This window comes from Enoplosus armatus, chromosome 1, assembly GCF_043641665.1.
Source record: "Enoplosus armatus isolate fEnoArm2 chromosome 1, fEnoArm2.hap1, whole genome shotgun sequence".
Classification (NCBI taxonomy): domain Eukaryota; kingdom Metazoa; phylum Chordata; class Actinopteri; order Centrarchiformes; family Enoplosidae; genus Enoplosus; species Enoplosus armatus.
Genome location: NC_092180.1, coordinates 434,806 through 578,984, shown reverse-complemented (window position 1 = coordinate 578,984; position 144,179 = coordinate 434,806). Strand labels below are relative to the sequence as shown.

Genomic DNA, 144,179 nt, shown 5'->3' with positions numbered 1-144,179 from the left:
TAGAAAGTAGTTTAATGATAACTGTGTGTGTGTGTGTGTGTTTTCAGGCCTTTGACCACATCCTGACAGCAGTGGAGGACATTGCAGGACTGCAGGGGTACCACCACTGGAGAGACAAGTGCGTCCACCATACTGACATCACACTAATGTCACAGCAACGCCATGTTTACACCAAAATAATATCACAACACCATTTTAATATCATGATGACATCAGTCACATGGCGGAGTAACAACACATATAACTGATACTGTTATTATTGTAATACCAGACAGTGAACAGTAGGGGGAGACTTCAGACCAGTAATATTTATGTTTACAATTTAATAACAAGGGCACCGAATATGTTCTGATTGTTCGCCTTCATTTATTATTCTGATTTTTATCTCTGAAATTCCTTTTGAGTGGAAATCGTCAGAAAAATACAACAGAAGACGTGACAGACATTCAGTTTGGACAAAACGTCAGCCAGAACACGGAACATGTGACAAGAGACAAAATCTGCCTGTCTGTCTGTCTCTCTCTCTCTGTCTGTCTCTCTCTGCCTGTCTCTTTCTCTCTCTGCCTGTCTGTTGTCTGTCTCTCTCTGCCTGTCTGTCTCTCTGCCTGTCTGTCAGGTGGGAGCAGTTTGATAAGAACTACCTGAGTAAGCTGCTGCTGAGGAAGTCTGTGTACAGGAAGAGTGAACTGTGGGAGGCTTATCAGAAGATCAACATCAGGGACGCCATCAGTGTCATCGACCAGGTGGGGGGGGGGAGGGGGCGTGCGGGTGCGGGGGGGTTGAGCAGGTTTACAGGACGTCTGATGAAACTGTGAAAAACGCTTGGTCATGTTTTCATCAGGTCGTCTGATCAGCTGTTCTCAAACCAAGAATCTGGATGGAGTGAAACTTCATCAAGTTTAGGTTCACTGAAGACTCAGCGTCACTGAAATGAGATGTACACTAAAGGTCCTGGAATGTCCTGGAAAATGTGGGAACTCGAGTTGGGAGGGAATCAGTGGAACAGCTGTTTATTGATAAACTCATTTATTAACAGGCCACAGGGCTTCTGGGAAATGTGGTTGACCTGTGTATATGTGTGTGTGTGTGTGTGTGTGTGTGTCCAGGGTGGGAACGTCCTGACCTCAGCCAGACTGTCTCTGCCCTCGATGGCCAGCAGAGCCTCCTTCCCTGAAGTCACCAACGTCACCAACTACCTGTGAGTCACATGACTGCACGTGTGTGTACACAGTACATCACTTTTACAACACGAGTTGGCCTAAAGGAGTTTACAGGTCAGATCCTGCCCTCCAGAGGATGAACCCTTCAGCTTTGAATGACACCACCTTCAGGACAAATGTTATATGATCAGCTGCACCTACAGAAGCTATGTAGGTGTATGTAGGACCATTATCATTATTAGCATCATGCTAAATGTGTGTTGTTGGCGTGTTCCAGGCGTGAGAACGGCAGCGGTGTGTGTCTGGACCTCCAGGTGATCGATAACGTCCCTGGAGCTAAAGTGGAGGAGGACACTGAGTCACACCACGTCCTCGCAGAGAACCTGTACAAACCCAGGAGACGGGTAACACGCACGCACACACGCACACTCACTCACTCACAAACACACACACACACACACGCACACACACACACACACACGCACACTCACTCACTCACAAACACACACACACACACACACACACACACACACACACACACGCACACTCACTCACTCACTCACTCACTCACTCACTGTGTGTGTGTGCGCTTTGTGTGTCCAGTATCAGTCCCACTACAGCCGTCACTTCATGCCTCTCGGGGAGAAGGAGCGTCAGGACCGGGAGGTGTTCCAGAGGAACATGAAGAGCCGCATGGAGACGTTCAAATCCACCCGACACAAACGGCACAAGAAGGAGAGAAGCCTCAAGAAGGCAGGACACATTTACAACATATTAGTTACTCACTATTTGTTTGATGATTCCTCCATTTCTTCTTATATTTCTATATATCTATTATATATGGAAATATTTTCCTTTCAAATCACTGTTGGAGATGCTTCATTATCATTATCGCTCAGTTTCAGAACATAGGCAGTGACTTGGGAGGATGTCTGGGGGTTTAGAAACTATATGAATGATTTTACATTCATCTGCCGGTGACTGTCTTTGTAAGTGAAGCTATATGACAGCTGATGATACGCGGTCTCATTAAAGCCCTGCTGTGTTAACCACAGTGATCCCTTCACAGCCAGGGAGGACAGCAACATGTGACATGTGAGCATTATCTCCATATAAAGTGTGACTCCACCTTTTAAGTTCAAATAGATACTAAATATTCTGAACAGCTGAAAGAGACATTAATACCCAATGAATATTACAAAGTACTTTAGTGTTACTCTTCTATGAAGAACAGAGGTGTTTATGTCCTTATTCTGTATCTTTAGTTACACAGCCCAGTTCAGCCAGTTGGCTCCTGGTTTTACTGGGAGGCTGAGCGAACATGAATCAGGGTGGAGATGGAGGAGAGCCTGCAGGTCAGAGAGTCCTCCCTGATGAAACAAAGGTCAAAGGTTAAAGCAGAGTGGTCTCTGTGTCCTGATGTGTCCTCACACACACACACACACACACACACACACTCCTGTGTCCATCTGTGAAACACGTCTAACTCTAATTAACTGTAGTTCTGCAGTTAAGGGTGTAGTTCGACGTGCTGCCTGCCGGCCAGCTGCTTCCTGTTGCGACTGACGTGTTTATTCTGTCCTTCTTTCAACAGCGGCGAGGATCCGACTCCAAGGAGGACGGCGGCGACAAGCCCAGACGCAACGTCAGCTGGCAGGACAAAAGTAACGTAGACGAGATGAAGCAGCTCAGTGTTTGTTATAAGGTCACATTTATGACTGAAGGGAAAGATAAAAGTAAAAAACCTCAACAGCTTTTTACATTTCTATTTGTTTCTGTTCAGATATTTCTCTTCAAATCGAATGCAAACAAGAAGTTCCAGTATCACACGTGACAATTTGCCTTGAAAAACGATTTGATTATTATTTATTATTTGAGAATTTACAGAAGTTTAGTGGTTTGGTAAATGCATATGGTACATATGGTAAAATTTCAGAGGTTGCTGCAAGAAAGACTGAAGCTGCTGCTGCCAGCCTGTAGACGGGGGGTGGGGTTGTTATTTCCCTCCACATGAAAGATATAAAATCATGAACAAGTGTTAAAAATACATGAATGCTAAAGACAACTCAAAAACTGTGTGTGTGTGTGTGTGTGTGTGTGTGTGTGTGTGTGTGTGTGTGTGTGTGTGTGTGTGTGTGTTCAGATCCGGTGGTTGTTCCTGTGGAATCGGAGGAGGAGAAAGGTGAACATTCAGACCCTGAGAAGGAGGAAGACGTCGGGATCACCTTTGTAGCTCGCAAGGCAGAGACGCCAAAACAACGACCCAAATCAGGTAAGAAAACACACACACACACACACACACACACACACACACACACACACACACCCTCGTGGATGGCTGCACACGTGCATTTGTTGACCAGCTGAGGGATCTGGATCTGGTGGGCTGACTTGGTTTATAATGAAAAATTGTCGACAACTTTGCCGGCTGACATCACTGACTAGTCCAGCAGAAGGCCAGCTCGCCGTCAGTCTGCAGCTTTTTATTTCACAAAGCTCTCGCCAACGAGTGTAACTCTGCTGTCCCCAAGAGGCTGAAAACATCAGTTAGTGCAGGCTGAAGAGACACTCTTGTGTCCTGTGTTAGTGTGACTGGTTTTTCTGTTGTGTCTCCTCCATCAGTTCCTGCAGCTCTGGACGGGTGTCAGAGTCCATCAGCTGGCCCTCCCTCACCCCCCAGTGGAGACAGCCATTTGCCTTGGAAGGGCAGTGTGGGCTCGCCTCCCCCCTGTGTGTCTGTGGAGGCCACAAAGATCATCCCTGTGGACCTCCAGCAGGCCTGGAACCAGAGCATCTCCTCCCTGGAGAGCATCTCTTCCCCGCCCGTCCCCGCAGAGCCCGTCCACCCCCGGGTGAGCGCCCTCTCCAGACTGGGAGGACCCCGCCCAGCCTCCTACACCCCGCCTGGCAGCACGGTGGGCAGCACCTCCTCCATCGGAGCTCAGGTGTCGCAGGGCTCCTTCCGCTTCCCAGAGAAGAAGAAGGAGGAGGAAGAGGAGGAGGAGGAGGAGGAGGGGGGATCCTTGCAGGAGATGCAGCCGCTTATGTCATCTCTGAGGCCCCCCGGCTCCCTGCCGCCACCGCCCCCGCCGCCGCCCGGCTCCGCCCCCGGCTCAGGGAGGAGGAGGAACCCCTGCGTCTATCTGAGGAGCCTGGTGACGGCGCCCCCTCCTGGCAGTGGCGAGCCGCACAGCCGAGGCCCCACACAGCTGTAACAACAGATCCCAGATCTGTAAAAGATCCACGGCCTGCAGAGAGGAGCAAGAACTTCACTACAACACACACACACACACACACACAGACACACATCAGGCGGCATGCTGCCTGTCACACACCGTCCAGTAGGAAAGCAGCTCTCCACGTCTGATCCGATCATCGGAGCCTCCCTGAGATATCTCAACAGCATCAGTCCACTCTGGAGGGCTCCTCATTACATAAAATGTGCGTCCATGTGACCAGACCGCAGAGGTCAGAGGTCACCCTCTAGTCTAATAACTGCCGCTCTTAGCTGCACATCACCAGCCACTACATGTCTACATATCAGCAGCTGCTTTTGGTTCTCAAAGTCTGATGCAGATTTTAGATTAAAGGTACAGACAGCTGATGGGAAAATATCTTTTTAACCTTATTTTATCATTTTTATGTCGAAAAGATTCAGAATTTCTTCTGTATCATCGCAGTCGGATTTCAGCTGTTTTTATATAAAAAGAACAGCGAGAACACAGAGAAACTGTGTTATCCTCATTTTAGTCTTTTTAAACATCAGTGCTGCTTCCTGGTGATCACCTGACACACAAAAAAACACTGAACTGTCACATGACTGCTTCTGTTAGCCTGGCCAACAGCTCATGTAGACAAACTTAAAGTTTCAGTCTGCTGTTCTACATTTTCCTTCTTGTCATCAAACTTCATGTTCAGACTCAAACCATCAAACCATCAGTCCGTCTCTCAGTCCTGTCTCACTTCCTGTCTGTGGCTCTCAGCTCTCAGCCCATTGGTTCCTACTGAAGATGTGAATCTTTAAAAACATCCCACAAATATATAGTTTCATGTTTCAAAAGGCTCAGTCATTTCCTCCAACAGCTGCTCGCTGTATCAAACTAATAGCAGGAAATAGTGCATTTGTTGGGGACTATTTTCAGCGGCGGATGAATCCACATGTGGAGCTCTAGTGAGTGTTTGGGGCAGCAGGACGGTGTGTGTGGGACTCCAGATAAACTACAGTGTGTGTGTTCATGGTGATGAAGGAAGATGTCACCCAGTGACACCGTGAGGCTCACTGATGAGTTTTAATGCTAATAATAATAATAATAATAAGATATATCAGGCTGTGATAGACACACAACACTCATCAGTAGAAACATCCACTGCTGCTTTGAGTCTGAACGTGAGGTTTAATGATGAGAAGAAGAACATAGAGGATCAGCAGAGTTTGTTGTTATGTTCAACAGATCCAGAGATCCCAGAACGTCCTCTTAGCTCACTGGTGATTTTTATATATCAATATAACGTATATATTATATATCAAGTCACAGTTTGGGGCGCTATTAGGCTCTACGACAAAATTATTCAACCATTCATGGACAGAATGAACTTAACACTGCGTCTCTTCTGTAGATCTTGATAGGAAAAAACATTCTGACTCACTGTCGCCATGTAAACTGAGCTGATCGAAGCTTTTTAAGGCTTTATTTCATCCACACGTCTGACATGTATATTTATTCTGTCAAAGCTGCTCATTTACAATCTAAAAATGTATTTTGTAAAGCTGCAAATATATAAAATCTACAGAGTAGTTTATTTTGAACAACCAAAGTGTGTAAAAAAAGAGCATAATGAACGTTGAACAGTGTGTATCTGTCTATAACTGCCTTACTCTGTTGTGTAGCTGTGTGTTGACGCGGTCCAGTGATTGTGTGTGTGTAGGTGAAGTCCAATCATCAGACCATCCACAGGTTTATTATTCCACCAGCAGGTTGTGTTCACACTGAAAGTGAAGATGCTTCTTTAGTTTTCAGTCTGTTGTCTGTTGTTTTGCCAAAGAATATGTTCGCCTTAATGTCACACGTTGAGCTTCAGTTACTTCAGTCTGATTAAAGTTTACCTCCAGCATCTATCTCTACGCAATGTTCATATCATGACACCAACATCTGCTGCAACATCACACATTTCAGGTGCCATTAAATGCACCTCTAATGCTGCGTTCAAGCCACATGGGATGGAAGTTATCAACAGGAAAGATTTCCATGTTTACAACTTGAGATTGTTTCCATCATCAGAGATCAACATGGCAGCTGTCAGTTTCAGCCTGCTTCTGCTGTTTGCTCATTGCTGGAGGTTTTAGCTGTCTTACTGGCTAATTCTCCGATTTGCTGTTGCTGTGATACCAAAACTGACTCATATTGGCGTCAATAAACAGAAAGAGACACACAAACATCGGCTGCAAGTATTTCAAAAGTAATCCTACCTTGCTAACAATTAAATAGATTACTAAACACTCTAATTGATGCTAATGAGGAGAGTAACTTGAACACTGAATGTTAACTTTGGGTTCAATTTGCACAAGTACTCTATGTTGCATCCATATTTGTTTGATTCTTCAGGCACTTCCTTATTATTCAACGCCATGTCAGATCTATCAGAGCTTCCCAGTCTTAACTGCAACTTGGATGGAAAATGATATGAAGAAGCCTGAACAAATGAAGTGGCATTAGCAAATCATCTGTTTAATAAATGAGTTAAACAGGAGAATATTGGTGTTGCTCTGTAAACACACTGGCTGGAGCTGTTTCACTCAAGGTGTTTCTGTTTGCTCGGCTGCTGCTGGCTCTAAGCTCCTGTTGAGTAGTACTTGAGTATTGACTTTATGATGCAGGAACTGATCAGCTGGTGGGTTAGCAGCAGGCTGTTCATGGTGTGTGTTGTCTTTCTTGTGACTGTAGTAACAGAAACAGCAATATGTTGCTGCATGTAGAGAGGCCTTTACACTGAGCTGACCCCAGACCAGTTGTGAAGTGGGGTTAACAGTCCTGTTGATCATCACTGCAGCATTTCATCCAGCTGTCAGCGTCACTCTTGATTACTTTAACACAGACAGGAATGTGCAGGAGAGCAGAGGCTTTTCTTTCATCTGTGATTCAGATTCAGGAAAATCAAATGAAACATATTTGTCTTTGTGCCAAATATTTGTTAGTTTTGGCTTCTGTGCAGAGAACTAAAAGCCAATAAATGTGAGGTGTGTTTTTCTGAATGAACACGGTGGACTCTGTGCCTCTTACTTATACCTGCTTCAGTCTAAAGGAGTTTAAGAAGACGATGTGTGATTTGTGATATACATATTTTACTTCAGTATTTCCATTTAGTTAGACCTTTTTCTTTTTCTCCACCACGTCAGAGGAAAGCCTTGTATGTCTTACTCCATCTGATGGCTGTTTAATTACATACTTTTCACATAATATAACCTGTTTGTTGTATCACTATAATTAATAACCCCCATCAGAATGTAGTTAGACAACATTACAATGCTGACTACAGAAAGAAAGATTCACTCCCTGATTGTGTTGTTCAATAATAATAATAATAATCCTTTACTTTTGACACTTGAGTATATTTGCTGCTACACCTGAACTCAATGCAGGACTTGTATTGGATAATTATTAAACTGTGTTATTGCTTATACTTAAATAAAGGATTCATGTGGATTCGCTTCTGTGGAAAAAATACATTAAGTCACATAAATACACTCAGAGAGGACTGGCTAGGAAGAAAATATCTGCACTGTAATATTTACAAAATGAATATTAAAACAATCCTAAAAAAACATATTGACAGTGTTATGGGAGACTGCCAAAGCTCTGACCCACTAAGCAGGATCTAAGTCAGGCCTAACTTTGGGTTTAACCCTGGCATGATGGCTGGAGCTCAAACCAAGCCTTGTACCATGGCAACTACTGTGGCCGATCATACCTGTAAGAAGCACACTGTCGGACAGGTGAGGTCTCATTTGTTACACAAAACATCACAAACAGCAAGAAAACATAGAACCACATGTACCAACAACATACCAAAAACAACAAAGCAATAAACACATATTTGTCTCATGGCCCACCATTTATTACTGCACTTTAGTTCAGGTCAACATCGACAACAGGTAGCCACGTCGCTTCACACCGTGTCATCATCAGCTGATACAAATCGAGGGCGAGGTGAATCATTTACTCAAGAACAGATTATTTCCACTCCAAGTCTTTCCTTTTCTTTTTCTACATTTCCATACATTTTCTGCCAAGAGAATGATTGTACTTTTGACTGATTGTACTTTATCTGACAGCTGGAGTTACTAGTCACTTTGCAGATTAGTGATGTTATGTTCGTGAACGATTCGGTTCTTTCTAATGGCTCTTTGGTACGAAGGACGGGAACTCAATCGTACTTGGTAAGAGGCGTTCTTGTTATCATTGTGCCCAGATTTCACTGCCTGTCCTGATTCCACTCCCCTGAACAGCCATGAGGTTAGGCTGCCTTCAGGGAGCCGTGCATCTCATCACTATTGCAGACTAACAGATAAATTCATAATATATTGCTGTTTTGGTCGACACCCAAATTCAGTTAACCGTCCCACACTGACCCTTTTAATCACCAGGTGACCCAACATTACAGGTGTGACCCACCTGTAGTCCCACTTTCTGTCTCTCATGTAATAATCATTTAATATTTATCATAATATTCAGTCAACATCACAACAAAGAAGCGTTTTAATTTATTTCCCATGATTCTTAAACTAAACAAAGATGGCGGCCGGAAGTGACATAGCTGCGCTCGTCATGTAAGAAGTATGAACATGATACATGAAAAACGGAAACCAGAAGATTTCAATGTTTCTGATGCGTTGCACAAAACTAAGTAGCAAACGGCGCGTCCCCTCTGGTTACCTTAGCATCAGTAATAAATGAGGGAGATGCGTCGGTAACGTTACCGGCGAAACTGGCTGAAAAGATTAACTGTTTGTCTCATTGAGGATTCAGTGTTGCAGCGTTTTTAAAACAGCGGTAAATGAAGACAGTTTAGTTTGGCTCATAACTTCCTGATGCTATGACGTTACACCTGTTAGCTTAGCTAACGTTAGCATAACATCACGGTCATTTGGCCGTTGACAGTTGGGAACGTCGATGAAACCTTTTGCATGCTCAGGTAACGTTTAGATAGTTAACTGTTCATTTGGTTTGAGTTAACCTGTCTTGCTGTACGCTAGTTAGCGTGTTAGCGTTAGCTAATGGCAGTGTGGAAATGTTATTACGGACTCGTAGCTAACTGGTGGCTAACTGTTCGGTAGCTTTTGGGCGGGAGTGATGGCGCTGTTTGACGTGTTGTCTGCCAGGTTAGTCATGTTGAAGCAGCTGTTGATCATTTAGTCAGCCGTCAACCGCCAAAACCGTTTAGCTGATTTTCTGTGTGTACTGAGTCATTAGCTAGCTGAGTGCTAGCTCAGTGACTCAGCTAGCTTTGAGTTAGCATTAAATAGCAGAATATAACCGCGGTGTAACAATTAATAAAAAGTAATGTCAACACATTTTTTGATTTAGTCACTTCAACTGGAACAATAGGGTGTGGTTGTGTCATTAACGTCGCTGCAGACACAGTCATGGTGCCCTCACCTGCAGAGAAGCTGAGAAGATGGATGTAAGGTTGGTGTGCACATCCGACAACAGCATCATGTAGCTGAAGGACAAGAAGAGTTAATCCACACAACTGAGTTTTGCAAGCTCCCAAAACTGTAATGCTGCAACCTGTCGACCGACTGAGACCTTGTAGAATAAATAACTGGTTTTATGTGTTAGACAGAACTAACAGACTTCAGCCGGCTGGGGTGAGGAGGATGAGGGGACGCTCTTTAAATGATTGAATGTTGCTGCGGACTTGATGTAAAGACAGAACCTCTGGCTGTGGGGTTATTTGATTATTGGGTGTGGTTGACTGTAAACACAGTTTCTGTCTTTGCCATCTTTATTTTTATCTTTATTCAGAGTCAGTTGGAGGAAATGCCACAAAATCTTTATGCGACTTAAACAGTTTCTCCTCTGGATTACTCCACATTATTAATTCTACAGTATATTGCAAAGTATTATGTCCTGGAGGTGTGACTTTCAGCTCCTCCAGTAAAAACTGTCTCTGTAGTTTATATCGTTCCACAGTTTCCCCTGCAGCATGTCCTGAGCTGTACACATACTGCTGAAATCACACCCTGAGGCTGTTTCACTGTGACTGTGGGATGTTTGGTGTTTAACAAACAGTTACTGTGGTTGTTAATGGTGCTGTCAGCGTTTTACATTGTGCCCCTGAATGAATGTAAGGTATGCATTAATGGGAATCACCTGTGAGTGTTTGTTTTTTCCAAATAATAACTCGAGAGAGCCATCTATAGATTCATTGATAATTGATTGATAGTTTTAGCCTCAATGTACAATACGACAACTATAGGAATGTTTAAATCATGTTTAATTCATGGCGGTTTGTTATAATGTTATACGTGAAGAAACATCTATGCATTTGTAAAGTTTGTTAAAAGAATATATGTCAGAGCGTCGTGGGGCAGAGATGGATGTCTTCTTATATTGCAACAGGGGGCAGTCTCCTGCCTGTGGCGTGCTGGGTCTCAGTAACATGTGGCATTTTACCTTTATCAAAGGATTGCAGCTCCTGCGGTTTGGATATTGCACTTGGCCATATTGCAGTTTCGATAATATTTCAATGAATTGTTCAGCCCGACTGTACTGAAGATGAAAGCAGGCTGATCTGAATTTACTGTGAAATATCAAGACTGCAAATCATTCAAGTTATCATCTACTCAGCATCAATGCTGCTTTCTTTAATGTAGAATAATACAAAACATATCAAAGAGGTTTAACAAACATTTCAGTTTATATTGGAAAGCCCTGTAGACCTGTTTAACTGATGCCACATGGTGGCACCATAACAAACCTGAAACCTGTTTTTTTTATTTGAAGACCAGAGCCAGAAGAGTTACTTAATTCCTCTGTGCTGTCAGTCTTATGAGGTGTGTCGCAGTCTGGCCTGTTGGGCTGTATTAACCTCTCTGGGTCTGCAGAAGGTGGATAAACACATGCCACTATAGAATCAGGAAATCCTACCAGCCCTCAGTACTTTGCCTCTTTAGGTGGAGGTTTGGAAACTTGTTGTCCCCCAGAAGCTGGATGATTTGATCCAGAGACAGGCCTTCAGTCTGTGTCCATCACTGTTGACACCTGATGCTTCTGTTTCTGACTTCATCTATATTATGTGTCCTCAGTTGTTTTATCGGACCGACAGTCCAAAGACACCACGGTTCAGTTTGGGATGAGATGAAACAGAGAAATGACTGAAAAGCATTATTCAGTTCTGATGCTTGTTTAAAATTAATTTTGTGATGCTTAGTTAAAGATCTTGATTGGCTCTGTCAGTTTTTAGCTCTGGGGATGTAAGTGTTGCTCCACCACTTTGGTCCACTTTGATTTAGGGATGCTAATTTAGATTTTCTTTCTGACGATAGCCGACCCTCGTTAACCGATCATTAACCGACAAGATTAAACTGTACTATTTATTGGATTGGACGAATGTCTGTGACCCATTAAAAAATGACCAATAGGCCAGTTACAATTGTTTTTTTTCATAAGAAAGCGTTTATTTTTACATGTACAATATCAGCACCAACAACAGAACATGAGGATTCACACACTGAATTCTCCAGTGCTGACACCACTATAGAACATTTAGGCATAACAGCCTGGATCTCTGGTGTAGAAAAACATTTTATAACTTATTAAAATAGATATCTGAGCAAACAGGAGCCAGGTTAACAAAAGGGAACCTTATAGTTGCATTTTTCAGACCTCCAGATAATCCTAAAATAAAATACCTCAGCCCTCACTCGCCAACAGCTTGTCTACCGGTTTTTATTTAGAAATAGCAACGTGTTGACATGCTGGGGGGTCAGTCTGGTGTGCAGTCTGAGACCCGCGGCAGAGAATACCCGGTCCGATGGTACTGATGTCCGGGTAACGCAGAGATAGAGCAGTCAGCCTCTGGAAGAACGTCTGAATACTTTTCCACTGGTCAGGAGGATCTAGTGAGGGGGGGTTGTCTCTCATACAGGTGTCCCCCTCTGCCTCTGGGTCATTAGCTTGATGAAGGGGGCTGTAGTTGTCTCCCAGGAGCAACATCGTTACTGTTGATTATTTACTTTTTTTGTTTCAGGTCGAAATTCTTATTGTCGGTTGACGGTTAAACGGTTACTTATTAACATCCCTGATTATTATTATCCCAGAGGATTAATCCTAATTACCTTTCCTGTAGCGCCATCAGCAGGTGTACGTTGTTTATTTATCCTGTGAAATATCTCAACATCGACCAAATGGATCGGCATACTACGACTTACTGTTTTCTCTTCATCAGTCTTAAATCCCACTAACAGAGATGATAGTTGTGCTTTTCTTGGGGACTTAGTCATCTCCAGCTGCTGGACGTCCTGCTTGTCCTTCCATGATTGTCATTACTACACACAGTGAGTGACAGGTGGTGGGGCTGTAGTCAGAGTTAGCTTTCTGTGAGACTGCCTTTTAAACACATTGAGTCCTGTTTAGGAGAGGGGGAAGACATGTTCATGATGTGTTATGTAAAGCATGGTTGGGCTGTTTAGAAGAGTCGCAGTTTTAAACAGAGACTAAAACTGATGCAAGTGATAATTCATTCCATGTGACTGAAGAGAGCAGCGTGCTGTCATTTCCTCCCCCTGAAGGCTCTGCCTTTCTTTCCACCAGGACTGTGAGTTTGACTCGTTTCACCGAGCTGCAGGCCTGGACTTGAATCGTCGTGTCAGACCAGAGGAGCAAAGACTCTCCCCTCAGCGAGCAGGTAAGAGAGGGATGTTTATGTGCTGCAGGTCAGCTGGGTCACTTTGGTTGTCTCTCTTTGTTTCTGCGCAGCAGCTAAATGGATGTAATTGTTTGTGTGGCCAGCAGCCTCACCTGGCCTGGGGGGTGTAAACCAGAGGCTAACTGTTAGTTTAGTCAGACAGCAGGCCAGCCATAAACAGCAGACTGAGGAAACAGGGTGTATAATGAGGGGGACACACCCGCTCAGACTCTGATTCAGCTGTTTCACAACACTGTCCTGTCGGGGACCCAACATGTACATCTGTTCATCAAACCCACTCTGATTCTGTCGCAGCACCCAACAGCACATCCCAACACGTGCTCTCGACTCACTGAGAGATGAAGTTAAACCAGTGTTGGAACAGGCGCCTACGTTAGTATGTTAGTACCCTAACTCCTGTTGTCAAGTCAAACATCTTCATCATGAGTGGAACGTTTTGTTGTTGAACTGCATTTATAACATTTTTGACTCAAGCGTAGTTTAACCATGTCATGTGACATTATCCAAACAATTATTACTGGGACCTCCACAGAAAACTGAACATCAACATTTAATATCCAGGAATTCACATTATAGACACGACCACTGACTTGACTTGTAATAACCGTTTAACTGCTTTTTAATACCTTTAATACCGTAGCTCCTTATTGACGAGCATGTACAGGCTACAAAAACCGTTAGAATAACTTCACACACTGTTGGACTAATCAGTGTTTGCCTAATCTTTTGAAATCCACAAGCAGCAGATGTTGTACAGCTCAGTGTGGTCATTGATCCTCTCCTCTGTTCCCTGCTGCGCGTAGAGAGGAGGAGCTGCTTGTTTAAGTTTAAGATTCGTGGCTTCAGGCTCAACTGTTGCATACGAGTAGCACTTGATCATAATGTGTGTGTGTGTGTGTGTGTAACAGAGGACAGCCAGTTACTGCAGGTTCAACAGGTGTTTGATACCTGCTTGTACTGTCTCTCTCTCTGTACTTGTTTCTGCGGTCTGGAAAACACCCCCGTTGAACCTGGTTTTAAGTGGCGTCCCGTCTGCAGCCATGATACATTGTGCATCTTTAGTTTGGTTTCACTAACAGCATGGGCCACATGGAGAGTGGCATGTACGTGAGCTCTGTTGATCATTCCCTTTTCAACAAGCACTTATCAATAATCAATCCTTCAGCCACAGGGGAATGTGGCTGCCCTGTTGGGAGGTCCTTGTCTTTCTTTGGAAACAGAGGCGCAGGCCCCCGACCAGCCGGCCAAGAATGAAGCTATTCTGTGAGGGTTTAGCTCCAGGCCTGGGCCTCCTCCTGATTGGCTGCCTGTAAATTGTTCTGTGAGGTGGAAAACCTGCTCACATTCTTCTCTGCTGAGTTGTGTTGTCGCTCAGAGAGCTCTGCCTGCCTGCTACTCTGAGCACACAGCAGTAATTTTCCATCAGAGCAGAGAGATGTGGTGTATATAGATGTGTTGTCATCCTGTGGATGCCTCAGCCCCCCCCTCAGCCCCCCTCAGCTCATGCAGCACCAGTAATTATACAGAGCAAGACACACACTGGCCCACCAAGGCAGCCTGTTCTGGATAATCACCACTTTCCCTCCAGCCAGTGGGAGGCTGAGGCTCACTGCATGTGACTGCATGCTGGACGTCCCGTCCTCACTGCACACCGTCATGCAACCACATAGAAAAGATTTCAGATGCAGCTGGAGAGGTTTGTTTGTTTGTTGACACGTGTACAATGCTGTTACGTAAGAGAACGGGAGACAAAACACTCTGGGAGCTTGATGGAGATTTTTTACAACATGCTGCACAAATAATAGATTAACATGTAATCTGGTGTGTTTCACTTTATGCAGTAACAGTACAACAAATGTAATGTACAGTGGCCAAGAGAGCTCAGTGTTCAGCAACTTAAAACACACGTCGCATTTAGACTGAACACTGCAACTAAATGAAACACTGAAATACAAATACTGAATTTCCAATCAAGAAATTCAGTAGCCAGTCAATAAAGGCTCATCTTCTCTAAGCATCAGAAATAAACTGACAACACATGAACAGATGCATTATTAAGCGGTAAATCTGCATTATCTATATTTCCTTTTTGTCAACAGGTCTCATGTGCAGAGCCAAAACAACAGTGTGTTAGTCCGTCTCTCAGTGCTCAACTGCAGGACCGATTGTATGAGTCTAATATGAGTCATTGATTGTGAAGTCAGCTGACCTCCGACTCCACTACATATTCAGCAGTCGTATGAACGGGGGCTGCTTTGAGGCCATTGAAGCTGCAGTCAGGTTGAAGGGTCGGGTTTAGGGAGCCCTCCAGGGAAGCCTGGCGGACACATCAAAGGCTTGGTTTCAAGGCAGACTCCACAGAGGCCCCTTCAAGGCCAAGGTTCAGAACTAGACTGATGCTGTTTTTAAATGACCAGCTCACCACAACAGAACAGCGGGACCAAATATGCACTCTCAGCAAGAAAAGAGAGAAGGCAGGAAGCCATTTTAATCCAGACAGGAAGACTTCATGGTCCCCTCAGGATGAACTGTAATGCCTCTGGTGATCCTCTGACTCTTCATCAGCGCCATCATCAGGTCAACATGTTCATGTGTCCAATACTTTGCTTTATGACCAAATACCTGCAGAACCGATGACGTTCATCAGCCTCAGCTGGACTCTGTTTACTGCTAGTTAGCTAATGTTAGCATGCCAACACGCTCAACTGAGGTGGTGAACATGGTGAACATTATACCTGCTAAAAATGAGCATGTTAGCATTGTCATTGTGAGCATGTTAGCATGCTGACTGCAGCCTCTCAGTCTGGTTCAAGGCTCAATACTCAGAAAACTGTAAAAGACTGAAAGTTGACTTCAAATGTCAGATTCATAATGTTGTTGATTTATTCTTTGATCAGATATTTCCTGATTTAAATCATTTAACATTTGACAAAAAAGAAAAACCTGTTTAGCTCTACCAGGTGAGCTACGGGGGCGCAGCTGTGATGGCTTTTCTAACCATCTTCACAGGTTAATTTGTTTCATATGTGGAACTTCATGTAAACATGTGGCTTCCTTAAAGTAGGAGAAACACTTTGGAAAATGGTCGGCAGTAATGTGAAGTACACAGGATCTGTATCTAAGTCATGCAAACTGCACATAAGAGCGTTTAAAAAAAAAAAGTGAAGCTTGTCCTGAATGTATTAACCTATAGCAACAAGTCATTATTGTTTACTTAGTTTATACTGTAAGCTCACTTATTACTGCCTTTGCCTGAAATGATCCCTGTGTCGAGCAACTCATATCAGTGATACATGATAAAAATACTGCAGCCTGTGTAACTATTGTTAACTAGTAATTCACTGAAGTCACAGTGGCTCATTAATCATGAGTTCTGCCAGCGTTGATGGAGGAGTTACACCTCTTCCTCTTCAGTCTTCAGCAGAGTGTGAATAAACAGCTCTCTACATTCACGCTTGTGTGGCTGAATCCACACATTCCTCCTACAGTACGACACAGAGTGACAGGAAGCAGAGTCAGAGACGAGCACTTCTCCTGCCAACATCATGGCTTTGTGTCCAGGCCTGGTCACTACACAGTGTGAATGAACGTAACCCTCAGCCATTCATTCATTCGGTCGTTCATTCACTCACAGGATGTTTTAGCTTGTACTCAGCTGTAGGACATTTCTAATGAATAAGTGTTAAAGCTGTTTCAAGCTGGTCATAAAAACACCAAAATGTGTCGGTTTGAAGTGTTGCTTTTTCTTCATGAAGTGTAATAAAATAAGAAAATGAAGCTGGTGTGTTTTATGTTAAATGTCTGTGATTAACATGTCGGTTCTCTGCTTGTTTGCAGCTCAGTTTAATGCCACGTAATCAGAAGCAGACTGCAAGCGTCCAACCTGGAGGACAATCTGCATGTAAAGGTAAGAGTCACAAGTACAGGTAGATTAAATCCGGGAGCTCAATACTGACGTATATGCAGTGTTACACTAAAAAACAACATATCTAATAAACCCATGGAGAAATACTTAAAGTTGCTGTTGAATTTAATGTATTTATGACGTGTTGTCTATGGTGTGGTCTGGACATAATGTTTTTATTTGATCATGTAAAGTTATTTTGTGATATTTAAGTTAATAAACAAACAAGGTCTGCCCGTTACTGCTTACTTAGTGTATGGGATCAGGTCTCTGGGTATTGGCTGTAGTGCCCAGCAGAACTGTGGCTGAACAGAGTGACACTGACAGAGCAGCAACCTGCTGGAGACACTGACACAGGACAGTCATGAGTTTATATATGAGCTGATGCATCTCTGTGAAGCTCTCAGCTCTAACTGAGTGTGATAGAGACAGCTGTGTCCTGCATCTCACACACACACACACACACACACACACACACACACACACACACACACACACACACACACACACACACACACTCAATGCGATGCTGCTTATTATTCATTTATTCTGCCCCACCTTCTTCCCCCCAGAGACCCCTCCGAGTCCCTCTGTGACCACTAAAGACCCTCTAAGGTCAAAGGTCACTGATGTGAGGGGGACCATCTGCCACTTAGTATTAGCAGATACAACAATAAGCCACAGTAGCAACTTACCTGTTTGTTTCTGTGGGTTAATGATACTGATATCATGGCGATACATTTATCAGTGTGTATGCAGCATGCATGCAGGGAGGAGGAGGTTTACAGGCCCAGGCTCTGAGAGTCACGTGGTTAGAGTCAGCTAGCTCAGAGGACAGCTAGCTTCACAGCAGTTAGCAGTAGTTACCGATTACTTTAGCAACAAGCAAAGTCATCTGTCCATCAAGAAACTAACTTTCTAACTGACTTTCCCTCACAACTGAAAACTTTCTGCGAGACAAACTGAACAACCTGCAAAAACCTGAATAACAGACAGACTGAGCGGGTGGACGAGGCGTCCGTCTGCTTCGCCACAGAAGTAAAAAAACAAACCGTTGGAAACATGTTCAGAGCAGTCTGAAGCCCGAGCTTTCTGCTCACAGGGATTACTGTACCTCATGATTTAAAACTTTTGACAACGTTTACTATGAATATCCAACACTGTAACATAATAAGGAATAAGTATAATGGGTCCCTTTTAAATATTAGTATCAGGTCAGACTCATTATCCGCAGATAATCGATATTAATGGACGGATTTGGATCGGGGCCAAAAAAAATGGATTGGTGCATTCCTTAAAATATGCATATTTTATTGACCGAATGTGGAATTGCTTAATGAAAAAAGAACAATAGATTAATTAATGATAAAAATCTTAAAGCAGTCTGTATTAATATCTATTTATTTATTTACCACTTGGTGGCAGCAGAACAAGTTGTAATCAACATCTGACATATTATCTCCTTATAAAGCAGCTGTTTCTAACTTGTGATCAAACATTATTATATATATACATTATATATCCACATCCAGCAGTTACAGAGCAACATGATGCTCCATGTGGAGTCGGGTTTGTGTCTCCTGATGGATGAAGTCCAGTATTCTCTTTCTGTCTCTTTAGCTGCTAAATGCTGCACTGTGTTCAGCAGCTGGTCTCTGAGTCTGTCTGCTGTCTGCTGCTGAGCAACTCGTGTTCAGTGGCTTCTTACAGCTTTTACTTTGAAAACTGAGACTGAACCTGACAGGAAATGTGCTGCAGTACCAAAACTAGAGCTGCAGAGATCCTTGTGGGTGAATCACCACCAGAGACACTTAAAGAGGACCTATTATTATGCTTATTTTCTGTCATATGCATAGAGTTACAATGTTGGATATTCCTATTAAACGTTACCAAAGTTGCCAAATAATGAGGAAAACATATGTAAAAGTAATCCCTGTGAGCCGAAAGCTCAGTCTTCAGACTGCACTGAACGCTCCCTTCGCTTGTCGTGTCTTCCATGAAGAAGAAGAAAAACATTTTTCATGGAGTTTCACCAAAATCATTGAATAAAGTTGTGTGTTTTTGTACAGTAATCAGTGAGGCCCAGTCCCCAGAAACACTCAGGAGCTCTGACAGCTTGTGTCAGACAGAGGGTGAACTGAGGGGCCGCATGAAGGGCCACAGTAAGATGAATCAGGACTTATCTGATCTGTGAATCATGCAAAGCTGCTCTAGTGGAGTCCCAGAATACATATATGGAGCTGGACATGAGCAGAATACCTCCTCTTTAAACATCACTCGTTTGACCCATTGTTGATTGATTAGTTATTAGTGCAGCTTTAAGTAGCAGCTCTAAATCAGGACTCTATTGTATAGCCCTCACAGCAGCTGGAGGACTCCTCTGAACTATTTCAAGATTTGATTGGCTGTCCAAAGACTGTCCTGGAAACTCCTGCCAGCTCTCTCTCTCTCTCTCTCTCTCTGTCTCTGTCTCTCTGTCTCTCTGTCTCTCTGTCTCTCTGTCTCTCTCTCTCTCTCTCTCTCTCTCTCTCTCTGTCTCTCTCTCTCTCTCTCTGTGTGTGTGACCAGCTGGTAGAGAGAGAGCTGGGGGTGGAGCTCTCTGAGCCTGCAGGCTGGTATTTTGTTTAGCAGCTTCTCTGTGAACACATGCTGGTTTTTCTGACTGCTGAAGAGCTCTACTGTCTCTGCAGTCTCTGTCCAGAGATTTGGAGTGTTTTCCGTCGTGCTCAGTCCGTCCCGGTCTTTGTTGTCATTGTTGGTGTTTCAGTTTGGATTGCTTGTGCTGAGTGGAGCAGAGTGGGAGTCGTACTCCAGCCACAGAGGGTAAGTGCCTTGCTTGTTCAGCCGGCAGCCTCAGCCTCAACCTCCTCCTTCTTCTTCTTCTTCTTCTTCTTTGAACATGCTTCACTGGTCCTGGAATTCCTGGAATGTCAGGGGATTTTTCAGGTGTATTCTGGACAGGTAAATGTGCTTAAGAGGACCTTGGTGAATGATCACCTCACAGGAAGCGTGGGAGCATGTGTTACAGCTGGGTTCACACTTGTGTTGCAGTCTGGTGGTTTTCTGAACTGTAGCAGAAACAAACCAGTTTACAGTTTTACTGGACAGAATGTGGACTCAGAGGGACAGTTAAATTCTGGTCCCAGACTGAGATGGTAGAAGGACCGATGAGAGCTTTTACATGCAGCAGTTACTCCGTGTGGAGAGGATGAAGGGCTCAAGTCTGTCTGGTCTGGGGAATAAATCTGATTCAGATTTAAGGTAAGATAATAATAAAAACAATAAAGACTGTTTGTTAGGTGTGATGTGAACCTGATCCAGTGGCTGTTCTGTGGTTGAAATGTTGATGTGTGTGTTTGTGCTGAAGGTGTTAACTGTTCAGAGTAGAGAGCCAGACAGTTGCTGTCTGCACAGTCTGAGGCCTGTAGGGGAGAAGCTGGCTCCACAGTCACAGTGTTGGAGCCAAGAAGGGGGCAGGTTACACCCCTGTCCTCCCTGTCCTCCATGGCAGGGCAGCTCTCATGGAGTTTTTAAGTTTTAGTTTTTATTATTTGGAAATGTTTGGGAACATTAAACTCACACTTTCTAACCCCCCTAATATAAACATGTTTTCTAGTAAGTGTTGAAAATGATGGAAGTCAGCTCTATTTAAATAGCCCAATATCTCAAATCACAGTTTGCCTCAAGGGGCTTCGTCACAAGTGAACCAGTGTCAAGTCCTCCGTGCATGTTTAGGCCTTTGCAGGTTTCACCAGTCTGTCGGTTCTTTCAGCAACATGTTTTCCGGACCTGAGTCCAGAACTGATCCATAGATCTACCGAGAGAAGGAACACAGATCTGACTTAGCTGCTCCGCTAACCAACAGGTAGCTAGCTGAAGATAACACACACACACACACACACACACACACACACACACACACACACACACACACACACACACACAGCATTCTTACTGAGACGTTTAAAATATGTGAGCAGACTAATCAGCCAGAGGCTGCATAGCTGCTGCAGGTGTGTGCCTGCCTGCCTGCCTGTGTGTGTGTCTTCAGATGTGCTGAGGTGATGGATCTGAGGGTGCAGCCTCTGGACCCTGTGTCCTGGTTTCATTGTGTGAGCCTCACAGCGCTGACCTGGGTCAACCAGGTGTAAGTCCTCATTGGTTATTGAAGTCACCTGTTCAGTTGACTGTTCGGTCCTCTGTAGTGAATCTCAGCTGACTGAGAGCCGTGTCTGATCGATCCATATTAAAATGTCTGTCAGGTATTCCAGTTTTGTGAGTGACGCTTCCAACAGGAACAATAAGAGACGAGACAGCAGAGCCGATGTGTTCCCTCCCTGTACACCTGCCATCTGTATGACACCGTGATGATGTTACAAAGATGTAATACTTTCTATCAAAGAATTAAAACATATTGATTCCTTCTCTAAATGTAGGATATCCAGTCACATTTGAATGGATTAGTAGTTTTCTTTCAATGACGTGATTATTAATATTTGCTGTGATGAGGCAATAGGAAAGAGAGAGTTTCTGAGCTGTCGTGAGGGTCACTGCTGGCTCAGATGAGGCCAGGATGATAAGTAAAGGATCTGGATCGAGGTACTGACTTTAGAAATAATGTCAACAATGTCAGGCCACAATGGATGAAAGAACTCTGGCTCTCTGTGTGTTTATTGTTCGCGCTCACCACTTCCAGTGAGACACTGGATTATAATCACATTACATACATTTACACCTGGACGGTCGGGTGACTTCTTCTTTCGTGAGGTCCTGTCCGCATGCTGAGGTCGCTGTGAGAGTGATGGAGTGTGTTTCTGCCAAACCAGAAATCTGGTCCAACAGTTCCTGTGTTGAGAATGTGATGGTCACTGATGTGTGTGTTACCTGCTCACACTAACAGGATATTAACTGCAGTCCCTTTCTCTCTTTCATTTCCTCCTCTGAAGCCTCAGAGCGTCTCTTGTCCTCCTCTGTGTACCCATAATGCACTGTGTCTGTGTCTTCAGACAATATGCGTGGTTGTTTACCAGAAGCTCCGTGTTTTATGGAACCAATCAGAGGGAAGCTAACGTGACTCGCAGCTTGTTCTCCTTTGGTTCTGAATGTGGTTCCTATTATCCCCTGAATGGAACCAGACTCGCGGTTCTCATCTCGACGGCTTCAAAGCAGAAGCTGTTCTTCAGACTTGGCAGCACACATACGAAGCTTCTGTTAAATGTTGTGGACAGTGATTGGGGCTCAGTACATACCCAGTCTTAATGAAGGCTGGAGCTGTTGGAAGGTGGTCTTCTGATGGAGCTCTCAGATCCAGTCTTTGTGCTAAGCTAGGCTAAACATGTCCTGGACCTATTTCCTTTTCACAATAATTAAGTGATGTTATCTGTCTCACCATATTTCTATGCTGTTATCAGGAGGCTTCCTAGTTCATTCATACTTTCCATGATGATGTGTATGTATTGAGTGTGGGTGTAACGATACAGCCAGTTTATGGTTCAGTACAGCACACAATGTAGTTCTGCGACATTCATCCAGTCACAGCGGCAACTGTTACACAGCCGAGGCTGCAAAACCACTGCAAGAGTCAAAAGGAGCCAGAAATTCACTTCATGTTCGGAAACAATGAACCACTGGTCAATTAAAAGAAAGAATCTGCGACTGTTTGCTTCCAGTGATCTCCGTCCTTTCAGTTGTGACAAGTTGCTCCTTTTCTTCGTCTTATTTGATGGCAAAAAATTTGAGTTTTTAGGGTGATTTAATTGAGCATTAGGAAATTATGATGGACATTCTTCACTGTTTTCTGACATATAGTAAATGATTAACAGATGAACTGCCAATAAAAACAACTGTCCTGATCTGGATCCTGCCTGTTCAGCCGGACTGAGGTTTATTTCTGATGGTGAAACACTTCAAATGAGATTCAGTTGATGCTGCTCCACGATGGCTTTTGTGTTTTTGTTGTATCTCTACATATTGTTGCAGTCAGTGAACCCTGAGCTTTCACTTTGATTAGATCTGTCTCTGATATTATTTACCTTTGACCTCCTCAGAGGAACAGACTGTTTCAGTCAGCAACAAAGGTCATAGGTCGTCTCGGCTTTAGGAGCGTCTGCGGCTGATGTGATTAATGTATCATCCCGGTGTGAAGGATCAAACTGACCTAAAGCCAGTGGAGGTGATCAGTGTTCAGTGTGCAGCGCCAACAGCAGATCAATGAGAGTCTGTTTCCTCCAGACAGGTTCAGTCCGAACCTCAGACCCAACATGAGCCTCTCTGTCATCTCCAATAAGGGTGCTGTGACCTCTGACCCCTGACTGCTGGCCTCTGCTGAACGTCCCGCTGGTCTCAGTTGAATCTTCGTGGATGAGTAGATAACTGGAACGTAACGTGATGTTTTCTGATCTCTGCTGTCCACTCTGAGGCTGATGGTCACTCTCTGTATAGACAAAGTTACAGGACACACAGAGACCAGTACTCGGGGACAGTAGACACTGGGTTTACAGGGTTACTGGTTCCTCTCAGGAAATGAGAGAATGAAATTACTGCACTGACTCTTCTCTCTTGATGTCTTTTTGGCCAAATTGGTAAAATAACTTTCAACATTAAAACATTGAGGGGTGGTAGGCTCCAAGGCTGGTCCTCTGTGGGGAGTTTACTCTGCTTTCTAAAGCCTAGCTGTATTGTTGCAGATATATTAATGTCTGTTTGTGTGTGTGTGTGTGTGTGTGTATATATATATATATACACAGTGCTTAACAAATTTATTAGACCACCACCCAGTGTAAGGTGTTTGCCACCGCTGCCCTAAATTAACAGTATTGCTGATTACCAAAATATTTTATGTTTCTGTAATGGTTAATCCACCAGTATGTGCAAGCCAAGCTCTTTAATCAAAATGATATCTTTAATGCTAAAATATAATTATTGTTGTTATCCATGAATTCTCAAATTTACTGTTTTACAAAAAAGCAGAAAAAATAGTAAAGCACATTATTATTTTTTGATTGAGATGCCAAATTACAGTTATTTACTTGAATTCCTGAAGAGAAAAATTTGTTTTAGTGGTTGCAAGAATGCAAGCTGTTATCAGGGCCAAAGGAGGTCATACAGAATATTAGCATTTTTGGTTAATATATGTGAATGAGGACTATTTAGTTGTTCCAGTTTGTTATTTGCCTAATAAATAACAATACATTTTTTAGTTTGAAAAGTTTTTGACAGATTTCTAAAATATTCGTGTTTTCTCATTTTTATGACAGGTGGTCTAATAAATTTGTTAAGCACTGTATATGTGTGTATATATATATATATGTGTGTGTGTGTATGTATGTATATATATATGATATATGTATGTGTGTATATATGTTTGGTTTCAGTGGTGCTGCTGGACGACCTCTCGGTTTGTGATTGGTCCAATTTAATTGGACATCTGGAACATGACAGTTATTAGTTTTACAAAGTTACTGAAAGTGTGCAGAAGACTTATTTTCTTATGTAAAGCACAGCTTTAGAAAGGATGCTCCTTGAGTTCAAAGCCACACTCCTCCTGTACACTGAAACAGAAGTAAAAGCTAGATTTTACACTGTTACAGCTTTAAACTGCTGCTCTGTTCCTGAATTCACTGACTTTGTCTTTTACAAGAAAGAATTCAAAACCAAAAGCACAACATATAAAACACAGAGAAAAGAATCTAACAGCACTGTTGACTGAGTGACCTCTAAAAACATGTTAAATAAAAGATTAGCTCCCAAAGACCTCTTCATGTTAAACAATACAGATGACACGGTGAGCCATGAGAGAAGGCGACAGCTACACATCAGGATATTCAAAGCTTTGTTAATCCCAAAATAACTCCTGACAGGACCAAAGATAAAACCAGCTGATCAAAACCTCCTGCAGTATGTTTTTTAAACAACATGACTGTCACTGAAGGTGTAATTAAAAATATAGATTAGTTGTCAGAATCAACTGATCAAAACTTCTTACTGTTGTGGACGTGAACCTGAAACACTCAGTAGCAGAACCACCTGCAGCTCAACGTGACAAAGACAAAGGAACTGACTGTTGATCTGAGGAGGACCAAGGCGCCGATGACCCCTGTTTCCATCCAGGGGGTCAGTGTGGACATTGTAGAAGATTACAAGTACCTGGGAGTCCACATAGACAATAAACTGGACTGGGTAAAGAACACTAATGCCAGAGGGCCAGAGCCGTCTCTATTTTCTGAGGTGGCTGAGGTCCTTCAACATCTGCCGGACAATGCTGAGGATGTTTTATGAGTCTGTGGTGGCCAGTGCTATCCTCTATGCTGTTGCATGCTGGGGCAGCTGGCTGAGGGTGGCGGACTCCAACAGACTAAACAAACTGATCCGCAAGGCCAGTGACGTTGTGGGGGTGGAGCTGGACTCTCTGACGGTGGTGTCAGAGAGGAGGATGCTGTCTAAGCTGCGGGGCATCTTGGACAATGTCTCACGTCCTCTCCATGACGTACTGGTCGGACACAAGAGCAGCTTCAGTGGGAGACTCATTCCTCCCAAATGTACAACAGAGCGACACAGGAAATCATTCCTGCCTGTGGCCATCAAACTGTTCAACTCCTCCCTCTGAGTGTCAGACAGTCAGGAAGAGACTGGAAATCTGGACCTACTTCACCTGTTCATATACTACCTCACTATTTATTCTTAAATGTTTCAGTGCAATACATATATAGTCATACATGACAGTGCAATACATACATATATATGTATACACATACATTGTTATTGTATATATTTTTTTACTCTATTTTTCACTTAAATACTGTAAATGTGTATATTTTCTATTTCTTATTTTTATATTTTGTACATACTTTTAGTTCTAAATTATGCTACTTTCTACTCTTGAATGGGAGCACCGGTATTGTACAATTTCCCCCCGGGGATCAGTAAAGTATTTCTGATTCTGATTCTGATTCTGATGTCTCATCAACTGGTTTCCAGTCTGAGCAGCCAGCACAGATAACAGGCGCTGAGTCAGCTGGACAATAAACCGGCCCAGTTCAGTGTCTCACTGGCTCGTTGCCATCACGTGATCCGTATCCCAGACCCGCAACTTGCTGTGATGAAGCAGCGGTGAAATAGCAGCTGTTTGTCTCCAGCTGTGGCTGTCGGCTGAACTGGACTCAGACTGGAGGCTGTGGGAGTGAATCCAGCTCAGTCCAGGTCTTTGTTCCCAGTCAATAAACTGTTACTGGTCCACAGTCCACATGTGTCTGTGGAGTCTGTTAGTGCCATAATGGATTCAACAGAGTCGCTCAGTTCATGTGAGTGACTGAAAATAAGCGCAGTCAGCTCTGTGATCCAGATCATTAAACCATCATGTGCGTTGGTCATGGGCTCTGATGATTTTTCTTCATCGTGGTTCCCCCCAGCGCCCCCATCAGGACAAACTCAGTCTGTTAGTTCCATCAGGTCGGTTCAAGTTTCCACTCATACATGTTAAATAACGCTGCAACAATGAAGGCTTCTCGGATAGGAGAAAGAAATATTCACCTTTGATTCTGCAGACTGGGATGGATGTTTACTACTGTCTGACATTTCAGTGACTAAACGATTCTACTAGAATACTCGGTGGGATACACACTGTAATAAAAGTAGTTAGTATAGATATACACATTGTAATAAAAGTAGTTAGTATAGATATACACTAATAAAAGTAGTATAGATATACACACTGTAATAAAAGTAGTTAGTATCTACACACTGTAATAAAAGCAGTTAGTATAGATATACACACTGTAATAAAAGTAGTATAGATATACACACTAATAAAAGTAGTTAGTATAGATATACACGCTGTAATAAAAGTAGTTAGTATAGATATACACACTAATAACAGTAGTTAGTATAGATATACACACTGTATATCAATAATACCTGTAGTTAAAATAAATATGGATCGGCCTTCTGTGAGACTAAACGCTGCCAGCAGAGGGAGACAGAGAGAGGTGAGGAGGAGGAGGAGGGGTGAGGATAAGGGGGAGGCTCCAGAGAGTGAGAATGACTGACATCTGGTGGGCGGGGCTTAACATGTGAGAGATTGGACTAGTTACAGCAGAATCAGAGCTGAAGGGACAAGAGACACTGAGACACCACAGAGAGAGAGAGAGGAAAATGGTCTTAAACTGGAATATACAACTACTAACTGAACACTGCAGACACCATGGTAAGACCACACACACGCACACACACACACACACTGCAGCTTCTCAGTCTCCAACTCGAGCTTGTAGCACATGTAGAGTGTGTGTGTGTGTGTGTGTTTGTGTGTTTGTTGAAGCCAGGTTTTTTGGTGGGGGTAGGCAGGGGTGTAGAGTTTCCACCTAGGTGTGTTCTTCAAACGTTTGTCCAGAGATGTGTATGTGTGTGTGTGTGTGTGTGTGTGTGTGTGTGTGTGTGTGTCCAGTGAATGTATTGTGGAGCTGCAGCAGAGGGAAACACTGCAGAGTCCAGACTGAATGGACCTCTTGACCGTTTGAATTTACCTTCTGGTGTTCAGTTCAGGACAGACACACCAAAGCTCATCTTTCAGTAAAACAGATGCAAATGAAAGAGTAGCTCACAATAACAATACAAACAATGAGAAACGGGTTAAAATAGCAAATATAAACATGTTAAGAATCAAGACAGCAACTGTGGATTGATTTTATTTAGTTTCTCTGTCTCCAAACGTTCAAAGAACTTCATTTTCAATTCTAGCGATCGGAGACAGCTTCAGTGAAGAGCTGCAGCAACATGACACTTTGAAATGTAAAGAAACGTCAGGACTTGTCTGTAGTTGCTCTGGACACAGAGACGCAGATGGAGACGTGGGGTTTCAGTCCTGCTATGGACGATCAGTAGTTTCTGGTCTGTGGCGTTTGTTGCTCTCATTAAGACTTTAAGATTGTCTCGTCTTTCTTTGGTTTTGTAGTTGTGGCTTTAGTTACCAGCTCTGTGTTATTATCACCTGGCGGAGAGCAGCAGTCTCCTGGTACTGAAATGTATAGATGTTGTGGAGCACATGGTGTTATTTACATTCAGAGGAAGCATGCTGCAGACTGAACACAGCTTTCTGTAGACTCCAGACACATCAACAGTGGAGTCAGTGGAGCTTCACAAACAGCAGCAGCTATTTAATGACTTCCCAAACTGTAAACTTCCAGATGAAATGATCCTCCTGGACACTGAAGCACTGATGGTGAATACTGAAGCACATTGAAACACCAAAATAATAATGGATTCCTCAGAAATACCATCCCTGCTCTCGATAACATGATCCACATTCAGGGCATCAGAGTTCAGATCCACCTGCTCTCATCCAGAACAACCCCTGCAGTTACACAGTGATCCATTACTGGAACTCTGCCATGACAGGAGGCTTTGCTTTTATTGGAGTATTAATCTCCCACTCAATTTGATGAGTTTATGTCCTTATAACAGGATCTGGACCCTGAAGCTGGCTGCCGATCCTCTGTGTACTTGCAGTTGTGTTTGGAACTTCAGAGGTTAAAACTAGATTTGGTGTTGAAGATGGAACAGAGGAGCCCGAGCAGGTTGGGTCACCGGCTCACACCTTAGCAGTGAGGAAGTGGTGTTGTTACCATGGAAACTGTGTGTGATGTACATACACAGTTACTGGGTGTGTTCCTTTCATATAAACGTGACATGTTACTGAAGAACCCGAGCTCAGACATGTTTGGGAACCATGTTTGATACTCACAGACTGAAACCAGAACCAGGACAGGAACCAGAACCAGGACAGGGACCTGGTTAATAGTGTTTATTGGCTGATGTGGTGCAGTTGATTATACTGTCAGTGGAGCTGCAGCCATTAGTCCATTAATTAATCGTGATAACTGATGAATCAGCAAACGTTTGCGGCTTCTAGCTTTGTCACATGTGATATTAAATTGAATATGTTTGTGTTTTGGACGTTTGGTTGAATAAAACAGGAGATTTTCACTGTTTGTCAAAACAATTTATAGACAAAACGATTCATGAAGAAAATAATCTGCAGATTGATCGATCATGGAAATAATGGTTAGTTACAGCTGTCAGTAATGTCATGTCACAGGTGTGTGTCAGGTGACCTCACCTTATATTTTCTGTTGGCAGGTAAAGAAACACGTTGTCTTTGTTTCCTGTGTTTATCTCTGTAGCTTAGCATGAGCCACATGAAGCTCCACCTTATTAGTGTTAACGTACTGCGAGGCCATGATGGGGATTCAACTAGGACTGACTGACTGACTAATTATCGAACTTATTAATTATCTAACTAGTTGCTGATGAATCTCCTGTCTCTTTACTGTGATCATAGCTTCAGATTTCACTCAGGTTTTGTCAACAGCTTTGTTTTGTGACAATAACTGAAATCCAAAATGGAGGCAGAGCTGAACGAGGGCCGGCGGACGAGGACCTCTGCTGCTCTGTCACCTGGTCATGAACAAAACGTAACCTGCTGCTGGAGGCTTTGTGATATAAAGACGATGGTTCTCGTCTTCATCTCTGTTGAGTCTTGAAGGTGTCCTGATATTGGTTGCAGGTGATTTTGACTCAGCCCATGTTCTGTTATGCCATCATGGTGATGATGTTGGACCCTGATGTCCCTGACATATGGCCCCTGTTTGACATATGACCGGGTTTATTGTAGTTAACCCCTTCAATGACCTTCAACCCTGTCACTCTGATTTGAGGATTGATCCCTGCGGACCCGGACTGAGAGTTCTCAAACAAAGTGGTTCCCCACCTTTTCTCACTTTGTGACCCCCCTTGAACCAGTTCAATGAAACTGTAATCTTCTTTTCCAGGACTGTTTAATTTGAATCATTTTCAGTTGTACAAAAACAACAACTCCCTCCTAAAAGCATCATGTTGTAGCTCAGCTCTAATGTTCATGAACAACAACACATTGACTGTAGATAGATAGATAGATAGATAGATAGATGTTTCAGAGCGTCAGCGACGCACCATCATCTGCTAAAAAGTTGAGCAACATAAGCTACATAATCAGGACTCAATGCACTGTGTTGTGTTGGCCAATCAAATGCGTGCAGGTGCACATTACACAGTTTGTAATGTTAATTGTGTATTCATACTGTTTACCATCATGGAGACAGGAGATAGAATGATAATAAACTGGTGTCTGATGCTCCAATTGGACTTCCTACATCATATTTCATCTTGTCACCTCACCTGCACCTGTAGCCACATGCCCACACCTACGCAGACCCTTACATTCCTTTAACAGGTTGCTATCTCAGTTTGAATGCCAGCCGGAGGTAGACTCAGCCAGTCTGCTATCCAGACTGTAAACAACAGCTCCAATGATGCCAAAGACGAAACGCCACCTATAATAACCTTCCATGGGTTTCCATGTTCTTTAAATGGAGAGACAGAGATAAGAGAAGTGTAGTGGAGAGAAAGGACACATTGATGGAGGCAGGACATGTTCAGGCTCCTCCTCAGAGCCTGTACATCAGGGGTGTTTGGACTTGTTGAGGGGCTGCTGGGTAAAAAGGCAGAGGGGGGCTGAGAGTCATGAAGAGCTGCAGGAATGTTCACTGATGGATGGAGGCTCTGGAGGAACACAGAAAACATTCTGTCTCAGAACCAACTGATTGGGAACATGTCAGTAATCAATAATCAATAACACAAAATGACTAGTTAAGACAGTGTTTCCCATACTTAGGTTGTACTTGGGCAACCCGCCCAGGTAGATAAAAATCTGAATACCATTTTTTTTCAATTCAAGTTGCGCAATTGTCATTTAATAATGCAGACAGACCGGCGGAACGTGGAACATTACAGCGCGAGTTTTACCCGGGATGTTTTTGCTGTGCACCAGTTGTTGTCTATCAGCTGTAGCAGCCAAAGTAGTGACCATTTCCCAGTTCGTTTCAGAGAAAAAGGGCAACGAATAGTGTCAAACTGTATGTCGACATCACTCAGCTGAAGTCCGGTCTGTCTGTGGAAACAAAACATGACATTTATGACGGCATCACCTGAATGTGTCGAATAGCGGAACGAGACAAAACCAGACTGGGAGGAGAGTCCTCCTTCTCAAAGCATCCAGGCAGCCTCTCACTGCAGATTGACCATGTTAAAGTAATAACTAATGATGCTTGATGATGATGTTTAGTGCTGCAGATATGTGATCGTACTCGTCGTTGCAGAGAATACTTTTAATGACGTCATCTCATTGTGTCTTCTATATATACATTGAGAATGTTTGGAATGTATTACTATTTGTTTTCATTACAAACGTTAATATCAGCTCAACAATTTGAGTGAAAAGTTGAATCTTTGAAACATGTTCAGGGATTTCAGAGAATCTTAGTCTTTGGTGTGTCCCCCTTTTGCTTTAATGACAGCATGCACTCCAGCTGGCATGGACTCCACAGGTTTGATCCCAGCATGACCTGACAATGTTCCAGAGGGCTTCTTGTGATGTCACAGAAGGCTTGGCTTTCTGAGTCTTCAAGTGTCCCCATAAATAGTTCTATGGGGTTGAGGTCTGGTGACTGTGGAGGAAAGTCCATGACAGTCAGGACTCCTTGGTCTTCTTTGGTCTTCAAGTAGTTCTTGCAAAGCTTTGAGGTGTGTTTGGGGTCCTTATCCTGCTGCAGTATGAATCCCTCTCCACAAAGATGCAGACCAGAGGGTACAGCATGTCTCTGAAGAATGGAGTGGTGCTTCTCCTTGGTCAGGGTGTAGTCGATTCACTGCAGGGGTCCAACTCCAGAGTAGGCAAACCCCCCCAGACTTGAATATTCTCTCCACCATGTTTCCCTGTTGGTTTGATCCACTGCGGTATCATTCTCTCTCCTGCTCATCTCCTTACATACACCCTTCTGTTACTGCCAGAAGTCTCTAACCTGGATTCATCAGTAAATAGGACTTTTCTTCATCCACAGTAAAATGCTGCTGTTTCTTAGCCCACCCCAAGAGTTTGGTCTTGATTCCCCTTCTGAGAAGTGGTTTAGAAACTGCTGCTGGTCCTCTGAGACCACTACAAGACCGCCTTCTTTTGACAGGCCTTTTGCTGATTGGAGTGTGGCGTTCTTTATTTAGCAGATTGTGTATCTGTGATGAAGGTGCTTTTCTATCTCTCAGGGAACTAAGCTTGATGTATTGATCTTCTGATGGTGTGGTCACTGTTGGTCTGCCTGATCGAGCTTTGGATACAACTGATCCCGTTTCTGCAAAGTGTTTTTGAGAAAGCCCCTCTTTGCTCAGAGTACCAGTTTGACCTCTGACACTTTGACTTAGTTCTGATGCCATGTTTCCCCCTATCACAATGCTGCTTAGTGAGCAATGACCTGCTGGAAACTTGAGGCGCAGCCATATTTAGAACAGGTGAACACCGGCTGCAAGCTGAGTTCATTGAACGAGGAGATCAGATCCACCTGAGAGTGACCGCATGCTTCGATGGAAGGACACAACTCAAAGACATCTGACCTTTTGGACGAAGGAGTTCAGTTGGTCAATGCCGCAAATTTACTTAAATTTGATTAACGACCTAAAAATAATGCAGGATCAAAATATTTCTTCTTCACTTTACATGTCATAACTTGTGTTTTTAAATGTTTCTGAATCCTCAAACTTTGTGATTATTTCCTGATTTATGTGAAAATGTTTTTCACATAAATGTGGTCTCAGAGTTTTGGACCCTACTGTATGTATATAAACACACATATATATTTTGCTTACTATAAAGTAACAATTAGCCTTCGGATTGTTTAGCTATAAATATGAGTGCGTTCATAACAAAAAGAACATAAGAGTAAAAAATACCGGATCGATGAGCAGTATCGGTCAAGTAGTAGTTAAAATCTAATGATACCCATCCCTATTAAAGAAGGAATGTTACACTCATGATTGCCCACTTGGGAACAGCAATGGGATACTTTTTATTTATTAATGTTGGCACAAGGTGGTGACTACTGTATGTATTTTAATCTGGACTCATTTCACATAATCAAAACCTGCAACTTTATGCCCCCAAAATGTTGTAAATACCCCAATTTTTAGACACTGGGTCCCGCCCACTTCAGACCAGTGAGAAGAGCACTAGTAGTAGTGACGGCTGGTCAGAAAGATGATCTAAATAAGTTATAAGTTAAACCTCATGCTGGTCGTGTTACAGACGTGCTAATTGTGTATTTTGCTCCAGTTATGTTTCTATTCTCGCCTGACATCCCAAATGTTGCACTCAGAGTATCTGGTTATATCGGCTGTCCAAATATATCTGACATAACATTTTATTAACACTATCATTTAAGAAAGTGCCAAAACATATAAAGAGATGGAAACAACTGAAGCTGTAGGTTCTCCCTCTGCGGCCTCTTCCCATCGCAAATCCAGATCAAAGAATATCTAATGAGGGATTCCTTAGGTTCCACAAGACACTTGATCATAAGTAGAATGAGCAGGTTATAGTTAGTCTGGTCTCCACAGCTGACCATCTGTATCACATCTGACACACTGACCCACTGGGCACCCCTTCACGTCCAGATGGAAGCTGTTTTCAGATCAGTCAGGGAGAGGAGCTCAGCCTTTGTACCTGTAGGCTACAACTCACCCGGAAAGGCCTTCATTTTTCTGAAAAAAGACATTTCTCAGGACGTGTCAGTGACAGGAAGTGTCCTCTGTCCTTGGTGTTGAGTGCTGTGTTCTTGGGACAGGACAGTCCTGGGGCGATGGACTACAAAGTCCTGATCTTAGACTCAAGAGGAGGCAGCACAATGAGACAGTGTTCCTGCACATCCAAAAGATTCATCTTTAACACATCTTCCCTCTCCGGCCTGCCTGAAACCTGAAGCCTCGACCCCCTAACAGCCTCCCTAACACCCCCAACCCCCAACCGTCTGGGAAAACACCCCCCACCTCAATCTAACAGCCGTTTAAAGAAGGTTCCCCCAGGACCATTAAATTCTGTGACCTACTTCAGTGTGAGGTGAAACCCGCCTCACATGCAGGGAGAGTCTACAGTAATTCAATTCAACTTTATTTATATCACACCAAATCACAACAAAAGTCATCTCATGACACTTTACAAATAGAGCAGGTCTAGACCGACTCTTTATAATGTTATTACAGAGACCCAACAGTTCCCGGTACGGTAGAGATAGATATTAATGACCAATATATATGATTGATTCTGTCATTTCTTTTAGAAATCTTTTTATAACATTGTAAAAAATATATATATATATATAAACAAAATAATAGTAAACATTTTATATCTCAACACTGATACAAATATCCCAGCTCCAGAATCAGCTCTGTGATCAGTTTTTTGCAGATGCTGTACGTGTCGGTCTGCATCAGTAGAAAGTGTTGATGAGGTGTCGCAGTAGACGTACAGATTCAGAGCATCAACAGAAAGTAGAGTCTCCTCCATTGGAATAATATCCTGTAAACAGCAGCAGACAGAGAGCTGCTCTCTGGCGGGCGTTAAACACACCACATGATTGTGTTGATTGTACGTTGGATTATTTACAGTTGCAGCAAATGTCCCAAAACAACTCGTATACATATTCTCTTAATGTCGCATTTTTTAAAAACCGGCCACAAGGGGACACATAGAAAAAAACTTCTCGTGAACATAAACTAAAAACGGAGTTGCATGTTTGTAGCCAGAAGCTGGCATGTGGTTCTGTTAACGTGCACCAGGTTCCAGGTTGTTTTTGAGCTTCAGCTCATTTCAGTAAAATTGCCATGTTACGTGGATTTACTCCTCCCTTTTCTGATCTTAGAGGGAACAAAGAGTTGGAGAGTCCAAAATGGAGGAAGCTATCACATGAGCCGTGTTGCACCATCCAAACAATAACGATACCAATCTAAGAGTGCTGCAGCCAACCGGAGCCAGCCAATATTGCACTACAGAGCACCATCAGTGATTACAAATGTTTTAGACATTTTTTCTGTATAACCTGCCACCGGACCTCTGGTTGTCACATCCTGTGAGTGAACCTCACCTTCCTTCATGAAGTCTGTCTGAATTCAAAGGTACAACTGTTTTGGTTCATCTCTGATCTTCACATCGTCAGCACTGTACTGGGAGCAAATGTTGGGAGAGTGCACCTTCAACCGGACACCGGAAACCAGGTGTTGTGATCGGTCAAGCCTTTCATGTGGAGGGAAGTGATGACTTTCCACTGTGTATCACGGAGAAGCTGCAGGAGAGTCTCACAGAGTTGGAGTCCAGATGTGACCAAGCTCCACCTCAGACCTCAGCTCCTTGTCTGTGTCGTCACCTTGGTTTGAACGATTAAATGAAAAGCTGAAAACATTTTCCTCTTAACGCCGGCAGGTAGTCGGGCTGACATCTCACTGATCCTGAGATTATGACTTCTACCTTTTCAGTAGAAGATTTCACATTTCCTCTTGACATGGAGGTTTCCCTCTCAGTGATCAGAGATCAGCTCGCTGCTTAAACCACAGCAGGTCCCAGAGGGGCCGAGGCATCGCCTCTTCGTTTCCTCAGTGGAGTGGCCTTGAAGTCAGGCTTTGTGTGTCTCTGCTCTGCACAGCTGGGCTCAGCTTGTTGAGCAGCGTCAGGAATCATTGAGAGTCTGAAAGAGCTGGGAGTCCGGCGGCCTGTTGGCTCGCTGCTCAAATCTAATCTCCTGCTGCTTGTGTGTCAAGGTCATCGCTCTGCGCTATCAGTCTCAGCTCTGTGGCGCCCGCCTCCAAACAGCCAGGAGGTTTGGACATCTTTGCCCCACCCCGCCCCTCAGCTGCTGCCTGCTCTTATGAAGGTGTGAACTCCTGTGAAAACACACCAGAGGAGGTAGAAACAAAGACAGCAGGCTGGTTGTAAAGAGAGCAGAGGACCACGCTGAGCTGGTGTCTGCCATCACACTCAACATGTTAACAGATAGCACACTCACACTGACCCGGGAACAGTTACACTAACACACTAAAACTGCGTTTTCTCACCAACGTGCAGCCTAAACTCTCTCCAGAGTGTGTTCATGTAAAACTTTAGTCTGCTGTTTCTGGGGAAATTGAGCTTATTTCTAAAAAAAAAATGAATAGCGGTAGAGCAGGTTGGGGGTTTGATCCCCGGCTCCCCCCATCCACATGTCGAAGTGTCCTTGAGCAAGACACTGAATCTTAAGTTGCTCCCAGCACAGACGAGTTATGAGTCCGTTCATGTTGTTCAGGTGTCTCACTGTGGACAGACGTCTCTACTGAAAAAACTGCATTTTAAAAGATTAGATGCTGTGTGGACATAGTACTCTAAATACTTGAACAGACTGTATGTGTGTGTGCTGGATGTGTTCTGACAGCGTTGGCATCTGTAACATTCCTGTTTCTCTAACTGTTATCTGTGGAGACATCGCCGCCTGGGATGCTGCTGTCTCACCTCATGTTTACCCCCGGAGCTCCCACCGTCTCCTCTGGAACTTTCAGAGTGAAGGCACACTCACTCTGTAGTTATTTAGCTTTCATTCCTACGCGTCATTCATCGAGTGAGATACGATCAGACAGATGTGATCCCTGTGGGGAGAACATCACTCTGTCGTTAAACAAGCTGCAGCAGGTGACCGCAAAGACAAATAGACCGGGAAACAAAGCAAATTCATCATGTGGGGAAACGTTTGGATTACAGTATCTGAGGCAGATGTAAAACAACACCAGTGGAACTTTCTGAGACAAAAATCCTTTTCACACGGGACTCATATTACCTGTGGACCTCATTGGATCTATAATAATTAAGAAAACAGAGGTCGCCTGTGTTCTTAATCCTGTGTGTAATCTGCAAAGTCAGAATTCCTCCGTTAATTACAGCTGAGGTCATCTGATAATATTAGTACCGTGTGAAACTGCATCTCTCTCATTGGAGGCTGGATTTGAGGTCAGCGTGGTACCTTCAGGGTTAACCCTGTGTTTTCAGGGTCAAGACCTGACAGGATCCTACACTTGCTACCGGGGTACATTGCCATGGTAACTTATGCTGCACACCTAACCTGCTCCGGAGCAGGTGATGTTCAAGATATCCGATCAACTGGTATAAAAGCTCCACTTACTGACCAATCAGCTCTCTTGGAAAACGGCATCACCAGAAGACAGAAGATCCCGTGGAGCTCGGGGCGGATCATGAGAGGGTCTCTTAGAGGGGCAGAGTGTTCAGAGACTGACTGAAGCATTGAAGCCTTGTACTTGTTGTTCTTAGAAGATATGAAAGTAAGCCCACTCACCGCTTTGAACCATGTTTTTATATTTGATTTCCTCCATCTGAAACTCCGGGGCTGCAGCTGACAGAATAAGACTAAAACTGTCCAACACGCCGTAAGAACACATGAATTTAATAGAACACACAAATGTAATCAGTCAGATCTGCTCGGGCCCTCATGATGGGGCAGTGATATTACAAGCCTTCAGTCACACAGTGGGGGTTGTTGGCAGCTGCAGCTCTGCTGCTTTCAGCCTGGATGATGTGTTGAACCTCTTCTTCTTTGTCTAATATTATAGTTTGCTCTTCGGTTGTAAAATATGCCGCTCTGCTGCCAGTAGGCGTGTCCATGTTTGTGATTGGTCAGATGCTGCAAACCCTGCCCCTTTCATGTGAACGTGCTCGTGGCTGGATTGTGAACCCCTCACCGAGTTGATAACGTGATGCGGCTGTTGGTGAAGCCGGATGAGGAGAATCTGTCCTGGGGTGTTGGACCTGCTTCAGAGTTCAGGCCTCTTACTAAACTGTCAGCCATGTCTGTGTTTGTTCATTTATCCTGTGAGAAAGAACCATTTATTAATGTTAGAAACACCTGAATGACCTGAGGTTGGGGGGTAACTGTAGTCCTGTATGAACACAGCTAGCCTGATGTACCTTCATGTAATAATCCAGAATATTGAAATATTATTGGTTATCTAAAGACACAACACGTCTGAGGCAGCAATTACACATGAGGTCCAACTGTCAGTCATATGAACAGCAGCAGGTCTGCACAGGCCAACACATCTGTATAGACCAACATCTGTGTGTGAAAGTGCAAAGTAAACATAAAGTTGTAATATTTGGTTTTGGTCCAGAGGATGTAAACATCTGTTTACATCAGCCTCCAGCTCGGCTTCTGGAGGACAGCTGGCATGTTCTGTCACTGTGGTCTCTTGGGGGGGTCAAAGGCCTTTAGAGCTCCTCCCTCCTCGTGCCATGTCACCATGATTAGTTACTGAAAGGTCATGACCTCTGCTTTATGGAAAGCATGACCCCTCTTATGGTGTGGTTGTTTAAACAGGGGAGCGGCAGAGACCAGGCTGTTTAATGTGTTTACATCAGGATTATGGACCACCATCTTGAATCATCACCATCAGCCTGTAGGATCCTGTCTGAGTGGAGCCTGACAGTGACCCTGTTATTTGCTGCACCCTCCTCCACGCCCAACAGGAACTGTTTTTTCTATCAGCAGTGGGTTGAACAGTTGGGTGGATGAATCATGGCCCTCCAGGGAGAGAGGAGCTGCCACTGACTATTCATTAAAACCAGCATAACCTGAGAGATTGGATTAGTTTATCTTCAACTCCATCTGGATGATTAAACCTCTTCTCCACCATCCACATCAAAACCCGGTGGACTTTCACAGGAGTCCTGCAGGACCAAAACATACACACATGATTCAACACACTGCTGTTGTCTTGAACTACTTCAAAGCTGAAACATGTAGGTTTAAGTTGTACCACAACACGTCTTTCTGACTGGTCAGTAGTTTAAGCTTCCTGAAATATTTTCAGTTCACTGTTTTCTGTAATGTTAGGGACTCTGGACTCTCATGGTTAATGTAACCAGTTTGAATTATTGAAACATCAGGTTTTCTTCTGTCTCTATATACTACAATACCCATAAGCCTCAGCTGCTGTTGCTATGGTGAAGGAGCCGGTCAGACAGCGCCACAGTTCAGAATCAGAATCAGAAATACTTTATTGATCCCCGGGGGAAAATTGTATAGTACTGGTGCTCCCATTCAAGATTAGAAAGCAGCATAGATTTAGAAATGAAAGTATGTACAAAATATAAAAATAAGAAATAGAGAATTAAAAAAATACACATTTACAATATTTAAGTGAAAAATAAAAGTTAAAAAAATATACAGCAGGAATGTATATGTATGTCTATATATATATATATATATATATATATATGTAGTGTACTGTCATTTGAGAGTAAGTAATAGTGAGGTAGTATATTTATATTTCCAGTCTGTTTCTGTCAGTGACATTCAGAGGGAGGAGTTGAACAGTTTGATGGCCACAGGCAGGAATGATTTCCTGTGGTGCTCAGTTGTACATTTGGGAGGAATGAGTCTCCCACTGAAGCTGCTCTTGTGTCCGACCAGTACGTCAGGGAGATGATGTGAGACGTTGTCCAAGCTGCGGGGCATCTTGGACAGCATCCTCCTCTCTGACACCACCGTCAGAGAGTCCAGCACCACCCCCACAACGTCACTGGCCTTGCGGATCAGTTTGTTTAGTCTGTTGGAGTCCGCCACCCTCAGCCTGCTGCCCCAGCATGCAACAGCATAGAGGATAGCACTGGCCACCACAGACTCATAGAACATCCTCAGCACAGTCCGGCAGATGTTGAAGGAAGTTATTGACTGATCCAGAATCTGACAGTGAACTGATTTAAACTGCTCAATGTTTTATTAGGTTTCTACAAAGCTTAAACTTCAGCTCACTGTTAGCAGAATGTGAAGCTCTGTGGTTGGCTGTTTGTGAGTGAAATGCACCCTGGGAGTCGTAGTCAGTGTTTGTCTGCAGGTTTCTTGTAACTTTGAATTTTTATCAAAGAAGCAGATGTTTTTTTTTTAGTTCTGATGACTCAACAGGTTTTTACATGAGGTTTATGAAACTCTCCTGAACTGGATGTAAATAAACTGCAGGTTACCATAGCTTCAGGCTCAGGTGAAACTAACCTCCCAGACTGACCACCAACACAAGGATTTAAACACAGCTGACAGAGTTGACACCAAGCTGGAATATTATGATAATTCATAATCTTTTCTTAGTGTCACGTACATGATGTCTTGTTATTCAGTCTGTGGGTGGAACGTCCTGAAGTATTCAGTGTGATTGGACACTATTTTCATCCTCTTCTATTGAGACACGTTGGTCAGGTTTGTCTGGTCTCTCCTGCCCTACTTCACTATACCAAAGTAATCTGCACTTAATAATACACTATAATAATGTTTTCACTGCAGACCAACAATGAGCTGAAGCTGCTTATGTCTGTTTACGATGTTTGTTTCTGTGGTTAATATCAGTTAGGTTCAGTTAAGCACAAAAAGACTTAAATATAACACAACACAAAATAAATTTAAGTTATAAATTTGTGGGTTTTGAATTAGAGTTTTATATTTTCCTGCTCACTGTCACTGAAACTAAATCTCTGCTGTCTGAAGGCACAGCAGAGGAAGGAACTTAAAATCCACTGGTTTGACCTCTGATCTTTGACCTCCTTGTTATTGGCTGTTTGTGTTGTCAGTGATCTCAGAAATTAAGCTTTCTCTGCATTTTTGTCTTAAATTAGAGCTAGAGAAAAGATCAATAAAAATAAAATTTAAACATGTGTTTTATCACAGAAGTCTGGTCTGTTGAGGATAATAAGTTATTATTCAGCAGGGCCTCAGAGTGGGTGGCCTCTTTCATTCTCCCATGGGAACCTTACTCAGCCTGCTTTGATGTGCCTCCTCCTCACCCCTCCTCACCCTCTCCACCATGGCCAAGCTGCAGTCTATAATCCTCCCATGTATACTCTGATTCCTACAGTCGCATTAACATCCTGTGTGTTGTAGTTGACCCTTAATTTCCATATTTTTATTTTTACATCACAGCTGCTTTTCACTGTCATTTAAATCACGCAGGCTTTAATTGTGAATAAGCTTTTTACATGCCTCTCATTCACACACTCACTGATGGCAGCTGGTCTGACCATCGAGAGCAACATGGGGCTCAGTATGTTCAGTCAAATACAAACTGGTGTTAAACTCACCTGCAGAAACAGTTTGCAGGTGCTGCTCTGAGTGACGAGTCTATAACTACAAGGTGATTATCATTTATAAGCTGCTGCATGTTTAAATATCAGTTGGAAGTGACTTTGAGGCTTCTGAGTGGGTGTGTCTCTTCTGTAACATGTTTGTATTTATATTTGTTCTTGTTGTGATCCTCTTTTAAACTGTTGGAGCTCTTCTGTGTTTGACACTGTGTGAAATTCTGTTGGCTTTAGCGGCCGCTCTGAGCCAAAAGAACTTCTGTCTTTGCTTGCGTCAACAGTTTGAACTCATGATCTGTGATCGGTCATCGTGCCTTTCAGCAGTAAAACTCCCTGCAGCCCCCCTGTAGCCCCAGCCCAGTGTCATCTGATATCCTGCTGCTAATATTGGCCTCAGCACTACATTTGGCTGCCAGTTGTTGTGTGTGAATCCTGCACAGCTGAGTCACATCCAGAATATTCATATCAACAGAGACTGAAGGAGAGCTGGCTGGAAGCAGGAGGAAGATGCCAGCTCATCTCCATCAGAGAACAAACTCACCATGTCCGCCTGACTTTTCATTTATATTGTAGCTAGCCAGCTAGCATGTTGCTAAAGCCATAATGTCCTTTTTACATTTCTGTTTCTGCACCTGTTCAGTAAACAACATACAACATGTGAATCAGACAGACTGACAGAGGTGAGGCTCAGGTCTGACAGCCCGTTTCAATTTAGATCTGGTTCCAGGTTGATCAAATCACCTTATCCGCTAAGCTGTCATCTGTAATGGAAACGAACAATCTGCCAGTCACTCAGTTAGCAGGCTACTCGCTGTTGGTGAGCACTGACTGTTACAGAACCAGCAGGCTGGAACAGCTGCAGCTGATGAGCGTCCCCAACAGGGGACTGTCTGAGCCACATACAGAGTTCAATCAACATTTAATATCTTACACTGCTCATCACATTTTCAACTTTATTCACACGGCTCCTGTAATAACTATAGGGTTGTAATAGGATCTCTTTAACCCTTTAGTAGACGTTGCAGAACGTGTGGTTCTCACACTAATGCTAGTAGAACGAGTTGTAGCATTAAAGTTTCTCAGCAGGGCTGTTAATAAAAGCTGTGGCCTGTGTGAATGAGAGCAACCAGGTTTTCATCCATGAGGTAACATTTGGTATGAAAACACGCCGAGTGTATGTTCGTCGTCCGAGTTTGCTCTGAGAGATATTTAGAGAATATTTATGAAGTAGGTATTGAGGAGCGGGGCCGCAGCTTTTGTCAGTCAGGGTGGTTTCATTTGGTGGTTATGAGGTTTTATCATCTTAAATTAAAGAGGAAGATGAGGAGGATCCCTGGACTCACTAGAGGCTACATGGCTGCACATAAACTGTCAGAACTAAAGTCAGCATTTAAACAGAGCAGGCTGGAGCCAGACGACGTGTGCAGGCTGATATTTTTATCTGTCTCTGCTGCCTCCACACCAGTGGATCCAGTTACAGTTCCTGTTCTCACTATGGCAGATGGGGCCTCCCAGCCACACCTCCAGGGCCTGGCGGGCGCGCCCTCGGTGGTTAGCCTGAAGTGTTGAACTTGATTTTGACTGGACTCAAGGAACAAACGGGAGCTGATAAGAGGCGTGTCAGCTGACTGAACACTAATGTGCAGTAACATGGACTCTGCTGTGTGCTGTGGTCTGTGGTACTGGTGGGTCAGGTAAATGGACCTGTTCCTCTCATCTCTCTGCTCTAAATGCCGTCCCCCTGTGCGGTGTTCAGACTGACTGCAGGTAATTCAGAAAGGAACCGAAGAAATGTTTGAAATGTGGCGGTGACTCGATGAGTCTCTGTTCTTTGTGTGACTGGAATGTGATGCAGAGGTGTGGTGGTTTTAATAACCTCTAAACAAGGACACATGGTCCTGGTTGTAACCTTGCTGGCCTTTTCTGTTTTTGTCAGCTTTTATAATTTGACCCTGGACTAACCTAAAGCCCTGAGCTAGCTTAACCCTTTCTCACACTTGGACCTTTTGGGCTAGTGTTCTGGGTTAGAGGACACTTGAATACCATGATGAACAAGATCACATGACTTAAGACTGGCTAGGATTTCCCATTGGGATTAATGAAGATCTTCTCTTATATTCTCTTATTTCATCTTATCCTACCTTAAATTATCTTAAACTGTCTAGATCAGACGACAGAAATCCTGTTGCTTTAGTTTCAGCCTGAATTCACTCTTGTGATCTTAAACCCCGTGTTTTTGAAGATTACTCAGAAAAATTTGGTTGAAAGTTGGGATATTGTTTATTTGAAGTTGAAGGTGTAGAACAAGGTGTTAAAGTCTGATCCTTGTCTTTCTTCGTCCATTTCCTCTCAGGACTCTGAATCTTTGGACCGGTGCATCCAGACTGCTCTGTCGGCCCTCTACCCGCCCTTCCAGGCCACATCCCGGACTGTCGTCTGTCAGGTCCTCAATGTGGTGGAGAGCTGCTACAGAGGAGACGGTCTTCGCTACCTAATCCACTTCCTGTTGCCTGCAAAGCAATTCTTGGCGAACCTCCAGCAAGATGCCTGCGTGAGTATATGCAGATTTGTGTAATTGTGGGGTCTAGTGTCCTGTCTGTCAGTTAGTACAGGCTACCATCCGGCCCGTAGGGGCTACTTTCCGGCCCGTAAGGGTCTGTAGGGGCTACTCTCCGGCCCGTAGGGGTCTGCACGGGCGACTCTCCGGCCCGTAGGGGTCTGCACGGGCGACTCTCGGCCAGTAGGGGTCTGTAGGGGCTACTCTCCGGCCCTTAGGGGTCCGTAAGGGTCTGTAGGGACTACTCTCCGGCCCGTAGGGGTCTGTAGGGGCTACTCTCCGGCCCGTAGGGGTCTGTAGGGGTCTGTAGGGGCTACTCTTCGGCCTGTAGGGCCTTACATGAAGGTGTGTTACAGTCCGTTACAACAGAAACGAACAGCTCTGTGTTGTTTTGGAGTCGAGGAGGGACAAACAAGAAGCTCTGATTCAGGTGAAGATCTCTGTCAGTGAGTCAGGACTCTGTGATGGACCGACTCTCACTGATGAGTCAAACAGACCTCCCTGTCTCCCCCTCCCTCCCTCTCTGATGGAGTGTGCTCCTGCCTGTTGAACACCGTACGTGTTTGGCTGATGTGTCATGTTTGGTTAAGGTGACTCTGTGGGATCGTCACTCACCTGGTGCTGGGTGTCGCCTCGCCCACATGATGTTCAGCAGGAAGTCAGAAGGGTGTGTGTGTAATCTGAGTCCTGGATGTGAGCACAGCTGTTAGAGATGCCTGGACTTCACTCTCCTGTCATAGTTGGTTTCCGTCTTTTAAAAGATATAGAGTACACTGAACTACAGACAGTGATCTAGTTTCACGAACACATCAGCTGAGTTGTAAGATCTGTTCCACCCAGAGAGGGCGTGTACTCACCTGCTGTTTACAGAGTTTAAATGGTAAGATAAATGTGTGAGGACTAGTTTTACAGGTGGACTCATAAACCTCGCCCCCTCCATGTTAGTGGATGGGACATGGGCCAAACTAAAACATCAAAGTACACGTCAAATACATTTTCTGTTATTTCAGGTAGTTCTTATCACGCTGATGTTTGTTCAGGTGTTCATTTTTCTGATCAGTTTGGTTTTAATTAGTTATTTGATGCTATAAAAACAGGGTGAGATGTCATGATTGACAGTCTATGGTGGAGACGCGTCGGCCATCTTTATAGACAGTCTGTGGTGGAGATGCGTCGGCCATCTTTATATACAGTCTGTGGTGGAGACGCATTGGCCATCTTTATACACAGTCTGTGGTGGAGATGCGCCGTCCATCTTTATATACAGTCTGTGGTGGAGACGCATTGGCCATCTTTATATACAGTCTGTGGCGGAGATGCGCCGTCCATCTTTATGTACAGTCTGTGGTGGAGACGCATTGGCCATCTTTATATACAGTCTGTGGTGGAGACATGTCGGCCATCTTTATATACAGTCTGTGGTGGAGACGCGCCGTCCATCTTTATATACAGTCTAGAGAACAACAGCAAAGACTGTTAAACAGATTTGTCTGTATTATACAACACTGAATATTTGGATAATGGCAGGTGACTCTATATACATTGTATGTATGTATGTGTATGTACTTAGACTTAGACTTTATTAATCCCACAGCGTGGAAATTTACAATATCTATATATATATATATATATATATATATATATATATATATATATATGTATACACACACACACACAGTATACTGTATAATCTACTTGATCTCCTCTCCTCCCCTCCTCCTCCTCCTTCTCCTCCTCCTCTCCTCTCTTCTTCTCCTCCTCTCCTCAGTTGCAGTACTGTGGCCTGTTGTTTCGACATGAAGGCTGGCCTCTGTGCATCCATGAGAAGGTAGTTGTTCAGCTCTGTCCTCTGGACCAGCGCCTCCTCCATCCAGGAGACTTCTACCTGCTGGTTTCTCCTCCTGCTGCTGTTCCCCCTCCTCCTCGAGCACACAGCGCCTCCTGTAGGAGCGCTGTTACCTCCTCCCCCCGTCTGCTCCTGTGCAGTGTGTCAGCCAGCAACCATCATGTGGAGCAGCAGGAGGTGTCGGAGATAGCCCTGCGGTCCCTCTTCAGCATGGCATGGCTGGACTCTGTCAACAGGGAGAGGGAGCAGCGAGGAGCGTCCAGGCTGGAGCGCTGCCTCCTCTCTGCCCACGGAGACGTCTTCAGGGTCCCGTGGGAGGACCTGGTCTACCCACAATTCACAATCCGGCCCCAGACCTCCCTGAAGGAGCATAAGGAGTCGTCCGTTAAAGATGGAGATATGTTAATTAATACATCGCACAGTCTGTGTAGAGATACTAATACCTCAAGGCAGGATGTGAAACTCCTCCCATCTTCTATGAAAACTGACCAATCACCGGCGAGCAGCGAGGACGAGGACTCGGAGGGCGAGTACGTGGAGCTGACGGAGCTCCCACTGCCTCGCTTCTCCCCACAGAAAGGCTCCTTAACCCAGTCCATCAGCCTGCAGCACCGAGCCAGGACCAGCACACACACCGCTACACACACACTGACTGATGCTACCACACACAGTCCCAACACCGCTCACACACACTCTTCTGTGAGCACACACACACCCAACACTGCTCACACACACTCTTCTGTGAGCACACACACGCCCAACACCGCTCACACACACAGTCCCAACACCGCTCACACACACTCTTCTGTGAGCACACACAGTTCCAACACCGCTCACACACACTCTTCTGTGAGCACACACACGCCCAACACCGCTCACACACACTCTTCTGTGAGCACACACACACCCAACACTGCTCACACACACTCTTCTGTGAGCACACACACGCCCAACACCACTCACACACACAGTCCCAACACCGCTCACACACACTCTTCTGTGAGCACACACACGCCCAACACCGCTCACACACACACAGCCAGTACCACACACGTCAGTTCCCAAACCAGGCTTTGCGCCAGTCTCATTGAGGAGAACCTCAACCTGGACTCCTGTGGACCCGTCTTCCTCACCCCCATCTCCTCCACCTCCTCTGCTCCTCCTGAAGTCAAGGGAACCTCCATCTGTCAGTCGGAGCGCTGGACCTCACAGGAGCTAATAGGAGGTACTGATTCAGGCAGGAGTCTGAAGCTAAACACTGAACCTGCAAACTGCACAGAACAGACAGAGGAGGATGAGGAGGAGGTGAAAGAGGAGGAGACTGAGGAAGAGAGGGAAGAGGGAGAGCTGATGGAGAGGCAGACAGGGAGGCATGATATGGTAGTGTCAGTTGATGAGGATGAAGAGAAGAAGGAACAGTTGGAGGACACAGAGTGTAGGAGGGATGTAGATTTACTACTGCACACACACACTACTGAGGAGGGAGGAGAAAGGGAGGAGGAACAGGAGGAGGATGAAAGTGAAGAGACAGAGGGGGATGGAGTGGAAGAGTTGGATGAGGAGGGACACAATGAGTTAGAGGACGATGGAGCAGAGGAGGTGGAGGTCGAAGAGGAAGTTCAGGTTAGAATTGTGCAGCAGAGTCAAGAAAGAAGGGAGGAGGAGCAAGTGATGAAAGAAGACGAGGGAGGAGGAGAAGAGCAAGAAGACGAAGAGAGAGGAGCTGAACAGACACACATAAATGAGGAAGCCGACGCATGTATGAACACACACTATGAAGACTCTTATTCTGAAAACAAAATACAACACACAATCTCTGAGGACTCTTATTCTGAAAACAATAAACAACGCACACACTTAGAAGACTCTTATTCTGAAAACAACACTGAACACACACACACTGAGGACTCTTATTCTGAAAACAACACTGAACACACACACACTGAGGAATCCAACACACCAGCAATGGATCCAGACTCACTTTGGACTGAACCTGAGGAGTCTGTAAAAGGACAGGAGGAGGAGGAGTGCCGCTGTGACGAGGTTGGTGCAGAAGGAACTGCAGAGCTTCAGACTGAAGGTACAGAAACCTTTTTCTCCCCCTGAATCCATTTCCCTGTCCTGTTTTTCATCCCATAGACCATCAGACTCTTTCTGTCCTCCTGTTCCTCCTCTGATTGGCTGAATTAGTCTTCCTACTCCTCCTCCTTTTGACCTTCCTCTTCAGTAAACACACACACTGACCCTTCACCTCCTGCTGTAACTAACCTGCTCCTGTCTGGATCCGAGGAGTCCAGCAGGCTGGCTGTAGACTGAATGTTGACCTGCTCTGTCTGTCTTTGAAATAATCAACTAATCAGCTGCAGCACAAATGAACAAATACAGCGATTCACAGCCAACAGTCGGCCAGTCGGATACCTTCAGGCTGTGTGTGTGTGTGTGTGTGTGTGTGTGTGTGTGTGTGTGTGTGTGTGTGTGTGTGTGTGTGTGTGTGTGTGTGTGTGTGTGTGTGTGGTGTTGTGCTTCTATCTTTGTGAGGAGGGGGGCTGTTTTAGGGTACAGTGAAGGTCCTCACAAGTACAGTATAAAAGTACAAAGGTGTGTCTTGTCTCCTCAGGCCTTAGCAGTGAGCCTCCTCCTGCTCAATCACATGTCAGTCTGTCTACTGGTCCCAGTCCTACAAGACCAGAACAACCAGCAGCCTCTTCACAGCTGGACCAGTCAGCTGCTCCCACAGTCCCAGTAAGGCTCACCCAGTCCTCCCAGTCACTGCAGGCCAGCTTCTACAGTGTGCTGCTGAGCTCTGGAGCTCTCTGTCTGCCAGGTGAGAAAAATACAGAGCTCACGTAGACTTCACCTAAACCAGGTTCAGACCCAGAGTACGTCCTGAACTTATAACAGACTAAGCTCTGTACTAAACCAAGACCAGGGTCATGGGTTCAGTATGAAAACAAACCGACTAGTGTTGGATCAGGTCCAACACGCTGTTGTGGTTCCTGTTGGATCTCTCAACACCACCATCTCATCTGCAGGAACCAGAGACAGAAGTGGTCGAGCTCTGCTCGCGGTCTATACCAGGAATGCTGTGTGGTCGAACCCCGACTGTGACAGCGCAGAGCTGCTCCGCCTCCTGCTGTACTACACCTCCACCCTCAGGTATGACCCCCCGCCTGCTTCGCTGCTCTCACTCAGCTCACTGTAGAGCGTTCCTCCTCTGATATCACTTCCTGTGTGGAACAGGAAGGAGGTAGGAGTGTTGGGGCTGACGGTTCTGGTGGACGCCCGCAGAGCTGCTCCGGTCCCCGCCCTGTTCTCAGCCCTCAGGTCCCTGCAGGTGAGTCTGACACAAAACCACCTGGGAACATGAATTCACTTTATTTAAATGTGAGCAGGAGACGCATCACACATAGACACACGAACATGTGACAGTTCAGAGGTGTCTGGGGAATACTTAATATTAACTGAGTATTAAATTTAATATACACTTCAATATAAACTTGATATTAACTTAATATCAACTTTGATATTAACTGGATATTAACTTTGATATTAACTGGATATTAACTTTGATATTAACTGGATATCAACTTTAATATTAACTGGATATTAACTTTGACATTAACTGGATATTAACCCCTATATTAATCTTCTCCTGTGTGTGGATGCTGCTTCTGTGCTTCAGACTTTTCTTCGTGAGATAAAAACGGAGAGACATTTTGTAAACATGGATGATGATGACTGCGACTCACATAGGAAACATTAAATTAGCCTGTTGTATTGTATTTTTCCACTTTTATGTTATTTGAAAGCATAAAGAAGTACTTTATAATGTCTGTATGTGTCACCGTACATATAGTATATATTTATTACAGCTTGTTTCCTTCAAGTTTAAGTGATTATATCACTGAACACGCTCCACTCAGACAGCCGGGTCCAACTGCTTCTTCATTGTTTACATCATTTGTGTTTTACAGGTCTGTTATAACAGAATGCAGTCATTTGATCCATCGTTAACATAAAAATATTGATCATAAACTCATAAACTGACTTAGTACCAGTGACAATCTGTATTTAATGTTTAACAAATCTTTGTAATGCCAGAGAGGCCTTCAGTCACTGGCCCTGTGTCCTGATTGGTCACTGACCAGCAGAGGGCGACAGGTACACAAACTGGTAAAAAGCTGCAAACCTTTCAAAGACCCAATGAAAGCATCTCCTGAGCCTCCCCCTCACTTTTATTCTTCAAGAAGAAATTCTCCAGGATTCCGATTGAATAAAGACAGATGGAAAAATCTGAAAATCAAAACTCCTGAGAATCAAAAGCAGTTGCAACAGGAAGGTAGAAAGTAGAAGATTAGGAGGTCACAGGAGCCTCAACGGACTGACTGTAGATCAGTGAACTCACATCTTCATCCTCTTCATCCTCTGTCAACATCCACTCAATGTCTGAATGCTGAGAAAATGATACAGCTGATAAAAAGAAAAGACGTGTCTTACTCAAAGTGTGTGTGTGTGTGTGTGTCTGTGTGTTTGTGCGCAGGATAACGTACCAGGCTCCATCCACGCTGTGCTCCTGCTGCTCAACAAGGACTCGTCTCTACGTCTGGACAAAACTGCAGCCTCACAGGTGACAGCTGACGACCCTCCTGTACTGTAGACACCTGCTCGGCCGTGGAAACCAGCTATAGGCTTGTAGATGCGACAGTTATTTTAAAAATGTGGATGCAGCCCTCCGTCTGATGATCTCTGCTTCCACCCAGCTGTTACTCTCTCTGCCTGCAGTCTTTTGTCCTGCTTACATGTAAAAGGCCAATTACAGAGGAAACGTCTGTCCCTCTAATCCACCACCCCAATCACAGAGACCAGGTTTACTGCTGACTGATGCTCACACCACAAATACATCAGGACATTCTCACACTGTGTGTGTGTGTGTGTGTGTGTGTGTGTCGGGCAGGTGGAGGTGTTGAGCTCTCTGAAGTCTCTTCAGAAACATGTGGAGCTCCGGCAGCTTCCTGCAGAGTTTGGAGGTTCTTTCAGCTTCAGTCAGAGCAGCTGGCTCTGCTTCAGATCGGTCAGTACTCGACACTTAACACACAAACACATTCAGACTCTGATTGGACGGTCATGGGTGTAGCTGTCAGGGAATCATCACATGTAGCTTCACCCCTGTGGACGATGAAAGTGTTGTCATGAAGCAGATGAAACAGCAGAAGAGTTTAGTCATGCTTCAGTTTCACACATTCAACTACACACTGTCTCATGTGCTGTTTACAGTTTGTTGTGTATTTGTTTGTTTTTTTTTTTGTCCTGTGGAGAAAACAGAAACCTAAACATTTTGTCTCGTCATTCAAAAGCTTCTCTCTGCAGAACATCTGAGACGTGTCATGACTACACAGGTGTGTGTGTGTGTGTGTGTGTGTGTGTGTGTGTGTGTGTGTGTGTGTGTGTGTGTGTGTGTGTGTCTCCGTGTCCGTGTCCGTGTCCATCAGAGAGTGGAGCAGCTGACCAATCAGTGTGAAGACGTCATCAACCTGCTGCAGAAAACCATCAACATCCTGCAGGCCACACCTCTACCTGCTGCAGCTCAGGTAGCACGCACACACACACACACACACACACAGGCTGTGTGACTTCATGTTCACACAAGTCAGTGTGAACATGAACCAGAGCTACAGGTGTTCTCTACAGGTGTGAACGGGACCTTAAAGTCACCACGATGTGGATGTTGGTTTTATTCCTGAGCTCCACTGTCCAGTACAACCTCCCATCATGACCACTGATCCCAGTTCTCACATAAAGATTCAGTCACACAACCGGAGCACTCAACAAACCTCTCTCTCTCTCTTTCCCAGGATGCCGAGCTGCTGTTATCCAGGTACAAAGCGGTGATGCGTAGCATCCTTGAAGACAGCCGATTGGTGCAGTTACAGCAGGAGGGCGGTGCCTCGCTGTCTCGGCTCCGCAGAGAGGAGGGCAGCGTCGGTGTGACTGAAGATTACCGGGCAGCGATGGAAACGGTGTCCTCTCTGTACGATGAGGTGGACGAGCTGCTGCACCGTCTGGTGACTCTGTCCAACTCCAGGACTCAGGAGCTGCACTTCATCGTAGAGTTCAGGAGCCTGGAGCAGGGCTTCACCGAGGTCAGTCTGAGCACGCTCAGTACACGCTCTGTGACCCGGACAGGAAGCTTTCATCAGGTCACACCCAGAGTTTATTATAGCCTCATCACTGTGTGTGTGTGTGTGTGTGTGTGTGTGTGTGTGTGTGTGTGTGTCAGGTGAGGTCCTGGCTGGAGGAGGTCGGGGAGGTTCGTCTGAAGAGTCTTGATGAACTGGAGGATTCTCTAGAGCTTCTGAACAAGAAACAACAGGACTTCAAAGATTTCCACTCTACTGCATATGTATGACACACACACACACACACACACACACACACACACACTCTCACTGCTGAGAGGAGTCATCTTTGAAGGAGTGATGTTTGCCACTTTCTTCTCCTCTCTGTAGGAGCGCTGCAGACGAGGCGAGGTGTTGTTGAGTCGTCTGGAGCGATGGGGCGACGTGACGTCAGCTGACCTCCACGTCTACGAGGTCAAAGTTCATTCTTTCTGGGCTCAGCTTCAGGGTTTCTCTCAGCGGGTCAAAACCACCGGCCAGAACATTGAGCGGGCCGTCCAGCTCTACCGCTTCTTAGACCAGGTACTTTTACTGTCAGCTGATGGTGTGACTGCAGTGTGACTCACCGATGGGCTGTTGAACTCACCCGTTTACACACACATACACACACTGTAAAGGCAGCGAGCTACCACACAGGGTGGTGGTCTGACCCCCCCCCCTTATCTCTGATATTTTAGATCATCACATTTACTTAAACTCCGTCTGCTCCTTTTTATGAAGTCTGGATGTTTTCACTTTATCGTGGAACAGAGCAGCTGGTTTCTTCTGTCTGTGTGATGGAGCTTTAACACATTACCTCCTCCTCCTCCTCCTCCTCCTCCTCCTCCACCTCCACCTCCTCTCGTCCTCCTGCAGTGAAGCTGACAGCTTGTATTGAGGCCAGGAGGGAGGTGGGTGAGGAGGGGGGAGAGAGTGTCAATATTGTTTTGTATACCGGACTCTGCTTGTTGTAAAGGGGTGATGGTCTTTGTCCACATGACCCTGTACTGTAGGAAGGGTGTCTGTCTGTCTGTCTGTCTGTCTGTCTGTCTGTCTGTCTGTCTGTCTATCTGTAGTGAGGTAACCGTAGTTTATTGTGAAGTTTCCACTCTGATACACTGACCAGCTGATATTGACCTGACACACAGACAGACACAGACAGACACAGACAGACACAGACAGACAGACAGACAGACAGACAGACAGACAGACAGACAGACAGACAGACAGACAGACAGACACACACACACACACAGACACACAGACACACAGATAAACACACACAGACACACAGATAGAGTTGCAGCATGAAACTCTGCTGTCGACTGGAAACCTCGTATATCCACATCATGGATTTGTCAGAAACATGCATGTTTCACATGTGAAACTGTGTGTGTGTATACGTATGTATATGTGTGTGTGTGTGTGTGTGTGTGTATGTATGTGTGTAGTCCAGGTATCACTCCAGTGCCAAGTTTTCCCTCCTTCCTGCTTTCACTCCTTTCACAAAGTCTTTGTTGCCGTGGTGACCCCCCCCCCTCCTCCTGGGACCGCCCATCTTCCATTCAGCCTGTGAATGAGATGGGGGGGGTCACTGGTTGTGTGTGTGGTCGGGCTGCTGCTCTCTGCTTTTTTCAGTCAGGCTGCAGCGCTTCAACAGAACACACTGAGGTACGATACACATTTATACACACGCACACTTGTGTTGTGAAGTAGTGCAGTTTTGATAGTGTAAAGTTGTGTAGTTAGTGTGCGTCTGTGTCTGTTTGTTACAGTTATTCAGTTGTTTGATGTGAAGTTGGCGTCAGTTTGACTTCAGAGTGGTCTTTGATTTGAAAGCCTCGCTGGCTACGTGTGTGTGTGTGTCATGTTCATGTCTAATTATTTATTATTATTATATATATTGTTATTAAGTAATAGTTGAGTCCAACACTTAAAGTCTCAGGTGAGCTGTGTGTCGTGCTGTCGTTGTGTCTCCTGGAGTCAGTTTTTATTGACCTGACTTGAGGCCGATTCTTGAGAACAGACTGAACTCCTGCTGCACACAGTTCAGATCATTCACGAGGTGTCATGTTGTTGCACTGAAGCTCTCTGATGCTGTGAAGTAGTCAAACTGCAGCCTCCATGTTGTTCTGGAAATATCCTTCATGTCTGCTGCATCACTTTACACACATTTCCCCAATGTTTGGCTCTATAAATACAGTTTGGACAGGCAGACAGCAAGACACTGCAGAGACGAAGTGTGGGTTGTGGCTGTTTGGAGGCTCAGCTGATCTGCACTCTCAGGACTTGACAGTCATCATGCTGTTACATGTCGTGCTGTGTTTCCACTATTTTATGTTCTCAGAGAACACAGTCAGTTTTTCCTCCTGTGAGATCAGATAGAGGAGAACAGTTTGTGTTAAACACTGTGATGAAGTCACTTCCTGTGTGACGTCAGAAACACTCAGCAGTTCTCTCTCTATACGGTTACACATCCTGATCAGTGAAGGTCACATGACTGATGTTATATTTGTCATATCTGTGTGTGTGCAAACATTAACATGTCAGAGTCAACAGTTTCCTGAACCACCTCCTCCTCCTACTTCTTCTCCTCCTTCTTCTTCTTCTTCTTCTCCTCCTTCTTCTTCTTCTTCTTCTTCATCGTCTTTGTGGACTTCCTCTTCTTCTTTTTCTTCTTCGTCGTCATCTTCGTCTTCTTCTTGTTCCCCTCCTCCTTCTCCTTCTCCTTCTTCTTCTTTGTCTGTATGATGTTGTACATAATCTAAATATCGAATACAAAACTACACAAGATGATAGTGTAATGATATAGAAAGTGTGACATTTTAATATGTAAAGACCCTAAAACTCCTGCTCACTTTGATATAAAGTAAATCAGAATAAAAACAGGATGTGATATTTGGTTCTTTCTACACTGTTTGTGATCCACCGGTCGAGACTCAACTGAGGGACTCGCTAAATATGTAAACTGTTTGAAGTGGGACCACTCCTCCTCTGAGGGAGGAGAGAAGGAGCCCTCCTCCTTTCATCTGGTTTTGGCCTCCTCCCTCCCTCCTGCTCCTCCTCCGCCTCCTCCTCCTCCTCTTTGGTTGACTGGGTCCAGGCCTGGAGTCCTGTAGGGCCACTGTCCCCAAAAACCAGAGCGTGTCTGATCTTGTCAGTCCTCCTCCCTCCTCCTCCTCCTCTTCTCCTTTTGTCTCTTCCGCACAATAACAAGCACATGTTTTAATTACTGCCTACCGGTCAGTCCCCTCTCCTCTGAAACAATAAGTCCATTAATCAGTTAGTCAATCGACAAATTAAATGACATTTGACATGTCAAGCACAAGTACAATTACAAACGACAAATATATATATGTGTGTGTGTGTATATATATATATATGTATAATGTGTGTGTGTGGTTTTTATATACATACAGGGGGCTCCAAAAGTCTGAGACCACATTGAAAATCTCAATATTTTCACATAAACCTGGAAATAATCACAAAGTTTGAGGATTCAGTGAGCAGCAGTTTCTAAACCACTTCTTAGAATACACACATACATATATACACACATATATATGTGTATGTGTATATACGCATATATATATATATTCCTAACTCAGCTGATTGAGTTAACACAATCACACACACACACACACACACACATATTAGCAAGTGTGTGTGTGTGTGTGTGTGTGTGTGTGTGTGTGTGTGGGAACTGAGCGGCTGCAGTGATCAGGACACATCAGCCAGCTAATCAGTTTAAAGAGCACTCAGCCGACACACACAAACACACACACACACACACACACACACAGCTGACCCAGTGGCCTACTGTAGGAGTGTGTGTGTGTGTGTTATTGTCCCTATGTTTTTATTGTCTGAACACAGACAGTTTGAAGTGTGTGTGTCTTTATGAGTAGATTTGTGAATGTGAACATTTCTCTCTGCACATCAGATCAGCTGTCACTCATTCATGTTCATTCACAACAGACGTAAATAAAGATCCTCTGTGAGGGAAGATGCTCCACTCTGTGACACCACTGTACAACTGAGTGTTTCTGTAGTCCAACAACTCAACAACAAGTGAGACGTCTTTTCTAACAAAACCATCAGCTGATCTCATCTTGGTTTCAGGAGTCACATTCTCCAGTTAAACTTTCAGTCGTATCACATCAATAATTTAAACTGATCAGTTCAATAGTTTTGAATCAGGACCTTCAGTATTTGGATCATGAAAAATGAGATCTACAGCTGTTATTATATTTAATCAATATTTAAAGTTCCTGTATGGAGTTTTCAGAAAGTCCTTGTTTTTAATGACACCGGTGGCCGTGAAGTGAACTGCAGTCAGCATCCTGTGGCTGGTACCCACAGTCTGTAGGCGAGCGAGCCAAAACAGTGAAGTGACACCTGACTGATTTACTGTCATTTATATCATATTTATAATGTTAGTATTATTAGCTGTTTTTTTAGTCTAATAAATAAACTCACAAAACAACTTTCCTTATTAAATAGAAAAATGCAACCGCATACCTTCTGAATTCAAGTTCCTCTCTCCCACAGGACTGAGACTAGCTTACTACCATATTAACTCATCATAAAACACTCTTCATTCAAACGCCACAAGAACAAACTAAAACTCACCAAAACCGTCGTGGTTAGTCTTCCCACCGTTCCAACCATCACCTACTCTGTTGTGGTCTAAATAAATCCCTAACCCACTGAGTTAGAGGTGAAAATATTCTGTCTGTACTGCGCCACACTGTGTTCCCCTGCTGCCTCTCTGTCACCGCTGGCCTCTCTGGGTTAGCTCGCTGAACGGGAGTCTGTAGCTGAGCAATGGCTCCCAATCAGCCAAATAAAATGACAACCCCCCCCAAAAAAACAACCCTATAACATTAATACACATTTGCTTTGTACCATTACATCATTTATTGTTGGCTAAAATCAATGCCGTTTGTCATAATACATCAGTTTAGTATCATGGATCATGTTAGCTGGTGGAGTAATTTCGCAAGCTAGCCAATTAACAGATCCACTCAGGTAGTGTTTTGCAAACCATAACATTAGCAAGCAAGCTAATGTTAGCCAGCTAGCTATAACTTAGCTGCTGCATGGATCTGACGTTCGTGTGGTGAGCTGATGAAGTGATTTGCAAACGGCAAGCGAGCCAAGTTATCAGCCAGATTATCCCTGGCAGTCTGGATGAATTAGCTGACGTTATCCACTCAAGACAGCATTTTGCTACATTAGCTAGCTAGCAATTACTCTGCGGTAGCACGCAAGCTACGTGGACTTTGTGGACTTTGGGGGATCATTTCACATTCTGTCTTACCCAAAAATGATGAAGCTGATTTTATTTTGTAACTTTTCTTTGGGAGTGGCTTCTATCTGCACGTCTTCATCCACATTCCTGCTGGAATAATTGGCCATCCCATTGACCATTAATTCAGCACTTCCTGTTGGACAGGGGCCGACTGCAGCCAGGCTGATGTCTGTTTGAAAGTTTGAAATAACCGCATCCGACCTGACACACACATGACCTTGTGTGTGTCCAGTGTGTTAGTTGTCTCTGTGGGGAGGGCAAAGACTCATTCAGTCCATCAGTGTAGAAAAGCAGGAGGCCTCTCCTCTTATTTATACCACACACACACACACACACACACACACACTCCTCCCCCTGCAACCCTCAACAAAAAGGAGGTCGGCTCCTTTGTGGCGCCTTTACACACACACACACACACACACATACACACTTCAAAGCTTTCTAAAAACTACCAACATGGAGGGTGAAGTCATTCCCTGACCTCCACTCTCTCTCTCTGTCTGTCTCTCGCTTTCTGTCTCTCTGTCTGTGTGTTTGTCTCTGTCTGCCTCTGTCTGTCTGTCTCTCTCTTTCTGTCTGTCTGTCTCTCTCTGTCTATCTCTCTCTTTCTGTCTGTCTGTCTCTCTCTTTCTGTCTCTCTGTCTGTCTCTCTCTCTGAGGATACTCAACCTGTATATTGTGTTACAATGTGACTGTTACCACGTGACTGTTACCACGTGACTGTTACCATGTGACTGTTACCACGTAGCTGTTACCACGTGACTGTTACCAGGTAGCTGTTACCATGTGACTGTTACCATGTGACTGATACCACATAGCTATAACCATGTTGCTGTACTATGTTACCATGTGACTGTTACCATGTGACTGATACCGCGTAGCTGTTACCATGTGACTGTTACCACGTAGCTGTTACCATGTGACTGATACCAAGTAGCTGTTACCATGTGACTGTTACCACGTAGCTCTGACTGTTACCACGTAGCTGTTACCATGTGACTGATACCACATAGCTATTACCATGTTGCTGTACTATGTTACCATGTGACTGATACCACGTAGCTGTTACCATGTGACTGTTACCACGTAGCTGTTACATTGGACTGTTACCACGTAGCTTTGACTGTTACCACGTAGCTGTTACCATGTTACTGTTACCACGTAGTTGTTACCATGTGACTGTTACCACGTTGCTGTACTATGTTACCATGTGTGACGTTTGTTTTGATTGGCTGAACTGATCAATTCAGTGAAAGTAAAACCTCCTGTCGATTCTTTTCTTGTATTTCTTTCAGTCAGTTTTAAAGATTTTTAAGTTCCGAGTTCAGACTGAGATCAGAGAATAATAAGCTTCCTGTCCTTAACTGCTGAATTCGCCGGGCTCACATCTCGGCCGATATCAGCAGATATACAGTATCTGTATTTGTGTAATTGTCAGGTGCTCAGGGTTAAATGTAAGAGGGTCACCTGTGGCCACACCCCTTGGTATGATGTCACATGTGAACCACATCTGACTTTCTCTGTCCGTAGGCCTATGGCTGGGCGTTGGAGGGTATGCGTCAGCTAGCTGGTGTCAGTATGGAGGAGTGCACGCTGCCAGACAAATGCCAGGCTGTGATTGGCTGCCTGGAGGATTACCACCGCCAGCACCCACCAATCCCAGACGGTCGTTTTCAGGAGATGAAGGTGGTGGCGGGCGAGCTGCGAGGCGACCGAGGCCTCCGTCAGTGGAGCTTCGCCTGGTCCAAATGTCAGGAGACCAAGAAGATGTTTGACAGGAAGATGGAGGTGGCGCTCAGGACTCGAGACTCCGCCCACAGACCGCGCTCTGACTCTGCCTTCAGCAGAAACTCCACCTCCTCCAGGAAAACGCTGTCAGGACTCTGGGGGGTCCACGAGACCTCCTCCTTGTCCTCCTGCTATCCCCCTGAGGAGGACTCCAACATCTCATCTCCACCTCGAAACATCTCCTCCTCCCTGCTCTCCATCACCTCCTCACTCATCACCTCCACCCCTGCTCCCTCCACCCCCTCCCCTCTCACCCCCCAGCACACCCCACTCCTCCAGCGTCTGTTCCGCAGCGCCTCCTCAGGAGAGTCATCAGACCAGGTGGATATCTGCTCCTCCAGTGCCAGCCTCCCCCGCCTCGACTCCTCTGCCAGCTTCACCCCCTCCTCAGCCTGCTCCTCTTTCTTCTCCGGGAGACGGCAGCAGCTCAGGAAGACTCAGAGTTTTGACTGTCCCTCCACCCCTGAGGTGTCACGGTACGGACCATGTCCCCGCACCCTCAGCGAGCCAGTGCGCAGAGGAAACACAGGCGTGTTCATCCGTGGTCTGGAGGTCAGCAGCACCGAGGCAGCCGACCGAACGCTCTGCCCCAGGACGGCTGCTCACGGCTGGACAGGACAGCCACGCAGTACTGGGACTGCCGGCATCCCCAGGACCACCAGCAGCCCAGCAACAGACTCCCGACCCAGAGGAAGGTGGGTAATCAGCCAGAGGGTCACTTTAAAAAGCAAACATTTGACTTTAATGATACAGTATATAATGCTTTGGTGTCATAGTAATCGTCACAGAATAGCTTGTTAGTTTCCTTTAGTGGTGGAAAGTACATTTACTCAACTACTAAGTGTACTTGAATACAATTTTGAGGTACTTGTACTTTATTGAAGTATGTTGTACTTGTAGATAGTGAACTTTGAACAGATTGAACACTAAGTTTTAAAATGTTGAATAAAAAGTGACAGCTCTGTGATAATCCATGACAGCAGAAAGGCAGGTAGGAGATAAAGTACAAGAGAAGAAGAAATGACTTGGACAAAGCTGATGATTAGTCCTCTAACACACAGAGCACAGACCTGATGTGTGAATGTGTCTATATATATGTACTATGTGTTCTGCAGTAAGCTGCGTCACGTCGTGGAGGAGATGGTAACCACGGAGAGGGAGTACGTTCGCTCTCTGCGTTACACCATCCATCACTACTTCCCTGAGATGGACCGAGCCGACCTTCCTCAGGACCTGAGGGGAAAACGTTTCGTCGTCTTCGGAAACCTGGAGAAACTTCTGGACTTCCACAGTCAGTTCTTCCTGAGAGAGCTGGAGGCCTGCTGGAAACACCCGCTGAGAGTGCCACACTGTTTCCTCAGACATGTAGGACACACACACACACACACACACACACATTCATATACACACCTGAAGAGCCTCTTATCTTAATCTCATGTTTACATTTGACATGTGTGTGACATTAAAATGTGGTTATTCGGCCCAGTTGCATCTTCAGTTTGGGTCGGTGAAACGAGGTGTACTTTACCAAACAGGTTAAAAAAAGAATTCAATTAACCTTTAATGAATTCCACATATCTTTTTAAAAAACACATCAGATACACATTGATAAACGACCTTCTACATTTTTCAGTATTATTTGTGCTGAAGGAGTGACTCACTCACTGTTGGACGGTCACACACTAGGAAACGTGTCTCTTACTTATCACACAACATTTACATCTGACCAGAATCTCCTCACAGACAGGAGGTGACATCACAGTAGCCGTGAGGGAAACAGCAGAAATACAGAGTACATGTTAAAGTCGTCCTCCAGGAATGTGAGCTTGCATGTTGTGATTGGTCAACGCAGCGTCTCTGGAGCTCTCTGTGTTGCTGTGTTCTGTCCCATAAATAGATAATAGCATAACATACCTGTCAGGACGAGTGATGCACAGGTGTGTTTGCAGGTGTTGAATCAGATGTTGTTGTTGTGTTTAAACAGCAGGAGCAGTTCAGTCTGTACGCTCTGTACAGCAAGAACAAACCAAAGTCTGATGCTCTGCTGGCAAACCACGGAAACTCCTTCTTCAGGGTGAGAGCTGCTTTCTGACTGTGACCTTTGACCTCTGGAACTCATTCATGCTTTAACCATAGACTGTATATGAAGATGGAAAACATGACAGCTACCTGAAAGTGAAGCCAAAACATCTCGATTACCCCCTGGTGGCTTATAGGTCATAAGCCCCGCCTCCTCCACGTTAGTGGATGGGACATGGGCCAAACAAAAAAATCAAAGTACACGTCAAATACATTTTCCCCAAAGATGGTTTCTGTCATTTCAGGTAGTTCTTATCAGTTGATGTTTGTTCGGGTGTTCATTTTTATGATCAGTTTGGTTTTAATTAGTTATTTGATGCTATAAAAGGGGGGTGAGACGTCATGATGACAGCTGTGGTGTGCTTGGCTCGGGCGGTGTATGGGCGGGACCTCGATACCATGGCTCCACCCCCCCAATCACTACTGTGCAGATTCTGGCTCCAAATGACGTCACCAGCACAAGATGGCAGCGGCCGTATCCGGGAGAGTTTGGCTTCATTTTTGTACAGTGGTGAGGAAGAGGAGACGCGTCGGCCATCTTTACATACAGTCTGTGGTGGAGACGCGTCGTCCATCTTCATATACAGTCTGTGTGGTGGAGACGCGTATATACAGTCTATGGTGTTTACCTCAAGCCACACATTGTAGACAATAAAAACCTACTGACACTGACACCCCCCCCCCGCAGAGGAAGCAGGTGGAGTTGGGAGATAAGATGGACCTGTCCTCTTACCTCTTGAAACCTGTCCAGAGGATGAGTAAATATGCTCTGCTGCTCACTGACCTCATGAAGGAGGTGGGCGTGGCTCAGGAGGCGGAGCTTGGCGCACTGCAGGCCGCCACCAACATGGTCAAGTTCCAGCTTCGCCACGGCAACGACCTGCTGGCGATGGACGCTATTCGAGACTGTGATGTAAGTTGATGAAAGATTAGTCCAGAGGTTGTCTTCTTGTCTCTGATGTCCATCCAGAATAAATCCACTGCTGCAGAACCTGCCTGAGAATCCTCCTGTTTTTAAGTTTCCTTCAGTATCACAGTGACCCAGTGATAGGTGTCTGTACATCCATGAGGACACTGCAGACAGGAGCTGCTCACAGCTGATTTAGCTATGTTAATGGAGACAATGTGACTAAATGTAAACAAATATAGACTAAAAAACAGTACTTTGAAAAGCCCTGGATTAGTCAATGAACAGAAAATAATCTACCTGTTTGATAATTGTTTAAGTCATTTATCGATAAAAACCTTGCTGTCTCTGGCTGCCGCCTCTACTGGTTTTTGGACTTTTGTTCGGACAAAACATGACACCTTCAGTCATTATCTCAGGTTTTAGGAAGTTGTGTGGTTCATTTTTCGCCTGTTATCGAGCAAATGATGATGATAATGAAAAGAACCAGGAGCTTTTTTCATAAAGTTTATTTTTTTCTCTCTCTGCCTGTCTGTCTGTCTACCTGTCTCTCTTGCTCTCTCTGTCTGCCTCTCTCTCTCTCCAGGTGAACCTGAAGGAGCAGGGTCAGCTGATCCGTCAGGACGAGTTCACTGTCTGGACCGGGAGGAGGAAATGTCAGCGTCACGTCTTCCTGTTTGAGGAGCTTGTTCTCTTCAGTAAACCCAAGAAGATGGAGGGAGGGCTGGACGTCTTCATCTACAAACACTCCTTCAAGGTAACACCCCCCACCCCACACACACACACACACACACACACACACAGGGAGCAGAGCTCCCCAGGGGTAAAACCCCAGTCTGACTCTCAAACCATCAGATTTAGAAGTCAGAATTAGAGGTTAGACTTAAATGGTATCAGAGTGTCTAACACACTTAGAGATGAACCTCAGACTGGAGTCTCCAGCAGTCAAAGGTCAGACTGAGCTCCTCTTCGTCCTTTAGACTGCAGATGTGGGTCTGACGGAGTCAACAGGAGACAACGGGCTGCGGTTTGAGATCTGGTTCAGAAGGAGGACATCCAAGAATCAGGCCTTCATCCTTCAGGCCACCACATTGGATGTCAAACATGCCTGGACAACCGACATCGCTCGAATCCTGTGGAACCAGGCCACCAGGAACAAAGGTACAGATGGGAGACAGAGAGGAACCAGAGCTGTTGTAACTCTTCAGCTGAGGTCAGCTGAGGTCACCTCATATTCTGCCTGTGTTTCAGAGATGCGTTTGAAGGAGATGGTGTCGATGGGAGTCGGGAGCAAACCGTTTCTGGACATCCAGCCGAGCGACGCGGCCATCAGTGACCGAGCTGTTCACTACATCATGAAGAGCAGAGGTGACACACCTTTCAAAATAAAAATCTGATTTCACCAGAGACGCTCGATGTATCGGTGGCAGACAAGTACGAAAATTAAAATGTTTTTATCAGACGAGCAGTTTATCAAACAGCTGTTGAACCTGCAGTGACTGTCAGACGGAGCTTGTGATGCTAATAGCTAATCGATCTGTTTATTGTAAAACACCTGCAGCTTTCTAAACAGTAGATGAGATCAATATCTGTAGATGAACAGTGTATAAAGTTATTCTGATGGTTTTTGTAGCCTGCACATGTCCAACTCTTTAAAAACACAAAGAAATGCCTTAAATGAGTCAAACAATCATCACTGAATCATTTTCTATTGATTGATTAACTGATTATTAATGTGTGTTCAGGTGCCAGAACACGGGCGTCCATTGCTGTCTCTGTCTTCGATCACTCTAACCCTTTTAAACGAGGAGCAGTGACCTCTGACCCATCAGCATCAGGGCCTTCTTCATCCAGCCTGCTGGGACCACTCAACCTGCACATGTACAGGTACAGACACCAGTCCGATCCTGTCCAGTTCAGTACAGTACTTCCATTTTATAACCTTTTCTGCTCTCCTCCTCCAGTCAAACCCTCTCCTCCTCTCCTGCTGCTGAAAGCTCCTTCATCACTTCTTGTATTGAGGAAGACGAGCAGGAACACGAGACCAGCAGCCAGCCCTCCATGAGTATGTAAACACTCACAATCATTGCATTTATTATTAGATCTCAGCAGGGCAGGTGTACAGGCAGTGAAAGGTTGTGGTCATGATCATGATGGTGGAAGTCAAGTGTCACATTCATTCATTCATCAGCCAGCAATCTCCACCACAGACTGTATATAAAGATGGACGACGCGTCTCCACCACTGACTGTATATAAAGATGGCCGACGCGTCTCCACAGTAGACTGTATATAAAGATGGACGACGCGTCTCCACCACTGACTGTATATAAAGATGGCCGACGCGTCTCCACAGTAGACTGTATATAAAGATGGACAACGTGTCTCCACAGTAGACTGTATATAAAGATGGACGACATGTCTAGTAGACTGTATATAAAGATGGACGACGTGTCTCCACAGTAGACTGTATATAAAGATGGATGACGCGTCTCCACAGTAGACTGTACATAAAGATGGACGAGCGTCTCCATCACAGACTGTATATAAAGATGGACGACGCGTCTCCACAGTAGACTGTATATAAAGATGGATGACGCGTCTCCACCACTGACTATATATAAAGATGGCCGACGCGTCTCCACAGTAGACTGTATATAAAGATGGACGACGTGTCTAGTAGACTGTATATAAAGATGGACGACGCGTCTCCACAGTAGACTGTATATAAAGATGGATGACGCGTCTCCACCACTGACTGTATATAAAGATGGCCGACGCGTCTCCACAGTAGACTGTATATAAAGATGGACGACGTGTCTAGTAGACTGTATATAAAGATGGACGACGTGTCTCCACAGTAGACTGTATATAAAGATGGATGACGCGTCTCCACAGTAGACTGTACATAAAGATGGACGAGCGTCTCCATCACAGACTGTATATAAAGATGGACGACGCGTCTCCACAGTAGACTGTATATAAAGATGGATGACGCGTCTCCACCACTGACTATATATAAAGATGGCCGACGCGTCTCCACAGTAGACTGTATATAAAGATGGACGACGTGTCTAGTAGACTGTATATAAAGATGGACGACGCGTCTCCACAGTAGACTGTATATAAAGATGGATGACGCGTCTCCACCACTGACTGTATATAAAGATGGCCGACGCGTCTCCACAGTAGACTGTATATAAAGATGGACGACGTGTCTAGTAGACTGTATATAAAGATGGACGACGTGTCTCCACAGTAGACTGTATATAAAGATGGATGACGCGTCTCCACAGTAGACTGTACATAAAGATGGACGAGCGTCTCCATCACAGACTGTATATAAAGATGGACGACGCGTCTCCACCACAGACTGTATATAAAGATGGACGACGCGTCTCCACAGTAGACTGTATATAAAGATGGACGACGTGTCTAGTAGACTGTATATAAAGATGGACGACGCGTCTCCACCACAGACTGTATATAAAGATGGACGACGCGTCTCCACCACTGACTGTATGTAAAGATGGCCAACGCGTCTCCACCACTGACTGTATAGAAAGATGAACGACGCCTCTCCTCTTCCTCCCCACTGTACAAAAATGAAGCCAAACTCTCCCGGATACGGCCGCTGCCATCCTGCTCTGATGACGTAATTTGGAGCCAGAGTCTTTGCAGTGGTGATCGGGGGGTGGAGCTGCAGTATCGAGGTCCTGCCCATATACCTGACCGACCCAATCACGAGGACACCACAGTCAATCTCAACTGTCAATAATGACGTCTCACTTCCTCTTTATAGCATCAAATAACTAATTAAAACCAAACTGATCAAAAAACACTTGAACAAACATCAGCATGATAAGAACTACTTGAAATGATGTGTACTTTTTTTTTAATTTGGCCCATTTCCCATCCACTAACATGGAGGGGGCGGGGTTTATGACCTATACTATACTGCAGCCAGCCACCAGGAGGAGATCAAGACGTTTCTTTCAGGGAGCTGTCATGTTGTCCATCTGTATATACAGTCTGTGGTCTGAACTGTGAAATCACTCTGGTGCAGTTTGTTCTGGATGTTTGAGCACTTTTGTTCATTTTGAAGTTATTTGTCCAACAGCAGATTATTTTTTCTCTCTCAGCCACAGAGAGTTCAGGATCATCGTCTCGCTGTCTCTCCGGCTCCACCGGCTCCGACAGCGGCTGCGTCTCCTCCCATCTCCATGAGGGGCTGCCTGAGGAGCTGAGCCCCCTCAGCCAGCTCTCCTCCTCATCCTCCTCCTCCTCCAACAAACAGCACCTCCACGGCCAGTACATTTCACCTGTGAGTACTTGAGAGAGACATGACCTCTGACTGAGCCTCGACCTTCTGTCTGTTTCCCTGCATTGTCCACTGTCCACCTTCACTGTCCACTCTCCTTTGTTGTCATATACACTATATTGCCAAAAGTATTCACTCACCCATCCAAATAATTGAAATCAGGTGTTCCAATCACTTCTATGGCCACAGGTGTATAAAATCGTGCACCAAGGCATGCAGACTGTTTCTACAAACATTTGTGAAAGAATGGGTCGCTCTCAGGAGCTCAGTGAATTCCAGCGTGGTACTGTGATAGGATGCCACCTGTGCAACAAGTCCAGTCGTGAAATTTCCTCGCTCCTAAATATTCCACAGTCAACTGTCAGTGGTATTATAACAAAGTGGAAGCGATTGGGAACGACAGCAACTCAGCCACGAAGTGGTAGGCCACGTAAAATGACGGAGCAGGGTCAGCGGATGCTGAGGCGCATAGTGCGCAGAGGTCGCCAACTTTCTGCAGTCAATCGCTACAGACCTCTAAACTTCATGTGGCCTTCAGATTAGCTCAAGAACAGTGCGTAGAGAGCTTCATGGAATGGGTTTCCATGGCCGAGCAGCTGCATCCAAGCCATACATCACCAAGTGCAATGCAAAGCGTCGGATGCAGTGGTGTAAAGCACGCCGCCACTGGACTCTAGAGCAGTGGAGACGCGTTCTCTGGAGTGACGAATCGCGCTTCACCATCTGGCGATCTGATGGACGAGTCTGGGTTTGGCGGTTGCCAGGAGAACGGTACTTGTCTGACTGCATTGTGCCAAGTGTAAAGTTTGGTGGAGGGGGGATTATGGTGTGGGGTTGTTTTTCAGGAGCTGGGCTTGGCCCCTTAGTTCCAGTGAAAGGAACTCTGAATGCTTCAGCATACCAAGAGATTTTGGACAATTCCATGCTCCCAACTTTGTTGGAACAGTTTGGGGATGGCCCCTTCCTGTTCACTGTGCACAAAGCAAGGTCCATAAAGACATGGTTGAGAGAGTTTGGTGTGGATGAACTTGACTGGCCTGCACAGAGTCCTGACCTCAACCCGATAGAACACCTTTGGGATGAATTAGAGCGGAGACTGAGAGCCAGGCCTTCTCGTCCAACATCAGTGTGTGACCTCACAAATGCGCTTCTGGAAGAATGGTCAAAAATTCCCATAAACGCACTCCTAAACCTTGTGGAAAGCCTTCCCAGAAGAGTTGAAGCTGTTATAGCTGCAAAGGGTGGACCGACGTCATATTAAACCCTATGGATTAAGAATGGGATGTCACTTAAGTTCATATGCGAGTCAAGGCAGGTGAGCCAATACTTTTGGCAATATAGTGTATCTTAACCCTTTAACACAGAGTGTGACGTCAGAGACACGTTTGCACAAGCGCACTTTGGATCACCGCTATCGGGAAAATTCCAATGGTTTCTGAAAGCTTAGGCATTGCGCTTTACAGCCAGGTTTAGGTTTTAAAGGGTTAAAACCTAAGCCTCAAAATGTCCACCTGGACTTTTTTGCTTATTTTGACTGAGAGGCGCGAGTGAAATTACTGTAAGGACACCATATTGGCTGTAAAGCGCAACGTCTCAGCTTTCAGAAACCGTTGTAATTTGGAAAAGTGCAAACCGTGACGTAATTACGGTAATCCAAAGTGTGCTTGCGCAAACGTGTCGGCGACAACACACTCTGTGTTAAAGGGTTAATATCACCTCAAGCTGTGGGACAGCATCACAGACATTTAGTTTTTGACTTTTTCTACAAAAACGATTCATCAATAAAATAATTGGCTGATTAATTGATGGTGAAGAGAATCATTAGTTGCAGCCACAAATGTGACGCTGTGGAAAAAGGACATGAAAAGGGTTACCTGAGTGTTACCTGAGCATCAGGTGAGAGGTGACGTGTTCGCGTGTCTACTGACTGTTGTGAATGTTAAACTCGGCACCTCCTGTTTCTGTGATGTCACTCCAGCTGCTGCCTGATGTTCTCCATGTGTTCAGAGATTAACCCCGTCTGTCCGTTTGTCCGTCTGTCCTCAGAAAGCAGCTCCAGTCGTCGGCCCGGCCACCATCGTGTGAGTCAGCTGACCTGATGGACTCGACTGTAAGTGAACTCCTCACAACTTCACGGCTGTTCAGTCGTTACTGCTGTGTGTTGTCATCCAGAGCTAAATATTTAATATCTATTTGGTCATTTATAATAAGATAAACACATTTTAGTCGCATCAGTATGTTTGTTCAGTGAATTAATTCCTTCACACAGGTGCATACACGTGCACCTGTGACCCTGTAGCAGACATGTCCAGTCTAGCTCAGGTAGACAACAGGTGTGTTTGATGTCCTGTTCCTGCACCTTTGAGATAACTGCTAACATTCATGTAATATGCTAACAGGCTAAGAACAGACACGTCAGTTTAGTTGTGAGTGTAATAAACGACAGACCGTCGAACTGCATCAACATGAAAACATCATTCAAAACAGAGAAATCTGAACAATCAAATACACAAAGTAGATTGGATAAGAATAAAGATGCTTCTCTCCCTTAAATCCAAATTAGTTTCATTGATGAGCTGTTTAGAGGTTTACAGTGTAATCATTCAGAGCAGCAGCTGATCATTACTGCCATCAATACTTCATCTGTCATATGTTCAATCAACTGATCAATGATTTGTTCTACTAAACATCAGAAAACACTGTCTCTCTCTCTCTCTGTCACCCTGCCTTTCTCCCTGTCTCCCGGTCTCTCTCTCTGTCTCCCTGCCTCTCTCTGCCTGTCTCTCTCTGTCTCCCTCTCTCTGTTTCCCTGCCTGTCTCCCTGCCCCTCTCTCTTGCCTGTCTGTCTCTGCAGGTGTCTGCAGTGTGTCTGGACAGTTTGAGCAGCAGTTGGATGATAAATCCTTCTGATTCTGAAGTTTCTTGTTGTGTTTCTGTCTCTGAGCTGCAGTGACGGTTCAGCACAGTTTGTTCTGTAAATAATAACTGTTGGACTTTATAAAGGTCCTCTCTCACTCTGTGGTTTGACTCCTCACAGCTGCTGTTTGTTGTTTGTTGTGCTTATCCAGCGTCCGGTCTGTGAGGAGGACAGGTTTGTGTCTGAGCTGGTCTAGGGTCAGCTGGACTAACTGTACATGTGTGTAAATAAAGCTGGATCCAGCTGAGTGTCTGCTGTCACTTTTCTTACTTGAATAATAAACATGAGTTTGTTGAAAACGACCCGTCGCTGCAGTCTGAAGTTTATCTGAAGGTTCCTCATGCGTATGTGTGTGTGTGTGTTAGCTCTGATGCTAACTGTTGCTAACAGCTGCTAAAATCACAATGTCTCTTTGTACATTTCTGTTCAATAAACAACATACAACGTGTGAATCAGACTTGGAGGTGGATTTTATCTTTTGATGGAGCTAGGCTAGCAGTTTCCCCCTGCTTCCAGTCTTTGTGCTAAGCTAGGCTAATCATGTCCTGGACTCTGTACTGAGATGAAACTGACTCCATCTGAAACGTGTGACTCTGGAGAAGATCCCACTGAAAGGTTTTGTGCAGCTTCACTGAAGTCTCGCCTTTCATTTCAGCTGGTAGATTTCCGGACAGCAGCCGCCTCTTCATCGTCTCCTGAAACACACACTGCGAGTTCACGTTCATCATTCAGCAGTTTAAGTGTCTGTTCAGTGACGGACAGGTGGACATGGTGAGTGTGTGACTGTTGTATCGTTAGTCAGGTGGCGGCAATAAAGAAATCATCTCTTAAAAATGTGAAGTGCATCGTCAGTATATATTCTGATCCAGTACGTTTTCTGGAAATCATTAGAGAAACAGGAACGTCTGAATTAGTCTAATCCAGCAAATCAAATAAATATCTAATATTACCATAAAATAGTCCGCTCATTGATGTGTGACGGAGATGTTAAAGGGAGAACCATGTGATGACATACTACAGCTGCTCTGTCGTTTGGTTGCTGTCTTTTCTTTTGGGTCCAGAAACAGATTTGTGAACATTTCAGTTACTGAGTACAAACATAAAAATTCAGTTTGAGTTACTTTTGCACATTTATTTTAACTTTATTTGTAAGTGCAAAAGAAGAGATTACTGATAAATATCTGTCAGAATCAGGAACTCTAGTAAATGAAAGAAGAATACAATGGAAACCCTTTGAACATTTTCACTTTGAAACCATCAGACCTGGAGATGAGATCCGGAGCTCACGGTTAGAATGAAAGTTATAATCATCACGTTAAAGAAGCCGAGCGTCCTGATGACGTCACTGTAACTGAACAGGGTCCAACAGTCTGTAACTCATGTCAGACTGGTCTAAGAGCTAAGTGAGGACTATAGACTACAGACCAGTCTAGAATCAGTTTGTGAAACCGGCTCCTGATCTCATCATCTCCTCTTTAAACCTTTCAGAACATTTCTTTCAAGGTGTTTTATGTTCAAACTGAGTTCTTCTAGTGACCCGTCTAAAACACCAGTGTGACCTTGTGCAGATGGAGCAGCTGATTGGAGGATAAAGTTGTGACTGAGTGTGTGTCACTGACCAGTTGTTCAGTTCTCTCCAGTTTCCTCCTCAACAGAAGCAGTTGGCCGCTCTGAGCCGTCAGTCTGAAGCCTCCCCCCCTCGTCCTGTGCGCCCCCTGCAGGCTGCAGCAGCTTTGACAGAAGATTGTACGCTCCACCTGCACAGGTGAGACCACAGTAGGATTTACCCTCCACAGCAGCAGGTTTCAGCCTGTGAGCTCGTTTACTGAACTTCAGTCTGACGAGTATATATATCCGAGTGTTGTCAGTGATGGTGCTTGTTGTTTACTGAGGAACTGTTGGTGTCGGTGGAGGGATCTGGGTCCGTTCCAGTGCTGCTCCACCAGCTGCAGCAGACCTCCGAGGACCACCGACAGCTCGGACACACCGACACACCGAGGAGACATCCCGTCGCTCTGAAACACCGTTTGATTTATTCAAATCAGACGACCAAAAACACTTGTGTGTCTCTGGAGGAGAAAACTAATTTCTTCTAAATAAAATGAATATGATATCGTTTAAAAATGGACACTTACAGAGTCACCCTTCACAAACGAAAAGAGAGCCGAGAGAGGCTCTACATCCACTGACCTGCAGGGACTCAGACCAGGTGTCAGACCAGGTGTGGCCCCTCCCGTCCCCAAGGAGCCGGAGGCCTCGCTGACGGACAGCAGAAACATCCACTTCCTGTGAGCGCTGAGTGAGAGCTACAGAACGAGAGAGCGATAAAGTGAGACGCTGCCCCCTGCTGGTCAGTCAGACTTTAACCTTCAGATCTCTGGAACAGTGTCACTGGTGAAGGACAGGAGGAGGTGCTAAAGGAAGGAGAGGAGGAGGTAGTAAAGGAAGGAGAGGAGGAGGTGTTAAAGAAATGACAGGAGGAGGTGCTAAAGGAAGGAGAGGAGGAGGTGCTAAAGAAATGACAGGAGGAGGTGGAAGGAGAGGAGGAGGTGCTAAAGGAAGGAGAGGAGGAGGTAGTAAAGGAAGGAGAGGAGGAGGTGTTAAAGAAATGACAGGAGGAGGTGGAAGGAGAGGAGGAGGTGCTAAAGGAAGGACAGGAGGAAGTGCTAAAGGAAGGAGAGGAGGAGGTGCTAAAGGAAGGACAGGAGGAGGTGTTAAAGGAAGGACAGGAGGAAGAAGTGAAGAGCAGAAGGAGGAAGTAGTGAAGAGCAGAAGGAGGAAGAGAGGAGATAAATAAATCTGCAAACATTTATACAACAGAAGAGAGAGGACCTCCACCTGGATCCTCCTCCTCACACAGCCACGAGTCCTGACTGAAGGTCACTCTCCTGCTCCTGATTGGTCCAGCCTGCAGACAGGAGCGAGGAGGCGGACCCACAGGACTCCGGTCCGCAGGACTCTGATCTGCAGGTCACAGGAGGATGAAGAGACAAAGACATCATACAGTTCCCACACAGTTTGATTGACAGGTGATCATCTCAGATCAAACTGAGGAGAAGCTGAAAGACTAAAACTCACCTTCATCACTGCTCTTCATCACAGGACACAGCTAAACCTGAAGAGGAGGAAAGGAGGAGGTAGAGGAGGAAAGGAGGAGGTAGGAAAGGAAGAAGAATCATTGAAACAGTATCAGGACTCTGTATGTGTGTTATTGATCCTGCATCACTGCTGTCAGCTGAACTCCAGCTGTATTACAGAACCTCCTACTACACAATACCAACAAGTGCAGTAAGCAGTATGTACTACCCACTGCAGTATGTACTACACACTGCATACTGCTGTTCATAGTAGTAACTGTCATGGATGTATTGTGCAGTATGCCGGCCAGGCTCAGTATTAACCCTGCAGGTATTCTGCCCCCCCAGGTTTTGGTGACTGCTGAGGTGAAGTAAGTGAAAGTTTACATAATGTTAATGGCAATCCGCCCGCATTGTGGGACACTGTATGTGAGGTAGACTGGTCCGATGCAGACTGGAGAGTTTTTCCAAATCAATACGACATCCGGGTAAACTGCATATTTAGCTTTTGTTTGCATACTGCATACTACATGCTACACTTTGGCCAAATCAGTATATACTGTAGTATAATAGGCGGTTTGAATACAGCCTCCCTCACCTGACGGGTCACAGCTCTAATCTGGTACTCTCTGAAGATCCAGACCCTCTCAGCTGATCTGGATTCAGTCTGCTGGTCTCAGGACTCATGCAGAGGCGATCAGGTCGAGACTTTGTGCTGCAGGTGAGCGTTTGTGTTTGGTCGTCATGGAAACTGTTTGTCTGCAGTTAAAGTGGAGAGGAGGAGACGATGACACACCCACATGCCAGCTGTTGATGATCCTACTTTCTGTTCAGTCACAGGTGGGCGGGACCAAACCTCCACCTGACCGGACACACCTGACACACACTGTCATCACCCCTGTCTTAAATAAAATATCAAGAAATCAATTTCACATTAAGAGCTTTTTCCTCCTTTTATTTTCTTCAACAGACGGAAGTCTAGAGATGAATGGCTTCACACACATGAACCTTAAAGTCAGACAGAATATTTCATATCTATAAAGTTCCTGTGATCGGAAAATCTGAACATATCTGAGATTAAAGTAAAAGTTCAATATTTTTCTCAGAAATGTTCCTTTTAATGTCTTAATGCAGCTGCGATCCTCCTCTGTTCTGTGGATCAATACATCTGATAATCTTTGATCAAAGAGTTTAGTAACAAAAACTAATAATAAAATGAAAAATCTTTTTGCATAGAACTGTTGCAAAGTTACAAAGGGTTTAAACAGAATTTACACACCAGACTCAACTCAAAAACAACAAACTTTTCCAATGAAACAAACAAAGGATAACAAGGTGAAGTTAGTTTTTCAGCCTCCTCACGTCTTCATGAACACGTGATCAGTTTGATTCTTCAGACATGAATGATTATCTGTTATTGATCAGCTGATAAAGCTCAGCATGAACACTGGCCGCTGTTTGTGTTCATGTTCCCCACAAATACATCTCTCAGTTTTATTTGACTTCCTGCTCGGTTATGACACAGGAAGTGATGTCATCTGTTTGTTCTTTCATCACAAAATTAAAGAAAAGTTGAATTATTTAACATAAAAAGATGAATGTGTTGTCTTTTATGTTCCTTGTAAACAGACGGAGTTCTGATTGAGTTCTGATTGGTTGATCAGTCAGAAAGTGAATAAAAGATTAAAAATGTCAGAAACTCAATTATTAAAGGGGACCTTTCTTATTTTCTGTCATATATTATGTTGCAGTGTCGGATGTTCAGATTAAACATTGCCAAAGTTTCAGATAATGAGGTAAACGTATGTTAAAGTAATCTAGACTGCTCTGAACACATTTCCAACAGTTTTTCCTACTTTCTATGGTCATGCCACACTCGACTCTTAAAAAGAAGATAATAAAACAAAGAAAGTCAGCTCCATGGTGTAACACCCAAACACGCAAATTAAAGCAAACAGTGCAGAAACTTGAAAAGAAATGGCGCTCCACCAAACTGGAAGAATCACATTTAATTTGGCAAGATAGTCTTAGAACGTATAGGAGGCCCTCTGCAAAGCCAGAACAGCCTATTACTCCTCATTAATAGAAGAGAACAAGAACAACCCCATGTTTCTCTTCAGCACTGTAGCCAGGCTGACAGAGAGTCACAGCTCTATGGAGCCATGTATTCCTATAAGCCTCAGCAGTAATGACTTCATGAGCTTCTTTAATGATAAAATTCTAACTATTAGAGACAGAATTGATCACCTCCTGTCTTCAGGTGGTATCTTACCTTCAAACACAGGAATCTCAGAAATAGCTGTAAAACCTGATGTATATTTAGATTGCTTTTCTCCCATTGACTTTCCCCAAACTACTAAAACCATTTCTTCATCTAAGCCATCAACTTGTCTATTCGACCCCATCCCAACCTTAAAGAGGTTTTACCTTTAGTCAGCACTTCTTTACTAGACATGATCAATCTGTCTTTATTAACAGGCTACGTACCACAGTCCTTTAAAGTTGCTGTAATTAAACCTCTTCTTAAAAAGCCCACTCTTGATCCAGAGGTTTTAGCCAACTATAGACCTATATCTAACCTTCCCTTTCTCTCCAAGATCCTTGAGAAAGCAGTCGCCAACCCGCTGTGTGATTTTCTACATGACAATAAGTTGCTTGAGGACTTTCAGTCAGGTTTCAGAGCTCATCATAGCACAGAGACAGCACTGGTGAAAGTTACAAATGACCTTCTAACTGCATCAGACAGAGGACTTGTCTCTATACTTGTTTTGTTAGATCTTAGTGCTGTATTTGACACCATTGACCATCACATCCTCTTACAGAGACCGGAACATTTAATTGGCATCAAAGGAACCGCACTAAGCTGGTTTAAGTCGTATTTATCAGATCGATCTCAGTTTGTACATGTTAACATGAATCCTCCATGTATGCCAAAGTCAGTCATGGAGTTCCACAAGGTTCTGTGCTTGGACCAATACTATTCACCTTATATATGCTTCCTTTAGGACAGTGATTCTCAACTGGTGGACCCGTTTTCAGTGGGTCGCAGGCCTTTGCCGGGGCAATAAAAAATGTTAAAAAAATAATAATTATCTGTGCTTTTATTTTGAAGAGGATTTTTTATGCAGCGGAGTGCCGTCTATTCACACTCCTTAACAGTAGGTGGCGATAATGCCCTGTAATGCTAATTGACACCCGCCATTTCACAGCATAGATGAAGACTTGCAAAGTTTGTTTTTAAAAGCGAATTGAGCACGGCGAAACGTAAATACGACACCGAATATATTAAGTATGGATTCTCCTACATTGAGGACAACAAAGGACAAAAACCTCAGTGTGTTTTGTGCAGCGAGGTGTTGGCACAAGAACTCATGAAGCCTTCAAAACTGAAGCGGCATCTGGAAACAAAAGATAAACCTGTTGAGTACTTTCAAAGACGACTTCAAGACCTGAGGACATCACAAAAGTGTCTTACTTCTTCGTGCTCCACCAAGTTTTTCAGTATTTACCAACTGATAAGGTAATCAGAAGAAAAGTTAATTTTGTATACTTGAATCTTTTTGAATTGCACTTTTTGTTTAATTTATTTTGAGTTTGTGGATTATTTTATTTTTAATTTAATTTTTATTGCCAGAATAAGTGACTGAATAAACTTTAAGAGTACAGTTACTGAAGTGTTACTGAATGTTATGTTAAATCAATTTGAAAAGTTGAAATTTTTCTTTGATTTGGGTCGCGGCTTGTCATTAAGGGGTGATGGTGGGTCCTGAAGCCAGACCAGTTGAGAACCACTGCTTTAGGACATAGGTCACTAACAGGCGGACCGCCGTCCGAGTCCGGACCCAGACGCCGTCCTATACAGACCCGGACCTATAACACTGGGGAACACAATTTTTGTTGAGTTAGGTCTGACAGCTGTTTTTAACTAATTTTTGGGTGCGGAATCCAAAACTGATCTCAGTTTTTCTCTATCACGTCACGTTTTTGAACTATAGGATCCCCGTTTTCTTATAAAATATGAAAGATACTGTACTTAACAGATATGTGTGTGATAGTACTGACCTACTGGGAGCTGCAGACACCTCTCACCGCACTGTCTCAATTGTGACTGCACAAACAAGTTGCCACGTAGCTGTAGATGAGTCCAATTGTAATCAGCTGGCAAGTCTTACTACAGCTAATCAGTGGAGTTTTGCTTATCTGGAGGGTAAGCTGTGGAGAAAAAACTGACTGCAATTTTGGAATCAGCATGCCAATTTTACTTTTAATCAGCATAAAAATCTAACTCAACAGAATTTTTTTTCCAAATTGTTCCCCAGTGTTATCAGTAAATTATTAAGGGATTTTAAATTTTGACGGGGCGCTTCTATTGGCGCAGCTTTTCTAGTCTTTACAACACTGGTTTAGTGGATCAGGAAACTCACAGACCAGTTGCATACGAGTTACGCCAGCCCACATGATGCTACTCAGCCAATCAAATCTGTGCATTCCAGGTGCTAAACACTGCGACTCTGAATACAGACAGACGGGAGAGGTGAGAGGCGAGAGACCGATGACAAGACGAGTGAACGACACAGGAGAGAGACTGTTAAGATGTGAAACAGTTAACAAAGAAAAAGGGAAACTCAAGCTGCTGCTACACTTAGTTTTGTTTTTCTAAAATTAAGCACTTTATTTTAAGATGCACAATTTTTCAAAAGCTATTTTATTTATTTTCTCTATTCTATTTTTAAATGCAGCCCTTCTTTTACTTAATGAGAGAAGAACATTATACATATCTACAGTATTGTATATCTGTATAGTTCAATGTTAAGTGACAATAAATATTGTCAGAATGTTTTTGAATTGTACTTTATTTGATTTGACAGTCAGTTGTTGATTACATGCAGACGTTGATACAACTACTAGGCTACTTCAATATATATCACACTGAATCACAACGCAAGTTAGATTCAGTGTGATGATGTTCTGGACCTTTGCTTGAGGAAATTTTCTCTAACGGGACCTCTTCGAATTTTAGTTGAATACCCCTGCTTTAGGAGACATCATTAGAAAACACTTCATAAACTCTCATTTCTATGCGGATGATACCCAGCTATATCTATTATCTATTGATCAAGCCAGAAGAACCTCATCAGTTAGCCAAGCTTCAAGCATGCCTTCAGGACATAAAGACCTGGATGACCTGTAATCATCTGATGTTGAACTCAGACAAGACAGAAGTTATTGTTCTTGGCCCTGAACACCTCAGAAACACAGTATCTAAGGATATTGTTACCCTAGTTGGCATTGCCCTGGCCTCCAGCGCCACCGTGAGGAATCTCAGAGTTGTCTTTGATCAGGACATGTCCTTTAACTCTCACGTAAAACAAACTTCAAGGACTGCCTTCTTTCACCTCCGTAACATTGCAAAAATCAGGAAGATCCTGTCTCAAACAGATGCAGAAAAATTAGTCCATGCATTTGTTACTTCTAGGCTGGATTATTGCAATTCCTTATTATCAGGCTGTCCCAATAAGTCCCTGAGGACTCTCCAGCTGATCCAGAATGCTGCAGCACGTGTACTGACAGGAACCAGGAAAAGAGATCATATTTCTCCTGTATTAGCTTCTCTGCACTGGCTCCCTGTAAAATCTAGAATAGAGTTTAAAATCCTTCTCCTGACCTACAAAGCTCTTACTGGTCAGGCACCATCATATCTTAAAGAGCTCATAGTACCTTATTACCCCACTAGAGCACTCCGCTCCCAGAATGCAGGGTTGCTTGTGGTTCCTAGAGTCTCCAAAAACAGAACAGGAGCCAGAGCCTTCAGCTATCAAGCTCCTCTCCTGTGGAATCAGCTCCCAGTTTGGGTCCGGGAGGCAGACACACTCTCTACTTTTAAGAGTAGACTTAAAACTTTGCTTTTGGATAAGGCTTATAGTTAAGGGTTGGCTCAGGCCTGCCTGGACCAGCCCCTACTTATGCTGCTGTAGGCCTACACTGCTGGGGGACTTCCCATGATGCACTGAGCTTTCCTCCTCTCCCTCTCCATCTTTACACATTCATCACAGTCCAATGCATGTTACTAACTTTATATCTTCCTGGAGTTTCTTTGTGCTTTGTCCTCTCGCAGGTTCCTGTGGATCGTGGTCCTGGTACGCCTGGCTGCTGCTGCCATGGGCCTGCCTGACTCTCATTACTACAGTTATTATTAGTCATATTTCTGTTACTATTAAAGTTGTTATTGCTATTATTAATCATATCTCAGTTATGATTACAGCTGTAACTACTATTATTATTGTCATATTTCCATTATTATTATATTTATAGCTGCTATGGCTACTGCTGGTGCTGCCATACATCTCTGTCTGTCTCTCTCTGCCTCGTAAAGGAAGTTCTTCCTCTCACGGTCTCCATAGTGCTTCTCATGGTGGGACCTGTTGGTCTCTGTAATAACATTATAAACAGTTGCTCTATTTGTAAGTGAGATGACTTTTGTTGTGATTTAGCGTTGTATAGATAAATTGAATTGAAATTGAATCTGCTCCAGACACAGCAGTGACAGCATGCCCAAGGAGGAGGAGGAGGAGGTCGTTTCTTGATGGACAGACGGCCACGTCACACACGTCTTCTTTCAACCAATCAGAACAAATCTTCATTTCATCTTCCTTCATTACCTGCACACAACAACAACAACAACCACCACCACTACACTGTCAAACCTCTTCATGTATGATGTCGTGACAAATAGATATCTGTACAGATATTTGGGCCTTTTGAATTGATAATTCAAATTGACAATTAGATTTCCTTATTGAGTCGCAGGATAAATAAAAAACTTTAAAGTAACGTTTGGTTGCTTCATTTGTGGCGTCAGGTTTGATCTCATAATCGATTCATCATTTAAAGATATAAAAAAGAAATGGAATGATTCATTTATGATCCATTTATTTAGCTTTGAGTTTATAATTGATCATATAAATCCAAATGTATGATATAATATAATGAAATCATTTGACGCTGAAACACATTTGCATATGAATAAAAGTAATTTGAGACATAACAGAAATATTTCAGATTCATACAAAAATAAGATTTCAAACAACAAACAGTTGAATAATAATTCGACGAGCATCGAGTGGTTTCAAGGAGACGAGATAAAATACAAAAATATAGAAAAGCATCAATAAGTGGATTAAAAACAAACAGAAGCCGGGAGACGTTTTCTGATTCAACAGTTTCAGACGTCGTCCTCAACAGAAGGTGTTTCAGTCTGATCCAAAGTCCACCTGTTAATATTATATATCATATTATATATATTATTTTTATTAAAATGCGTATTCAACATCATGTGATGTGTTGCCGCAGTAACAGTCGTCTTCTCAACTGAAGGTCAGAGACCAAACAAGACAAACAGCTGCAGGTTAGAAATGATCTCCGTCCTGATGACGACAGCCACCGGGTTCTCACAAGAACGGAGAACCATTCACTTGTTCCTGGACAGATTCCTTCATTATGTGACTAATGGAAGTTAATACTAGCTCCTGAATAAATAATTCAAACGACACATCAGAGACAAACATGGAGGTCCGAGGTTCTTCCCCTCAAATACTGAAGAAGACGTTTACAGTGAATGAAGAGGATCAATAAGAGGATTATTAGCTGTTGAGACGTTCATTTGATGTTTGTTTGTTGAAGAAGGCAGAATCATCTCAGTGATTCATTCTTAATGATTTCATATTGATACATTTAAAATCTATTTATTAAATGAAATAAAACTATTAGTTCAAAAACATTCTGAAATGACCAAAAGTGTCAGTTAGTTCAGTTTTTAGCAGGAGACGCGTTCATGTGAGAAGAGAAATTAATCAATCATAGATCGATTATTTTTTATCGATTAGTTATTAATGGACACTGAACTAATATTATGTTCTGATTGAAATGCTGTGTGTGTCAATGTGTGATGACCAACAGTCTGATTATCGTACGTGTCCAACAAACAAACGCTGAATATTTGATCCTGTTTTAGTTTTGATCTTTTCTCAGTGACAGAACTCTCCAGCATGACTCCATATCCGACTGTCCCTCGCTCTTCATCACCATCACGTACATTTCTGTACTTTCTTTAAAAGAACATTTTCACCTGCTGAGCTGACGGCACTGAGAGTTACAAACAGGAGGAGGAGGAGGAGGAGGAGGAGGAGCAGGAAGTAAAGAGGGAAAGCAGAGACGTTCCTGAAGCTCTGAGATTCAATATGAAGACGTTTTCTTCTTCATGTTTCCACAGGTTGGTTCCTCGGCTGCTGCCGTCCTCCTGCAGCGGGAGGTTCAGCTCTGCAGCAGCCGGAGGAGGAAGAGGAGGAGGAGGAGGTCTGAGCGGAGGAACTGCTTACAGCAATGTACACCTGAAGAAGCTCTTTTTAGAGCGAGACTCTGTGATTTTGACCGGCCCACCTCCACCTGACGGGTTGTTGTCGTTCTGGAGGAAAAAACAACACAAACATAAAGAGATCAAAGGTCACAGGTGACAGCACGGACCAATGAGCTTCATGAGGGGATGGGGATGTGTACACACACACACACACACACACACACACACACACACACACACACACACACACACACACACACACACACACACACGTGTGTATATATATGGTGTGTTAATGTCAAACTGTTGAATTGACGTTTTCTTCTAACAGAGTATTTCTAAACTGTGGTATTACTACTTTTACTGAAGTTGTACTACTTAACCTTACCTTTTTACTTAATTTAGTGAAATTGTACAATTTCCTCCTGGGGATCAATAAAGTATTTCTGATTCTGATTCTGAAATATGAATACATGCATACAATATAAGCATAACATGATGTCTTAAATAAGTTATTTTGTCTGTGAAACTGATGAATTTACAGTTGTATGAAAAAGCAAAGTACGTATTTCTTCTTTTTAAAAATAGAAATGTTGATGTGAACAGACGTTAGACATGTGAACAGTTTCCGAACACCAACAGTGCTGCCGAGGGCCACTTCTTTCATAAACTCACCATTTTCCTGTTGAGTCTGGTCATGATGTCTCTGCCAAGTGTCAAAAAGGCCTGTGGAGGAGAAAAGCATCACATCAAAATGCGTTTTTCACATAATGAATTGATGTGTTCAAAACTTCTCTACACGTCTCTGATGGATCAGGAACTGTGTGCGAGCCTGACTCGCCTCCTCCACGTTGATGCTGGACTTCGCACTGGTCTCCAAAAACTTGATCCCATAATCGATCGCCAGCTGAGCACCAAGATGAGACAAAGTTAAACAGGCGTTTCTATTCAAGACACCTGGACTGTATATATACAGACATACAATATAAATATATATATTTACATATACATGCATGTCTGCTTATTTGATGAATAAAATATCAAATAACAAAAAAGTACTTATAATTCTTATTATATATATTATTATATTATATATGTTATTTAATATAAATAATGTTTCTTATTATATATAAATAAGATTTATATAAATAAAGTTTCCCACCCTGGCATGAGATATTAAAGAGGCCCCACAGTTGAAATGCTTTAGAAACATCGTATCGTACCCCCCCCCCCCAGACCACAGGACACAGACCTTCTCTCCTCTCTCCTTGGACACTTGTCTCTTGTCGTTCATGTCGCATTTGTTTCCCAGAACCATTCTCTCCACGTCTGAAGACGCGTGCTGAAAAAACACAACATGGAGGCGGTTACGGTCCACGTCCGGCTCCATCTGAACTCCAGCTGTTCACGAAGACCTGATCCACGTAGCTGCTCTGCTGCTGCTTTATTAACCTCTCTGTGAGTGAAACACCGGCTGCTGCAACACCAACACCTGCTGTTTAACAGTCCAGCCCTGACAGCCACGTGGGAACTAACACACATGGACATGTTCTGGTGATATCTGTCCTTGGAGACACCTGATTAAGTCAATTTCATACATGGAAACTATAAACGAGAGAGAGGTTTAAAATGGATGCAGGCCGTTTCCTTCCTCTTCCCAAAGAAAATAAAATACTGAGGTGTTTCAGGTGTTCAACGTGTTTCCATTCGATATTATGAAAAAATATGTACAGATATTTTTAAACTCATGTAAAACACAAGAGGGCCACAAGATGGCAGCACTGACGAGGACGCTCATGACAACACGAGTTTCAGTGACGTCACTGTTAGAAAGTCACGTGAAGTCACATTTCTGATGCAGGTAATCAACAAATATATTGATACAATTTATTATATATGCATAATAAATTGTGTGTTAGACATCCTGCCAGCATTTAGAGGTCAACCTCTAAACGCAAACCTCAAAGCAGCCAGGTTATGATGTCATGTAATGTTGTGTGATGGTGTACCTCCTCGATGTTGCGTATCCAGTTCCTGATGTTATCGAAGGACTTTTCGTTGGTGATGTCATACACCAGCATAATGCCCTGGAACACAAAAGACAGGAAGTGACATACGTTGTGACATCAGCGCAGGAAGTGCCTGACCAGTCGGTGACATTTAGCTCGTGATGGCTGCTGTGAGCTGTCAGAGTTAAAGCACAGCCGTCACTCACACACAGTAATACGAACATTAACACAACACCAAGATCGATGTATATGAATGAAGATATATTTCTCCATGTTTCATGACACACAGTTTCCTGCTGCAGTGCTCAGTGATTAAAAAAAGGTATACTATTATTAGTACTCATTTATATTACTATTATTAGTGTAAATACATAAGACTGTCTCCACAGTGGTGCTGGTATCAAACCTCAACACTTGGTTTTGGACAGACTGAATGTGTGTGAAGATCTGAAACGGTTGACATCAAATGTTTGGTCAGATTCATCATCTGGTTGACTTCAGTCAGACACTGATTGACACATCATCTGTCCAATAACATGGAGGTAAGCAGGAAGGGGCGTGTCCTACCATGGCTCCTCTGTAATAGGCTGTTGTGATGGTCCTGAACCTCTCCTGACCTGCTGTGTCCCTGCAGAAACAGGAAGCAGACTGTTTGAAGTGAGCTGGTGCCGACCTCTGTCCACCCAGCATCATCATCACGTTAAAGTTCACCAGCTGTGCTGCATTTACCCTCCCTGATCAGCACTGATGACGCTTCACTGTGTGTCCGTCGCTCAAACTCACCAAATCTGAAGTTTGATTTTCTTGCCGTCCAGCTCGATCGTCCTGATTTTAAAGTCGATTCCTGAAACACAAGAGACACAACTGTCACGTGTACATGTGTACACACACTGTATGTACAGCACACATATGGCTAATGTGAGCGCGCTAACACGTTAAACTAAGATGGTGAACATGATAAACATTGTACCTGCTAAACATCAGCATGCTAGCATTGGCATTGTGAGCATGTTAGCATGCTGATGTTAGCTAAGTGCAGCCTCACAGAGCTGCTAGCATGACTGCAGACGTCTTCTGAACTTCACTTCAGAAGCTCAATTCAGACTTTTGTATGTTCGAGACATAAAAGACGTTGCAGTGCAAAGTGAAACACACGTCGGCCATTTCATGGAGCGTCATGCCATCAACGGCCGCAGCACGTGCCGGGCTGCAGCAGTGGCAGTAGCAGTACTGCAGTGGCAGTAGTAGTAGCAGTAGCAGTAGCAGTACTGTAGTGGCAGTAGTAGTAGTAGCAGTAGCAGTACTGTAGTGGCAGTAGCAGCAGTAGCAGTACTGTAGTGGCAGTAGCAGTACTGCAGTGGCAGTAGTAGTAGCAGTAGCAGTACTGTAGTGGCAGTAGTAGTAGTAGCAGTAGCAGTAGCAGTACTGTAGTGGCAGTAGCAGCAGTAGCAGTACTGTAGTAGCAGTAGCAGTACTGCAGTGGCAGTAGTAGTAGTAATAGTAGCAGTAGCAGTACTGCAGAGGCAGTAGCAGTAGTAGCAGTAGCAGTACTGTAGTGGCAGTAGCAGTAGCAGCAGTAGCAGTACTGTAGTAGCAGTAGCAGTACTGCAGTGGCAGTAGTAGTAGTAATAGTAGCAGTAGCAGTACTGCAGTGGCAGTAGCAGTAGTAGCAGTAGCAGTAGCAGTAGTAGCAGTAGCAGTGCTGTAGTGGCAGTAGCAGTAGCAGTAGTAGTAGTAGTAGCAGTAGTAGCAGTAGCAGTAGCAGTACTGCAGTCAGGACTGAATGCGATCACATTGTCCTTGACCTTTCTGAGGCCTGAACTACGAACAGGTTCAACAGACCCAGGATCTTCTCCATGAGTACGTTCACATGAAAGGCTTCTCATATCACTGCCCCATCATGAGGGCCCCAGCAGATCTGACTGATTACATTTGTGTGTTCTATTAAATTCATGTGTTCTTACGGCGTGTTGGACAGTTTTAGTCTTATTCTGTCAGCTGCAGCCCCGGAGTTTCAGATGGAGGAAATCAAATATAAAAACATGGTTCAAAGCGGTGAGTGGGCTTACTTTCATATCTTCTAAGAACAACAAGTACAAGGTTTCAGTGCTTCAGTCAGTCTCTGAACACTCTGCCCCCCTACGAGACCCTCTCATGATCCGCCCGAGCTCCACGGGATCTTCTGTGATCTTCTGTCTTCTATTGATGCCATTTTCCAAGAGAGCTGATTGGTCAGTAGGCGGAGCTTTTATACCAGTTGATCTGATATCTCGAACATCACCTGCTCCGGAGCAGGTTAGGTGTGCAGCATAAGTTACCATGGCAATGTAGCCCGGTAACAAGTGAACCACCGTCGTGACCCTGAAAACACAGGGTTAACCCTGAAGGTACCACGCTGACCTCAAATCCTGCTCCGTAGTTCAGGCCTCTGGTGTCTGGTCTTATTCCCTACGCTTGTTGCTGTCGGTGGTTTCAGTGCAGTTCTAACACACAGAGGTCAGGTACCGGGTTGTGGGAGGTTCAGGGCCTAAAGAGGCTTACATGAAGTTTTCATCAAGGACTTTGACTTCTTCCTCTCATTGGGAAAATAAATGTTCATGTGTTTGAATTGAAGGAGGTCTGACGAGGTAAACTCCACCCACCCGGTGTTTCAAACACTGAGGTGTTGAGGTGCGTTCGTTTCTCAGCTCTGGATGTTAAATCTGTCAGCTGACCGGGTGTCACTCTGGGTGGTTAAAAAGGAAGTGAAAGATATTTTTAACAAACATCCTTCCTGCCTCAGAAGAGAAAAATTGGTTTCCAAGAAGCTGCGGATACGAAGCCTGACAGCTCCGTTTCCTGCAGCGCTTCCTGCTCAGAGGGCGGAGGAGCTGTTTGTGATGCTGGTTCAGACCCCTGGAGCCGGTCTGAGTGAAGGTTTGTCCCCGTTCTCCTCTCTGGACCTCAGCTGGAAGTCATGGACAGTCATGGAGGTTTATCCTTCATAGACCAGGACCGTCAAAATACCAATACAAATATAGTATAATGCGAAAAAGTAAAAAGTCTAAAAGTGTATCTTTAGTTTCCAGCTGATTCACAGTCAAGAGAAACTTTATCAAAAAATAATTGACTTTTTTTTGTTTCTGTCAAATCTGTCACTCTTTTCTTTGAAGCCCCCCCTCTTCTGTTACCAGGAAGTGAAACCCAGTTACTGCTGGTTGTTACGGAAACGTGCAGCAGAGCAGGTCACTGACCTCTTCCTCCTCCTCCTGACGTCTCTCTTGTTTTGTGCGGCCTGAAGTCCAGAACCCAGATTCAGATTCTATCACGTAACAAGGAAAAGCATTCAAGGTGGTGGAACCATCACATTTTGGGGAATTTATGATTAAAAAAAACTGACTGAAACGATGAACTAGACCAGTTGCCGTTCATAGAAATGTCTCTTTGTGTTCAGTCTGTTAGACATCCATCCAGAATAACTAGTGTCACACACACACACACACACACACACACACAGTCAGAGGTCAGCTGACTCTGGCAGCGTGGTGACAGTGCATCCTCTGTCCGACCGCAGCAGCAGAGGATTGTGGGAGTTCATTTAACATTCATCCAGTTCCAGCAGCTGAACTAAGAGAAATGTGACACGTCATCACTCATTTTCTCATGACATCACACATCACATAATGTTTGTCCTCAACCACAACAAGTCATCGTCATGACAACAACGCAACAGCAACACGGCATGATGACGACAACGTGACAACACAACGACAACAAGACTCCAAAAGGCAACATGTCGTCAGCAGCTGAGACTCAACAATGCGCTGTCTGTCCTGTCCCACTACGTCCTTCACTAACCAACAAACACTTCTCACCTCATAAATGGTCTAAAAGTTCAGGTCAAATACAGAAGAAACACAGAGAAGAAGAACTTTGGTAGTTTTATTCTCTCCAGCTTCTCCTCAGTTTTACTGCCACACACACACACACACACACTGATGACTCATCAACACACAAAGTATAACTTCAGCTTTGGTATCAGAAGATCTAAATGTTTCCACCTGTAGTATGCTGCTATAGGCCTACACTGCTGGGGGACTTCCCATGATGCACTGAGCTTTCCTCCTCTTCCTCTTCATCTTTGCACATTCATCACAGTCCAATGCATGTTACTAACTTTATTTCTTCCCCGGAGTTTCTTTGTGCTTTGTCGACTCGTAGGTCGCTGTGGATCGTGGTCCTGGTACGCCTGGCTGCTGCTGCCGCCATGGGCCTGCCTGACTCCCATCACTACAGTTATTATGTTTAGTCGTAGTTCTGTCACTATTAAAGCTGCTATTATTAATCTCAGCTAATATTACAGCTATTTCTACTGTTAGTGCTGCCATACATCTTTGCCTACCTATCTGTCTGTCTGTCTGTCTGTCTATCTGTCTCTCTATGTCTCTCTATGTCTCTCTCTCTCTCTCTCTCTCTCTCTCTCTCTCTCTCTCTCTCTCTCTCCCTAAAACCCAACCGGTCAAAGCAGATGACCGCCCACCTAGAGTCTGGTTCTGCTCGAGGTTTCTGCCTCTTAAAAGGAAGTTTTTCCTTGCCACTGTCCCCAAAGTGCTTGCTCATGGTGGGAACTGTTGTGTCTCTGTAATAACATTATAAAGAGTCGGTCTAGACCTGCTCTATTTTGTAAAGTGTCATGAGATGACTTTGTTGTGATTTGGCGCTATATAAATAAAATTGAATTGAATTGAATAGTCGGTTCAGTTTCACTGTCTATCTGAACCACAGAGTCTCTCACACACACACACACACACACACACACACACACACACACACACACACACACACAGCAGCACTGTGTCACTGTGCAGACAGAAGAAGACAGTCCCACTTCCTGTTTCAACCAGGAAGACAGAAGAGCGACACACTATGCTCAGCAGAGACAGTGTGAGTGTGTGTGTGCGCACAGCTTCAGGTGAGAGTGTTAATGTCCTAAACTGCTCCGAGTTCAGTTTTAATATCTCATGTCCCAGACGACCTTTGACCTCCTGACTGTACGGGAACACAGAAATAAAACTAATGTATCATCAGTCCGTGAACACATCACTGCACCAATAATAACCTCTGTATCCAAACGGTCTTTGTAACTATTCAGCACTGGAACCAACGTCTGCAGAGCAGGAAGCCTTGATCATACGTCAGTACAGACAGCAGGTAGTAGAGTAGAGGGTTGGGGATTCGATCCCCGCCTCCCCCCGTCATGTCGAAGTGTCCTTGAGCAAGACACTGAAGTTGCTCCTAATGGAGACCAGCACCTTGCATGGCAGCCATCAGTGTGTGAATGTGTGAATGAGACCTGATCTGTGAAGCGCTTTGGGAACCGTGAAGGTTGAAAAACACTTTATACGTGAGACCATTTACCATTTTACCTTTTAGTAGTAGTAATAGTAGCAGGAGAAGTACAAAGACTCAAAGACTAAAGTACAAGTACCTCACATTTATGAGTACAGTACTTGAGTAAATGTACTTTGTTATTATTGGTTATTCTCGCTCTTTAATATTATTCTTCCATTGCGTCCTTCCTCACTTTTCAACGCAGAAACTTCACTCAAACATCAAAATATTCAGCTCAATAAGGACATTCTGGGTATTACTTTACTCATTCATACTCTCGGTATGACACACACTTCAAACCTTTTCAAGTATTTTGTTAAGGTTTATCTACTTATTCATACTTTCAACCACAGAGTCCATTTAGATGTTCCACAGATTTAATTCCACCTCTTCGTCTCCTTCAGCTGCGTCTTCATCAAACTTTAGATGAGATCATCATCATCATCAGCTGTGGTTATCAAACAGCCACTGATGGACTAATCAATAGACCTAATCAGTGTTAAATCACCTTGTCTAACATCAGTGGGGTCAAAGGTCACCGGACTCGACTTGAAGTTAACATCTGTAGCCCCCCCCCCCCCAGAACGCTTTCGCTTTCCCGGTCCGCAGCCGTTAGCTTTGTAGCTAAGATCACACTCAGTCCCGTTAACAGCTGACAACCTCCGGCCGGTTGTTTCGCGGGTTGAGCCGCCGTTAGACCGGGGGGAGCGGACTCACCGATGGTGGAGATGAAGGTGGTGTTGAAGGCGTCCTCGCTGAACCGGAACAACAGGCAGGTTTTACCGACGCCGCTGTCACCGATCAGCAGCAGTTTGAACAGATAGTCGTACGTCTTCGCCATTTTCCCGCCGTCTGTCCCGGTACTCCCGGTAATTTCACGGAGCCTTCGGCCTCCTCACACTCTCCCTGATCCGCCGACACTCTGCTGGGCACACTGGGTTTACTGGGAACACTGGTCCAGTAATGGGTTCCACTGAAACAGCACCGAGAAGAAGCAGGAAACGCTCCGACATCAAGCTACCCGCAATACACCGTACTACATATCCGGCGCAGCTTTTCAGAATAAAATAAAAGCGTCTACTTTCGTTTCCAAATGCGACAATGACTTGTTTGTACCTCTTAGTGTTTCTTTGTGATACTTGATACTTAAAGCTTGATTGTTTGTCACAAACTCATTCCGCTTCCTCAACTACAGCTGAAACATTAACTCCATAAATCAGTCGAGTGATTGCAGTCCTTGTCTTTCCTTCTCTGATGTGACTTCTTGTCTACTGTGTCTACTCACCGTTGTTAATTCAAGGTTTCATTATTCAAGCTGCTTGTGTCTAATGTTTGGCCTTTCATTTCTTCCCATGTGTGTGAAGTTGTCTTTGGCATTTACTTGTTAAACATTTCCATTCATTATTCGATGGTCAGCTTTTGATTATTTTCTGTGAATATTACTTCAATCTTTCCCATGTTGAAGATCAATCACGTTTTCTTACTTCATTTGTTGTGGTCATATGTTATTTGAAAATGCATGATTATTAGATGAATTGCTATAATCTAGTATGTATAAACTTCCATACTTATCTCACAGTATTATGGTCCAACCTATTAACCTTCCGAAACTAATACAAAATGGCCATGATGTGAGTTTGATAATGTATCTTCGACATTCAGCCAGTGGGTTCTGAAAGCACATAGAAGTGCAATGCAGTTTAACTTCATAATTAAGTCTTAAGGCATGACTACCATTTTATCTGTTAGTGATGATACTGCAAGCAGTGTGGTAAAAATAAAAGGTATAAGTATAACATGTATAAATATTTCCTTATGACCTTAGAACAAATATCTGACCCAGTAGACAAGATGAACTCAGAAAAGGCCAGATGATAAAATCGCCAAGTAGACAAAATTATGAACTTTTATTTTGGAGGCGAGCCGCAGTGTCTTCCGGTCTGTCTCTTGTCAGCTTGTCGTGGCCAGGAAACAGGGGGCGTGGGCCTGTGACGTCATCCTCAGGGTGGGTTGGCCAGGGCGGGTCCTCGTGGTGGTTCTGCCAGTCTGGGACCCTCAATGGTTCTTTGGTTTTAAAGACTTCTACGGGGGGGGGGGGGGGGGGGGGGGGGGGGGGGGGGGCCTTAAAACTCAGCTAAACCTTGTAGAGGAACCCTTTTTAATTTGTTGTGAATGTATTAAGAGAGCCAGAAAAGCATTTGAGACGTTCATCTGAATGTGTGGAGACAGAAGAGAGACCGGAGCACTGTTCTCTTCCTTTATATGTTTATATATTTCTGCATCTCTGAAACAGGAAACAATAAATAAGAGGACCTTTCAGTTAGTTACATGGGCTTACCGTCAAAAAAATAACAAACATCCAAACTGTCCAGACAGCAAAGCAGAGCGCTGATATTCTTATTATTAAGATTATGATGATACTCTGAGTAAAAACACTTTCCAACTTGGTCATGTGAAATTTGTGCGTATGTTTACTGTGAATGTTTCGTCATGTTAACTACTCAGGTAGCTGTTGCAGAAGCCCCGCCCCCTCCACATCCATCATCTCATTACAGCAAAAACTGCTTTTTTCTTCATGTAGATAAAGTAGAAAGAAGACCAGAAACTGCAGCTCAGACCTCCCAGCTATTTCCCAGCAGCTCCACAGAGATCAAACCAGTCTGCAGAGGGGGGCAGAGGGAGGCCGAGGGAGGCGTGGCACTGTGGCGGCGGTTCAAGAGGGTGGAGACTCCCACAGCCGCTCCGTCACTGCAGCTTCAGTCCAGATCCTGGATGCGACGGCAGATATCAGCTGTAAACTCTGAACACTTGGAGTTTCCTCCCAGGTCCTTCGTCAGCACCTGAGACCCAAAAGCAGAGTTTATTAGACCCTCATACCATTTTAGAGAACTCGTCACAATTTTGTCTTTGTTCCGAACTAAATTCAGTAGAAGTTACTGAAACCAACTAAAACTAAATAAAAAAGTCGAATGAATATCCTGTTCTTTAGAAGTGATGATGACGTCTTTTAAAACCATTTTGCTCAGCACCACGTGTTTCACGTGAACAGAGCCTCACCTTCTTGTCTCTGATGGTGTCGAAACAGGCCGTCTGGATCTTGTTGCCGTAGTCATGGAGACCCATGTGACGCAGCATCATGACGGCACTGAGCAGCAGGGCGGTGGGGTTGGCCATGTCCAGGCCGGCGATGTCGGGGGCGGTACCGTGAACCTGCAGGAGGAACAGATTCAGATTGTAGTCTGTTCAGGTGCAGTCACATCTTCCACTCTTTCAGGACAAAGACCAGCTGAAGACATCCGAGTCGAATCCAACTGAGGCCATCTGTACATCCAACTGACCCCAGTATCTGCACACTCTCCAGCAGTTACTTCAGATGGAGGACGGAGTCTCAGCAGCCTCTCCTCCACTCACTACTTCCAAACTACAACTTGGACTGTCACTGTCACCATCAGAGTCTGAAAAAACTTATGTTGCTCATCTTTGAAAGAAGCAGAATATGAAGTCAATGTTCCGACTGTTTATTGTGAAAATGTGCTGACTCTTGTTGGTTTGAATGATTTGCATTAGTTACTTGATGCCCACTTTGTTCTGTTACCTGTTCCTCAAAGATTGTCATGTGCCCTTCCATTACTTCATAAACTAAATAACCCATAAATCCATCATAGACAAGACTCGATTATTAAAAGGAGTTTGTTGAAATGAGAGAAACAAACCGATTCAAATATGGCGACTCCGTTAGCTCCGATGTTCCCGCTGGGCGTGACTCCGAGTCCTCCGATCAGACCGGCACACAGATCACTGAAACACAAACCACGTCCACATTTAAACAGTCTTTCAGAGTGAACGCTGAACCTTCGAAGCACATGAAGTGAACAAACTGACCTGAGAATATCTCCATACAGGTTGGGCATGACCAGTACGTCAAACTGGGTGGGATCCTGAACCATCTGAAAGTCCAGAGCATCAAGACACATCAGAACTATACTTCAGTGTTTCCATGTGAAACAATGAGGAGGGAAGATGTGTTTGACTGTTACAGAGTGAAACACACTGCGCTCCTTCAGGCTGGTTGCTGACGTCGATCCTGAACTTACGTTGAGGCAGACGGTGTCCAGGTACATCTCCGTGAACTTGATGTCTTTGTAGCTCTCAGCCACCTCACGACATTTCCTCAGAAACAGACCGTCTGACATCCGCCTGGACACACAGACAGGAAGAGAGACAGACAGCCAGAGTTAGAGACAGGCAGACAGCCAGAGTTAGAGAGACAGACATCTATCCCTACCCAACACACACTGATCCCGCCGGAACATGTTTCATGCTGAACTCACATGATGTTGGCTTTGTGGACGGCCGTCACGCTGGTCCTCTGGTTGTTTCTGGCGTATTCGAAGGCGTATTCAGCGATGCGTCTGCTGGCGTCCTCAGTGATCAGTTTGATGCTCTGAACGACGCCATCGACGATCTACAACAACAAGACGGGAGCTTCAGAGCAGAAAGAGAAAGAAAACTACTCAAGTACAGGCTGTCATCAGGGTCCACAACTACAGTCCAGGTCCTAGACACGTCGGGTCAGTCTACGGTGTTTCACTTTGAGTGTTCAAACAGTTCAGTGTGACATCCCCTGGTTGACCTCAAACTCACCTAAAAATGGGCCTGAAAGTTTGAACAAGTTTCAGTTTCAATGTCTCTTATTCTGTTTTTACTAATACACTTAGGAGAAAAAAAACATTTGTGAATGAGGTCCTTGTTTTTTTAGGAAGTCAACATTGTCATTTTCCAGGACTTTTCCAGAACTCTTCCATAACTTCCCCTGCTCCCCCCGTCATGTCGAAGTGTCCTTGAGCAAGACACTGAACCCTAAGTTGCTCCTGATGGAGACCAGCACCTTGCATGGCAGCTCGGTCGCCATCGGTGTGTGAATGTGTGAATGAGACTTAGCTGTAAAGCGCTTTGGGAACCGTGAAGGTTGAAAAGCGCTACATAAGTGAGATCATTTACCATTTAACTTTGAAGCTGCATTAAATAATTGTTCATGGGAAGTAGGGCTGCTCGGTTATTAATAATAATAACGATTACTCGCTGACTTTGGAAACGTCATGCTTTTATTGAACTTTTCATACTGTGGATTTCCTTGACCTCTAAGTGTTGCGGTGGAAGACACAGAGGGGGCTTCACTTTCACTCTTTTGTTCCTTTGTTTGGTCATCGAGGACTTTGTGACTGAGTGTCAGATGATCTGTGCGCATGCTCCGACCGTGCATGCAGCCTGTCACAGTCGCTCCTGTTTGTTTTCTTATTTTTCTTACTTTTCTCACTTTTCTCCTTTATTCTTTATTTAACTCAGAACTTTCTAAAGTACTGACTTTTGAAGTTGTGCCCTCTTCAAACATGCTGGTGGAGAGAGTTCTGGTACTTTTTTTCACGCTGGAACTACTTTCATTCAAACATCGGGGCGGCATTGTTTACTCCAGAGATCAGCTGATCGCTCTGAGGCCGGCCGGCTTGGAGACCAGAGCATCGGAGATCCCCGCTGAAATCTGGAGAAAAACATGCAGAGGATGCAAAGGAGGAACGAAGCGATGAGTGAAGAGAGGTGGGTCCAGACAGCAGAGGCTTATGGAGAGGAGGAGATATAAGCCGTGTCTCCCCTCTCTCGTCATGGGCAACGTGAGATCGCTGGCAAACAAGATGGACGAGCTGACGGCGCTGGCCAGGAGTCAGAGGGAGTACCGGGAGTGTAGTATACACACATACATACAGCCAAATAGTTTTAGTGGCCAAAAGTTTTGAGAATGACACAGGTTGACCACAAAATGCTGTAAACTAAGAATGCTTTCAAAAATATAAATAATAATTGTTTATTTTTATCAATTTACAAAATGCAAAGTGAGCGAACAAAAGAAAAATCTAAATCAAATCAATATTTGGTGTTACTACCCTTTGCCTTCAAACCAGCATCAATTCTTATAGGTATACTTGCACAAAGTCAGGGATTTTGTAGGATTATAGTCAGGTGTATGATCAACCAATTATACCAAACAGGTGATAATCAATTTCACATGTAGGTTGAAACCCAGTCATTAACTGAAACAGAAACAGCTGTGTAGGAGGCAAGACTGAGCACAGCAACAAGACACAAGGTAGTTATACTGCAAGCAAGGTCTCTCCCAGACAAAGATGTCAAAGCAGACTGGGGTTTCAAGATGTGCTGTTCAAGCTCTTTTGAAGAAGCACAAAGAAACGGGCAACGTTGAGGATCGTAGACGCAGCGGTCGGCCAAGGAAACTTAGTGCAGCAGATGAAAAACACATCAAGCTTATTTCCCTTAGAAATCGGACGATGTCCAGCAGTGCCATCAGTTCAGAACTGGCAGAAACCAGTGGGACCAAGGTACACCCATCTACTGGCCAGAAGTGGTCTTCATGGAAGAGTTGCAGCCAAAAAGCCATACCTCCGACATGGAAACAAGGCCAAGCGACTCAACTATGCACGAAAACATAGGAACTGGGGTGCAGAAAAATGGCGGCAGGTGCTCTGGACTGATGAGTCAAAATGTGAAATATTTGGCCGTAGCAGAAGGCAGTTTGTTCACCGAAGGGCTGGAGAGTGGTACAATAATGAGTGTCTGCAGGCAACAGTGAAGCATGGTGGAGGTTCCTTGCAAGTTTGGGGCTGCATTTCTGCAAATGGAGTTGGAGATTTGGTCAGGATTATGGAGTCGCTTTTCCCCTGCGTGACATCCGGACATACTGACGTACTGTCGTAAGCGTATTGTTTCACTTCCAGTTTCTGTGTCATTGGTAGCGTGTGTGTTTGGCTGCTCTAAGCTCAAACAAGTTATATTTGTTTGTTATATATTTCATTACAGCCGCTAACCACTTAGACGTACACTAGTTCTGCTTAAAACTGATAGTTCTCTCCTTCTTTTAGCAACTTTTTCGCTAATCTCACAGTTGTTTACATACTATTCTGTCTGTTACATTAGCTTAGCAGCTAGCGATGGCTTCTCTCTCCCCTTCTCACTCTCCTGCTCTGTCCTGCTCGATGTTTAGTTATTCCCCCGCCTCCTTTAGCAATAATGGTAAATGTAATAAATGTACTTTATTTAGCGTGCTGGAGGCGCGGTTCCGCACCATGGAGACGGCTGGAGTCAGCCTGCCCCCAGCAGCCAGTGCAGACCGACTCAGTGTAGCTCCTGCTAGCCGTCCCCCGGCAGTTCCCGAGCAGCCGGTAGCCAGGGAGGCTGGGTGACTGTCCGAAGGAAGCATAGCCCTCAGCAGAAGCCCACGGTTCACCACCAACCAGTTCATGTTTCTAACAGGTTCTCCCCACTCAGCGACACCCCCGCTGAGAAGCAGATTCTGGTAATTGGCAGCTCCATAGTCACAAACGTGAGGTTAGCGACACCAGCGACCATAGTGAAATGCATTCCTGGGGCCAGAGCGGGCGACATTGAATCAAATTTAAAACTGCTGGCTAAGGATAAGCGTAAATACAGTAAGATTGTTATTCACGTCGGCGGTAATGACTCCCGATTACGCCAATCGGAGGTCACTAAAATTAACGTGGAGTCGGTGTGTACGTTTGCAAAAACTATGTCGGACTCCGTAGTTTTCTCTGGGCCCCTTCCCAATTTGACCAGTGATGATATGTTTAGCCGCATGTCATCATTCAACCGCTGGCTGTCGAGGTGGTGTCCAGCAAACGATGTGGGCTTCGTAGATAATTGGCGGACTTTCTGGAGGAGACCTGGTCTGATGAGGAGAGACGGCATTCATCCCACTTTGGATGGAGCGGCTCTCATATCTAGAAATCTGACCGACTTTATTAGTGAACCAAAACTGTGACAACCCAGAGTCCAGACCAGGAGGCAGAGTCGCAGTCCTACACGCTTCTCTGCGCTTCCATTAGAGCAGTTACCCACCCAACACCCCATAATGACTGTCTCTGCCCCCCGACCACTTAAATTAATTCAATCAAAAATAAACAGGAGAGGAGTCATTAATAAAAACTTAATAAAAATTAAGACCACTACTGCTATAGGCCAAAACAATGAAGTGTGGACTGTTAACATCAGATCTCTGTCATCTAAAGCTGTATTAGTAAACGAGCTAATATCAGAGAATCATATTGATCTACTGTGTCTGACAGAAACCTGGCTGTGTCATGAAGAGTATGTCAGCCTGAATGAATCCACTCCGCCCAGTCATACTAATACTCACATCCCTCGAGGCACCGGCCGAGGAGGTGCAGTTGCAGCCATTTTTGACTCAAGCCTGTTGATGAACTCTAGACCTAAGCTGCCATGGGCCTGCCTGACTCTCATCACTACAGTTATTATGTTTAGTCGTAGTTCTGTTACTATTAAAGCTGTTATTGCTATTATTAATCTCAGCTATTATTACAGTTGTGACTACTATTATCAGTCATATTTCCATTATTATTATAATTATAGCTGCTATTTCTACTGCTAGTGCTGCCATACATCTCTTTCTGTCTGTCTGTCTGTCTGTCTGTCTGTCTCTCCCCCTCTCTCTTTCTCCCTCCCTCTTTATGTCTCTCTCTCTCTTTCTCAAACCCAACCGGTCAAAGCAGATGACCGCCCACCTAGAGTCTGGTTCTGCTCGAGGTTTCTGCCTCTTAAAAGGAAGTTTTTCCTTGCCACCGTCGCCAAAGTGCTTCTCATGGTGGGAACTGTTGGGTCTCTGTAATAACATTATAAAGAGTCGGTCTAGACCTGCTCTATTTGTAAAGTGTCATGAGATGACTTTTGTTGTGATTTGGCGCTATATAAATAAAATTGAATTGAATTGTCCTCAATGCTGCGAAATACAGGCAGATACTTATCCATCATGCAACACCATCAGGGAGGGGTATGATTGGCCCCAAATTCCAAAGTCCTGGAAGTGATGGTATGGCCCCCACAGAGCCCTGATCTCAACATCATCGAGTGTGTCTGGGATTACGCGAAGAGACAGAAGGATTTGAGGAAGCCTACATCCACAGAAGATCTGTGGTTAGTTCTCCAAGATGTTTGGAACAACCTACCAGCAGAGTTCCTTCAAAAACTGTGTGCAAGTGTACCTAGAAGAATTGATGCTGTTTTGAAGGCAAATGGTGGTCACACCAAATATTGACTTGATTTAGATTTCGCTTTATTCTTTTGTTAATTGATGAAAATAAACTATTAACACTTCCATTTTTGAAAGCATTCTTAGTTTACAGCATTTTTTCACACCTGCCTAAACCTTTTGCACAGTACTGTGTGTATATATACACAAACATATATAGACACATATACATTGCTGTTTTATTTTTTACTTTTATTTTTCACTTAAATATTGTAAATGTGTATATTTTTATTTTCTATTTCTTATTTTTATATTTTGTACATACTTTTATTTCTAAATTTATACTGCTTTCTAATCTTCAATGGGAGCACCACTCCTGTACAATTTCCCCCGGGATCAATAAAGTATTTCTGATTCTGATCAAACACGTTGCTCGTCCGGCCTTGTGATGCAGACACTACCATGTAAATCTTGGACTCCTTAAACCAAAGTGTCTCCAAACAGCTCCATTGGTTTCACCTTTCTTGACAAAAGGCTCCATCATCTTGGCTCAAGCTGAACTAAACATGACTGAGTTTGGGCTTTTAGTGAGAGGAGAAACGCACCCCTGGATTTATAACAACAAGACAAAGCGAGAGCATAGCGAAACAAAATGTGACACAATAATCACGTGAACAGACAAAGGAAGTGGTCCACTCCACTGAAAAGGAGGGGAAAAACACCAGGAAGAAAAATGGACTGAAGTTCATCAGGGATCCATGTGAGTGGATTTACAGGAAATGACATCACACATACACTGGGACGTGTACTGCCAGCTGACAGATCCGTACTGACACTTTGGTCTTTAGTTAATTTACTAAACATGTAAATCAGACCTGGAAGGTGGATTTTGTCTCTTTTGGTGCAGCTAGGCTAACAGTTTCCCCCCACTTCCAGTCTTTATGCTAAGCTAGCCTAAAGATGTCCTGGACCCATCTCTGCACACAGAGATGGAACAGACATCCATCTTGCTTTGATTCAGCAGCTGAAACAAGTTTTGCTGAATGAAAAACCTCCAGATCTGAGCTGACAGGGTGAACACAGACTGATCCACATCAGGACTCTGCAGGGTGAACAGGTGACCAGTTCAGGAAGCGACTGAACAGCTTCCTCCTTCTTACCCTGAAGACGAGAGGAGCAGAGCGTCTGCAGCAGCTAGCTGACCTGCAGGAACACAGGTACACCGTCATCACTACAGCTCACACAGGAGAGAGCACCTGCCCACAACTTTATTTACCCCCTGGGACGCCACGTTTGATCCAGACTGGATCTTCATCAGGTCAGTCACCTTAACCAGATGTTTCTGAGCTTCAGCAGAGCAGCAGGCTGGAGAGCGCCTCTGACAGAAATCTATCATTCCTTTTGGTTTGGGCAACATTTTACTCTCAGCTTCAGTGCTGAGATCTGGAGACCACATCAGACCTAAGTCCAGTAAGGCAGCACAACGAGCAGCCAGACCATCAGATTGGTTGTAAACAGAAACCAGTTTGATTGAAAGATCCTGAACAGGTGACATGAGAGCAAACAAGAGAGTGAGCAAACAACTGATGAGAGGAGAAGCTAAAGGTGGATAACGTCGTGATATTTCTTTAGCGAACACCTAGAGGAGGATTTAGACGGTCGCCTTCCATCCTGGAACGGTCTCGTTCACACCAACAGACTGAACACCAGGAAGGAAAATGGAGCGACCTCACAGTAACACAGCTGAAACTCCCTTTTCAGACAGGTCAGCGTGCGGCCTCCATGTTTTGGTAGTTGGTCTCAGCTGTGTTACTGCTGCTTCTTGTCTAATTTTCAATGGATTTTGGATGCATTTAATTTAATGTTTGTCTTCCAAGAACCGTTATATTAGCTAACAACAGGTCCACAGGTAAATCAACAAATGAAGAAGAGACAGTTTGGGCGGGTGGCAGATACCAACAGGTCACAAACTTAACATCATCGTTAAGTTTTTGTTTTCAATAGTGTTCATCACGGTTTTCAGTTATGAAAGTGAACGTCAGCTGATCATGAATCAGCTCTGCAACATCTGGCACAGCATCCGAATAATTACGGTCTGACATCTCGGCATCCCGTGCACTCACCACGTGTTCGATGCCGCTGTACTCGCCCTCCGTGTTCTCTCGGATGGTGACCAGGTTGACGTCGGTGTACGGAGTCTTGTAGCCCTCGATGGAGATGCAGGGTCGCACGTTGGCGTAAAGGTCAAAGGTCTTCCTCAGCAGCAGGTTCATGGAGGGGTGACCTGCAGCGATGGGCGTCTTCAGGGGTCCTGGAGGGGAGAACATTCAGGATGGACGGTGGACTTAAAGAAAATGCTCTGAAACGTAGCTCACTTTTCCACATTAACATTCCCAGACCTTTCAGCCCGATCTTGCTCTTGTCCATGGACTCTTTAGCATCAGGAGGGATCATCCATCTGCCACCAGGTCCCTTTATCGCCGTCACATTCCTCTCCTCCCAGCTGATCGGGGCCTGCAGGGAAACCTTACGTTTTTAAAAACAACAACGGCTGCTTCATTCAAGAGAACCTGGTAGAAACACTGAGGTCACTCACTTTGGCAGCTTCAAAGATCTTCATCACCGCTGTGGAAATCTCTGGACCAATCCCGTCGCCAGGAATCAGAGTGACTGTCTGCATCTGAGTCCACACAGACAGGCAGGAAGACAGACAAGCAGGCAGGCAGGCAGGCAGACAGGCAGGTGGAGAGAGAGACAGACAGGCAGCAGCTTTAGGAGGGTTGGCCTACAGTAGTTGCTGTAGTTGTGTAGGCCTACAGTAGTTGCTGTAGTTGTGTACCTGCAGGTTGCCCCGCCCACTGCTGCAGCAGACGGCTCCACCATGCTACAGGTGCAGCTGTCAAGTTACTCTTCAGTGTTTTCACATTAAAATATTGTTACAAATATGAAACTAGAGAAAAGTATTTTAGACGAAATATTGTTGGCTCTTCAGCAGATTATTTTCATTATCGATCGATCTGCTGATTATTTTCCCGAATCACAGATTAATCATTTGGCCAATAAGATGTCAGAAAAATGAAAACTGCCCATCACAACTTCCTAAAGATCCAAACACTCCATTCTTCAGACGTCACAGTGGAGACCTTGAAATAAGTGTGTGTGTGTGTGTGTGTGTGTGTGTGTGTGTGTGTGTGTGTGTGTCAGGTTGGTGAACCCTGAACTACTCACCCCTCTGGAAAAGGAAGCTGAAGACAGAGCAGGTCTCCTGGCGGCCCCCACCACCTGGGACAGCTGAAGGAGACATGAAGGTCACGTTAACTGAACACAGTTAACATTGTTCTGTTGATGTGTGGTTGCCATGCTGACTTCAACAGAAAAACTCATACTAAACTAATCAGAGGTTTGTTGGGCGTTTAACTACAAACAAACACTTGTTGATGTCTGGAAACAACAGTTGAGAATGGACATTATGAGCTCTGTGGATGATTTCTTTAGATACTTTACCGACAAAATCTAAATTTCATTCACTTCTAACAAATGGTGGCAATGTGACAACTTATTTTTTGTGATTTTGAGCAACTAACCTGTTCCACTGTAATTGATGTAAGTGTTTAGAGTAAGTTCTGGTGTTAATTCCCATAAACTCCTACCAACAACTTTTCCTTTGAGGCATGAAACCACAAGCCTGTAACATGCCGTTTGTACAGTTTGTGAATTCTGGCCCTGTTCATTTTCTCCTGGTGAATCTATGACACCATCACTTCAGATTAATCATAACTACATGTATTTTGGATTGCGTGTATGCTCAGCTTGTTTCCTACGCGGAAGGGATTTTGAACAAAATACAATGAACCCTTAACTTGGTACATTTTCTAACTACACCAAAGGACGCGGCAGAGTCCATTTACTGGATAAATCCACTTTCCAGACTGTCCCGGTGAATAACGACATCTCCGTTAGCTCTGCTAGCTACAGCAACTGCCATCACGCTGAAGGACACACACTGAGCTAACATGCTAACGTGCTAACGGGAGCGTATAAAACCCCGTTCAGAGACCAAACAGAACACCACAGGGAACCCGACACAGAACACGGAGAACAGAGAACACACAGAACTCGCTGTTTAAAACACCCTCAGGGTTCCTCGGCTGTTTATAAAATATCAGTCTCTTACCATTGACCTCCACGCGCTGCCTGCCATTCTGCTGAGGAAGAGGACACACTGACGCGGGACGAAGATCCTCTGAGAGAGAGAGAGAGAGAGAGAGAGGGCCCACTCCGAGCCGGGACCAGGAGCTTCTTCATCTTCTTCTCCTCTGATTTAATGGCGGATCGCAAACCAACATGTATAAGTGCATACCGCCACCTACTGTACGGAGGATGTAGCATCAGGGCTTTCCCTACTTCATGTTACATCAAAGAAATGAAGAGAAAGGCTATATCTTACTATCTCATCCCGAAGAGGGCTCACCCTGAGCCGGGACCAACGTCCTACCATCTCATCCCGAAGAGGGCTCACCCTGAGCCGGGACCAACGTCCTACCATCTCATCCCGAAGAGGGCTCACCCTGAGCCGGGACCAACGTCCTCTGTGTGTTTTGAAAATGTAACTTCTGAATGGACAAATGTGTTCAAGCAAATAAGAAAACTAACCGTTCTGAAAACAGTGTGTCAGCATTTGAAACATGTAATAAATATTAATATCTAATATATAAATATAAAGTGTGTTGAAGTATGACGAAGAAAATGTGGCCATTGAATGCATTTTGTTTGTGTGTGTGTGTGTGTGTGTGTGTGTGTGTGTGTGCTGCAACATCCTTAAACTCTGTGCTGCCTTCAGGAACAGTCAGGAATATTGTAATCCTCAGAGGCATGAACAAACTAACAAAACGTTTGTTTGTTTTTTTGTATCACAGACATTTTTTTCTCTTGGCATTATTGTATTATATAAATAAACTTGGATTGTTTATTAGCTGGTTTGTCAAAATAACAAGGACAGATTAACATCAGATCAACAATAATTTTAACTATTTATCTTATTTTAGATGTAAGTGTTGACAACACACTGAGATCCCTCACATCTTCACACTGAACAGGACCTCAAACAGACACACCAGATCACCAGTGATGCCATCAGGACGTTTGGTTTTACTGTGAAGGTACATCAGACCCGTGAACAGCTGCACAACAAGAAATTATCTGTTGACTTCGTGTATAACTGACAAATGCACCTTCACACTCTTTGACATAATGTGCCGTCATGGTGATGGATATTATTGGATGTCAGAATCAGAATCAGAATCAGAAATACTTTATTGATCCCCGGGGGGAAATTGGATGTGCTGTATTTCAGGTCTTTCCTTACATCATTTATATGCATTGCCTCAAACTGAATAAAGTATTTTCATTGAATTTAATCAAAGGAGTTTGAGGCTTTACAGTTCATATTTCAATTCCACTCAATTCAATTCAACTTTATTGATATATCACGCCAAATCACAACAAAAGTCATCTCATGACACTTTACATACTGTATATACATACATACTCTTTATAATACTGCCTTTACCACACAGTGGGCTTTCACAGTGTTGCCGGTTATGACTCAACACAGCTGTGTGTTTACAGAACAGGTCAGAATCAGAATCAGAATCAGAAACTATTTATTGCCAAGTAACATACATTACAAGGAATTTGCCGTGGTCTGATGGTGCTACATTTTTTAAACATATAACATATAATCTGACAGACAATAAGCATGTAAAAATATAAAAGTAAAAGAATAAGATAAGATAAGTAACAAACAGTGCAGTGACCAAAATAAAGTGTCCAGATAAAGTGTCCAGTAGGGGGAGCGTGCGTTAATGTAACGCAGGGGGGACAGGGGCGGTGTACGTTAATATAACGTATAACTTGTGTTTGGGGGGGGCACTGTCAGCTACCAACATGACATCATATCCATTAAACTGGGGTTTAGTTTCATTGACTGACAGAGTTGTAAATATGACCTGGATGTTGGAATTTATGGTAACTCAGGGGACATTTGATTGGCTAAAACATGAAGGCAGGGGCTTAGTGACATTGATTTCCTGAAAAGTCAGATTACGAAATAAAAGTCTCACTCGGTAACTGTCACTGTAAAATTAGAAAAGGGTACTTTGAAATAAAAGTTGTTAATCTTGTCCAATCAGAGACACTTGACTGCAACGCCCCCTCATGCCGTGTTGTACGAGCAGCACCTGAAGGCAGCAGACTGATACCCGCACCGCCTCCTCTCCGCACCGCTGATGCGTAAAAATAACCTTTTCCTCTGCGCTGAAACGGCAGCTGAGAGCTCCGCTGCGACCTGGAGACGAAGAGGAATTAAACCCAGACCAGGAGCGTGACTGTTAGACCAGCTGCTGGACCGGAACGTGTTGTCCTGAATGGATTTAAACAGATCTCAAAGCAGCAGTAACCTCCACTGTGATGCAGCTTTGTGATGGGAGAGTCAGCCGAGCAGGATGGGCAACAAGCAGACAACCTTCACCGATGAGCAGCTGGAGGCGTATCAGGTGACGATTGAACGGGTTTATTCCGCTAAGAGAACAACGTTACTCAGATTAGAGCCATGTTGTCATTCAGAGATCCATCGTCTTAATGAAGGTGCAGATAAGGTGTGTCTGTTGACTCTACAGAATAGAGCAGAATAGAAACCGATAGAACAGAGCGGACAGGGCAGGATGCGTCTCCTGTTGCCGATTGGCTGAGCTCTGGCCTCCCTCTGCATCCTGCTGCTGCTGCATGTGATGCTGCTGCTGCTGCTGCTGCATGTGATGCTGCTGCTGCATGTGTTGCTGCTGCTGCATGTGATGCTGCTGCTGCTAACTGGTGGTGTGAAAGCCATCCCTCCCTGCGGACCGGCGGCTCTCTGACTCTCTGACTCTGTCTGTTTACAGGACTGCACCTTCTTCACCAGAAAAGAAGTCCTGCGGTGAGTTGTTGTGAAAAGTCAGCAGGTTTTTAATAAACATTCACACACATCACCATGGAGTCAGTGGGAGGAGCCACAGGTCAGCTGATTGATATGAACTACATGTCAGATAATGACTCCTCCTTCAGTGGAAGGCTGTTTACTCACTGAAACACATGACACTATTACTGTCTGTCTCCTGTCGGCGTGTCCCCTGTCTGTCTCCTGTCTTGTCTGTCTTGTCTGTCTGTCTGTCTCCTGTCGGCGTGTCTCCTGTCTGTCTCATGTCTTGTCTGTCTTCTCTGTCTGTCTGTCTCCTGTCTGTGTGTCTCCTGTCTGTCTCCTGTCTGTCGGTCTGTCTGTCTGTCTGTCTGTCTCCTGTCTGTGTGTCTCCTGTCTGTCGGTCTGTCTGTCTGTCTGTCTGTCTCCTGTCTGTGTGTCTCCTGTCTGTCTCCTGTCTGTCTCCTGTCTGTCTCCTGTCTTGTCTGTCTCCTGTCTGTCTCCTGTCCTGTCTGTGTCCTGTCTGTGTGTCTCCTGTCTGTCTCCTGTCTGTCTTCTCTGTCTCCTGTCTTGTCTGTCTCCTGTCTGTCTCCTGTCTTGTCTGTCTCCTGTCTGTCTCCTGTCGGCGTGTCTCCTGTCTGTCTCCTGTCTTGTCTGTCTGTCTGTCTGTCTCCTGTCTGTGTGTCTCCTGTCTGTCTCCTGTCTGTCGGTCTGTCTGTCTGTCTGTCTCCTGTCGGTGTGTCTCCTGTCTGTCTCCTGTCTGTCTGTCTCCTGACCCTGCCTGTCTGTCCTCTGCTGTGCTGCAGGTTACATGGCAGGTATCGTGAGCTGGCTCCTCACTTAGTGCCGCTGGATTACACCAACAGCCCCGACATCAGAGTCCCTCTGACGCTGATCGTCAGCATGCCTGAGCTGAAGGTAGAGAGCTTCTGGTCCGTCCTGCTGGTTTCCACCTGTGATCTGTGCCTGGAGACGTTTTGTGAGCCTTTAGTTTGTTGGTGGACTCATGGAGGGCCAGTGAGGCTCGTCTGTAGCTTTTTGACGGACAGCTTAAGAGTGCTTAAGCACTTCCCGTGTCCTACTCTACATTTGATATGTTTTGACGACAGTCATTGTACTGTTATTTCTTTCCATACAGCCAATCAAACGTCAGCACTGTGTCATAGGCAGAGCAGACGGTCACACTGAGCCAATCAGCAGCCAGTTACACAACACAGGAGCTACAACACACATTAGCTTCATGCTACTGTCTCCTTCTTATCTACTGGAACATACGTTTTGTCCTGCAGCCTCACCAGCCTGCAGGCCAGACAACTAACTAGCTGCTCGGCTGCAGCACATTAAACTGCATGTAAACGTTCCTGCTAATGTCACTGTGGTCCGTTTGGATGCTCGTAAGAAAAAACACAAGTGATCCAAACAGCTCTTCTTGCCTCCATGTGGTCTCTCTGTAGCTTGAAGCCTGAACTCTAGTTACAGTTTTGAGGAAGAACAAGTTAGCCACGACATAGCTAGCTTATCACCAGGTGAAGAATTCTATAACAACGTGAATTCTTCATCACATTACATTAGACCCCACTTGTCCTCCATGTTTGACCAATTCTAACTCTTTAGCAGCTCCAGTTCTCAGAGGAACCGGCTAGAACCTCTTGTCTGTTGGAGCGAGAGGAACAAACTCCACACACAAAGATCCTCCAAACATTAGTTTAGAGATAGAAATTTGTCCTTTTGATGGTGCTAAATGAAAAGTTATCATGTCATTAAAATATTGGCAGTTGTTAAGATATATGAGAAAAGCTGTTGTTGTTTCATGTCAGAGGACCTGTGAGTTGTCAGTTCACTGTTGGCAGCCGAGATAACGTAACGATGTTAAGGGACAGAAAGCTGATCCAGAGTCAGAGACTGTGTATCGCCATGACGACGCAGGCAGATGAATGAGGCCGGTTGGTGTAATGTTGGCTGATGCAGAAAACATTAATGTACTGGAGTAAATGTTTGATGTCTTTGTGTTCTTTAGCTTATTTGTTCTTCATACAGTTTCTGTCTTTACACCCCATGATGATTCAATTCAATATAATCCAATTTTATTTATATAGCGCCAAATGACAACAAAAGTCATCACATGACACTTTACAAATAGAGCAGGTCTAGACCGACTCTTTATAATGTTATTACAGAGACCCAACAGTTCCCACGATATGCTGTCAGGCTGCAGCTGGTGTTTGTTTATACAGTTAACACATTGAACACATTATAAACAGGGACATTTCTCTGTTTCACACTCAGTCACACTGCAGCTGACCAGTACCTCCAGTACAACCAGACTCATGTGGAGGCCTTGTTCACCCTGCCTCCTCTAAATTATGTTCATGTACAGTGAATAATTAAACACATTACATTTTAAATGTGTCATGTCATTTCCTGGCTCATCCCTTGTGGGATTATTTACAGCAAACATGAACAAACACCAGCTTCTTCCAACTGCCACATATTCAACTGAAACAATCATCCAAAAAAAGCATCTTTAACACAATGAATGTTTCCAAGTAGTGATCATTTGTTATCCTTTTGTTCCATTAAATAATAATAATAATTTATTTCTGTATTCATTTAGTAAAAGTTGTTGTCCTGACAGGAGAACCCGTTCAGAGACAGAATCGTGGAGACGTTCTCAGAAGACGGACAGGGGAGCCAGAGTTTCAACGACTTCGTCGACATGTTTTCTGCTCTCTGCGAAACTTCACCCAGAGAACTCAAGACCATTTACGCCTTCAAGATATACGGTAAGATGTTTGTTGAGGTGGAAGTCCTCAGGTTAGGATCCAGATTCCGAGAGGCCAGAACAGAAAGAGACACCATGAAGATACTCAGAGCTGCCGGCTAACAGGCCTTAACTGTGAAGTTTACAAGACCCTTAATCACTAAAGCTACAGTGGGTCTACAGTTAGAGAGAGACACAGAAGCAGGGAAAATGGGTGCACATAGTCCTGATTCAGGACCATACATGGTCCAGAATGTTGACAAATCTCACCAGACTGCAGGAAAAGTTAAAAGTTAAAGATAGATTTCCAGAAAGCAAGCCGCCCTGGACAAAGCCAGACAGTGAGGCTGGTGCCGGCCATCATTTGTCACATGGAGGGTCCATATCTGGCTTAATCTTTGCTAGTCTGACTTTAGTCCACTAGATGCAACATATACATTTGAACTGACTGAGACTGTGAGGGTGGTATGGAAGAGGAATGGATTCTACTTAAAACGTCTCCCTGCTCCTCGTCCTTAAACCTGTGGTCTAAGTCAGCCTCCCAGTCTTGTCTGGTAGTGATCGCGGATGAATTAAGTCATAAGTTCAGACGCAGCTCCCTTATTGTTGACATTAATATCCAGAATGGTGTCGAGGTACGAAACTGTGAAGACATTTTTGTGACAAAATTGTAAAGAATAAAGAGATTGTTCTTCGAGAGGTTAAACTTTAAAGATAACTGGGAGAAGGAAGCTTCCCGTTTTAAACCAGAGCTCCCTGTTGCAGGGAGAGGACAATGGGAATGATAAAAGTCCAAAATGGGATCTGAACTGCTTCCAAATGAAGACTGATTGACTATCAGATTATAGTTTGGAATTTGGGGTATCAGAATATCAAAGGGGAGCAGAGTAACGCTGTCAGGGATGATGGTTGGCTGGAAATTTCCTCTTTCTGTATCCATGTAGGAACCCAGTCACTGAGACCAAAGGGGCAGTGTGGATAAAAAATCTGGGAGGGTAAGTCTATTTGGTAGTTGTAAAATAGACTTCCATATCCTTCTAGGACCTTTATTCCAAATGTAAGAAGAAATGGCTTGATTGAGGGTGTTGATGAAGGTTTTTGGAATGAAAACTGGGACACACTGAAAAAGGTGTGTAGTTGTGTTGTTGCTTGTTCTGTTTTGCTGATTGTGTTTTTGTGAATTTGTCTCTCTTGGAAAAGAGGTCTTAATCTCACTGAGACTAAAAGAGGATAACAAACATGGGGGGGCATTTGAAACCCATTTCCATATAATGCAGTGCAGTACAACATCACTGACTATGGCCTCAATAATAAACATACAGTCGAATTAACAGCTCTGAGAGTGTCAATGAAGACTGAACATTATAAGCTTCATTAAGGAAGAATATGTGGCAGAGGTGTTGTACCGGTTGGCATTAGGCTGTATAGGTGTACCTAATAAAGTAGTACCTTAATAAATTGTCACATTAACTTATCTTTGCATTAGGATGCTAGACTTGCTTATTAGCACTAATGTGAAGACATTTGTACAAACTTTGGGATCTTCACTAGACGTTTAAATAAAGTTGTGTGGATTTGAACACATGTTCAGGCTTTTTTCTTGTTAAAACATCAGTCTCTGATCTACTTTCTGAGTGTCATCTCCTGGTTGTGGTTCAGACTTTAACAGGGACAACTTCATCTGTAAGGAGGACCTGAAGGAGACTCTTAACAAGCTGACCAAAGGAGAGCTGACACCGGAGGAGGTCACTTTGGTGTGTGATAAAGCCATCGAGGAGGCCGACCTCGACGGAGACAACAAGCTCTCTTTCGCTGACTTTGAGAACATGATCTCAAAGGCTCCTGACTTCCTGAGGTACGACGCTTGTCTCTAACTGAGTGTTTTTGTGAACTTGGACGACTGAATGTAATCCAGAGTTTTTCATTTAATTTATTCACAAACTTGAAGGACAAAAACACCAAAATCACATCCTCCCTCCAGAGATTAGACAGACTCGTGGTGCAGGTGTTTCTTTGTACCTTTCGTGCCTTCAGTTTTAATTCTTACTTTCTTCTCCCCACGTCTTTCCTTGACCTCATGATGTTTTCCAGCAAGGTCAGGTACAAGTGGTTAGGAAGGACAGAGGATTCAGGTTCTGCATGTCTCTGAGCTGCTTCTCAGACAGGAAGCTGAATATTCTGTTGTTCGGCATAATGCTGCAGTCTGAGTCCACTCAGAGCAGAACAGTGCAGCTTGATCAAACTGACGACTTCATGCCTCCACCCGAACCAAGCAGAAAGAACACGCCTGGAAAAAAGAAGAGGAAGAAGGAGGTTTTCTGGTCAGTGATTTCAGTCATAAATCTGTCTCTCACACCGGACCACTGACCACAGACTAGCTGGAAATGAGGCTCCAGGAATCTTATGACCTCTGTGCTCCTTCGCCTGCGTGCAGCCTGGAGAAGCAGGTTTCAGCCTGAAGCTTTTCAGATTTTCAAGTCTTAAACTTTTGCAGGTGCTGAGTATAAATTATCTGCACCAAACATCAAAAAAATACCCACTGCTGTCTTGTTCCCAGTTCTTATTTACCTCTATATTGGCATTTGTGGATGTTTAAAGTTAAGAAACATCGAAGTAAAGAAGAACTAAGAACAAGACAGCAGAGTGTGGGAGGCATTCGGACCATAAACACTCCAGTTTAAGTAACACAGGTTCATAATGCTCTGACACAGGATTTGTAACTGTAACCACACCCAACAGTGTTGTCACAGTGTAGAACACACCCTGCAGTACACTTCTACATCACTGAAGGAAGGTGCAAAGTTAAAATGTATTTGATTTGCCGATGCAGCCCCTTGCAGGATGACGTTGTTGTTAAAATTGTTAAACTTTTATGTTGGATGACTTTGCGTTTTATTTGGGACCCCCACTGCATCAAAGCAAACCACCTCACTCTGGTGAATATAATCATTCTCCACACATCAGTGGAGTTCCTGCGATCAGTGGATTCTCTCACAGGAGGGAAGGAAACCTGCTTGAAGGCTTGAAGAATCATTGTGGTTCAACCGATGAAACTTATTATGTTTTTTGTTTTTGTCTGCAGTAACTTCCACGTACGAATATGAGACTGATGAAATCCTGCAGAAAGACTTTTCACTTTGACCCTGTTTCCTGATCCAGTCGGTCTTCACCCTCCAGACTCCACCTCCACCTGAACCTCAGACCCACCTCGACTCAGTGCCTGTCCTTTCTATCGCTGGCGGAGAGTCTTGACCTGAGACCTGACACAGAGTCTGGTCTGGACTCACAGAAGCACAGGCATTTTCTTGCCAATTTAGCATCTTACAGATAGTGGGGGACATTTCAGGGAGAAAGTTGTTACTGCATGAAACCTTTCTCATCATCATAAACTGTTTGTAGGTGGACAAGGAGCAGCGATAAACCAAGCCGGGGCTAATTTTATACCAAGAGAGCTTCTCTGCACCAGGTCTGATTTTGCTCTTCTGAGACACATTTGGAGACGCTGCAGAGGAAATAGAACAGGGCTTTTCTGACTTCAGTGCTTTGCAGAAAGGCCAAATCCACTCACTGGATTCTTTTAAAAAGCACAGTTTTAAAGGGCAGAACAGTGAAGAGCTATGCAATCTTTCTTGATGAAGTGCATGTTGTAAATTGCTTCTAGCTGTGGTTAATTTGTACATCTGGTGCATAATGACAATCATAGTAAACTGTAGTTCAGTTGATGGAAGGGCTCTCTGTCATCTCACCTGTAAACTTTGGCTTTGATAAACTTTTTTCCTGCCGCCAACAAACTTGATAGAACAGCTTTCACTCATTCAAGAGAAAAGGTTTTGTGGCTAGAATCAAATAAAAGATTTTTCTGTTGCTCGATGCTCCATGAAGCTTCTTGTCATAGAAAACTGACTCGGGTTCAGGTTACGAGATCCTGTAACATTACAACTCCGAGCTGAGAGAAAAACTGCTCCTCAGTCTCCAGTTCATCTCATCTACCATCAACTGTGTGCACTGACAGAACAGGACGCTTTCCTTTTGATGCATTTAGGAATTCATGAACCCTCTAATGTGGGTTTCAGTTTTTCCTTTCTGCAGACATAAAATCAGACAGACAGAAAGCTGTTCAGTCCAATGTGTTTTCATAAGTGACCAAATTTGCAGCTTCAGTGTCACAAAAGATCCTTAATTACTTCACAACTTCTACATCATGAATTCTTCTCTCATGATGCTCTGCAGACAAAATGTTTTCCTTCTGAAAACAAAACCTCAGTCTCTAAGGACAGGTTCTCATCTTAATACAACACTGAAACAGAATCATTCCTCCTGCTCACACTGGAACAGGATTCCAGTGGGCATCTTCCAAAGTTACAGTGGTTTCTCTCTTTGTTTCTATCCCACTTATATCACAATCTTCCTCTAAGAAACAATATTTCTTAGGGAATTCTTACCAACATAAAACACATTTCAAGGCTGCTACAGCCTTACTTGGTCTGGTATGACCAGCAACTTGAGGTGGCTAATGTTAGCATTTTTTACATAGATACTGCCGTGTGTTCCCTAATTGTGCTACTATCACTATGCTTCAGTCATCCTGTAATTGTGCTGAGCATGTTGTGCAGAGATGGAGATGCTTCTCTGTGGATTCATCAGTACCACTTGAACATTACTGTCATCTGATTCAATGTTAACATAAGAAAGACAGATGAATGCAGGTTTAAACATACAGAGGAAGGGACTGTGAATGAGCTGAATATCCTCCTGCAGCAGCTGTTGGTTTCAAGTTTCAGGCTGCTGTTCAGAGGTTGTTCAGTTCAGGTGGAGACTCGTCGCTGCAGCGCTGAAACACCATCAGGACATTTATCCTGATTATTGTGACCAGCCAACTGTGGTGACGACACCGTGTTCCTGCTGCTGCAGCACATCGGCTCAACTGATCAACTACAACTGATCACCACACTGAGAAGGTGAAAGGGAGAAATATTGAGATCAATCAGTTCTTATATATATATATATATATATATATATATATATATGGACAGTGGCATGCAGATGTTTGTGTTTGTTCCACCTAATAACACACACAGCGCATGGAAGATATCAAGGTACTTTAAAACATTTAGCATTCACTTGCTGCCGTTTGCGTCAGGTATCACACTCCTCAGTCATAATTCAGTCATATCTCAACACACAGACAGGATACACATCATTTTAGATTCAATGTGACTTAGGCACCGACAATCCACTTAGAAATAGTGTAAAAAAGACACCTTATAAGTGCAGAACCTGCCTGAGAATCCTCCTGTTTCCAGTTTCCTTCAGTGTCTCAGTGATCAGTGATAGTTGTCTGTCCATCCATGAGGACACTGCAGACAGGAGCTGCTAACAGCTGATTCAGCTGCTTTCATGGAGACAGTTTGACAAGATGTAAACAAATATAGGCTAAAAACAAAATAGGGCTCAACTTGTAGTCCACAGCTAACTCACTGACTCCATGGCAACATTATACTTCCTGTTTACAGCCCCCAAAGCATTATGGGAACTGTATTTCCATAATTTGGAGCATGATTATCAAACAGAAATAAGACTGATAGGAGTTGCAAAATCCATTAATATGAACTTTCCATGTTTGTTGCGTTATACAGACTGCAGACTGATGGTCTGATGGACGTCTGAGCTGCAGAGTTGACGCCTGTTAAAGTGCTTCTTTTCCCCAAAACAGCATCTCATGTTTCCATCACTTCAGGCAGATTGATCTCATTATAGTCTGCAGGTTCGTCACCCGGCAGTTTCCTCTTCTGAACACGTTGATGGATCGTCAGCTTCAGTTACACATGAATCTAATATCAGCCACTTTACTCTGCTCTCTGTGTTTATATAAAGACAAACAGTCTGAGTAGATTCTTCTTCAGCAGGTTTCATCTGTTTTAGCTCTGACAGACACAGCTGTTGTGGTAGTTTTGGTTCTCCTGGATCATGTTGGTTATTAGATAGATGGATAATCACCTTTTTATTATTAGTATTATTTTTTTCACTATTATTACTGTTATTGTTATTATTATTACTATTGCTATTATTTGAATCTGTTCCTTCATGATTCACATTTGTCTTGTTCTATTCTGCTCAGCCATGCCATTTGTGAGCCGAGCTGTAAAGAGACAAGGGGGGGGGGGGGTAATCTGGGTAATCTTCAAGTAATCTGCTGAGTTACACTGACACCTGGTGGCGGGAGGCGGGACTCATTTGTATGTCAACAAATAACAATAAAAACAATAAAAAAAAATACAAGAACATAAACAAACAGATCATCACATCGACATAACCATAAAGTATAAAATAATTTATCAATTTAAAAATTAACAGTACAATTTATTATCAGAATCAGAATCAGTAATACTTTATTGATCCCCGGAGGGAAATTACACAAATTATGTGCATAGACCTTTTTCTTAATTATATATTCAAATAATTCATTAAGATTTAATATTATGGTTGTGGATTATTCCCCAGAAATAAAACCAGTTCAGTACAATGAGTGAAAACAATTGTGTTAGCCATCCAGAATATTTTTATGGGCTGTAGTACAGGAAAGAACTCCTGAAAAAATCATCCCTTCATGTGTCTCTGTAAATACTGTGACCATTATTGATTTTGATGTCTGTCTGCGACACTGTGAACAAGTGATGTTTCACAAGGGTGAACTAACTAACAACCAAACGCATCTAAGTAGAAGTTTACGAGGTTTTGCGTGTGAACGTTTCCTCTGTTACTAAAGCGCAGGGAGGATGTGACGTCACACAGCACCATGAAGAGGAGACTTCAAAAACAAACTTAGTTCGTGTTTCAGTTTATCATTAATAGTTCAACCATGGATCGTCAGATCTTTAAATAGCATAGATCTCCGTAATTAAGACCACATGGTTCCATGGTGTAATGGTTAGCACTCTGGACTCTGAATCCAGCGATCCGAGTTCAAATCTCGGTGGAACCTGACTCACTTTTAATTTAAACGATGAAGTGAAGGAGAAGACACAACTCACAGCAGAGTGAGAGGAAATAAAGTTTACTAACTTAAGGATAAAGTTCAAAACACAGCACAAGGCTGAACTTTACAATATAAAACATCTATGAGATAAAAACAAACACTGTGCAGAGAAACTTACAGACAGGATGGACATCTACAGAAGCTGAAAAAATGACGCAGTGTTAATAAAAACAGCTACAGAACCTGAAACATGATGCAGCGTTAACAACAACAGGAGCTGAAACATGACGCAGCGTTCGCAACAACAGGAGCTGAAACATGACTTAGCGTTGGTAACATCATCTGCAGAACCTGAAACATGACGCAGCGTTTATAACAACAACTACAGGAGCTGAAACATGACGCAGCGTTAATAAAAACAGCTACAGAACCTGAAACATGATGCAGGGTTAACAACAACAGGAGCTGAAACATGACTTAGCGTTGGTAACAACATCTACAGGAACTGAAACATGACGCAGCGTTAATAAAAACAGCGACAGAACCTGAAACATGACGCAGCGTTAGTAACATCATCTGCAGAACCTGAAACATGACGCAGCGTTTATAACAACAACTACAGGAGCTGAAACATGACGCAGCGTTAATAAAAACAGCTACAGAACCTGAAACATGATGCAGCGTTAACAACAACAGGAGCTGAAACATGACGCAGCGTTCGCAACAACAGGAGCTGAAACATGACTTAGCGTTGGTAACATCATCTGCAGAGCCTGAAACATGACGCAGCGTTTATAACAACAACTACAGGAGCTGAAACATGACGCAGCGTTAATAAAAACAGCTACAGAACCTGAAACATGATGCAGCGTTAACAACAACAGGAGCTGAAACATGACGCAGCGTTCGCAACAACAGGAGCTGAAACATGACTTAGCGTTGGTAACAACATCTACAGGAACTGAAACATGACGCAGCGTTAATAAAAACAGCGACAGAACCTGAAACATGACGCAGCGTTAGTAACATCATCTGCAGAACCTGAAACATGACGCAGCGTTTATAACAACAACTACAGGAGCTGAAACATGGCGCAGCGTTGTGCGTGTGATGATGCTGTCATCACCATGAAGACAAAGTCAGATCAGTTGAAGCAGGTCAGACGGTAACAGGCTGCTTTGTGATTGGCACTGCAGGAACTGAAAGGTCAAAGGTCATCAAGTCGTCAGAGAGCTGCAGCGAGTAGATTCAGACAGAAGGTGTTGAACACAGACAGATTAGATTACATCTGACGTGAATCTGAAGTGAAGAGTTCAGTGTGTGTTTCCAAACAGAAGAACAGAGTGGTTCCTTCTAATCAGGGAGTCATGTGAGACAAGCACACTCCTGGGACCAGGACCAGGACCAGGAAGCATAATAATCCGTTTTCAGGTAACCTTTGCAGGGTCACATAATCTGTGTAGCTCTCCCAGCATCCTCTGAGTGGTCTCTTTTATATTTAATAGCAGCAGGTGATGTAATAAGTTGAATAATGAGCTCAGACTGTGTTCTACATTCACACAGAGACCTCTGCTGCCAAAGTGTCTCTGCCAGCACATGAAGAAATGAAGTGACTTTGTTACAGATGAACTGAGTGAACCACAGAGACGCCTCTGCTCGCTTCATTTACTGTCACATCCCATTAATGTTGAAATAAATCACAACCTGACATTCATTCCAGTTCACAGGAACATCCAGAGAGAGGATGATGTCATCTGATTAGCCTAGCGTTAGCACAGAGGCTGGAAGCAGGGCAGAAGCCACAAAACAGCTAGCATGACCAATGCAATGTTACAACTAGCGTATTAGATATTAAGCTCCGGTTTAATTCAACCATAATAAATACTGAAATGAAATATAACAACACATAAAGCAGCGAGAGACGTTTTAATCAGCAGGACAGGTCACATGAGTGTGTGTTTTAGGAGGGTGGGGGGTCATTTGGAAGGGGGGGTTATAATAAATCATCTTGGTCTGTGGGGATTTGTGTTCTTGTTGAATGAGAGTGAGTTAAACTCAGTGACTCAGTGCTGCAGCCAGCTGGTTTCCCACAGAGCTTTAAACAATGTGAGTTATTTCCATCACTTGGCCCGGGGGTGGGGGGTGGGGTGGGGGGGGGGGGGGTGATCAAGGGGAACATTTGGACTCGTCTCTCGGTCCCGATGGAAACGAGCCGGATTTCCTCAGCTGCCGGCCTGCCAGAGTAAATGGTAACACACATGCCGGCTGAGCTGGATGTAACACACTCCCAGTACACGCTGGGTTTGTCCTGTGGGTGCCAGTAAGCTGCTGGGTCCATGACAGTGGAAACATGGACCCTGGAGAGCTCACATGAAGCTGCCAACAGCTCAACCCACTGGCCCAACTGCTGCTGGACCAGATCTACTATGGACCATCTGAGGACACACACCTGGATTTATCAAGAGAAGGATTTAGAAACCAGAAAAAAACGGACACGATTAAATATTAAAGAGTCCTGATGGATCTGAAATCTTCATGCTCAGAGTCACAGCAGCAGAATGTTTCTACTGACGAGTGTTGATATATATACATATACACACACACACATATATATATATACATATATACACATATATATACATTTATATATATATAAGATATATATAATATATTCCTCTTAAAACACATCATGTTCCTTCATCACCATGAACACACACTGCTAGTGTCTCCAACCGCCTGTGTTAGTGTCTCCGCCCGTCTGTGTTAATGTCTCCACCCACCTGTGTTAGTGTCTCTGCCCGTCTGTGTTAGTGTCTCCACCCGCCTGTGTTAATGTCTCCACCTGCCGTTGTGTTAGTGTCTCCACCCGTCTGTGTTAGTGTCTCCACCCGCCTGTGTTAATGTCTCCACCCGTCTGTGTCAGTGTATCCACCCGCCTGTGTGTTAATGTCTCCACCCGCCTGTGTTAGTATCTCCACCCATCTGTGTTAGTGTCTCCACCCATCTGTGTTAGTATCTCTACCCGCCTGTGTGTTAGTATCTCTACCCGCCTGTGTGTTAGTGTCTCCACCCGCCTGTGTTAATGTGTCAGGAGGCCTGCTGATGGAAATGAAACAAACACTGGGTCAAAGGTCACTGTCATGTGCTCGATCCTTCAACAGAAGACTTCTGTGTCCCACGTCTTCTTCTGTGGTGGAGGATGATGACGGCCTCAGGCCATTTCCCAGAAAGTCTAAACGCTGGCTGTTGTTCAGTTGATGTTCTCAGGAGAGAAAAACAAGATGAAATGATTAAAAAACAACTGCAGATCTGTGAAGAACACTCATCATCATCATCATCATCATCATCATCATCTTCATCATTATCATACCCACCAATAAAACAATCACAGTAATTGAGCAATAACAAAGGGACATGTTGTAGTTTCTGTTCATTTGATTTAATTCTTTAATGCCTTTATTAGACGGTAGAGAGATGAGATCCATAAGGTCAGACTTTCTTGATCTCCGGGGGAAATTCACATGTTCCAGCAGCACAGAGACGGACTCTGGACTCGGACTGGTGAACCGGTATTGTCCTGGTCACACTGATTTTATTTCCTCAACTGTGCTGGTTTGGTGTCTTCCACACTGGGAGGAGCAAGTGTGGTGATGCAAGTCCAGCAGCGTACCATAATGTTGGTTGGCCAAGAATGAGTGCGCCTGGCACGGTCTCCGGCTCGGAGCAGGTCTCCGGCTCCAGCTCGGAGCAGGTCGATTCACACCCATACAAACACAAACCCCTTTATCTCCTTCATTTATGTTTTGTTCATCTTTCCACTTTTGTTTTCTTGTCCTTGTCACCACGTTTTTGTCATTGTAACAGAAACGTACTGAATGAGGAAGAGGAAGATGACTGTTACCAGGTGCTTTTTATTGCAGTTTTAATGTGTTGAGCTGTTCTCCTGAAGTCCTGGAGTTAGTCAATCTTTTTGGAACATAAGCGTTGTCAAAAATCATATTTTGCTCATTCAAAGTGATTTTATGGGTTCATGTTGAATATATATTATTTAATAGCAAAGCCCACTGCTGTAGTTTGTTAATGTGAAACTTATACTCACTTATAACACGTTGTGGTTTATTTTCTTACTCAGAAAAACGTACTTACCCCACACACACACACACACACAGGAAGCAACGTCTGAAAAAGTCAACTTTATTTCTATAAAGAATGAACAAACTGAACATTTTACATCATACTTTTGTGTTTTAAAAAACATTTTAAAATACAAAATTCACAGTTTAAGTGATGATAAAAGAAAAGACGCCATAAATAGTTTGATTCAAAAACAAAAGTGGCCAGAAAAACAAACAAAATCATACTAATGTTGGAGGAGGTGAATCTGATGAGACAGACAGTTTCCACAGACCTCAGAAACATGACACACTCACTGAGCGAGTGCAAAGATTTGTGACTCTTTTCTGCACCACAATAAATAGACCTGTTCCATTTGGAATAAAGTTGTCAGGTTGATTCATCACAGCTGAAAAAAATAACTGCTACACGCATTATTTATTTTCATATATTGAATCCTAAAAAACACAAGGCTTCATAACATTCAAAGATCCCGAACATGAAGATAAACTAACTGATCTGCGTGTTTGTTTCTGTTTCATCAAGACGCAGAAACAATTTACTATCACAAAACCAAAGTCTAACGTTTAGTATAAAGTCTCAACGCCTCCACCAGCAGAAAACAACGGAGATCAGCTGTTGCTGATTTTTAATGCTGAAAAGTAAAATGATCAAACAATATGACTTCTGGTTGACTAACCTTTAAAATAAAAGCACAGTATTTTAATAGTTACACATACTTAGAAAGAAGGAAACAAGCAAAATGTTTTTGTGGGTTATTGTCACAAATCGTGGCTACATGATGAGGTGGAGGGAGGGGGGGGGGGGGGGGGACTGACTGACCAGAGCTCAGTGTAGCTGGTCATCAGAGCTGACCAAACACAAACAGGGTGCAGCTGATGGCAAGACTCAGACAAAAGATCTGCACACTGTGCTAACAGCTGCCACACATTTTAACTGAGCAACTTTTCTATGTAACAGAGATCTTCGTCAGGCATTGTCACATTTGACAATCTAGCGCAGCTAACCAGCCAGCTGTCAGACGCCAGCTGGGTCTCTGCTGTTTATCAGTATATAGCTGTAGCCTGACCTGGCAACACGGTAATAACATTTCAGTAAAAAGAAAATCTAGATTCGTCAAGTTTATTTGTTGTTTAGTATTTGAAACTATTCTATACGTCTGTGCTTTTATTGTGAAGTTTAGATGTCCAAACAGGAAGTCTATATCCATACTTATATTTGGTTGTGACAAGCAGACTCCCCCCCTGAAAATCAAATAATAAAGTTAATATATTTTGGTTCTGTGAGTATAAAACAAACATTAAAACATGAAACCGAATGTGTACTTTTGTTTTTAAATGCTTCAGTGTGGTTCTGGTTCCTGCCGTCGCTCTGAAGCAGAAAACAAACACACAGACTCAGAATTCAGAGAAGTGGAAATATATTCTGTCGAGACACGCAAAACATATTCAGAGATGTCTTATAAATATGTGGACTGATGGACGGCAGCAGCTCCTTTTACTGAGTGCGCTTGTTTCAAGGCTCCTGATGTGCCACACGGGTGGAGTTTGTTTACACGTCGCCTGCAGACAGTTGCAATGAGATCTTTAAATGAAAAATCTGCCTTTTTCATAACTTGGGTTTTGTTTTGGCCATGACATCATCAGACACCTTCACAGCATCAATCAGACACTTTATTTATATTTATGTTCTAACCACTAATACAGCTTTTAATAAGCTGCGGAGGCTTATTGATGGTTATTGTCGCTGGTAAGCTGGCCCACCACAGTGGCTCATCAATGAGCCTTTCATGTATCCACTGCAGAAAGCACATTTCACAGTGCCACTTCCTGGTCTGACCAGATGCTAAAACTGCGTGCACACAACTATGGTAAGTACAGTACAAAATCAACCCAAGAAATAGTTTCACAAGATCTGATGAACGTTTGTGCCTCACAGTTTGTGTGATAACTTAAATATTCACCTTTTTGTTTCCAATTGAGTGATTACAGATAACTTGATGTTATTTGAACAGCGGATTTGATTAAAACGGTCTCAGATATCCAGAGTCGAGTGCTGGCACGTGCAGATGTGAGCCGGCTCTGATCCACGACTGCCAGTTCGGCTCAATTTGTGCATCAACAGAGAATCAGCTTCAGTTTGGCAGCAGCAGTTGAATCAGCATCGGGCCAGAGTCGGAACCCAGAGTCGGATGGCTGAATTGGTGATGACATCGTGAAACTGATGCGTCTGGACAACTCAGAATGAAGTTAGAAGGAGTGACTGTAACAAACTATGAATTTAGACCAGGTTTGTAAGAAAAAGTGATCTTAGAGAGTAATTAGATACACAAAACAAGTTTATGGAGATTTGTCTGTGTCTATATTTTTGGCTGTTTTTATAAAAGTTGAACTATAACATTAAAAACAAGCTGCTGTCATGTTCGATTCTTTCTTTTCTCTGTGATGAAGGCACATGAAGTCAGTGTGACTCTCGGTGAGTGTAAAGTACAGCTGATCTCGATGACCGAGGTGAAGTGTTGTCTGATCGACCTGTGGCTGCACCGCTACCTCTACCAGACCCCGCCCCCAGACCCTGCCCCCTGACCTCCAGGTGTGTCCTCGAGGCCAGACAATACAGAAACAAACAGAAACCATTTTGGTGCATCACTATGATCCCTTCAACAGTTTAAAAACATCACATACAAAAGGACAGGATACAGCTCTATGAGTGCGTTACAGAAGTGGTCCTCTATCGCTGCAGGATTATACCCTCCGGATGTTTCTACTGTCTCAGCTACTTGACTTTCTCCTCGTTGTTGTTGTTGTTGTGGAGGCTGAGGTTCAGGTCGAAGCCCGACTGCCTCCTCAAAGCGAGCGGCATCAGCTTCTTCTTCACAAACAGTTTCTGGAGGAAGCGGTTGCTGATGCTGAAGGGGCAGTAGCTGTGGATGAAGTACATGAGGCCGACGCCGGGCCCCGCAAAGTAACGCACCTGTGGCTGCGGCGACAGCAGCGCCTGGACGATGACGCTGACGACGGGGCTGAAGTCGGGATTGGCCTGGCTGGCGTGGCTCTGGAACAGCTCCTTGGTCTCGGTCACGTAGTCCTCGCCGTAGTCCTCGAGCAGCGCCGGAGACAGACTCTGCAGCAGCTGTTTGTGCTGCTGCTCCCAGTAGGTGTGGTTACTGGACTGACCTGCAGAGACAACATAGCTCAGTGTTACCGTGGCAACAACCACCGCTCACTGGGAAAACAGACTGTAAAACATCAAGTTAGTGGAATCAACTTTTATCACGAACTTAATGTTCATATAATGTTTCAGAATTTCACATTGGTTCAACTTTCAGAAGTCACAAACATGAGTTGTTCTGACTTGAAGTCTTTTGACATGAAACGATGAGTGTAATGAACAAACTGCTGAGAGTCTGATATTAATTCATTGAGTTAAGTATTTAAACTTGATATTAACAGACTTCCCAGCATGCATTGTTGGTAGTTTGAAGATGTGATGGAAACTCGCTGTTTGTCTTTAAAGGTCCCATATTGTAGAGAGTGAGATTTCCATGTCTTTCTTGATTATAAAGCAGGTCTAGGTGATATATAAATACTGTGAAACAGCACCGTAACACAAACACGTGAGGCCCCCCCACAGATGACCTTGAGTGGGCCCCTTTCCTGCAGCACAGTCAGAGCAGGTGAATTTCAGGTGTCATAACTATCTGTCATAGTGATATATATATATGTATATATATCCTGCGATGGCCATGATTGTGGGAGCTGTCCAGGGGACTCCATACTCCACCTCATTACTTATTGTTGCAGAGTGCAGTTATCATTATCAAATAAATATAAAAAGCCCACCTGCCTTGTGGGGGCTGCGGGGGTACACTTAACGTAACTGTGAATCATGCAAAGCTGCTCTAGTGGAGTCCCAGAATAAGAATATAGAGCTGAAATGAGCGTAATATGGGACCTGTAAGATGCATGCAGATCAGTCCTGGCTGCTTCTTTTCATAATAGTGAAAACAAAATGAACTGTGATGAAGGTTGGTGTTGAGTTCAGGTCTTGAGGGTTGATTACATACGTACTGTATATACGACCGTTCGGCAGGTTACTGTAATTGTGTAATTTATCTCCAGAAGTAGTTATTGTTACTTCTTTTATTATCTTTCATAGAAAATAAAAGTCAACTAACTGAAATAAGAATGCTCTGTGGGCAGAGCCGGTGCTCCAGAGGCTAACTTCCAGTTTAGCTCTATGCTAACTTGAATGGAGATAAAACTATTCAATCGTGCAGCTCTTCTAGATTTTCTAGATGTTATTGGATCACATTCTGACAGTGAAACGAGTCACAACAGCAGCAACAGAGCAGGCTGCGGCAGCGCCTATGACGTTAGCACAAGTTTAACTCGGTTGTGATTGGCCAGTGAGTCCAGTCAAACGTGCAGCACTCTCATGCACACCCCGACTGACAGGACTGTCAGAGACCCAGACGGCCAGTCCGCCACCGGGTGAGTGTCTTCATACTGTAGTACTGTTCTTGAGAGAGACAGATTCAATCTGAGCAGCAGAGGTGGAGATATCCTGACTTTTAGTCCAAACACACAGAATCCTACACTTCCCACGATGCACCTCTGCCTGGTAAACAGCCGCGTCTTTAAACTCCACACCTCCAGTTTGTAACACAGGCTGGAAGTTAGACATCATTTCATATTGAGAGAAAATCATTTTCCTTCAAGCCAACGAATGTTCCCAGAGCAAAGCACAGTGTGAAGAGCTGGAGCAGAGAAACATGTTGTAACATATTTATTCTAAACTCTGAGCTGCTTTCTGTCTGCGTTGATTCCACAGAGTGAACGCTGTTAACCGAATGTCAACACAAAGTCTAGATAAAGTTCATCGACTCAGTTGGCCGACAGCCAAACTGAGCTGCTCTAAAACCCAGCGAGTAACAGCAGGATTAAGAGCTTTAATACAAACCTGTTCCTTCAGGATGAAAGTGAGAACAGCAGTATAAAGTGTGCCCAGCTCGCCGCTTACATCACCGCTGCTTCGTCCAATCAGTCCTCAGACGATTGATTATCTAAACACTTCTTCCCCTGCTGGCTTGTGATCTTGGTATCTGTCCCATGTCTCAAGATGATTAACTAGTTAAGTCGTCCTAAAAGTCTCCTGAACACAACAAGCGCAGCACAGAGTGAGTTATTAACATGATGAGGTTTTTTTCAAACCTACACCGAGAATAAAACGTTTTCTGTTGGCCAGCAGACTCAGGACTCTCTGTCCTGCAGCCCTCTAATCACTTCCATCCATCCTGCAGGACTTTCAAAATCTACAGTCAGCAATTTGTAGTTTCGGTGTGAGAACAGATGGCCCGTCCCACATGTGGTCCTCATCATGAGAGTATTCTCCTCAGCAGGAGGCCTGTCATCATGTTCAACATGAGGCCAAACCACAATATACAAGGCCTGGAGGAAGTAACAGCAACAGGAAGAGGAGTGCAGTTTACTATCTGATTGGCTGTTTCTCCGTCTCACCTCAACACGTACTTGATCCCTTCATCACAAAGTGACCATCTTCACCCTTTCTGTTTCTGTAACCAAACAAATGTTTTGATAATCAAATCATCTCCTCCTTCTCTTGAATGTGGATTGTGTTTGTGAAATAATAAAGTTTTAAGTTGTTCTTTACAACTTAAAACTTTATTATTTCACAAACACAATCAGTTGTACAGTTGTAAAGATTTGAGTCTTTATTGTCAGTTCAGTCTGTCCTCTGTTAACCGTCTGCTGAGGGTTCAGGACTGAGACATGTGACGAGATGTCTACTGCTGATGCCTTTCACCCAGTAACTCCATGTTTGTCTGCATGAATAAAGTGTGTGTGTGTGTGTGTGTGGAGGTGTGTACGCAGTGTTTGGTGGTGTTACCTGTCTTGTATGAAGAGGGCAGGATGGTGGAGACTCTGACCCCCCAGGGCTCCAGCTCGTGTCGCAGAGTGTTGGTGAAGAGGTTGAGAGCTGCTTTAGATGCTCCGTACGCTGCCAGACAGGGAAACGGCTGGTCACCTGCAAACACAGGTGGAACATCGTCATGACATCGGACTGACCAATGACCTCTGTCGTTCACCTACGGCAGAATGTGCAACATAAACACACCAGAAACAGAATACACAGTAAGAAACAGAGAGCAGCCTCCACAGTACTCATCAACAGGTGGAGCTATCCACTGAGGAAGACCATACGATATGATTGAAAGCTCCCAAAAAGCTTGTTTTTAGGAGTTATGATTCGCTTTTAAATCAATAACAATTGTTGAACAATGTAGAGGAAGAAGAACCTGTGATGTGTTTTAGATTAATTTTTTCTTTATGTCTCTTGTGTTTTATACTCAACTGTAACCTTTACTTTCTTCATTAAGTCCATTTGGAATCATTAAATATGCATCCAAACTCTTTGACAGTCAAATATTAGAGACTCATGTTGTGGTTTTTCTGGCGACTGCTGCCTCCGTCTCTGCTGCTTTATTTAAATCAACAGTGAAGAGCAGCAGAATACTCCTTGTGTTCCCATGATCGATTTACAGCAGCGTGGTGACGACGTTTGAGCCTCGTGCAGCCAGGAAACGCTCCGGATCAGCTGGAGGCTCAGTGTGGCCAACCACCACGAGTTCAAACCCACAGAGGAGGAGGAGGAGTAGGAGGAGAGTCAGGCCTCTGTTGACGGGCTGGGGGTTCAGATCAAAGTCAGACTGTATAAATTTGCGGTTTCCCCCCCAGCTGTGAGATAAAGGAGTCATGATGTTGATGCTGACTCACCTGGACTGTCACATTATCAGCTTTACTTATCACACATTTGAAAGGGAAAGAAAGTAAGAGGAAACAGCAGCGAGGGTTGTCAGTCCAACGCTCCTCAACACCAACTGTCTGGAAATACACTGAAGATATTCCTGCTCCTCAGAGGATGATCCCTCCTGAACATTCGCACTGTGGTGCTGCAACTAAAACCCCTTTCCCCCACAGACCACCACTGTAAGAGACATCAATCAAAGTGTTGAATGAACATCTCGACTGAAGCTGATACAAAGCTCAAACTTCAGTATGAAACAGAGCGACAAGTAACGTCACAGTGGTAAATGGTCTCACTTATAAAACGCTGTTCAACCTTCACGGTTCAACCTTCCCAAAGCGCTTCACAGATCAGGTCACATTCACCCATTCACTCACACATTCACACACCGATGGCGACCGAGCTGCCATTCAAGGTGCAGCTTAAGGTTCAGTGTCTTGCTCAAGGACACTTCCACATGACAGGGGGAGCCAGGGATCAAACCCACAATCCATGCGACAGTGCTAACCACTGCGCCACCATGCCGCCCAATAGACAACTTTCCAACTTGGAAATGGAGAGGTTCCACACTAAACTGCATTTGTGAATTGCAATCTGAATATGAAGCACATTTTATTTGGATTCACTTGGGATTTTTCTGAAATGGCTCTTTACACCCACAAGAGCTCTAACTTAGATTACAACAATCTATCTCCAAGTGTTTTACAGTAACATAATATCTTAATTAAATAAAGATCCACTCCAACAAAACTCTTACTGTGTTGACCATGTATTATCATATGGTTATTTATGTACTATTGGTCTCTTTTTGGACATCTTTTTGGACATTGCGAGCTTTCCTCTTGACCACATGTAGGCCAAAACTCTGCACTCAACATTTCAGAAAATCAAACTGGCAGATGACCATGAAATCTGCTGAGCACATTAGTTCTGTCGAGGGGGGTGGGGGGTGAACCTTTGTGATTGATTTGGTCGTACTCGGTTGGACAAACAGACACAGAGAGACGAGCAGCAGCACTGTTTGTTTGGTTTGGCAGTTTGAAGGCAGCAGTCAGTTCATCTGCGGTTCAGTTGTTCTGGAACATTCAATTAAGATTTATTACATCATCTGTGTGTGTGTGTGTGTGTGTGTGTGGTGAACACACACCGGCGGGGCTGGAGATGGTGACGATGCGTCCTTTGGCCTGTCGCAGTAGAGGCAGGAAGCTCTTGGTGACGCTCAGCGTGCCAAAGAAGTTGACCTCCATGCAGCCGCGGAAGTTTGACATCAGCGACAGCTCGGCATCTCCGAAGTTCACACACACTCCGGCGTTGTTCACCAAACCCCACAGACCTGCACACACACACACACACACACACACAACAACAACAAAGATGAGACGTTTATACCACGGTCATTGACCTCTTTGTTGGTGATCAGCAGCAAAACCAGAACAGAGTCTGAATATAAAGCTGTTTCCAATGGATCTGGTGTCATATGTGTCTTCAAAATGTAAAAGCTAAGATAAAATACAATCAAAATTGAATTCAATAAAAAGAGGAGGACTCCAGATTCCAGTTTAGGAATGTCATTGGCCTGAAGCCACATGACCATGTAGCCAGCCTTTAATATATGTTATACCAAATAACATATTTAAATGTTATTTGTGATGTGTTTTATGAAGATCCTGATAAAACGTGTTAGTGTGTGTGTGTATGGATGTGTTTGTGCAGGAAAACTAACTGACATCACGACTATGACAATGTTCACTGAGATGGTGTCCAATGTAATTCTGAGAGGCTTGAGACGTCTCGTGGACATTTTAGTGTTGACCACTGAGTGTGGGGCCCCTCAGTAGTCAACACTGGGCCCACTGCTGTTCAGTTGATACTAAGCCACATGACAAATGATGAAACATCATTATTACACAGATGACGCACAGTTATATATATCTTTATATCTCTCTATATATATATCAGATTTAAACGCTGTTAAATCACTGGTTGATGGACTGTTGTTATTTAGCATCTGTCTCCCTGAGATCTAGGTGTTATCCTTAATCCTGGCCTTAATTTCCAAAGAGCTTGCTTCATACTTTCAGCGTGACATAAATGTCGTCATCCACCAATGCCCCCAAATTTCTGACTGCACACATAGCAAGCTGTAGAGTACTGATGATACTCCAGTGTCCTGTCCTCACTGTCCCTGATCCTGTTCTCATTAAGCGGTCACCCATTCTATTTTCTCTTTTTGCCTTTTTATTCCTGTTCAGCCAAAAACAACAAACACACTTCTTTTACTTGATTTTTATGGTGGTTGGCAAACAAAACAAAAACCTTTCCGCCACACACTGTACAGGAGTGTAGATCAGGAAACGCACATGCGTGGACCCTCAACTGTAGTATGAATGGAAATGCATGCGTGTCCACACAAACGGTACAATAGTATAACTTTAAGTACATTTTCCTGATTATACTTATGTACTTTTACTTGTAATGGAATATATGTACACTGTGGTATTAATGCTTTTACTTGAGTTAAGCATCAAATACTTCTTCCACTACTGCAAGCAATACAGTTTTAAATAGTTATATAACATTTGCACCATCAGTGTGTCCTGCTGTCCCCTCTGACTCTGTGTGTAGATAAGATTGTAAACTACACACTGCCAACCCATTCAGCTGAAGTACACCATGAGGTCAACCTCTCTCTCTCTCTTGTTGTGCGAGTGTAAACAAAGCTCGCTCGCCCTTATCGGAAGCCGCTGACCCAGAATCCCACGCTTTGTTTTATGAGCCGCTGTGGGAGCTTTGTTTAGGTCTGAACTGTTCTAGAGCTGATGAAAGATAACAAGGAAAAGAACATCCAGGTTGGCAGACAGCCAAACACCTGAACCACCCGCCCAGGTAACTTCCTGTCTGCAGTTTGGAGGTTCAACAGGATGACTGTAACAACTCACACCTGTCAATATAAAGTCTCACTTCCAGTAGTAAAATGTAAACTTTGTTCATTCAGACCGAAGCAACAGTCTCTGTAACCCGATCGTCCTGATAAAAACTGACATTATTAGATAATAACAGACTTTGGAAGAAAAACTGCTTGAATCAAATATTTATATTTTATATTTCAGTTAGTCGACTTTAGTTATTGTATACAATTCTTGTAATTGAACCTGTTTCTCACATTTATGTTTTGTGATTTATGTGAAGTAGCTGCTTTAACGCTGCAGTTTCCCTTTGGGATTAATGAAGTACTTTATGTTTATTTAACTATCGTCCATCTAGAAGCCCAGTGGAAACAGACGTGATGTTAGCGACATTTTGACTGAGTCACAGCAGCTGTAAACTGGCCGTGAAAAATTGGTGAAATACCAACAAATCTGCCGTCAAACTCCTCAGTTTCCACCAATCACAGCCTGCAGCAGACTAACACACACACACACACACACACACACACACACACACACACACACACACACACACTGTTCCAGAGAGAGTGCATGGAAGAGTGTGTTAGTGACCTTTCCTTCCAGTTCTTTTATTACCCCCCCCCCACACACACACACACACTCTGTGTATCCTCAGATGACTCGGAGATGAAGCCAGCGGTCTGAACTGTCTAATTACAAAGCCAGTGGGAGCTGAAGGTCTGAGCCAATCACAGAGTGACCCAGGAGACTCTCTCTGCTCTGATTACTGTGTGTGAAACATGAGACACCACCTCTCCTCTGCTTCTACACTAAATCTCCTCAGATACTCCTCTACAATTCAAACTGTTGAGAGTTATTTGGTTTCCCACATCACCGCCTCCTCTGCTGCTTCTGCACTTGATTTCCTAGAAGGCCAAACATTCCTCTGCATCTTGAGCACTCTGCCTCTAAATACTGAACTCACATGCAGTGCACAACCAGCAGAACACCAAAGCTTTTAAAGGAATAATCCAACATTCAGTGAGACTCTCTTATACAATACAGAGTGCACAAGTTTGAACTTGAGTTCTTGGAGTCCAAACTCATGACACCAGGAGTACACAGTGAGCTCAGCAAACACACCTGTACACCTGCTCTGTGTGACCAAATAATCTCAACTGGTTCACTAGCTGACTTTTTCACAGTTTAAAACTGTGTTGACAGTGAACTGCAGTCAGCAGATACACCTGTTATCTCTTTATTGTCATGTCAACACAGATGATAGGAATTTGCCTCAGCGCATCGCTTGATATGTATGAAAATAAATGAAATGAAATATAAATCTGGGATGAGAAAAAAGATTTATCTGACTGTTCAGCTTCAGCAGCCAGTCTTTACCTTTGAGGCCCAGTTTGGCCTTGGTGTCCAGCAGCGCCTGTTGGACCTCCTGTGGCTGAGTGATGTCCACCTGGAGGAGGGTGAGGCGGGAGGAGCAGGTCCTCTGCAGCTCTCTGGCTCCTTCTCCTGACAGGTCCAACACTGTGGCAAACACCTCAAAGCCCAGAGCATCCAGACGCTTTGCCGTCGCATTCCCGAAACCAGAGTCACATCCTGCAGGGACACAAGGACGGACTTATTATCACCTTTTTATATGCAACAAAAAGACCTTTACTTTCTTTAACCTGCTGTCTCTTTACTGATGATGTCATACTCCACAGACAGACCAAACTCCAATCAATAAAATCATTACACAAGTAAAGATGATGATTTCCTGTAACAGTTTACAGTGTAACAGTAGATTATCGTCTAAATTTACAGTGTAACAGTGGATTATCGTCTGAGTTTACAGTGTAACAGTAGATTATCAGAATCAGAAACAGAAACTGTTTATGGGGGGGGGGGGGTCAATGTAAGTCTTTGGCCATGTTCGTCAGGTTGACTGCAGAGGGGAAGAAACTGTTTTTGTGGAGGGAGGTTTTGGTCCTGATGGACCGCAGCCTCCTGCCAGAGGGGAGGGGGTCAAACACATTGTGACCAGGGTGGGAGGGGTCGGCAGCGATCTTCCCTGCTCTCCTCAGGGTCCTGGAGGAGTACAGGTCCTGAAGTGATGGGAGGTTGCAGCCGATCACCCTCTCTGCAGAGCGGATGATACGCTGCAGTCTGCGTCTGTCCTTGGTGGAGGCAGCAGCGTACCAGACGGTGATGGAGGAGGTGAGGATGGACTCTATGATGGCAGTGTAGAAGTGAACCAGCATTGTTTGTGGCAGGTTAAACTTCCTCAGCTGCCTCAGGAAGTACATCCTCTGTTGAGCTTTCTTGATGAGGGAGCTGATGTTCAGCTCCCCCCCGGAGGTCCTGGCTGATGATGGAGCCCAGGAAACGGAAGGACTCCACAGTGTCCACTGGAGAGTCACACAGGGTGATGGGGGCGGGTGGGGCTGCACTCTTCCTAAAGTCTACAAGTCTATTATCGTCTGAGTTTACAGTGTAACAGTAGATTATCGTCTGAGTTTACAGTGAAACAGTCATGATGTGCTACGATGAAGTTTCCAACAAACAGTAAAAAAACAACAATAAACCGTCAGTGAACATGAAGGATTTAATCCCTTGTGAGTGAGAGCTTCCTGCAGGAAAAGAGCAGATTGGATCAATGTGTTGAAGGTTAATCTGAGACTCAATCACACAGATCTTCTTTCATCTGCATCGTCTCAAACACAGCAGACTGTGACATAATCCTCCCCTTCCTGCTGCCGGTCTTATCAGCTCATCGCCCAGCAGATGTTTGGATGTGTTGATAACATACGTTTGACAGCTGCAGTCACTGCAGGTTTGGACACAGAGCTCAGTGATCCAATGTGGCATCAGTCCACAGCCGCTCTCAACCAGCACACATGGAGACGCTGAAGGATATCTGGGTTGTAATTTACTGCCTCAGAATGTTAATCACACTGTTCACTTCTTGTCTGCAGAGGAATAATTGCAGCTCTGAAGGCTCGGCTACACCAGGAAAGCAAATCCACGCAAGTTTTACGCATCAAGTTCTACTTTGATGAAAAATAACAAGCCATCAAATTATTATATCATAAATAATATTATAATTATTAACGTTTTGCACCATTGGGGCGTTTTCCACCAAAGAAAAGTACATATACATTAATATCCTGTCACTACAACTGTTAGCAGACTTCTCATTTTTACATTTTATAAACAGCATCAGCATTTCATTCATGAAGAGTGTCTGTCCGCAGGGAGAGAAACTCCCCTGCGTCGAGTTTTGACATTTAAAAAGTTGGAGTCAATAAATGATGAAATGATATTGTAGTTAGGAAGAAGTCAAGCAATCTTGAGAGCAGTTGCTCCAGTGATCATTTATTATCTGTTTGTGTATTGTAACTAATGGTTCTGTGTATTTGGTGCTGGTGGGCCTCTGTGTTCTGTCTTGGTCTGTTGTCAGATCGGTTGATCTGGTCTCACGTACCCAAGGCCTGTACCCACATTTGAGGTTCTGGTCTCAGTTTTAGGCCTGTACACGCAGCACTGTGCTTCTGACTTGAATTTATGGTGGTGGCACAGTTGCATAAATAATAAAACTTCATTCTTTCCCAAAGAGTGAAATGTATTTTCTGTGTGAAACCTTCAAACGTCTTGAGCAGAAACAAAAAGCAGAACCCCTCGAGTCCACACGTCCACATATGTTTTCCCAGAAGGCTGCAGCCCCTCAGGAACAGTGACCTGTCACGTACTCCGCAGCTCCCCCAGTTTCCCAGAAGTCCCAGCACCTACAACCTGATCCGCGGCGGTACTCGCTGTTCTGTTTGTTCTTTTGTGCGGCGGGTGTCTGAAAGCGCTCTGCTGGCGAGAGCGAAGAGGCGTTGGCACGCTGCTTCACTCCGTGTCCTTGGAGGATTTCCAGAGTCACGTCCCGAGAAGAAAAATAGAGCGAACGCTGGCTCCTGAAATAAATACCACCACTCTACTCCATGTTACACAAACACAGGCTACAAGCTGCACACACACACACACACACACACACACACTCACACACACACTGAAACACACCCTCACACACACACTGAAACACACACTCACACACACACTGAAACACACACACACACACAGACACACACACTCACACAGACACTGAAACACACACACACACACACACTCACACACACACACATACACACACGCACACACACACACACACGCTCACACACAGACACACACACTCACACAGACACTGAAACACACACACACACACACTCACACACACACACAGACACGCACACACACACACACACGCTCACACACACACACACACACACACACACACACACAGACACACACACACACACACACACACACACACACAGACACACACACACACACACACACTGACACACAGTCACAGTCTGACTTCACCTGCCAGCTTCTCAGATGTGTGTTTGAGGTGTGTTTTGCTGTTGCTGTGAGCAGTTAGACAGGCGATAACGGGTGGTGGTGGGGGGGTGGGGTGGGTATGGTGTGTCAGGACTGAGTCTTGGTGTTTCCAGCAGTGTGTTTTACATCTGAATTACCTTTTTTCAAACGAAAAGAGATATTTTTTGTTGGAGAGAATGTACCACATGCTACAGGCCACACACTGTCCCACATTCTTCATCCTGTCCACTGCTGAACTCTCACAGGAAGCCTCCATATTTGCTCTGAGGGCGGTGGGGGGTGTGGACTCGAGTTACAGAGAAGCTGACAGAGAAACACTAGCTCACAGGAACATCCCCAGTGTAAACGGACAGTTAAAGCAGGAGATTCATCTCCATAAAGCAGACAGTTTGGGGTTGCAGCTGAACATATGGAGCAACGTTACGTGACGGGGCCGGGGCTCCGAGGGGCCCCCTCAGATACAGAAATAAACGTGGATCTTTGCAGAGACAGTCGAGCAGTGAGAGATGTACGAGGTCAAAACACACATCTGTCTCTGGGCGGAGGCACAACATCTGCACACAGCAGCGCCGCTCTCATGTGCAGAGATTCAAATATTCACAGGTTCACAGACAGAAGAGCTCAGTCACTGCTTAATAATGCACCTGAATTTCATTTGCTCCGATCTCAAACACAGAAGACTGTCAAACTAAATATCATCACGTGAAAAGAAAACAAAGTAAAACACAGGAAAGTGTAATATTTGACTTCTTGGTGTGCATAGTTCCTGTAGCCAAACAGGCACCAGAGTTTCAGTTTGGACTTTTATTTATATGTGTCTGTCTTTGCATCATCAACAGGTGACAGTGATTTTATAATACCAGCAGGTGTGATCGCATGTTTCTGTCCTGAAAAACAATCGATGAAGAGTTCAACATGATAAAATTATGATGTCAGGAGATCTGCTTTGACGTCAGCTCAGGTCTTATTATCCAGCAGTGAGATACACCTGGAAGCCATCACAGTTCCAACAACATCACATTTAATCTTACTGCTGTCAGAGGAGAGCGTCTTACACAGGAACCGAGGGATGTTCCGTGTGTCCTCCTCACAGTGTTCCTCTTCACAGTGTTCCTCCTCAGTGTTCCTCCTCACAGTGTTCCACCCCACAGTGTTCCTCCTCACAGTGTTCCTCCTCAGTGTTCCTGCTCAGTATTGCACCTCACAGTGTTCCTCCTCAGTGTTCCTCCTCAGTGTTCCTCCTCACAGTGTTCCTCCTCACAGTGTTCCACCCCACAGTGGTCCTCCTCAGTGTTCCACCTCACAGTGTTCGTCCTCACAGTGTTCCACCTCACAGTGTTCCACCCCACAGTGTTCCTCCTCAGTGTTCTTCCTCACGGTGTTCCTCCTCACAGTGTTCCTCCTCAGTGTTCCACCTCACATTGTTCCTCCTCGGTGTTCCTCCTCACAGTGTTCCACCTCACAGTGTTCCTCCTCACAGTGTTCCTCCTCAGTGTTCCACCTCACAGGGTCCCCCTCAGTGTTCTTCCTCATGGTGTTTCTCCTCACAGTGTTCCACCCCCCGGTGTTCCTCCTCACGGTATTCCTCCTCACGGTGTTCCACCCCACAGTGTTCCTCCTCAGTGTTCCACCTCACAGTGTTCCCCTCAGTGTTCCTCCTCACAGTGTTCCACCCCATGGTGTTCCTCCTCACGGTGTTCCACCCCATGGTGTTCCTCCTCACAGTGTTCCTCCTCACAGTGTTCCACCCCACGGTGTTCCTCCTCACAGTGTTCCACCTCACAGTGTTCCACCCCACAGTGTTCCACCCCACAGTGGTCCTCCTCAGTGTTCCACCTCACAGTGTTCGTCCTCACAGTGTTCCACCTCACAGTGTTCCACCCCACAGTGTTCCTCCTCAGTGTTCTTCCTCACGGTGTTCCTCCTCACAGTGTTCCTCCTCAGTGTTCCACCTCACATTGTTCCTCCTCGGTGTTCCTCCTCACAGTGTTCCACCTCACAGTGTTCCTCCTCACAGTGTTCCTCCTCAGTGTTCCACCTCACAGGGTCCCCCTCAGTGTTCTTCCTCATGGTGTTTCTCCTCACAGTGTTCCACCCCCCGGTGTTCCTCCTCACGGTATTCCTCCTCACGGTGTTCCACCCCACAGTGTTCCTCCTCAGTGTTCCACCTCACAGTGTTCCCCTCAGTGTTCCTCCTCACAGTGTTCCACCCCATGGTGTTCCTCCTCACGGTGTTCCACCCCATGGTGTTCCTCCTCACAGTGTTCCTCCTCACAGTGTTCCACCCCACGGTGTTCCTCCTCACAGTGTTCCACCTCACAGTGTTCCACCCCACAGTGTTCCACCCCACAGTGTTGTGTGTTCTAGTGTTCATCACCAGTGGTTTGGATCAGTTTTCTTCGCTGAGCTCCCTCCTACCCCCTCCCTGACTACGAGTCTACAGGCTCTGAGAAGTTTCCTCAACATGCCGGCAGAACGCCAGCCTGCAGCGCTGCCCAGTCAGCGAGCCCTGTGACTTCAAGCCTCATCCTTTGAAGAATGTGCCTCATTGTAGAACAGTACAATTAGCTTTCTAAGAGGTTTACTGGGGCCTTTTTTCCACCCTCTACTCTTATTTCCAGAGTGACCCTGCACTGACCCTTTACCAGCTTTCAGCAGAGCCAATTAAGAATGAGCTGTTGATTGAGACATCGGCTCTGGACCAGTGTTAAATCTCCTCTTAGATGTCGCCTGTTTTGCTGCGACAGGAAGCCGACGCTCGCTGGGCCACGAGGGCAGGGTGGCTTGTTTCCCACTGAACTGAAACATGAATTCATAAGAAGCAGCCTTTCGTCGGAGGAAGTGGAACTGTTGTATAACTCCTCTGTCTCTGGTGCTTGTGCTTGTTTTTGCGTTTGCATACATGCAAAGATGTGAGGCTGCAGCTTGTAAAGGCCATATGGAGAGAGGTGATGTTCGAACATGGTCCTGTGAGAGTCTCAGGGATTTTGGATCGTGTTGCCATAACACCAGACGACCTCCTGAAGCTCTCTGACTTGGCCAATAGACAGCTTAGTCTGCAGTATATGTTGATCTGATTTGGGATTACCTCAGCACGGCACCGAGACTGACGTTTATGACCAGAAATCAAGACAAGCAGGACTGACTCAACCTTCTTCTGGGTTGATTTACTTAATTGATTCCAATAAATCGATAACCAAGAGAGTATTTTGATTAGTGGTCAGGCTAGCGTACAATAGAGCTGAAAAGATCGATTAATCGATTTATTAACCAACATAAAATTAATCATCTATTTTGATAATTATGTTTTTTTTAATAAAAAAAGAATTCACAGGTTGCATGTGAATATTACCTGGTTTTCAAAGTCTCCTGTGATAGTAAACAGAATATCTTTGTATTAAGGACTGTTGGTTCAACCAAACAAGACACTTCAAGATGTCACCTTGGATTAATCAGATGATTAATCGATAATGAAAAGACTTGTCAGTTGCAGTATTAATTTACAGAGAATTATATTTCCAATTATACAAGAAAAATGAATGAATTTACTTTTCAATTCAATTCAGTTTTACTTATATAGCACCAAATCACAACAAAAGTCATCTCATGACACTTTACATGTAAAGCAGCAGTTTAGGCCGACTCTTTATAATATTATTACCATTAGAGACCATTAGTTACTTGGGTTTAAATGCAGCTCTTTTAATGAAATTCACATTTTCCCCATAATTAGTGTAAGCAACGTGGGTGTGTGAGAAGGAATAAACCAGTCCAGAACGTTCTGGGTTTTCCTCATAACTTTAGTGAAGTTCCAAAAAACACAGATCTGTTTCGTTAAGCCCTTACACTACTGCTCGGATCTCCGCAAACTCTCTCCTCCTTTCTTCCTCTACCTTTTTCTAAATCCCCAAAACTACCAGCTGCCTGAAAACAAGCTGACAGCAATTCAGTCAGAATATACTAAATTTATGCTTACACAATTATGTACATCACACAATCTCACTTACATTAGTACCAAATTACAACCAAATTCTTCCTAGAAGTCTTCACAGTATATGACAGATCTGTAAAATAAGTTGTCACTGGAATATGTTTCCTTTCATTTTGTTTGGCTGACATAATGTTATGTTCCCTACCAAAATGACAATAAGCTATGAAGACTGCACAGTAAATAAATGTACCTTATAAAGTTAGGCTGAACACTTTGGCAGCACAGAGTCACTGCTCGTGATGATGCCACATTATCGTGCTGCAGTTGGTAGAAAACTTAGCAGCTATAATGGTTGCCATGTTCACCATCTTAGTTTAGCATGCTAACATTAGCTAAATAGCAGTAAACACACAGTACAGCTGAGGCTGATGGGAATGTCATTAGTTCTGAGGGTATGTGGTCATAAACCAAAGTATTAGACACATTTAAATGTTGACCTGATGATGGCGCTAGATGACAAAATCAGAAATTGAATGACAACTTGATGCATTTATATATCAGTGTATGAAACCTCCGAATGGGCCAAACCTACAGAGGACTGAATATGATTTAAAGTTTAATATAGAAATGGACACAGTTAAAACTCTGCTTTCACATTGTGTTCACTCCTCTACGTTTATTTAGTATTTTTCCTATATGGCCTGTGGGTGCTCACAGTTTCTCACGAGTGTCCAAGCTACTGAACACCTACATAATCAGCAGCTATGAGTTATAGAAGTAAATGTAAGTAAGCATAAGTAAGTAAACACAGTTAAGGTGGGGGTTGAAATTCAGCTTGAGGCTCTGAAAAGGCTCAAGCGTGCCCTGCCCATAGGTCTTTTTTCCAGGTTTTATTGTGAGTGTAAACAGTTCACTGACGTCCGGCTGATATTTGTGTAACCTAAATTTCTTTCTTCCTGATCAAACGAGCACTCCTTCCTGCGTGGGAGGTGACTGGTGGAGATGTGGACCACACCTTTGTTCAAAGTCTAAAAATGTTTGACACATGAACACTGCTGGAGGTGGAGAGAAAAGACAGCATACAAGCTAATTTGTGGCTAAGACTCATGGGAGCTGTATTATTGAATGCTCACCAAAGAACTGTTATTTTACTTTGTTAATGTGATAATGGTGTTAATGTTAATGTCAGCTGTAGATACATTTTGTTATTTGTCTTAGAATATAGACAGAAAACCCTTTGGAACAAGTTTCAGATGCTAGTGCTGGAAAGTTGTGTCTTTATGTACTAGGTCCAGTTTTGGGGTTTTTGAGTTTGGGGATGTGCACCTTTTAAATCACAAGAGGGCCGAGCAGGCTAACAGGATGTGGTGCAGAATGGAAGAAACGCAGTTGATGTTTCATTCTTTCAGTAATATTTTATTGTAAGTTACATTTAGCTATGTTGATGCATAATTGTGTTGATTCTATGTGTATACATTTTTACAGTGAAACAAAAATTGACGGATATGTATGTATGTTGTATCATGACAGCAGTAGACATGGAGGAAGCTATCGTAGCTTATTAGCTGTGTGTTAGCATCAGTGTTATTATAGCTCCTCTGTCAGAGTATAAACTGCCCCACAACAGGATGGGGTGGGGTGCACAGCTTGGTACAGTTTATTAAGTCATCAGAAGCACCTTAAAGTCTGAACAGAGAGCCAATGAATGACAAAGAAGGTAGGATCAACTGTAACACAGAGATTCTTGGCTGTTGGACTTTGAGAGATCACACAGTTGTCGAGAGTTAGTTACTTCATCAAACTGGTGTCCATGTGGAGCAGGGCCAATGACCAGCATCTCGGTTTCATCAAAAGTTAGGTGCAATTACATCATCCAGGAATCACAGCAGATAAACAGGCCTCTCAATTGTGATTGAATTCGAGCATTATCGTCTAACGGTTCAAAAAGATTGCTGTGAGCTGAAAGTTTCTGAGACACAACTCTTTTTAATCCCTTTGAATGAATCCAGTTGTAAGTGATAAAAAAACCCAATATCCATTCATTCAACCCTATTGAAGTCTCGAAGAATCATTGAGGGCATGCCCCCATTTTCAATGATGTCGAGAGTACAACAGAATAAAGACAAAAGAAAATAATGAAAAACAGCAGGTAGGTCCCAGAGATGACCAGAGATCTTTAAAAGGTTGAGCTGGTAGTGGGCCGAGGAGGCAGGTGGTTGGTTTAGAAGCTAAAACCACGTTAGTCAAAATGTGTAAGAACTGAGACCAGCTGGGATTCAGCATGTGAGTATTGTAGGCGATTGCCGTACGTTTAGCTACAGAGTCAAAAATTAATCTGGGATTCATGTCAGAGAAGCAGGCTGTTTTTGCAGAATTAGAAAGTGGTCCAACACTGCGGGTGAGACAGAAGACACATCCAGATCACAGGGGAAGCTTAATTTCGCACATCTTCAAAAGTGTGTATATATTTACACTTTTCTCTGTCTTAATAATTCAAACAATGACTAAAACACGTTTTCTTCAGAGCTGTAGAGAACATAAATGAGGTGATGTAAGAGCCTGACCATCAGAGTGATTGATATCGGCTGATTGGTTTATGCCCAACGACTGATAATGAAAACTGAAAACATTACAGTCACTTGACCTCCATGAAACTATTATCCCACAGCGCTTCAATTAAAAACAGATTGTATCATATCAAGAATTTTCTACATTTACAGAGAAACAGCAGGTAATAACAACAGCTGAGTCAGCAAAGTGTCTGTCCGTCTCCACGGTGACGGCTGTGTTCTACCTTTCAGGTTACCTGAGGACCAGTCTCTCTCTGTGCAGATGACATGAGAGTACAGTTCCACAGAGTGTGGTGTTATTAAACAGCAGATCTGATTATCTCATTAAGTACCACACAAAGAGCCCAGAGCCAGCTGGCTGTCAGGCAACTGCAATGTGATTAAGACTGCATGGAGACGGAGGCTGATCCAAACACTGACCGACATGTCATAACACACACACACACACACACACACACTCAGATCCATAAACTAATCAGTCCTCTTATCAGGCTCATTTCCACGGTGCTCTGATAACAGAAACTGGGACAAAAACAGTCGCCAGTAACCTGTGAACACACCGACCTCTGGCTCTGACTTTTATTGTGAAGGGGTGAAGGGGACCCCCCCCCCCCCTGCAGGCGGCTATTGTTCATAAAGTTCATTCCCCATGTCACACAATCAGAGACCAAACACACACGCACAGTGGGATCAGATCATCTCCCTGATCCGAGCGAGGATACGCTGGTTTTGCACAGTGGGTTCAGTACAGCGTGACCTCGTCTGTGATCATTTACACTCACACAAAAGATTACGAAACTTTTCCTTTTAACCTCTTAAAGCCTGGTTTGCCCCCTTCAAGTTAGAGTCACACAAAATTTACAAATTCTTATTGTACATGTAAGTTTTGTGAGTTCGAAGTTTTGACAAAACAACACAAGGTTTTAATGACTGTGAAGAGATTTGTTTGAGGAAAAATGTTCATGCCAGATTTACTTTTTTCTTACAAATGCTGCTGATGAAGTTTCGGTTGGAAGCTTTTACAAAACAGACATACTAAAGTTAAATTTCAGGAGTCACTGAGAGGAGAAGTTCTTTTCAATTCATAACCTCTTAAAGTCATGAAGCCAAATCTAATAAACACAGTGCATGTTTTGGAGATACAAGGTTTGCATCCAACAACTAAAACTGTTACTTCCACGCAGCGACTGTACATCCTAAAATAAAAGTACAAACAGCTGATTTTTGTTGTCTACGAGCCATACACACAGCTGAGAGAGTGGGAGGAGCCTCTCCTTACCTGTGATCAAGACGGCCTTGCCGTGGGCCGGCAGGGTGGCGGGTGGCGGGCCGGGTCTGGCGACGGAGTAGAGGCAGCAGACGAGGCCGAGCAGCACCAGCAGCAGCACTGCCGGCAGGCAGAACGCCCACAGCCGCTCCACCAGCACAGTGGCCCCCAGCCAGGCCACCAGGGGGGGGGCGGCGCTCAGGTGGGACGCCAAAATCTTCTTCATGGCTCCGCCAACGAACACGATCAGAACACCCAGGTAAATCCAGAAGGGAAGAGTGTAGTCGTCCATCATCAGAAGAGACTGGTTCACCTGATTTACCTGTCTCTCTGACAGTCTCTCTGTCTCTCTGACAGTCTCTCTGTCTGTCCCTTCTTTACTCCTGCTTCAAATTAAAACACCACAAAAAGAAATCTACTCCAACGTTTCTGTTCTTCAGTCCGTCAGTCAGTGTGTATGTGTCTCTACCACTCTCCCTCTCTGCTCTACACACTCTGTGTGTGTCAGTGGAGTCGCTGCAGAGCTCGTCCCCCGACTCTCTGAATATATAGAGAGCTGCAGGGGAGGAGGGACTACAGGCTGCAGCCCTGCATCTAATCTGCAGCCCACACACACACACACACACACACACACACACACAGACACACACACACACACACACACACACACACACAGACACACACACAGACACAGACAGACACACACACAGACACACACACACAGACACACACACACACACACACACACACACACACAGACACAGACAGACACACACACAGACACACACACACAGACACACACACACACACACACACACACACACACAGACACAGACAGACACACACACAGACACACACACACACACACACACACACACACACACACACACACAGACACAGACAGACACACACACAGACACACACACACAGAAACACACACACACACACACACGCACAGACACAGACAGACACACACACAGACACACACACACAGAAACACGCACACACACACACACACACACACACACACACACACACACAGACACAGACAGACACACACACAGACACACACACACAGAAACACACACACACACACACACACACACACACACACAGACACAGACAGACACACACACAGACACACACACACAGAAACACACACACACACACACACACACACACAGACACAGACAGACACACACACACACACACAGAAACACACACACACACACACACACACACACAGACACAGACAGACACACACACAGACACACACACACACACACACACACACACACAGACACAGACAGACACACACACAGACACACACACACAGAAACACACACACACACACACACACACACACAGACACAGACAGACACACACACAGAAACACACACACACACACACACACACACACACAGACACAGACAGACACACACACAGACACACACACACAGAAACACACACACACACACACGCACAGACACAGACAGACACACACACAGACACACACACACAGAAACACACACACACACACACACACACACACACAGACACAGACAGACACACACACACACACAGACACACACACACACACACACACACACAGAAACACACACACACACACACACACACACACACACAGACACAGACAGACACACACACAGACACACACACACACACACACACACACACACACAGACACAGACAGACACACACACAGACACACACACACAGAAACACACACACACACACACACACACACACAGACAGACACATACACACACACAGACACACACACACACACACACACACACACAGACACAGACACACACAGAGACACACACACACACACACACACACACACACAGAAACACACACACACAGACATACACAGAGACACACACACACACACACACAGAAACACACACACACACACACACACACACACACACACACACACAGAGACACACACACACACACACAGAAACACACACAGAGACACACACACACACAAAAACACACACAGAGACACACACACACACACACACACAGACACACACACACAGAGACACACACACACACACACACACACACACACAGAGACACACATACACACACACACACACACACTCACACACACACACAGACACACACAGAGACACACACACACACACACACACACACACACACACAAGTTTGCTCATGGCTCATGATTATTGATTGTTGATTATTTACCAGAAACATCTGAAACAGCATGAAAACCAGCTGAAGTGGAGATACAAGGTTTTCACTGGGCAGTGACGCACTTCAACACATGATGTAATATCAGGAAAAGTTTCTTCCAGAGCTTTCAACCATGTCACATGATTGTCACATGGCCTTTGTCAGTGGATGGAGTTTGCTCTGTTGTCATGGAGACGGATCTGTTGATCTGTTATTTCGTCCACAGTGACGATGTCACTCCAATCACTGAGGAAGACTGTGATCTGCTTGAATACTCACAAAAAGCTCGAGATTGTGCAGTGATGAACGTAATGTTACTTAAACGTCATTGATCTTCATAAAAGTTCAAATTTCAGAGCGTACTTTTAAGCTTCAGGTCTATTTTCTGAATAATAATAATCATAATAGTAATAATAATTTGCATTGTTATAGTGCATTTCTTCTGTGTTCTTCTGCCAAAACAAGGTGCCCTACACTCAATACTGCACTTGAATGCATCCTGTGTGACTGAAGCTGCCGCTGCTAACCTGCTGCTCATCTGCTGCTCATCTGCTGCTAACCTGCTGCTCATCTGCTGCTAACCTGCTGCTAACCTGCTGCTCATCTGCTGCTAACCTGCTGCTCATCTGCTGCTCATTTGCTGCTAACCTGCTGCTCATCTGCTCCTAACCTGCTGCTAACCTGCTGCTTATCTGCTGCTAACCTGCTGCTCACCTGCTGCTCATCTGCTGCTAACCTGCTGCTCACCTGCTGCTAACCTGCTGCTCATCTGCTGCTAACCTGCTGCTAACCTGCTGCTCACCCGCTGCTCATCTGCTGCTAAAATGCTGCTAACCTGCTGCTAAGTAACTTTTTATTGACTGGAATGATTAACAAAATATCAGGAGGAGAAAACAACCATTCATTAATGATGGAAAACCATGTGGAGAACATGATGGAAATATGACATTTGTGTTAGTTTCATGTGTTCATGTGAGGAAGGTTACAGCCTCCTCATCACTCCACAGATCTGATGTTTCCAGCTCTTCACTTTCAGTCACAGCTTCATGTACGTCAGCATTTATTCATCAAGTCTGTTTCATCCACTAACCCTTTTACACACATTAAACTGGTGAGACAGACAGGACGTAGGAAGGAAGTAGCAGCCAGCATACTAAAGAAATACATGACATATATACATGAATACATGACTCAGTTTTTTGTCAGCATCAGCGTGGAGGAGTCTGCTTGTTGCTTAATTTACAAACTGGAGAAGATTATTTTTTCTTTTTTGTTCAGATGTTTCCTGGAGTTTTCCAGTAAACTTGACGCACAGAGGCAGGTCTCTGTTTCTTGGCAGCGTCGGCAGACAGCACGCCTCAGCTTTCACAAGAAGACCAAAAGAAAAACCAGAAGACAATATAAAGGCCAACAGCACTAAACAGTTCTTTGTTGACATTTACATTCTAGGAAGCAGCAGTGAAACCCCATGACCTAAAAACTCACCTTTGATGCGTCATCTTGTTGAACTCTCCTCAGAATATTCTAGTTTTGGGGTTTTTGTTGACCTGGTCTTGCTTTGAGAAACATCACAACACACACACACACACGTCTTCACCAACTTCCAGTCTTTGATATCAGTGTGACGAGCTGCTGGTGTTTGACCTCACTATGGAGACAGTGGAGAGGAAGAACTTCCATTAAGAGGCAGAAACCTCGAGCAGAACCAGACTCTAGGTGGGGGGGTTAGAGACAGAGACAGAGAGACAAAGAGAGAGGGAGAGAGAGAGAGACAGAGAGACAGAGAGAGACAGACAGACAGACAACAAAACACTTTATTTACATACTTCACATATTTACAGACAATTCAATAAAGTGCTATTTAAAAATAAATAAATATCCAGAAAAACCTGTGCAAAATGCAATTCATCATTATTAATAGAACAGACGATGTCTCCGTAGCACCAGCGCTGTCTAAAAGTGTCCAAATCACCAATGTGTTTAAAACACCTGAATTCGAGCCACAGTCTGGCCCTGATGTTACAGAGCCAGACTGACCTGGCATCCTGTCCCTCACGGTCCTCCACCTGGTTCTTCCTGCTCACATATATGGCCATCTTTGCTTCTCCTGGAAAGAAGTTTAGGAGCTGCCACTTCTCTCTGTTTATCTTTTTGTAGCCAGCTCCCATGATAAAAACACTCTGAGAAAACTTCACACCAAAGAGACTAAAAACAAACGAGAAGAACTCTGTGATTCTCTGACACTTTGTACAAAATGTACAAAATTGTACGAGGTTTGTACAAAATCCTCCACTGTGGGCTGGGTCTGGTTTCCCCTGCCAGTCTTTTAGTCCACACAGTGGGGGGCCTGTTGCTCAGTCCGTTTCTGTTGGTGCTTTTTACACAGTTGAAATAGAAAGTCTTTTTGTCCGCTCTGTGCAAAGTCAGTTTGTT

General features: G+C 44.2%; 6 protein-coding genes and 1 non-coding gene across 7 annotated transcripts in view; 4 read left to right on the top strand and 3 right to left on the bottom strand.

Moving 5' to 3' along the window:
- slc9a5 (solute carrier family 9 member A5) overlaps positions 1-4,375 on the top strand; it is a 21,601-nt gene extending 17,226 nt beyond the window's left edge. The window contains exons 9-16 of the mRNA XM_070908476.1: positions 48-118; positions 617-743; positions 1,107-1,198; positions 1,438-1,564; positions 1,764-1,913; positions 2,755-2,824; positions 3,304-3,432; positions 3,783-4,375. Coding sequence (XP_070764577.1) covers positions 48-118; positions 617-743; positions 1,107-1,198; positions 1,438-1,564; positions 1,764-1,913; positions 2,755-2,824; positions 3,304-3,432; positions 3,783-4,375 — 1,359 coding nt within the window. The remainder of the gene's footprint in view (positions 1-47; positions 119-616; positions 744-1,106; positions 1,199-1,437; positions 1,565-1,763; positions 1,914-2,754; positions 2,825-3,303; positions 3,433-3,782) is intronic.
- Positions 4,376-42,499: 38,124 nt separating this feature from the next.
- plekhg4 (pleckstrin homology domain containing, family G (with RhoGef domain) member 4) lies at positions 42,500-69,190 on the top strand. Its single transcript, XM_070905345.1, has 25 exons — positions 42,500-42,553; positions 43,308-43,556; positions 45,331-46,057; positions 46,340-47,488; positions 48,026-48,232; positions 48,441-48,564; positions 48,649-48,742; positions 49,949-50,035; positions 50,363-50,479; positions 50,898-50,996; positions 51,261-51,548; positions 51,686-51,808; positions 51,915-52,106; positions 58,408-59,360; positions 59,781-60,030; positions 60,650-60,739; positions 61,433-61,657; positions 62,238-62,408; positions 62,632-62,812; positions 62,903-63,019; positions 63,397-63,538; positions 63,616-63,716; positions 65,793-65,974; positions 68,018-68,081; positions 68,826-69,190. Exons 1-24 carry the CDS (start codon positions 42,500-42,502, stop codon positions 68,054-68,056), a joined length of 5,961 nt encoding a protein of 1,986 aa, XP_070761446.1. The 3' UTR covers positions 68,057-68,081; positions 68,826-69,190.
- A 9,743-nt stretch (positions 69,191-78,933) lies between these two features.
- LOC139287333 (ras-related protein Rab-8B) lies at positions 78,934-88,662 on the bottom strand. The gene is made up of 8 exons (XM_070908351.1): positions 88,415-88,662; positions 83,111-83,171; positions 82,895-82,955; positions 82,328-82,405; positions 81,571-81,660; positions 81,160-81,225; positions 80,994-81,044; positions 78,934-80,426 (listed from the first exon to the last, which is right to left on the bottom strand). The coding sequence occupies exons 1-8, from the start codon at positions 88,536-88,538 to the stop codon at positions 80,337-80,339; spliced, it is 621 nt and encodes a 206-aa protein (XP_070764452.1). The 5' UTR covers positions 88,539-88,662; the 3' UTR covers positions 78,934-80,336.
- Positions 88,663-89,945: 1,283 nt separating this feature from the next.
- Positions 89,946-101,061, bottom strand: LOC139302995 (isocitrate dehydrogenase [NAD] subunit alpha, mitochondrial-like). The gene is made up of 11 exons (XM_070926715.1): positions 100,945-101,061; positions 99,999-100,061; positions 99,367-99,450; positions 99,170-99,284; positions 98,894-99,081; positions 92,029-92,162; positions 91,792-91,894; positions 91,580-91,644; positions 91,411-91,495; positions 90,755-90,907; positions 89,946-90,537 (listed from the first exon to the last, which is right to left on the bottom strand). Exons 1-11 carry the CDS (start codon positions 100,969-100,971, stop codon positions 90,454-90,456), a joined length of 1,101 nt encoding a protein of 366 aa, XP_070782816.1. The 5' UTR covers positions 100,972-101,061; the 3' UTR covers positions 89,946-90,453.
- Positions 101,062-103,159: 2,098 nt separating this feature from the next.
- On the top strand, positions 103,160-109,637 carry LOC139287442 (calcium and integrin-binding family member 2-like). Its single transcript, XM_070908470.1, has 6 exons — positions 103,160-103,324; positions 103,709-103,743; positions 104,529-104,640; positions 106,358-106,505; positions 108,143-108,338; positions 109,566-109,637. The coding sequence occupies exons 1-6, from the start codon at positions 103,274-103,276 to the stop codon at positions 109,585-109,587; spliced, it is 564 nt and encodes a 187-aa protein (XP_070764571.1). The 5' UTR covers positions 103,160-103,273; the 3' UTR covers positions 109,588-109,637.
- Positions 109,638-113,393: 3,756 nt separating this feature from the next.
- Positions 113,394-113,465, top strand: trnaq-cug (transfer RNA glutamine (anticodon CUG)). The gene has a single exon. It is a non-coding gene; the product is annotated as a tRNA-Gln (tRNA).
- A 6,740-nt stretch (positions 113,466-120,205) lies between these two features.
- On the bottom strand, positions 120,206-139,955 carry hsd11b2 (hydroxysteroid (11-beta) dehydrogenase 2). The gene is made up of 5 exons (XM_070924863.1): positions 139,530-139,955; positions 128,708-128,920; positions 125,569-125,754; positions 123,504-123,641; positions 120,206-120,769 (listed from the first exon to the last, which is right to left on the bottom strand). The coding sequence occupies exons 1-5, from the start codon at positions 139,810-139,812 to the stop codon at positions 120,369-120,371; spliced, it is 1,221 nt and encodes a 406-aa protein (XP_070780964.1). The 5' UTR covers positions 139,813-139,955; the 3' UTR covers positions 120,206-120,368.
- Between the last annotated feature and the right edge of the window lie 4,224 nt (positions 139,956-144,179).

Coding starts and splice junctions, on each gene's coding strand:
- plekhg4 (XM_070905345.1), top strand. CDS start 42,500: ATGGCAGATGGGGCCTCCCAGCCACACCTCCAGGGCCTGGCGGGCGCG. Junction 43,557..45,330: donor ACCTCCAGCAAGATGCCTGC/GTGAGTATATGC, acceptor TCCTCTCCTCAG/TTGCAGTACTGTGGCCTGTT. Junction 52,107..58,407: donor TCTACCGCTTCTTAGACCAG/GTACTTTTACTG, acceptor CTCTGTCCGTAG/GCCTATGGCTGGGCGTTGGA.
- LOC139287333 (XM_070908351.1), bottom strand. CDS start 88,538: ATGGCGAAGACGTACGACTATCTGTTCAAACTGCTGCTGATCGGTGAC. Junction 82,956..83,110: donor AAAATCAAACTTCAGATTTG/GTGAGTTTGAGC, acceptor CTGTTTCTGCAG/GGACACAGCAGGTCAGGAGA. Junction 80,427..80,993: donor CCAGACTCAACAGGAAAATG/GTGAGTTTATGA, acceptor TTTTTCCTCCAG/AACGACAACAACCCGTCAGG.
- LOC139302995 (XM_070926715.1), bottom strand. CDS start 100,971: ATGGCAGGCAGCGCGTGGAGGTCAATG. Junction 99,082..99,169: donor GAGCAAGATCGGGCTGAAAG/GTCTGGGAATGT, acceptor TCTCCCCTCCAG/GACCCCTGAAGACGCCCATC. Junction 90,538..90,754: donor ACACCATCAGAGACAAGAAG/GTGAGGCTCTGT, acceptor TTTGGGTCTCAG/GTGCTGACGAAGGACCTGGG.
- LOC139287442 (XM_070908470.1), top strand. CDS start 103,274: ATGGGCAACAAGCAGACAACCTTCACCGATGAGCAGCTGGAGGCGTAT. Junction 103,744..104,528: donor ACCAGAAAAGAAGTCCTGCG/GTGAGTTGTTGT, acceptor GCTGTGCTGCAG/GTTACATGGCAGGTATCGTG. Junction 106,506..108,142: donor TTACGCCTTCAAGATATACG/GTAAGATGTTTG, acceptor GTTGTGGTTCAG/ACTTTAACAGGGACAACTTC.
- hsd11b2 (XM_070924863.1), bottom strand. CDS start 139,812: ATGATGGACGACTACACTCTTCCCTTCTGGATTTACCTGGGTGTTCTG. Junction 125,755..128,707: donor GGCCAAACTGGGCCTCAAAG/GTAAAGACTGGC, acceptor GTGTGTGTGCAG/GTCTGTGGGGTTTGGTGAAC. Junction 120,770..123,503: donor GCCCTCTTCATACAAGACAG/GTAACACCACCA, acceptor TTGTCTCTGCAG/GTCAGTCCAGTAACCACACC.